General features: G+C 49.5%; 5 protein-coding genes across 8 annotated transcripts; 4 read left to right on the forward strand and 1 right to left on the reverse strand.

The window, feature by feature from the left end:
- The first annotated feature begins 13055 nt into the window (after positions 1-13055).
- PCMTD2 (protein-L-isoaspartate (D-aspartate) O-methyltransferase domain containing 2) lies at positions 13056-25205 on the forward strand. 2 transcript variants are annotated; one of them, XM_035548216.2, is made up of 7 exons: positions 13056-13238; positions 14109-14303; positions 16397-16729; positions 17711-17813; positions 19595-19766; positions 20159-20282; positions 21797-25205. In XM_035548216.2, the coding sequence occupies exons 3-7, from the start codon at positions 16423-16425 to the stop codon at positions 22174-22176; spliced, it is 1086 nt and encodes a 361-aa protein (XP_035404109.1). In that variant the 5' UTR covers positions 13056-13238; positions 14109-14303; positions 16397-16422; the 3' UTR covers positions 22177-25205. The 2 variants fall into 2 exon arrangements, with proteins under 2 accessions (XP_035404109.1, XP_035404110.1); XM_035548217.2 differs by having other exon boundaries at positions 13084-13238; positions 14061-14303.
- A 3624-nt stretch (positions 25206-28829) lies between these two features.
- LOC118248839 (peroxidasin homolog) lies at positions 28830-72416 on the forward strand. Its single transcript, XM_035548215.2, has 23 exons — positions 28830-28993; positions 38462-38533; positions 45848-45919; positions 46154-46225; positions 49047-49118; positions 50625-50696; positions 52445-52614; positions 54737-54854; positions 56370-56539; positions 56907-57179; positions 57354-57470; positions 58759-58917; positions 60283-60395; positions 61612-61768; positions 63230-63338; positions 64080-64237; positions 65543-67046; positions 67518-67652; positions 68272-68480; positions 69009-69123; positions 69496-69589; positions 69910-70027; positions 71311-72416. Exons 1-22 carry the CDS (start codon positions 28830-28832, stop codon positions 70003-70005), a joined length of 4221 nt encoding a protein of 1406 aa, XP_035404108.1. The 3' UTR covers positions 70006-70027; positions 71311-72416.
- A 1900-nt stretch (positions 72417-74316) lies between these two features.
- LOC118248833 (tyrosine-protein kinase Srms-like) lies at positions 74317-81677 on the forward strand. Of its 2 annotated transcripts, none has more exons than XM_050714092.1 (9): positions 74317-74379; positions 74476-75011; positions 77102-77223; positions 78004-78170; positions 79160-79298; positions 79734-79892; positions 80333-80514; positions 80668-80824; positions 81151-81677. In XM_050714092.1, exons 2-9 carry the CDS (start codon positions 74656-74658, stop codon positions 81342-81344), a joined length of 1476 nt encoding a protein of 491 aa, XP_050570049.1. In that variant the 5' UTR covers positions 74317-74379; positions 74476-74655; the 3' UTR covers positions 81345-81677. The 2 variants fall into 2 exon arrangements, with proteins under 2 accessions (XP_050570049.1, XP_035404097.1); XM_035548204.2 differs by lacking the exon at positions 74317-74379 and having other exon boundaries at positions 74620-74747; positions 74846-75011.
- Positions 81678-86445: 4768 nt separating this feature from the next.
- On the reverse strand, positions 86446-89046 carry PPDPF (pancreatic progenitor cell differentiation and proliferation factor). 2 transcript variants are annotated; one of them, XM_035548212.2, is made up of 5 exons: positions 88909-89046; positions 88064-88153; positions 87327-87401; positions 87015-87111; positions 86446-86783 (listed from the first exon to the last, which is right to left on the reverse strand). In XM_035548212.2, the coding sequence occupies exons 2-5, from the start codon at positions 88116-88118 to the stop codon at positions 86672-86674; spliced, it is 339 nt and encodes a 112-aa protein (XP_035404105.1). In that variant the 5' UTR covers positions 88119-88153; positions 88909-89046; the 3' UTR covers positions 86446-86671. The 2 variants fall into 2 exon arrangements, with proteins under 2 accessions (XP_035404105.1, XP_050570050.1); XM_050714093.1 differs by lacking the exon at positions 87015-87111.
- A 9227-nt stretch (positions 89047-98273) lies between these two features.
- On the forward strand, positions 98274-110738 carry EEF1A2 (eukaryotic translation elongation factor 1 alpha 2). The gene is made up of 7 exons (XM_035548310.1): positions 98274-98487; positions 102199-102378; positions 103249-103545; positions 107198-107348; positions 108698-108954; positions 109471-109705; positions 110392-110738. Exons 1-7 carry the CDS (start codon positions 98344-98346, stop codon positions 110517-110519), a joined length of 1392 nt encoding a protein of 463 aa, XP_035404203.1. The 5' UTR covers positions 98274-98343; the 3' UTR covers positions 110520-110738.
- The last annotated feature ends 11495 nt before the right edge of the window (positions 110739-122233 follow it).

The following is a 122233-nucleotide window of genomic DNA, read 5'->3' on the forward strand; positions in this document are numbered from 1 at the left end:
TCTCAGGGAAGCTTTTGGAGTTTGCAACTACAGTATTCCTTTGTCTGTCTTAAATATGAGAATAGCTATTATGAATAGGCCAATACCAGATATTTCATACAGAAGAATTCTTAATGTGTCATGGTCCGGTGTATATGATTTTTTGGAAGTCTGTTTGATGACAGTTCTGGTTCTTTTCATTATTGTGATCATCCTTACAGTGGCGCAGTACTGCCAGTCCAGAGATCATACATCAATGCCAGAGAACGTTTGAGACTGCGATGAACAAAAAACAAACAAGCAAACAAACAAAAAAGCAACAAAAATAGAAATGTTAATTGATGGCCAGCAAAGTGCTTACTTAACGTGAATCAGCAATTTATTTCTTGCAGATATCCACAGGGCAATGGGTTTTTCTTGGTTTGGTGTTCTACACCTTGTGCAAAATCACAGCACAAGTGCCGTTCTGGAGGAAAGAAAAAAAAAAAAAAAAGAAAAAAAAAGCATTCAGGTATTGGGTGTTGTTCCAAAGAAGCATTTTGTAAGCAGCTCGGTACGTGCAGCTCCGTGAATGTCGCCGCCATGCTCCAGCCTCCAGCTGAGCGTGGTGGGGCTCGGGGGCCATTTCGGCACCTTTCCAAGAAAAGGAGAGGTGGGAGCTCCTTTTCGTAGAAAAAGAAAAGGAGCTCCCACCCAGGGCTCGCCGCCGCCCTGGTGTAAACGCCTTGGAAGTGGAAGGGGCGAAACCCCTCCGGGGTCCCAGCACGGGGGGCGTTCGCCGCCCGCACTGCTCCTGGTGGCATTGGGGCAGAGCAAGAGGTGGGGATGATTTTGGTGACCGATGCTAAAGGCGAGGCCGTGGTGGCGTTTCGAGCCCAATCCTGCAGTTATTTGGGGCGGAATCTGTGATTTGGAGAAGCCAGCGGGGAGCTCGGCCCGGGCTGGTTCCCCTGGGGAGCTCAGCGGGTGCACGGCCACGCCGAGGCCTCCGTGGGCTCAGACTCCGTGAGTTCGCTTATTTTAGAACCCATTCCAAGTGCAAAACTACAAAAGAAAGGGGAAAAAATAATAATAATAATAATTTGAGGTGTTAAAAACACAATGTTCTTAACATGTAAATAGAGTCCAAATTGATTGTGACTGCAATTCAGTTAGTATTTAAAAGTAGAGAAATTGCACTTCCTGGAAGAAAGAGAGGAAAAAAAAAAAGTAGTTAGTTTAATTATCCTGTAAATTATTTAATTTTGGCAAGATGTATGTAATTTATATTTACAACACCTTATGTTAACTTTTTCTATTTATTTAACTTTTTTATTTATTAATTTTATACTTACTTTAAACTGGACACCGCACCATAGAAAAGAAGATAAAAGAAGCAAAAAAAAAAGTTTAAAATTAAAACTTTTGACCATAAAAAATGATATTCCAAAAAAAAAAGAAAAATCCCTATCTACAACTCCTACTTGTAATTTTGATGCAACCAAGTTATTTTTTATATATTTTGTTATTTATTCTTTTAACGATGGGAATTTTTTTAAAGATATTTTATAACTGAGACATTTTGATAATTTTTGGTTTGTTTTTTTGTGGGGGCAGGGGCACCGGGGGAAGAGAGACTTTTTCAGTTTTTCTTTTCTTTTTCATTCATATTGTTTCAGGCACTGATAACAGGAAATGAAAATTCTGTATTTATTATTTATTTAATATTTAAGTCGAAAAAAATGAACTGTGCTCTTGTTGTATATTTATTTTGTCGTTTGTGTGTCGGTTATGTGATGACTGAGTACTTGTTTATGTGAAGGAATACTGTTAATATTTAAATAATAAAGAGTCACATTGAAAGTTATAGCAGGCTACATGTTATTCTGTGAAAATGAATACTGTGATCTACTTTCCTCAGGAAATGTATTTTGCAGACAGAACTTCCTTATGTACTGGCAGGGTTATTTCGTAATAAAACCCAGTTCTGTTTGTGACTTTAGTTCCTATGGTCTTTCTTCGAGCTTCTGCCAATGTCCCCGACGTGTCCCCGAGCAGGGGTCGCATCCTGCACCCCCAGCACTCAGCAGTCCCATGTGAGCAAAGCAGGTGCCGGGGGAGGACGGGGCGCAGGATGGATGCTTTCACCCTCTGGATTTACTAAAAAATCACAAAATTGATCCTTTAGCTTAAAATGCTGGGAGGCGGTTGTTCTTCTCGACAGGATTTCCTCGTTTTTATTTGCCTGGCTCCCAGGCTGTCCTCATCAAGGAGCAGAGCTGCTTCGCTGGAGAAAGAGTCTCGCTTTTGAAGCTGTGGCAATGAAGGGAATTCATCACCGTGCTCTTCGTCGGAGGAGGCATTTCTGAAGTGGCCGAAATTCACTTTAGCTCTGCTGGAGTTGCAGCTTCCGAGGTGAAATAAGGGAAATCACATTAAGGCCGCTTGGAGCTGAGCGAGTTGGGGCAAATGGGAATTTCAGGCAGGTCTGTCATCGAGAAATTCATTTCTCTTATTAAGTGAGCTGAGCCTCCTGGCTGTCCCCGCACAGGGGCACGAGCGGCGCTGGGTCGTGCTGGAGGTTGCGGCAGCGCTGCAACAGCACGGGCATGAAAGGCAGAGTGAAATGGAGGCAGATGGTTAAGGACTGGAGCCAGAGAAACTTGGAGAAAGGTTTTGGGATAGAAACAAGATTCCTTAAAGCCTTTCCTCAAAGATGCACAGCCGTAGTGTTCACTGGAAGCTTTTTTCTCCCCGTCGGGTGTCTGCGAGCTGCAGACTGGGCGAGCGGCAGAGTTTGGGACAGGTTCATGGGGATGGATCCTCCTGGGACTGTGCTGGTGGCTCTTGCTTCATGTCTGTGGGTTCAGGGCTCGCAGGGCAGGCACCTGGCTGCCAGTTCTGCTGCCAGCTCTGCTCCCTCCCTTTGCAGGGCGTGGGCTAATTGCAAAGTGCAAGGCAGGGGGCAATTAGAGGCTTGTAGCCCCAAACGTCTGAGCAAAAACACCCTTGGGAGCAAGGACTGCTGGACAGGAAGCTCCAGGAGCTGGACGTGGACGCTTCTGGGGCTCCACGCCAGAGACACAAAGGTGTCCTGGGACTAGAGCTCCGCATACTTGGCCCCATGCAGCCCAGCATCGTCCCCACCATGCGACCAGCGTCACCAGCAGCTCTCCAGAAAAAAAAAAAATATATAAATGAGGCTGCCAAGTTTCGGGGTGTGAAAGCCACTCCAAACACAAAACCAAAAAATTCGCATCTCAAAGACGTGGGGCTCACCTCCCTCAGGACAAGGTCTCTTTGAGGCTTTGCTGGAGACCTCGTGGAGCTCGTGGGGTCCTGCCCTCTCCACAACGAGCTGCACATCTTAAATGGGAAAAGGGGGCAGACTCGTGTGATGGCACGCCTAAACTGGCTGGCATGGCTTTTTTTGTGAAGGGCATGTCATTGTTTTGGGGGGGTGTTGATTGGCTTTGCACCACGAAGCAGTTCATTGTGCCAATATTTGATGATGATGATCGAGCTAATAGGCACGCTCGCGTGTCCTCTCCTAACGAATTGGCCGTGCTGCATAATGGAGCGGTTGGATTTGTGTTAAATTGCAGCTTTGGGAGCCATCACTGTGAGATGTTATCTTCTCCGAACTGACGTCCTTTATCGCAGGGAAGGGAATTGAATTGGTTTAAGATGGTACACTGTGCGTTTATAGGTGTGCTTAGGAGAGCTCTTAAGCCTCCTCCGACAAGCGGAGGGTGAGAGCTGCACAGCAGAGGAGAGCGGGGCTTTGCTTCAAGGATGAAGGGAAAAGCTCCTTGTCAGCATACGATCGTTTCTAAACATGCCGATAAATCATTGACCAACGAGAGCGTCATTTGGCCTCGCTGATGCCACTGTTAATTGTTAAAAGCTGCTAATGACCCTTCCCTCCGTTCTGCTTAAGCTTCCACATTGACCCAGCCTCTCCTGGAGAGCCACAGGCTCCGGCAAGGGCTTTGGGGGGGAGCAGAAAGGGGTTTCTTTCCCAGCCTTGTGCATTATTTCTGATTCTCTTCCCCTAGAGCTCCTCTGGGTGATGTCTCAAGGCTCCCACCCGATGCATGGCCTCTTTTCCATCTGCCTCCTTGCCACCAGGCTGCCCTGTAACACCCAAGCCCCTCGGCAAGCTGTGGTGGTCCTGGCACCACCTGCATCCTGCCCACCCCACCAAAAACCCTCAGCGGACAAGGGGTGATCGTGCACGGTGGCCCCCAGAAAGGCCAGCTATGGTCACGTCAAGGGTCCGAAAAGACTGGTGTGGTCGGGATGGGGTGGCCTGCTCCTCCATCAGGTTCTCCACCAGGGAGAGAAGACAACTATGCTTTTTGGCAGGGAATTCACCTCCTTGGGCCCCGAGAAGATGGTGCTGAGGGTGCTGGGGCCACCACAGCCCCCCTGACCAGCACTGAGCCCAGTGGGGCTGGCTGAAGGGGTCTGGCCTGCACTTGGCAATGCACTCACTTCTCCTACACTTGGATGAGGAGATATATCCTGAAACAACCTTCCGCTTTGTACAGCGGGGCTCGTGGGACTGGGGCTGTAGGAAGGCGCGCGGATGATGCATTCGTCAGACAAATAGCTCTCGTTATTCCAGATGCCTTCACACCCTTCTTTCTGCAGGACGAATACATCACCGACTGCTGTAAAAATGGTACTATCAGATTTAAAGGCATTTTCATCCCTGTCAGCTGGAAAGTATAGCAAGCATTAAAGCCTGCATTCATTTGTAGAACGGCAACACTCTTTTGTTTGAATGTCAGTGACGATCTGGAGCACCACGAGCCATGAAGAGACAAAGCAAGGACATGCAAACTGCTCAAGCTCCAGGACTGGCACCAAGGGTCAGACCACGCCAGGAGGAGCTTGGACACGCTCAGGTTTGGTGTCTGATCCCGCAGCATTGGGGGACATACGGGGACAGACTCAGCCAGACCTGGCCATGGCTAACTCCAGCGCGCCCTTATCGAAGCCACGATGTGCCAAAGCTTTTCCCTGCATCTTCCTACTCCCAGTGAGTCCCAGAGTCCCCCCAAAATGGCATGAGACCAACTAGTCTGGACCCAAAGGGGGCTACCCTGGACTTTGCACCAGTTTAATGATGCTGGCCTCAGGGGATTTGGTTTTGGCCCAAAGCTCATCGAGCCCAAGATTGAGAATCAGCTCCTCAGGTTTTGCCATTGCCAGAGGACTCCTTGGGCTTCAGCATTTAATAATCCAGCCCAAGCATGCTGCGGCTGTTCAGCAATTAAATAACATAAATCCAGAAGCTAGATTAATAAACAGTCTAGTCCGTCTAGAGCAGTCTACAGGGTGGAGAGATAAAACTGTAAAATATTTATTACTGGCTCGGGGATGAAGTCATTAATTTAATAACTACCCGTTGCTTTCTTCTTGCAGTTGTTAGCAGTCTGGAGGTTACAGAAGATTAGGTGGGAAACTCGCTGCCTCCCCACCGAGAGGAGCCTTTCCCATGAAAGCCGGAGCCCAGCTCCCATCTGTCACCCCATTACGTCGGAGGTGGTGAATGTATTACCGAAATACAACAAAACCCAAATTTCTGCTGGCCACATGGCAACCCTCCATGAAATTTAATGAGGATGCTGCCCTTTTTGCACGGGGCCATTTCCAACAGCTGTAGAGATGAAGGCAGAAGACCTTCGCCTGCGCTCGCTGGTTGCTGGTGCCTTTGAGCACCGACGCTCCGCTGCCTCTGGTCCTGCGGCGCTGGGAGTGTTGTCGGCTCCCTCCTCTGTGCTTTCTCAGTGGGTTTTCACGTTTTTGTGGGAGGGAACACAGGCATTATTTCGGTCCCTGCTGTGATCTGATATGGGGGAGCATCCAGGACTTAGATATCAGCATCCTCTTTAGAGTGATTATGGATGGAGCCTTCTGATGAGCAAGCTCCCCCGCTGACAACTCCAATCCGCGGCGATGCTGCGGCAAAAGTCGGGTGAGGGGGGTGAGGGAGGGTGCCTGTTTGTGTGTCCTTGGCAGATTTTGTCATTGTTTCACCCGGGGACAGTGAAGAGCTTTCATCCCAACAAAGTGCCGTGGGGAGGCTGGGTGCGATGCGGGGACACATGCTCCCGCCAGCTCTGGCTGGCGAGGGACCGAGACGCTGCTGATCTCCCTGCACTGACTGCGGAGGTAACCGAATCGCCTAAATAACTTAATTGAATCATTAGCCTCCTTCGGAAAATAAATAAAATACAACCAGGTGTGTTCTGTGAGTGTGGGGTGCAGACCACCCCACAGCGCACACAGCGACGTGGGTGCAGGCACAGCCAGCCCTGTCAGGGCAGCCTCCAGCTGCAGCATCGTGGGGAGGAACGGCTCCAGCAGCACTTGGCACCCGTCCCTGTCCCTGCCACATGGCACGGCAGGGTGCTGCAGGGCTCCTGGCCAGCTCTGTCCTGGAGGAGCTGCAGGGAGCATTGCCCACGCTCCTGGCTCAGCTGCCAGCCTTGGAGAAGCCCCTTTGCCGTGGGCATCCCTGCATCTCCTAAAGCCTTAGAGGGCAGCAGAGCCACACAGAGCCATTCTGAGCAAAGCAGAAACAGGTGGGAACCCTGAGTGCCTCAAGGAAGGATGAGAGGTTGACTGGAGGGATGGCAGCAATGGGGAAAGGCACCCGTGTGCTCCAAAGCAACAAGGAGCATCTGTAGACCAGCAGCGACGGATGCTGATTTTCAACTCGCGGTTTTTTTTTGTGGCTGAGGAATGCAGCAAGCACCAAGTAGCCTTGTTTTCAGGTCACACACCAGGTAATCTGTTTGACTCAAATTATTCTCGATGACTGCCTGGGGCAGAAAGCAAAACAACGTCCCTGAAATAATGTTCTGGCTTCTCCGCAAAGGAGACACTCGCATGAGGTTTGCGGGCAGCTCGGAGCAGGCAGGTCTGAAATTGGGTCTCCAGGCACTGGAGATGAGAAGCTCTGGACAGGTGGATGCCTTGGCGAAGACGTTATGCTATGGCTCAGAGACATCAGACTGTGTTTTAGCATAGACAGAGTGAGATTTCAGTGGTACCTGAAGCAGGAGGGGAGGGGGAAGGAGAGAGCAAAAATGCTTGTGCACCAGCCAGGCTTCTTTAGTGCAGAACGGCACAACAGACCTGCTAGACATTTCTGTCGCCACCAAAAAAAGTAACAGAGACACTTCTGCAGAGTGCTAACCTCAATTTTCCCTTACAACGGGCTAATTTGCAACTGTCAGCATAAGCATCTTTGTCCTGACCATCCTGTACTCCGGTCCATGTCCAACACGGGCAGGGCTAATGCAGAGGCCCTACCCCGGTATCATGTCATCGCATTACCCTTTCATTTCTCTTATCAATGGCACCAGTCAGTTCCGCTCCTTTTTCCCGGCCGTTATCACAACGAGCCAAGGAAGTGCAGAGCTTCAGCCAGAAGGGAAAAAAAAAGAAAAAGAACAGGTGAAACTCTGATGTTGTCAGCTAAAATAGTTTCCAGATGAGCTCTGCCCACAAAGAGGCTGAATCTCAGGGATTTGGTTGCCAAATGTTGCATTTGCTCCCCATCCCTCCTCTCGGCTTCCAGCTCAAAGTGGAGCCCTGACACTGCAAAGTGTTAATAGAATTAGTTCCCTGCTACAAACTGGTCGCTGGGGCTTGTTAGCTCAATTGTTGATGCTAAATTCTTATCAGAGTCACCTAAAAGAGCACTAATCTAGAAAGGCTGAACTCCCCGCCTGGGTCAGAGAAATTTAATTAAGCCCCAAGTAAAACTGGAAAATCGTTTTGAAAAGAGAAGAGATGAATGCAAAATGGTTTTCATCATTTGACTCTGCATCTTCGCAGTTCAAACCCTCGCCTGTGATTGCAAAGAGAGTTTTGCTGGAGCAAAGGCTGAGTGAAAGGCAAGACGAAACTGATGCTCACCCAGTGAAAACAGAAAAATACTGATTAAGGATTGCTGAGCGCTGGGACCCACAAATGTAAAGGAGCACAATGCCCTTTCAAGTGAAACAGCAATCTCCTTGCGTATGATTGTGTTATGTCTTTGGGTTTATGGATTTGTAACTATTTTCCATTTGCTGTGCAAAAGGACTCGTGCAATTTTCATACTATTTGTTAGAAGACACAGCCAGGTATTAGTACCAGCGTAGGCGGTGCAGTAAGACCTTGTGCGGGATATTGTGGGTAGTTCTGGGACCTGTCTTTGGGAAAACAAAGGATGAATTTACCCTTGAACAGGTGCAGGAAGGACCGGCGGGGTGATTAGCAGAATGGAGAACCTATCTTTGGAGAGGAGATTAAAAGAGCTCGGCTTGTTTAGCCTAGAAAAACAAAGGTTAAGAGGGGATATGATTACTCCTCACAAATACACTCAGGGTGGGAGGAAGGGGAATGATTTAAGATAGAGGATAATGCTGGTGGGAGATCAAATGACGTGCACCTTGGCCAGGAATATATTCCCATTGGAAACATGAAGATGCTCTCCTATTGCTGGAGGAAGGGAATTTGGGGAAGGCCTGCTGGCCGGGCAGCTGGTCCCCGTGGTCTTTAAGGGAGATGGAGAAAAGTTGTGGCTGGTGGGGTCTGACATCAATATCAAGAAGAGCTCAAGCACCTTGCTGCTCTATGTCCCCAGCTCTAGGGACTTTCGGTAACTCTTTCTCATCCCCAGAGCAGGTGGTGCAGCCTGGAGACTGCTCCGTCTGCTGGCTGCCTCCGTGCCTTCGACCACGCAGGACTTCATAGCAGCTGCCCTCCTTTCAGCTCCAATGTCTCAGCTAAGTGAGATGAATCCAGGTCTTTATGGGGCCTTTTTTTCCAAGTGGCAGTGGTTATGCACGGGGCAATACAGTGGAAATCAAGACAGATGTGCTTCCTCTTCGTGCAGCAATTACTCACAGAGCCCTTCGATAAGTGAGACAAGAGGAAAGCTTTAGGAGACACAGACGCACATATACCCTCTGCATGGGCAGGAGGATTTCAGGTGATCTGCTGCCAGTCTCTTTGTAGTAATACTTGTGTAAATGCACATGTGCCTGCGTGTATTCCCATGTATGCATGTGTGTGTATGTGTTTATATGTACAAGCTTCTGACCGTGGTATAGTGCCAAGGTGACTAGAAAAGGCAACAGGCATATTTTGCACAATTAAAAAAAAAAAAAAAAAGGAAATGGTGAAAATATAACCCTATAATTTAATGCTCCTCCAGCTCTTAATTTACGTGAGCCATCCTGTCACCCACAAATTGCTGTGTTGACTTAGCCAGCTGCACTGCAAGGCTGCAGGTCAGGCGGAGCTCAGCCTGTTGGCCCCTGGCCGGGTGCGAAAATTAATTGTTACTATTTGCTCTTTCAAATGAATAAAACCATCCCATTTTCACTGACCGTCCCCATGGTGGAATTCAGAAAGTTAATTCACGTTGGCTGGTGTTTTAGAAGTATTTATAAAAGAAATTTGTTTTAAAAAGGAAGGAGGAAACAGTGTAAAGCAGGGAAATCAATACAGGGGAAGCAAGAAAAAGCGATCAGCTCGCCCTCATGAAAACTGCTTGCTCTCAGCTAACGAAGGCTGCAGACCTGATCCTTGCTGGTGAGCCTTGGAGCTGGGGGGGATGCCGAGGGGCAAGCGCTGAGCCCCGCAGCAGTGGCCGTGATGCTGGGGCCACCTGCCGGTGCGGCTGCCGGAGGCGCTGGGTCCCTGGGGTCCCAACCCAACCCTTCTGTTTTCCTAAACGTGGGGATTTTTGCGATAATCCAAATTCCCCACATAAGTGGAGAATTACGTGTTCAAAGAACCCAGGGGGGAAAAAGCTCACAGGGGAGCAGAACAGGCAGGTGCCAAGGGGAAAGCTGGGGGTGAAGCCATGCGGTAGCAAAAGTGTGCCTGTGTGGTCACAGCTCTGCCTTACTCTTCTGTTACTCATCCCTCCTACGTTGTGACTTGGGCCAGGTACTGCAGACACACTTCTGAGTTAGAGCTGCAGAAAATAACCCGTCCCTTGGGGGTGCTCATCTTCCTTTAGCCGGCCCCTCCCCAAGGCTGTGTCCTCGGACACATTTGGGGTGCAGGCAACCAGGCAGGGAGGGACTCGTGGCGTGTGTCTTCCCTGGTGCTTCTCCTGGCTCACTCCTGTAATTCTCTGGAAACAGATGGGCCGCATCTCACAAATCTTGGAAGTGAAAGGCTGTAAGGAATCACAAATACACCTGGGAGGTGCAGCATATTTGGGAATCTCTAAAAAAAACTCCTCGAGCTCTTTCTGGTCTTCTTGGGGTCTTGCTGCCAGAAGAGGTGCTGCCGCTGAATCTCTCTCCCTCAGTAACAGTTTGCTGGGAGGTACAGCAGTGACCCCCATCACCTCTGCCGCTCTCACATCACATCACATCACAGGGAAACTTTTTACCCAGCTTTTATTTTAACTATTTTTTCAAGCAGCTCTGCTGGGAAGGGGAGCAGATGCTGAATGGAAGCCCAGGAATCATACGTGTAAGGAGTTTGTCTGTTCTGTGTTTGCAGATTTCAACCGTGTTGCCATTATGCTTGGGTGCTTTTCTTATTAAACAAGACGAGGCAAGCACAATCAACATGTCCTGTTTTGGTTGAATCAGCAAGGAGTTCAGTGCTCACTCTCCACAAATAATCCCATTCTCCCAGGCAGCTGTCTTCTGCAAAATGAAAGTGCAGACATCTACAGTATTTCCCAGTGCCTGTTTGCACGGAGTCTGCTGTTATCATGTTAATGAAGGGAGCTGAGATAATCACCTTAAAGCATAAATACAACTCGGATGCTGATTCACTTTCTCCTATTTGAGTCCAATTTGCCAGGCTATTTCTTTTTTTTCCCCCCACTGCAGGTTTGTTGTGTCTGGAAGGACAGCTTTTTTTTTTTTTTTTTTTTTTTCTCCGCACAAATCATCTTCAGACAAATTAAGAAGCCTCTTGTCTAGATGTGGTTATTCCTTCTCATTTCACAGCCATACACAGTACCAAGATCCTAATCTAAGGCTAGTCCAGACAATTTTGTCTGATCTGCAGCCATGGAGGTCAGACAGATCCCACAGCCTCAGCTGACATCGTGTGGGTCACTTACGGATGAAGAGACACACTGTTAGAGGATAATTTCTCTTATTCTGAGATGGGTGAGAGAAATTACCTTTCCCCTATGTTTTGTCAGACCCTGCCAGGTTGGTTACAACCAGAGAAGGAGCCTACATGGTTGGGTATAATTCAAATTATGTGTCTAATGCTCAGGCAGATAATGTGAGGGGACAGGATCTCCCTGCTGCACAAATGGTGAGTCGGATATTGGGGCAGTCTTGCGATAACCTTCCATGTTTCCTTCAATCCCCAACCCCTAGAGCCAGGTTAATAAGCATCTCACTTATTTACTTCTCAGCGAATTTCTTTTTCATATTTATGGGTGCCGAAAACAAAGTAATAATAAAAAGTCCTAGCAATCCTAGCAATCCAATCCTTCATAGGCTCAAAATGCAGAATATCAATTAGCCCCCAGAGTAATGCTTTTTCCATGTTCCCATATTTTTTTTTCTTCCAAGCCTGACTAATGATAGCAGAACATCTGGTGTTGGCCATGCTTCACGTGGGAGGCTCAGCTACGGCACGAGGACTGCGTGTGCCAGCCGGAGACTGGCATCTCCCCAGCACCGCCGCTCCCACTGCTCCCGCACCCTAGGGAGCGGATCCGCACCCCAGGGAGCCCCGGTCCCAGCAGGATCTGGGACAAGGCGCTGTCGCAGCGGGGTGCGCTGCGGAGGCACCTGGCAGGGCGCGAGGACTGGGAGAACTGGGAGAGCTGGGTGCTGAGCTCAAAGGGCGGGCCTGAAAAAGAAGCTGAGCCTGAAATTAGGGCAGGGTACAGGGTATGGGATCGGGGGGAAGGCAGCCACAATGGGATGGGGACATGGGCACGGGGCTGTATTTAGACCCGGTCCATATTTAGGCCAGATCTGTGGGTGCAGGCTGTTGGCACAGTCTCTCTTTAGGCCTGGTCTGCCTTTAGGCCTGGCCGGTATCATAGAATCGTGGAATCATCCCCGCTCTGCTGGCCCCACTGGCACTGAGCCCCAGTCTGTAGCTCTGCTCCGTCCTGCAGCCCTGGCTGGGGAGGCTCAGCCTGTGCTCAGGCCTGGTTTGTACTTGGACCTGGTCCATATTTAACTGTGCATGACCTGTAGGGCTGCTCTCCTGGCTTGGTTTGAGGCTAGGTCAGGTCTGTAGGGCCTGTGTGTAGGCCCCACATGCAGGCCCTGTTCGTGCATGTGATCATACACAGACCTCATGTGTCAGCCTCAACAAGTCCCATGTACAGGTCCCATACATGGGTCCCATACACAGGCCGCATATAGGGGTCCCTACACAGGTCCCATACACGGTTCCCTATACAGATCCCATACACAGACCCCATACATTGGTCCTATATACGGGTCTCATATGGAGGCCCCATACACAGGTCCCTACACAGATCCCACACACAGACCCCATACATTGGTCCTATACAGGGGTCCCTTACACAGGTCCCATATGCGGGTCCCTACACAGACCCCATACACAGACCCCGTACATTGATCCTATGCACAGGTCCCATACGCGGGTCCCTACACAGATCCCATACACAGACCCCATACATTGGTCCTATACACAGGTCCCATACACGGGGCCCTACACAGATCCCATGTACAGACCCCATACATTGGTCCTATACAGGGGTCCCATACACAGGTCCCATACGCGGGTCCCTACACAGATCCCATACACAGACCCCATACATTGGTTCTATACCCGGGTCCCATATGCGGGTCCCATATACAGTCCCCCTATACAGGTTGCATACACAGGACCTATATGTGAGTCCCATACACAGGCCCCATACACGGGTCCCTACACAAACCCCATCCCCAGTCCCCATACACGGACCCCGCCCACACCCAGGCCTCATTACAACTCCCCCCCCCCCCGCCCCGCAGTGGTACAGCCCTCCCCCCGCGCCTCTCCCCCATGGCACAGCCCCGGCAGCCCCGCTCCCCCTCCGGCTCGCAGTGGTACGCCCCACGCCCCCCCTCCCCAGGCCGGTGGGGCGGGCCGCGCGTGCGCAGTGCGCGGCTGGCGCTCAGCTGGGCTCTGTTTACAGCGGCGGGGCCGGGGGGGCCCGGCGGGGCCCGGCGGGGTCAGAGCCCGGGGGTGGGGGTCGGGGGCGTCCCGGCCTCAGCTCGGCCCGGTTCGGTTTTCATCAGCCTGCGCCTGTGGAGGTCGGGGGACGATGGGGAGGGGGGTGCTTATATTGGGTGAGGGGGTCGTAATTTGGGGTGGAGGGGTCCTACTTTGGGGTGAGGGGGTCCTAATTTGGAGTGTGGGGGGGGGGGGGTCCTAATTTGGGGGGTGTCGTCACTTGGGGTGTGTGTGGGGGGTCATAATCTGGTGTGAGGGTTCGTAATTTGGGATGGGGGGTCTAATTTGGGGTGGGGGGGTCTTAATTGGGGGGGGGAGTCTTAATTTGGAGGGGTTTGTAATTTGGTTGGGGGGTTAATTTGGTGGGGGGGTCTTAATTTGGGGAGAGGGGTCTTATTTTGTGGTGGGGGTGTCGTCTTTTGGGGTGGGGGGTCATAATTTGGTGTGAGGATTCGTAATTTGGGATGGGAGGGTCGTAGTTTGGGGTGGGGGGTTATAATTTGGAGTGTGGAGGGTCTTATTTTGGGGTGGGGGGTCTTAATTTGGCTAGTTCGTAATTTGGTGTGGGGTTAATTTGGTGGGGGGGTCTTAATTTGGGACGGGGGGTTGTAATTTGGGGTGAGGGGTTCTTAATTGGGTGGGGGGGTTAATTTGGGGTGGGGGTGGGGTCTTGATTTGATGGGGGGTTGTAATTTGGGGTGAGGGGTTCTTGATTGGGTGGCGGATTAATTTGGTGGGGGAGTTTCTTAATCTGGGCCGTGGGGTTCTTTGGGCTGCCCTGGGGCTCTGCCGGGGTGAGGAGTTGTGTTGGTGGGCCTTGTGCATTGTTCTGGGGCTGCTGCCGCGCATCTGCTGCTCCCTGCTTTGTAACAAACCGCTTTAATTTCATTGTTCTGTTTCAGGCGTCTGAACGCAGCCACTCGTGTCAGCCTCGTTTGTTTGTTTTTAAGGAGGAAGATGACAACAGGCAACTGAAGGGATGCTTCAGCGCTGGAAGGCGGCTTGATTTGGTACCTGTACTGTGATCATCGTATCTGCACGTGAGCTTCATGCCTGCTCAGAGCTGTGGAATTCAACGTTTGGCCCGAGGAGTGTGAAAAGTGCAACTGTGCAAAGTGTGGATGGAGAGGATCTCGTTTTAAAAGGTTTGTTACAAGTAAATCGTGCTCCAAGTCTATGTGCTCTCTCCTAATTAGAAGGAGGCAACACAATTAAACAAAAACGTGGAATTACTTGAGGAGGAATTTGAGTGAGTCAGTTCTGTGTTTTGCTTATGAAACATTCATTTTATTGGAAGGCAACTAGCGTTCAGTAAAAGTAGTAATTTCAGAAATAACTGACACCTGTTACAGCTTGGATATTTCTTGATCCCATTAGAAAATGTCTGCTACTTGTAGAACGTGGAAGAACGGTTGTTGATCACAAAGCTGAGCTAAAACCAGGTCGGACCAGTTGTCCCAGTGGGGATTGCATACACTGGGAGGAATTTGATTGGCATCCGAAGTGGAACGTCGTTAAAGACTGGGGATTTATGCTTTAAATCTGAAAACACAGATTTTAATTGCAGGAAGAGCTTAAGTGGAAAAAAGAAGCAAGTGTAGGAACTAAGCGTACAACAGGTCAAGGGAATTAACACCTTCAGGGAAGAGAGTATTTTAATGCAGTGTTAGAGAGAGTGTGTGAAAGACAAAAGCAGTCCTCAGTGTGCAGTTGCAGTGTGATGATTTGTATATAAGAGGGGAAAAAACTTGAATTGGCTGATGAACCCACCTAAGTCTTAAATTTGTGGTGTTTCCACTGTGAAGTAGTACAGCACAGTAGTTTTCTGTAGAGAAACTGAAGGAGTTACAATAGAGAGGCAAAGGGAGGCTTTTTTTTTTTTAAAGTTGTATTAATAGTCTAAAACTGGATTGATATGTTTGAGACAAGAATGTATTAAAAACTGGCTCGAGTTCCCTGTTGAAGCATGTGTTGTTTTGTGTGTCTCAACAGCAGGTAGTCAGGATGGTATGTTATTTGAGTAACAGTGAAACTTTCTTAGATTCCTGCAGGGTTCTTTTGTTTCCTCTGAAAATGAAAGTGTACAATTTGCTCTCTGCTGAATGTAACAAATAAGCCCCAACAATTTAGCTGTAGGCAGATCTTCTGATCCCAGGAATGAATTCTAAAGCTGCTGCTTCTGTGGTTATTATTGTGAGCTACGAAAGGCATTGTAAATAAATGCATTTAAAAAAAAAGAGGTTGTGCTTTCTGAAAAGGGATTTTTTTGTAGGTGGGGTCAGGGGAAGGAAAGCTAGAAGAATTCAGAGTAATAAGTTCTTTTGTGTTCTTCTCCCTGTATATTTTCTTCTTTAAAACCTGCAGATACTGTACTGCATGAAGCATATATCTCTACTTAGTGTTCTGCACAGTCAAGGAGGGTGCTCGCTTTTCTTTCCCTCACATCACGGGGTCTGAACTTGATGCTGGAGATGACAGGAAAATCAGAAGTGTTTGTACTTCTTAAATCTGTGTTACTGAAGTGTTTTCAGATTGGGGGCTAGCTCATCTAGGACTTCGGAGGACCTAAAAAATTCCACTGGCTTCAGTGAAACTTCTCTCTGCAGTTGCTGTCCCTGTCGTTGTCCTTTACTGATGACGATGGTGCCAGCTCTGAAGATGAGCTGTGTGGAAGTACATTTGCTAAAGAGAGGAAGCTTGTGCTTATGTCTAGGCCAGAGGTTTTTAACCTCCATGAACCCCAAATCCTGATGTTTTCTTTGAATGTGCAACTGGAGATTTTCCAGTTCTCCCTGCTTGTCTCGTAATTTCCTCTTAACACTCTTGAAAATAAGTCTGCATGTGGCAAGAGCTCTGGCAGGGAAGGCAGACTTGCGTTGTTGCTCGGATTTGCAATGAAGAATGACCTATAAGCATAACAGCTAGAATAATCTGTTATGTAAAAGGGTTCAGTGGAACAGCTGACACACTCGTAACGTGTTGCTGTTGTGTTAAGACAGGCGTTGCACATCTGAATTGTCTATTATGATTTTCCCTGCTAGTGTCAGGTACTAGATGCCAGATCTGCTGCGTTTTGTTCTTCGTTGTTTGACAGGGCAGGGTGGTGGTGGTAATGTTTTTCTGCTGCTTCTTGTCCTTCATGTACCTAAAGGTCTCTCTCAAAGGACTTCATATGCAGCAGCATAACTTAGCATTCAAATGCATGCTCTATACCTCACCTTTCCTTTTTCTTGTTTAGTTCTAGTGTTTACAGAAGACTTGAAGATGGGAGGTGCAGTGAGTGCAGGAGAAGACAATGATGAGTTAATTGATAACCTGAAGGAGGCACAATATATCCGGACAGAACTGGTAGAGCAGGCATTCCGTGCCATTGATCGAGCAGACTACTACCTGGAAGAGTTCAAAGACAATGCCTACAAGGACTTGGCGTGGAAGCATGGAAATATTCATCTTTCAGCACCCTGCATTTACTCTGAGGTGATGGAAGCTTTGGATCTGCAACCCGGGCTGTCATTTTTGAATCTTGGCAGTGGCACTGGCTATCTGAGTTCTATGGTTGGACTCATCTTGGGTAAATACCTTTTCAATCATGTTAACTACTTTCATTAGTTCTAATTTCAAAAGGTTTTTTTGATTTTTAAGAGGGAAGCGTTCTTCAGTTAATGAAACAAAATGTTAGTAAAGTAAACAGTGCACTAATCCAGCTGGCCGATTTATCAGGATTCTTGCAGCCTTCTTTCTGGAACTGGATGGTGTCCAGATTTTTGTGGCAAGTTGGAGCAGGCAGCAGTGAAGGTACACGGGTGGCTTTAGTAGATTCCCGCAGGACTGGGCACAAACTTGGGTTTGTTGCCAGTTAACTGAGATCCAGTTTTGGTTCTTATCAACATATAGGTGGGAACAGCTTGTGGAAGAGCAGTTAGTGCATCAGCACTGGCTTTGTGACTGCATCTACAGTAGGTACGAAGCATCAAAGAACAATTTTATAATTGCAGCTTGCCCTGAAGTATTTCTGGAGTATTTTTGAAGTGATCAAGTCAGTTCTGAGTAAAAAGCATGAGTGATAAATAACATCTGTTTTTTCCAATTTATTTTTGTTGTTAATTGAGGTATAATTTGTGGTCACTCTTCCTGTTTCCTTGGATGTATTGATTTTTAGTATATCAACAAGGAGGTATAAAATAATATATTTCTGAGGGCTTTATTAAAAACATGCAGGCTATTCTACACGTGCAGGTTTTTTCTAGGTGGTCAGTTTTACGACAATAGTATTTCTTCACTATTGGTGTTCTCGTCCTCCAGAGGAATTTCCTGCGTAGTTAAGACCAAATGATTCAAACTGTTGCAAAACACCTTTATTTGCTGACAGGAGCTGCGAGTGTAGGGTTGCACTTCCCATTGTAGTAGTAAAACATCTGGCCCTACACAAGCACTGACTGACACTCAAGGAGTAATCTGATACAGGAAGTGACCGAAGCTGTGTTCAATTCTGCTGGATTTTGTGTTGTTGCCTGTTAGCATTACCTGTTGCCTGTTTCTTCGAAATTTTCAGGTCCTTTTGGTGTTAACCATGGCGTGGAGCTCCATTCCGATGTGATTGAATATGCAAAGCAGAAATTGGACTTCTTCATCAAAACAAGCGACAGCTTTGACAAGTAAGAACGTTGAATGCCTGTTCAGTTTCATTTTGTGTGCTTGGCTGTAGTCGTGGCAGTTCTTGCTCCCATGTGGCAGCTCTGGATTCAGGGTAATGTGAGGATTCTGGCTCCTTAGGCTTGCTGAGCTTCAGTGTGTGACCTTCTAAGCTGATGTGTGTTTGGGGGGTGGTGGTGGTCAGAAATCGCTGTGGTGTTTTCAACAGCAGTTCTGATGGTGTAGAGCTTAGAACAAGCTGAAAAGGGTTGCTTATTTTAAAGTGCAATTGCAGGTAACAACTTGAAACCCACAAATGACAGTAATAGTTATGTTTGTGATCTGAGAGCATGCATGGTTATTCAGAAAAATATGAACTAATTTTTGTGGTGACCTAATGTGTCTTATCTGAGAAGAAGAAAAATGGTATTTTAAAACAGGAAGGTATTTTTATAGCGATTAAGTTAGTACTAAAGCTGCTTGGGATCTGATTTATGTTCTTTCTTACAACATCCATTCTGCTGCTGTCAAAAGTAATAACTTTCTAGCAAGATAACCACTGCCAAAAGCAACCTCAGCAATGAAAGTTGTAGCTGTCATATTTTTGGATCTGTCTCACAGTTTGTTCAGACATGGAAGTTAAATATCTCTGGCTACCTGGAAGTCATCTTGTTGTGGGAGGAAGAAAATTGGTCTTTAAATGCTGGAATTTAAACTATTCCATTTTGAAATTGCTGTTACTGCAGTACTGGAGAGCTGCCGATGAAAGGGCTGTATTTTCCTGATGTTGGCAACCGACTGAAATTTTTCTGCATGGAAGGTGCTTGCACATTGATGACCTCACCTCCCCAGAGAGTCACATTGCTATTGTTTGAACAGGTGTTTTTAAGGGAGGCTTTTCTCTTCTCTCCAGACAAGTAAAAGCAAAAGTCAGCTGAATTCAGAAATCAACATGACTGGAAAATTGGCATTGCTGAGAGAAGTGGCTGCTGAGTTATTATGCTGCTAAAACACCTCGTGTAGGAACTGTTAGCCAGCTGCTAGGAATGTCTAGCATGCTTGGCAAAAGCAAAAAGCTTCAGGAAGTATTTAGGAATAAGTAGGTGCTACACTGAGGTGCCTCTCAAGATGCTGGTAGAAAAATGGATATGTTTTACAACTTCTATCAAGGTCAGCTCTGAAATGTAGAGCTTAAAGCTTATGTAGATTAGAGCGTGTAAGAAAAACAGAAGCGTCATAAAATTACTCGTTTTGCTTCTAAACTAAATCAGAAATTCAATGGACAAAAATTCTTATGAAGGATGAAATCAAGCTGCTTTTGAAGCTAATGGCAAAGCTCCCATTGGCTTCAGCACATATATTTCTGAAGCATCAAGCTTCCCCAGAACATCTGAAAACCATATAAAAGGTTTTGAAAATGCCAAACAACTGGTACAGTAGTCCTCGAGACTTCTACATTTAGAATTGCAGGCCAAATGTTTATCTTTAGATATTATAACTGAGTCAGCATTAGCTAACTGAAAATAGCTACTTCTGAAGTTATATGCAAATCAGGTGTGAAATCTTGCATCAATACCCTTTGGAAATTTTTATCTATGAGTTCTCACCTTAAGGTTTTTGTGGTTTCAGGATTTCCAGCTGTGGTCTGTTCTGGCAATCTCTAGAATACAAAGGCTTGGGAGGAGAAATGCCATGAAACATTTTTTTGAGTATTCTTCATTCTCATTTTTTCCAGAATCGTGAAAGTAATTCATTTGATATATTGTAATATTCCTGTATGATACACAATCTTCTTAATTTTCAGATTTGAATTTTGTGAGCCGTCATTTGTTACCGGCAATTGTTTAGAGATTTCCCCGGACTGTACTCAGTATGACCGTGTTTACTGTGGTGCTGGAGTACAGAAGGAACACGAAGACTACATGAAGAACCTGTTGAAAGTTGGGGGAATTCTTGTCATGCCTCTAGAAGAGAAGGTTGAGTGCTTTTCTACTCATGTTCTTCTTCCAGTTACTTTTAATTCTGATTTCAGCCTAGTCAATAGCTCTTCCTTCAGTTTGCACTTCTTACCACTTCTTTTGGTTCAGAACTGGGAGAGAAGTGGGAAAGCTGGGTGACCCAAACTGCCAGTGTACATATTCTGTGCATATGCATATTCAATGGAAAAAGATACTTGGGGCCAGTCCCATCAGGAGTTCTGAATTTTCTGGAGGGGGGGAAAAAAGTGATCCCTCTTTTACTATCTAATTTTTTACTATTACAGTTTCTAGTACTTTAACCACTTGTCCAGGTAGAGGAGTTGTTTTTTTCTGTTTAAAAAATCTAATTAGTTCACACACAGAAAAATAACATCCTTGTTTTGGTTTAGTTAACTAAGATAACTCGTACTGGTCCTTCTGCCTGGGAAACCAAGAAGATTCTTGCTGTTTCTTTTGCTCCTTTGATTCAGCCCAACCACGCAGATTCAGGAAAATCAAGGCTTGTTCACTTGCGTGAGTACAAAAGTTCTTGGCTATGGGGGAAATTTTGTCTGCTCTTTGTTCATAAGATGCATCTTGCTTCCTTGTTCTTAACATTGCTATCAATCCTTTCCATAAAAATTACTCCATCTGCTTCCTTCTTTGAACAGTCTTTAAGACTCCTCTGTTGGATCCCAGTCTATCTTGGAGTCTATCTGCTGCTAGAATCGGAATTGCATAATTAAAATTCTAAATATAGATGACCTGTTGTGAAATTGTACCTAAGCTTCATGGGGTATTTGGTCATTGTCTTTGCGTGTTCAGACATCTATTTCAGTCTGGAATCATGTACTGTCACAGTTCTCAGGCACTGTGCCATGGTGATGGAAAATACATGGGCAGTACCTGTGAACAAACATCCCCTACCCAAAGGCTCTCACTGCCCAGCAGTTAAGAGTAATCCTGAACCCGGAACACTTGAGAGAAGTAAATTGTGCAATTCCTGGTTCGTTGTTTGAAATGCAGTCATATGCAATGGCCTCAATCTTCAGATTAAGACTGTGTTGTAGAGAGGCCTCTTAAGAATGCATGAAGACAAAGATACTCATGAAGAGATTAGTCAGGCTTTGTTCTTACTCTGGAAAGGTGTCTTTGTGTGACAAAAAGCACCTCAGTAAGCAGTCCGTACAGTACCTTAAAGTCCACTAAGAATGTGTTTGAGCATATTTTTTATGGCGTCTTTGTAGAGAGACCTGCATTTATTACATGCTGGGTTTTTTTCTGATTCCTTCATCCAGATTCATCCAGATCACAAGAATGCTTGCTTTTCACTTGAAGATGGTTTTGATTTTTTTAGCATATAGATGTATACATTAGTATATTACTTTTTTTTTGTGCTGCATGGATTATGTTATGCATTTATATACTGGCAGCAAATAAGTGCAGAAGACAGTAGTCTTCCAAGCCGTTAATGTGGAAAGTATTTTTTAATACAATAACTTGATGTTTGCTTCTAAAGTTATTTTTACCAATAGATTTCCAACCAGTCTTCACCCCATAAGTCTGAAGCAGTCTTTGAAGAGCATAAATAGTACTCGTTTTGTAAAAGAACAACTTGGCAAAGCTGAAATAACTTCACAATAGGGAAGTCATTGTGTGGAAGAGTTAAATAGACTTCACTTCTAGTTATCTACAATAGGAAAATATATTGGTTATTAACTAGTCACAGTATCAGTCCTTAAATCTACATTCTTATAATCTTTAAGATGTGTATATTAAAATAATTGTGAGGACTTGACATCAAGACACACAACTCTTCTTTCATCCCATTCTCTCTCTCCAGTTAATGAGAGAAATGCGTAATTAAATTTTGTTTGGAAAGTTACAATACAGTTTATCGGAGTTGACAGGAGCTGAATAGAGCTGTTTTCGAAATCGCAGCAGGGAATTCAAGTGGCCTGATTTAATCTGAGCAAATGCAGCTTTTCCTCTGAGTGCTCTTGAGGGGAATTTCTCTGTATCTGTTCATGGTTTTCATTTTGTTTTAGCCCCAGTGGCTGTTCGCAGCCTCCAGGATCTGGCTCGCATAGCCATCCGAGGAACCATTAAAAAAATTATACATCAAGAAACAATGAGCAAAAATGGAAATGGGCTGAAGAACCCCCCAAGATTTAAACGAAGACGTGTGCGTCGCCGTCGCATGGAAACTATTGTTTTCTTGGACAAAGAGGTCTTCGCTAGTCGTATCTCCAACCCATCAGATGATAACAACTGTGAGGAGCTTGAGGATGAGAGACGAGAAGAGGAGGAAACCAAACCCTCTGAACTAAAGCCAGATCCCCCTGTAAACTTTCTGAGGGAAAAGGTCTTGAGTTTGCCTTTGCCTGATCCCTTGAAATATTACCTGCTTTATTACAGGGAAAAGTAACTTGTTCTAGAAAGTGGGGAGTAGGCAGAAAATAAAGTACTGCTTAGGGCTTGACAAATGCATACCACTTGCTTGCCTGCTAATGTGACCACCCAAGGCAGTAGGCTAGCTGGGGAATGTGGCTGCTGTATACTTAAACATTATAGCTTTTTTTAAGTTTCCTCTTTCTTCTTGGTTGTGTGCTATAGTTTGATCCTGCAGCAGGGATTCCTTAGGAAGCAAGTTGGTGAAATGCTTGGCTGCTTACAGAAAGGAGGATTTAATTCCCTGAAACTAACTGCAGAGAGATGTTCTAAAAATCTCACGGCTGCTCTACCGAATTGCAGTTTTTAAATATTCTTATATTCTTAAGCAGTTCCCTGAAGACCTTTGTCTCTGCACTCTACCGCTCAACCTGTCATGTATTTACCGTGGCGTGTGTTTAATGGAGGGTGAAGATTATTAGTAAAAAGCTGACCCAGTAAATCTTTTTCTTCCAGAAACGTGGAAAAGCACAACTTTTATGGATAAGAAAGAAAAGAATATTTGGTGTTACTCTTGAGGCATCCAGGTTTTGAATGCAGAAGGAAAGCATCAGCTCCCCTTTGGTCTCAGTTTTGCTTTTAAACAATATATCAGTTTTCAGTAAAAGGTAGAAATGTTTTACAGAAAGTTGGTTTGATTAATGAGAAACACCTCTTTTAGTGAATTACAGTTTAATGAGATGTGAAGCTTTCTTTTAAAGCCGTGGAGTCAGGTGAGGAGTTGTGAAGCTGATTAGCTTTGACAGGATGCTCGTGTAGTCAGGGTTGTGAGTGTAGTCTCTGGAAATCTTTACAGAGTAATTCTGAATGGGGACGAGGGTAGAGAGGAGATGCGTAGGAGAGTTTGTGACTATTGCCTGTAAAAGCGAAATCTGTAGATTTTGCAGTAAGTGTGAGAACTTGCGTCTGCTGGGCTGAACAGAGCGGAGTGCAGGGCTCCAGCCTGGGCAGAGCGGCTTGTGCCCTGGGAAATCAGCCAAGCGTAGTTTTGTGGAGGGTAAATGGAAACTGCCTAGAAAGCCAAATCGATGCAGTTTGTAGATGTTCCTTTGTGTGCCCCGCCATAGCAAGGTGGCTAGAAGACAGCTCGTGTACATCTAATCCATATACAGTAGGTGGAAGGGGTTTGATTGTCTCAGTAGTTTTTATCCCTGCAGCGATGAAATAGATGCTTTACCAGACTTGCATAGAAGGACTTTACAGTCTGCAGTTTTGTGGGTGTAGACTTTTAATTTTTATTCCCCATTCTTCCTGTAATGCTGATGGAAGGAGATACTGTGTTTGGAAGGGGAAGTTGACTTGGTTCAGCCTGTTTGAAAAATCTACTTAAATCAGCATAGGCTGGAAAGAAACCTTTAAGTTTGTGTTGATGAGTAGTACTCCTAAACCTGGGAGTAAAAAAACAAAGCAAACCCTCAGTAGATAACAAAGCTGTTTAAGAAAAGGGTTGGCCCATCAAAGCACTTAAAGTGGTATCACTTTGATACCTGTTTTGAAGCTGTCTCCTCAGTTTCCGAGGAGGAATGAATGAAGACTGTCTTGCCAAAAATGTGCCGGGTGTTCAGTTAATGGTACTGAGTTGCACAACTTGTTTAACAATAGTGTTTCAAAGTTCTATGCAGCTTTGAAAATGTACAGATAACTCTCGTACATCTAAGCCCAAGCTGGAGAACTCTTCCTTGCTTAATAGGCTTTTTTTGTCTTCTAGAATTTTATCTGATCAGAGTCATGTGGCTGGTGGCCATGTGATATGAAAGTCGTAGGCTGTATTTTGCCTCTAGTTTCCTAAGTCTTCACCTCTGTTCTAAATGGTACCCCAAGCTATCCTGCTCCCTCAGGTTTTTGTTTGTGCATTTGGAATGGGGCAGTCATGTGGCCCCTGAGCTGATGGTTTCCTGCAAACTTGCAAGTACCCATCTTGTAAATCTGGCAACCACAATGAATTTTTTTTCATTTTCAGGATTTTCATCCATAGGGTGATAAATGGAGGTGTAATCGAATCTATATAGAGTTTCTTTGTGCTTCCCCAAAGACTATCATCTCTGCAGGTGTTAGGCATTTCTGCTTAATAGCTGTCCTACCAGGTGGGCACCTTTCTGTATTGTGGCACAATTTACATGTCTCTGCATAGTAAGTACAGGGGGCTTCTTACTTTTGGCTAGCAGGTTACCTTTTGGTTTATCAATTGCAGAGTTTTTCATGGAGGTTGTGAAGAAGTTACTTTAAAAAGAGACTTTTAAAGTTCAGGTCATGCTAGTAAACCTTGCTGAGATAGTGTTAAAGCTGACTGTTTGAGGAAGAATCTTTTGTTTAGCCCTCTTTGATTTTTTTTTTAACCACACCCCATCCCCCAATTTTAAAAGATATTTTGTCAGATTTTTCACCAGATTTGCCTTTTTATTACATTTGCTAGATTTTTGTAGTCTTCTGTAAAATGCATAAAATACTGCTATTTTTCCTGGATACGGTTAAGTAAATATATATACAGGAAATGTGTGTTCTAGGTTGTCAGATTGTCCCCTTGTCCAAAAAAAACCACAGATCCAAACAAACTTGTAGTAGAATTTTTCTGTGTAATAAACTTGTGAAGTAGTATTGCTTATAGTGTATAAATGAAGGGGAACCATAAATGCATTTTTCCCTGTGCACAAGCATTTGCACTGTAGTTTTGTATGCGTTTTTAGCAGAGTAATTGTAGTATAATTGTTTTTGTATAGCCTGTAAGCTCTCTAGGAATTTTATCTGCTTTGACTGTTTCTTTTTGTTTTAAGTAGTTTCTACTTCAATTGTATCTGACTCCTTTTAGGTTTGATAGTGCAGTAAACTTGCAAAAAGAAACGAACTTCAAACTGCTTTAATCATTAGTGTGTAAGCTGAAAAAATCTGTGTATAGAAACAAGTTAAATTGGCCTGAGGCATGCAAAAGTGTTACACCATTTAAAAACTTTCATTAGTAAGTGTTTCTGTATCAATAAATTCAGTAAAGACTTTTTAGCCTTCTTAACATGGCTTTGCATCGTGTTGTGATTAGAATACTTTGTAGATAAATGCTTATTTCCATAATTGAAGGTTAAGATGCTAGAACACTAGAAAAAGCACTTAATAATATGGTGCAGGTGCGTAGTTTTAGATGAACTCAGAATATAATGAAAAGAAACCTGCCCATCTGATGATTTCCAAATCCTTATGTAATGGACTTGTGCAAGATGTGTTTTGGAATCAGTGTACACAGCACTGATCTTGATTTTAATAGAAAAGAGAGCTCACTTACCCATCGATAGGCTTGTAGACAACAGAGACATCAAGAGGTCATCAGGTCTGTTCCTCTGCTTTGAGACAAGATCACCAAAAGCAAACACGGCAGTACCTTGTTTAATGCATTCTGAACTACCGCCATTTCTGCAATTCCCCTTTTGTCTCCTGTGCTGTTTCAGTGCTTAATTAATGCAGATTTTAGGAGCTAGTTTCAAAGCTTTCTTCTGATAATACTGAGAATAATGCTTCAGCTGTAGTAGAAAGCTGTTCATAATAGCAAATCCAGCTGTTGCCAATTAAATGTCTGTTCACCTTTGTTCCATGTGATAGTTCTTTGTAGACTGTTTCTTCCTGTTGTCTGTCTGTATGATAGATGTCTTTCTACAAGCTATAAAACGAGCCTAGTACAGTGTTAATGCATTCCTTCACACGATGCTTGCTAGAAGAAAAAATCCTGTCCTGTTTTGGAAAGCCATGGATGTGTCACATCAAGTAGATTAAATCTGTCAAGACAGGTAACGTTTATATTCACTTCCTACTGAAAAACACATCGCAGTTCCCTGGGAAGTAGTGAACTCTTCAGGGGGTGTACTCTTATGAAATCTTTTTGCTGGGACAGAAGTGATAGTTAAAAACAAGGGCGCTTAAAAGAAAAAGCAACACCCACACAAGCAAAAAAAAAAAAAAAAACAACAACAAAACAAGAACAACAAAACTCTTCCTTGTGTTCTTCCAGTGTGGAAAAAGCCTTTCTAGCACAGGCTGCAAATGCTGAAGCACAGGATGCAAGCGTTAACTTTTGTTCTTGTCTTTTAGGAGTTAACTCTCGTTTTTTCTTCAGACCTGCACACTCCTTTTTTTAAACAATTTGTCATGTTGTTGGAAAATAAAACGAATTGATGCAAATGAAAGGGAACTGTGATCATTAGTGTTTTGTAACATCTCACAAACATCCTGTTTGTCATGAAGGGGAGATTAGGGAGAAGAGGAATGCTTCAACTTCAAGTGAAGATTGCTCCTAAGTAGATTTGGGTTGCAGAACTTGCCTTTATGTACTCAAATTATTCCCTGTTGTATGGCCATTATTAAATCTGATGACTTTGCCAAATATCCGTATCCCACAAAAGAAGTAAATACCCATCAATCCATCTGGAAGCTGTCATCAACTGCACAACCAGGCCCTGGACATTGCAAAGACAAGTGCATGTAGAAACATGACTGATGCATAGCCCAGTTCTCTTAACATTATAAAGAAACCTGGAAGGGAATGAATGTTTTTTGCAGGTGGTTGATTTAGAGCTCATAGTTCATGCAGCCGGACATAATCGGAGGCAGAGGGCAGAAGTGTTGTATTTGTGAAGCATCCAACTGTGCGACAGAAGATGGCGAATTTCATAAATGCTGAAACATGGTTACAAGAGTGGTTTTGCTTATTTTCCTAGAAATACTTACAGAGCACTCCTAGGTAGTTATCCTGTCCTAACAGAGTTCATGTTTTGGAAACAGATGGTCCGGGGACCAGAGCGGAAGACAATATGACTTAATTCTTGCAGATTTCAGTGACATAACCTGCGTCATCTTTTTTAATGCACATGCAGGAAGGAGCTGCACTTGACCTCTCAAATCGGAATTAAAAGCCGTCACTTACCTGGAGCACTCAGGGTGTTATTTAAAGGCTGGAGCAGATGCTGATTCTTTTACGACCTGTTTTGGTAAGAAAGGGCTGGGTGGCCACTAGAGGACACTATGCTCAAAAGCATGAATTGGTCCTCGGGGGAATGGGGGGGAGTTCAACAATTTCCCTGGTTTTCAAAGTGGTGCAAACAACCAGCAGATTGCTTGAGCATCAGAGGCAAGAAACCTGCTGCATAATGTCCTTTGCTGGCTAGAAAAAAATAGCTTTTACCGTGTATTAAATGACTCCTGCTTAAATTTCTAAGTGCTCGAGTATAATGCATCAGCTATTGTATAATGGCAATTTGTCCAACGGCATGTGTGTCAGCAGAAACTAAATACCTGCAAGTTTTCTGGGTGAGGAGGAGACCAATAATCTTATTACTGTATTCTGGAAGGTGCTTTCTAAGCCTTGATTTACAGGGTCACTGAGAGAGGGAGACTGGCAAAAATAACCACCTGACAAGAAACTACAGAAAACAACACTTGGACCACAAATGCTCAAGTGACAAAGTATCCGAGGGGAAAAGAGAACCAGAGAGGTGATGTCGCTGTGGTTAAGTACTGTTTTGCCATGTTAATTGTTTGCAGTTCATACCATAAAGCAGACTTGCAGGTTCATAGAAAACTTTGGGTTGGTCCTCCAGGTAATATGGCATGATGGCACGTCTGGACTTCCTGAGGTGGCTTTATATCCTAACGAGCCTTAATGTTTCACATTTCTGTTAAAACCACGCATTTGGGATCTTGTATAGTAATAACTGAAAACTTAAAGACAAGCCATTGGCACTCTTAAGTTTCTTTATAATGGTAAAAATGATTGATTAAATGGGGAAGGAGTCTTCCCTTTTGCACCTCAATTTCCTTATCCTTCAATGGGATAAACAGAAGCCTGTATTTCCTGCAGGAGTTACTGCAATTCAAACGTGGTTGTTTCCATTGTTTCTTTCCATCTTCACCCCTCAATTGCCCTTGTTTTTTCCAGAGCCCTAACGTTTTTCTAAATTACATCTTTGTAGTATGAAACTACATTAGCTAAAAAGTCTTTGAAATTAATCAGGTTTTACTCTGTGTAACATGACAGAAAGCATACAGTCAGGGTTTTTTTCTCTTTATTTGCAGGTTATTTATCTTTGTTAGTGGTCTCCCTTTTAAAATCCTTTATCTGTGGCACTCCAAGTTCCCACAAACAGTGGGAGATGTATTTTACCAGATGTTATACATACATGCAATAACTATCCTCAAAGTCATACCGCCTGCTACATTTGACAGAAGCTGTTAGATAAGATGCCATCCTTAGTCTGCAGTGAGTGTTAAGGCAAAAATTTTGACATAAAAGCATGATCCCAGGCTATTCGAGTCCTAGCAGTTTTTTGTCATTGTCCACAAAGGTGCATTCTGTATGCTTTTAGATAAATGGCTAAGGAGTTAACCTGCTGTTAAAAAACAAGAAACAAGGCAAGAATAAATCAAAATTAAGACTTAAGATTTCAACACCACAATTAAAGAGGGGTGGGAACAGTCTGATCTTCAATGATGTACATAATGGCAGGGAGGGTGGGCGGTTGGACTGTCAAACTGCCTTAATTTAATTGCAAACATATGCTGATGAGTCCCCTCCTCCCGGACCTCAGGGCTGGGAAACTTTTTTGTCAGCTCCCTGCAGTTCAGAATTGAGGAAAATACACTCGGGCAAACACCATGCTGATCAAATCTTCAGCTCTCCTAGGCTTTTTGTGCTTTCTCCTCTTGCTTAGTTTCTCCTGTTCCTGCCCCAGTCGCTGCCTGTGCTTCAGGACTACGGTGAGATGCATGCATCTGATGTTGGAAACCATCCCCGACATCCCTCCCCAGACAAACATACTGTGAGTAGCTATTTCATTTTACTGCCTTTCTTACCTGCTTGGTCTCTAGGAAGGAGAAAGAAAAAGCCACGGCTAAAGGCATGCTTTTTCTCCTTTTTGGTGCAGAGTTGTCTGCACTGCAAACTGTTTCAGGCTTTCAGAACATAGAAAAGAAACTGCTTCTTTTGGCATCAGTTAATTGATAACACGACAATCGAGGGAGTTGAAAAATGCATAAGAAGAATGCCATGAAATCCCTGGAAGAAGGTTTTGGAGAATCAAAGGTCACAAATATTAAACTGTGCTTATAGAAAGGTACACAGTTTATGTTTGAGAAGGCTTTGTATATGAGTGTAGGAGAGAGAGAGGAAATACAGCAGTTCGGGCTTTTGTCTCTACAGAACAAAACACCTAATTTTTCATAAATACAACCCTATTTCTTTTCTAGACTTTAAATTTTGGCTTTCCTGTTTCAATCTGAACTATACAAACCACATGTAAGCTTTATTAAGAAAACAGCAATCGGGGCATCTCACAGGCTCCTTGAGAAGTAAAAATATACCTGTTGGGTTTGCTGTTCCTTTTGGGGAGGGAGCTGCTGGGTGTGTCCATTCAAACAGAAGAGGTGTAGGAAAAGGGCATGTAACACTTCCAGACTTCTAAACAGCTCTTAGTGACAGGTCCAGAAGAGCACCTTCCTCTCATTCTGTATAGTATATCCTATTCTGTGGTATATCCTATGCTTAAGGGTGTCTTTAGGATGCAGTGGCGAATTTTCTGCAGTGACAGAATTTTCTCTTTGCACTTCTCTTAGCTGATCCCTTAGTTTGCAAGACCTTTTTTGTAAATAACAGGAAAGACTTCTCAAAAATTCATCTCAAAACCGTTAAATCACTGCTGATTGTAAAACTTTTCCAACTCTAGTGGGTTGAGAAGCTGTTCTCTGTGCCCATAACAATCCAAATTTGGTCTCAGCCAGAACATCTATACGAGCGTGTCTCCTGTAAACATTTCTCTAATATTACTAATGTGATTTATCTGCAGGCAGCCTAAGGAGCATAATGCAGGCAGGATGCTGGCGTTTTAATTGCTGCCATCCAGATCTGCTTGAGTGGATGGAAAAAAACCACAGAGGTCCTAGCAGGACTGGCACAAAGGAAATGTCTACTCTAGCTCTGGCTGCCAGAGCTGTGCTGGTGCAGAAACTGATGGCAGCTGGGCTACGTGGGACTCACCCCAACTTGGGGCAGACCCAAATCTGGACTTGCTTTCTATTGAGGCTAATGACGATGTAGTTATTGTGCAGAGTAATGCTGTCTACTCTATGGTTTGTTACACGTTAGGGGGGTTGTAGCTATCTGCTCTACAGTAACTTGCAGAGTTTCCCTCTCCAACTTGTCACCAGCCTTTTTGTCCCCTTACAAGTTTTTCTTGAATGGGAAACTGGGGTTTTAAGCATTAGCTAAATGGTATAGGTGTGAGGTATGAAAGCAGTCATATTTCAAGATGAGATGACTGTCTTTATAGGCTGGTATTTTTGAGGGAGTTTTATCTGGTATATTCTCTTCTAATACTGCCTGCACAATTATAAGTAAAACCCATACTGAGAAGTAGTGATTCCCATAGATACAGAATAATAGGAGCCTGGTTAAGTTCTCTCTTGGCAGATCACATGCCTTTGTATGGTGTGCAGCAAGTAAAGATGCTGACTTTCTGGTAATCTTGAGGATTTAATGTATGGAAATGCATTTGCCATATAGCATCCCATTGTATCTGTTATAAATACCATTTGAGTAATTAAACTTTAAAAAAAAAATCGGAAAGATCAAAGAATGCTTCTTAACCAAGGCCCTGGTTACTCGTGGTTACTCCAGCTTTTAGGTAAGTTAATCTTTCTCTTGGGAGAAGAACTGTTACTGCTCAACGTGAACACTCAGAATTCTAGCAAGAATATCTGATCGTGGAGTTATTCTGAGTAGAAAATGTGGGATTGTGATATTTTCCACATTTGCCCTTTGGTATGAACAGGACCAAGTCTGTGACTGCAGATTCAAACACCGATGCGAGGCTCCAGCTCTGTTCCCTCGCCAACCAGCTGCAGCTTCCAGATGGGCTTTGCTTTGAAGTCGGGAGTTTGGGACTTTCTGACTTCCGTGACTCCGTGCCACCCTCTCTCAAACAATCCTTGAAGAGTAGGGAAGTCTTCTAGCCGGCACACGCTGTGCTTCAACAAGCCCTGCTGGCAGATGGCCCCCTCGGGGCGGTAGCCAGCTGGCGTAACTTGGAGCAGCCCATGGCCGTCTCTGAGTGATGCTGGGACTGGCATGGAACCAGCTCCAGGATTGATGAGCTGTTACTGGCTCCTCTTTGGTCGCCGTTTCCCTCCTCCCTTCCCAGTCCCAGCTGGGTGCAGCCGAGGATCTGGCCCAATGTCTGGTTTTAGCAACAGTCTATTTGTCTTTGGTAATGAAGTCTGTTCGTTTTATCCTGAGCAGAGAGTAGGATGGCAGGAATGGCTACGTGTGTACAGATAAGTAAGCTATAAAAATTCGTGGTGTTTAACTGCAAACGTATTTTGGCTGCTGTCTGTTCAACTGGAACGCGATTATCCAGATGTGATCTGCTGGTTACCGCTGGGATTCGAGCAGTTTCTTTAGCCAGCAGCCCAAAGAAGGGAACAGCTGTGAAACATACACTCCGAAAATTTCAATAGGTCTTTAACCTTCGAAGTCATTTGTTCTACAGAGTGACATTTGAAACAATAAACTTTGAAACGTGTGGGCACGAGGGGAAGAAATCCATGGAAAGAAGTTCCCCTCTGGCTGGCAGCTAATGGATTGCAATCCAATTATCCGTGGGTTGTTCTCCTTTTTGCATTATGCATAGCACGTAATGAATGAGGACTTCGAGAGAAACGTAGCTGAGGGCACCAGCAAAGACGGCGCAGTAGCTGGGATGCAAACGCACTGCTGGCATGAACTGGAGGTGACCCAGTTGTTCACAGACCTGGTCGCTAATTGGGCAGCGTGGGCACGGCCACTTTGACGAGCTTTGTTTCCCATCATTGCTGCGCAGCGTGCTGCATGTTGGCTGCCTGCTCGGTTCCCCTTTTCCTCCAGTCGGATGTTACGCAGCAGGAGGGAAGGCTGCGCTGGGACAGGCTGCAGCACTCTCCGTGTATCTTAAGAAGCATATTTGCAAGAAAACCGTCTACATTTGTAGGGGGAAGGCTTACTGAGCAAATGAGTTCTTGGAAATGCTGCTCCCATTGTGGTCTCTGTCGTGCGCTTTCGGTCTCTCAGATGAAGAATGGATTAGTCATTTCCTCTGCCTGTGATAGTCTTAGATGCAGTCATTGAATGTACACCCACACATTCTGGATGTTCCAGGTGTGATCTCCTTCCGACTTTTGCTGCAGTATTTAATCATCATTAAACCTTTGGAGGTGACCAAAGTCTTCTGTATGTTCTATTTATAAAAGTTACTTCATCAGAAGGAAGATGGGGAGGGAAGGTATTTGAAGGTTTTGTGTTTTTATTTTCCTCCCTAGAAGCATTCCAGCATCTTTTGGTGACATCATCCTAACTCTTGGGTTTGTGGTTACCTCAAGTGTTCAGAAATCCTGTCTTCACTGACCTGTAGTGCCCCTTCATCTGGTTCTCACTTGAATATCTGCACTTTCCCTGACTGCCTTGGTCTCACAACGTCCTTCTCCTCATACTTGTACCAGGACGTTTTCCTGTGCTCTTTAAGGCCGCTTTCTCGGAGTGGTCTACAGCAGTAGATTGGAGAAATCAGTATTTTTTGGTGAAAGAATGCATTTATATTCTGGTTAAAGACTGAAATGGTCATGCTCTTAAAAAAAGAAAAAAGCCAACATCGTTACTGCAGGGGACTTGGTATTTAAAAATGCCATTAACAGTTCATTTAAGCTGACATGGTGCTACTGCTTTTTGGGTTTCCTGAAAAAATAAATATATCTTTACACTCTGAAACTTTCTTTCACCACTTCTGGATCAGGCTCAGGATACAGTTCAGGAGGAGGGAATATTGTCATTATTTGATGTGGGCAATATCTTGAATAGATGGTGCAAAGGAAATATTCATTAGGCTAAGAGACTCCTCCTTGCTGACATGAATATCCAAGAATAGATTTAGCTCATTTGATTAGGATCAGACCCTAATCTCCATACCAGCTGTTAATACATAATAGCTCAAATTATCTAAGATTGATGAGGTCAACAGTTTGCTGTGTAATCTTCCTACTTTAATACGTGTTCAGGGCCAAAAGTGTGTTTTGGAGGTGTTTTGCGCACCTGCCTTTTTTTTTTACTGGTGAAAGCTATGGGATGCTTGGTGGCGCATGGCAAAATGATTCCGGCAAGGAAGAAGCACCAGCAGATGCCTTGTGCAGCTCTTCCAGACACGTTGCACAGCCCGACTTCCTCCAGACCCTGACCAGAATCGCATCTTTGGTAACTGGGCTTCCGGCGGGGCTGTGGGGAGTGCCCGTGGTGGTCCCAAACCACCCAGAACTGCCAATAACCACTTTTTTTTGTATAAATGAGTGCTGTAGTCTTGCACAGTTGAACACGTGCCTGTGAGTGTGTGCTGGCTTGTGTGCACAGAAGAAGGGGGATCAACACAGCAGCAGTCAACGCACCAAGCTGAATTCCTGTCAAGCTCTTGCTCTGGCTGATGAAGAGGGAGCCCTTTTAAAAATCTGCCCTGTTTGTGGGTGCTGAAATTTTAAAAAGCTTTTTTCAGGAATGCTTGTGGTAACTTCTTAATTAAAATCTAGCATGCCCATCCCTCTACTTTCAATCTGTAAGAAGTGTACAAAAGGGAACAGCAGCTTGTTCTGCAGCATGAGGCTCTCCGCATATGCTTGCACTTCTCTGTTTCATCCATCATCTTACTATCTTCTTCATCAGTATTTCCATGCTGAATGTGTTTTCCTTCCTCTTCACTCCTCAAAGAGTCAAATCTTGATGGCTTAAACTGGAACGCCCCAAAATAGCAGAAACTTGGAGCCCCCCCAGCCCGGAGCCCCCCTGTGGTCTCCTCTCCCTAGCAGAGATGACAACGCTCAGCTGTCCTTGTAGGGATTCACAGATGAAGGCTGTCATTTATTAAAGCCATTTGGGGTCTTGTGTGCAAGAGGGACATTCCTGAGCTGGGGAGCTGATGACAATGAGTCTGGAAGACTTCATTCCCATCTCAGCAAGGCTGTTTTCCCTTCCTGCCAGCACTGTAGCTGTTTGGCAGCGTGGGGGAACCTGCAGAGCTGACTCCGATGTTCTGTGGATAAGTTAGATAAACGAGCATCTTCCTGACAAGTGCTCTGGCTCTTATTATAAGTGGGAAACTTGACTTAAAAAATCATGTTTAGAATGTCTTACGCACCCCAGGAAAAACTGGAAGGAACCTCGATGTCTTATCTCCCTTTGTAAAACAACCTTTACTCTCAATGTCTTTGGTGATAATGGTTGGTTGGCTGCCACTTACCCAACCACTTCTGGGTTAAATGGCCCCAAACTGACAGCGCCATTGCTGTGCACAGTGTTTTGAACACAAAAGATACTTCAGTGAAGCAAACCCAGTAATTTCCACAGAACTGCAGTAAAATACCTCGTGTAGCTAATTATCTGGTTAGGTAACATAGTAATATATATCATTCTTTAAAAGCCTAAATAGATTAAACAGAAATGGAAGTTTCTTGTAAAAGCTGTAGATTGCTTTATATGCTAATCGTTGTTAATTATTTAACACAATGATTTCAGGAACGATTGCTCTGATAACAGCTGAGAGGATCGTAAAGATTTGAGTGTAAATACCTGTGTCCCCAGGCCACTTGGAAATTCTCTCTTTCTTGGTAAGCCTCGGGGACAGGGCTGAGAGTTCCCACAGTCAGGAAAGGTGAGTTATTTCACTAGCAGATCCAAGATTATCCATGCATTCCATCCAGTTTCCTGCCAGAGCCGTGGTGCTTTGGCACGAGGATTTGGTGAGGTTTTCTGCAGAGGCAGTCAAGCTGCTGCTGTCTGGAGGGATCCATGCTGAGTGGTGCGGGACAGCCGCTGTCCCAGGGCACTGGGTGTGCGCTGGTTGTGTGAAGGTAGGAAAAGGTCTGGGACACTCTCTTGTAACCCCAGACTGTCAGCTTTGAAAGCATGGGGGAGAGTTAAATCACAAGGGACTTCCCCCCGGTCCCCCTGTTTTGCAGATCCCAAGGTGAAGGAAGCAGGCAGGAGGGAGGGAGCCCAGCTGCTCACATCCACAGCAGCTGGGACAGGCTGGCACCCGAGCAGCTGCGTGGTGGATCCTGGTGAAAAGCACACTGCTTTGTTAGGAGAAACATCAAGTTTCCAAAGCGAGTACCCTGGGAATAGGGAGAAACAAGGGTTTCTGTGTAAGGGACAAACTCTGCAGGGAATGGGAATGCTCTCAATCACTGCACGCAAGCCAGGAATTTCCCAGTGCAGCCTTACATGGTGTTCTTTCACTAGCTGAGCTCAAGGCTAAGGCAAAGTCTGGAGGAAGATGCTGTGGATGAGCCAAAGTTGTTTTGTTTGTTTATTTTTCTTTTTTTAAATGCATTGGTAAGGATGAAGATATGGGTTCCTCTCAGACTGTTGCCATTGTGTGATGGAAGGCAAACCAGAGTGACCCTTCCAAAGGAGTGCAAAACAGATGAGTTCAGAACTTGGGGTCCAGGGACTCATTTTAGATCTTACCTGGAATTGAAAAGGGATGAAAAATCAAGGCATTTCATTAAAATAACATGCTAAGCTTTATTATTTGCTCCTTGAGGGTGGTGGTGGGGAAAAGTTCCTGCGAGTTTGCAGTGCATGAAACCAGACCTGGTGCTCACCCAGCAATGGGAACCATCAGGAGGCATCTCTGCCCCCGTGCTTCTCACTGGCAGGAACACTGCTGATAAAAAAGGTGCAGCCAAGCTGCAGTGCTGAGACCTTTATTAGCGATGCGTGATTGCTCTTGCCAGGCTCTGCAGCCCAGGCTTGCTTTATTGCTCTCACAGGTGAAAAATCCCACTCTCTAGGAGGTCTGACTTGCTTAGGGAGCTGCAGACTTCCCCAGCACCATTTCCATGGAGTTGTTTTCCGCAAGTGACCCAAAGTGAAAGCAATCCTGGGAGTGGAGGAGCTTGTGTTTATTTTGATGGCTTTTCAGAGGTGTTTTCAGTTACCTGTGGTTCTGGGTTTTGCTTGTAGTTTCGGCTGGGGAAGCCGTGCTCTTATGTGTGAATGCTGGGGTGTGAAGGATTGTAGTTCGCTGTGTTCATTAAAATAGTCGGATTTTTTTTTCCCACCAACAGTCTGTGACCCAAGGTGGTGTTTTACACTTCACTATCTGCTTCCCACTGCCTTTCACGAGCATCAGCAGCCTCAGCCTTGACTCCTGTGTGTTTCTCGCATTTGTTTGTTCCCTCCCCTATTACCTGTAGCCAGCTGCTTGGACTAATTACACTCTCCTCGCAGCCCCCCAGGGAGGCAGAGTTGGTGTCTGTGTGTTACAGTGCATAAATCAAGTTTGCATTTCTTCACCTTTTCTCGTGGTCTAGTTTTTCCCTCATTTCCTTTTAATGAGACCGTGGAGAACAGTGCATCGTGCTATCGCCTTTGCCGATAGTTAATTGTATTTGGCTTTACGGTGTCAGCCGTGGCCTCGAAAGCTCTGTACAGATACCATCAAATTCACATCATCAGTGAAGAGGGATCTGTGACACCTTCCGACAAGGAGAGCAAGAAATATGTGTTCGAAACAATGGAAGTAAAACTAAATGCACCAGAAAATGTCAAAGGTAAAATTATTGTTAAAAACTGCCATTCTAAAGGGGGATCTTCCCAGACTGCAGAGTTTGCAGTGGACAAATGTTGCTTGGAAGTTACATATGAAATACTTTTTTCAAAATGCTGAAGCTGTGTGCCTTCCTGCCCTCTAGCTCTTCAGTGTGTGATACTTACCACTAAGAAAGGGGAGAAAGTTCTCTTATTTAGTCTACTCATTTCTTTGTTCAAAGCTGAAAAGCTACAGAAATGGGGAAAAAAGAAGAGAAGAGACAACTTCCACTGTCATTCTATTGCATTCAGTGATAAATGGGGTAACAAGGCAGAGATTTAATATTTCAGCGTAACTTGAGTTCAATAAAAATACTGTATTTTTTCTGCCTAAAAGTAAGAAAGCTTAGTGGGATTCTTTTTAACATAAAATAACCTTCTTTGCAAACTGTTATGTGGAAGAAACATTACATCTTAAACTAAAATCAGCTTTAGTTACTGTGTATCCTCCACTCCAATACTTGCTCAAAAACCTTTCAGCCCCCTTGGATACTCACTCTGTTTGTTCACAGCTATCTGCAGTGAATGCACTTTGTTATAGTCTTACATAGGCCACAATTCTTGTCGAAGCTCATTCTAAAAATAAGTGTTGAACATTTAGCAATATGTATTATTCTTGTTTTAAACTGTGACTCCAAATGCTCCTTAGTTTACCACCAGAATGGCAGGCATTTCAGCACATTCATGTGTTTTTCCCCTTAAAGCAAATGCCCTTAAAAGGCTGTCTTGAACAGAAATAGCTGTGTGTTCGCTAAAGGTGATAGTTCAGGCAGTATTGGAGAAAAAAAATAATTGTTGTGCTTTGAATAGAAACTAACAGCAAAAAAACTGTTGTCAGTCTTTTGCAATTTGTTATAATATGCTGGACCATGCAAGGTGCCAAATCGATGCGCATTCCCTATAGAAGTGATTCTACTTGGTTAACCAGGTTAAACCACTTAGCTCTTATTTTATTATCTCATTAGCCATCTAAACAACATGTTTTAGGGTTCCAAATCAATGTAGATACATGGACAGCCCTTGAAAATTGCCAGAATCCCCCGGACTCCACTAATTCTAATTGAAGTTGGCACAAATTTGAAATGCAGGCAGCGATAAGCTGTTCTGAGTCTTGGAGCACTGCGGAGCAGAATGTGAAATGCTTATTACATGAGGTTATTTGATCAGATTTAACCATTTTAGGACAGAGACAATTTTGCTGGGGACCTAAAACATGGGTCAACATGATTATGTGCATTCGTCTACAAACCAGCATGAGATGCAAGAGCAATTGTACATGAACTTGGGGCGCTGAGCAGCAGACCTTGTCCGTAGTTCACGGAATTGATCGCTTGAGTCCTTTCAGCCTTCAGTTTTCTATGAAATGAAAATAAATTTTGTACGTTTTATAAATGTAGGGTTGGTTTTGCAGGCTTTCAGCCGATTTTGCAGGCAATGGTAGCCCCCCAGCCACGATCCCCACTCCTCCTCCTCTTCTTCCTCCTCCCCATCCCTGATTGTTGTCTCCGTTTCTCCAGTCCTGTAGACCTGACACAACAGACTCTCCCAGCAGTCCTCCTCCCTTTGTTGCTGATTGCTACTGCCTCATTTATATTATGAGTGTACTGATTGTGTTTTCTGCTTTCAGAGATTTACGTTTCAACCACATCAAGGAGATACAACCCGGAGCCTTCAGGAGACTGAAGAACCTCAATACTCTGTAAGTCCCGCTCAGTGATCCTGCAGTGAGGTTATCTATTTATTACATTAGTGCTAAATGCTATCATGGTTTAAGGATGGCCTTGGTCATAGTTATTTCAGCCAATTTGCCCATACCCAGTTAAAGCTTTAAAATTCTCTCTGTTTTACCCTGGATCATGCGTCTTACCCTTTTTAATTAAATGTACAATTTAATAACTTTTTCATTTTGGTAGTTAACCTGTCTTTAAAAAAAGAAGATTCCTTGTACATACTCTTGCTGCCTGAGGATGTTTCAGCAGGTATGGCTTTGGAGCAGCCCATAATGGCCTGGACGGCAGAGGGATGCATTAAAAGTGTCTTTATTTCCATAGTTGCCTCAAATGTTTACTGAAGTGAGTGTGTCCTTACAAATGCCAGTCTGTCACTGTGTTTTGCCACAGAATAAATACCTACACCTACCCTTTTGCAGATAGGGATGGGAGTAGAAGGCAGTTCCTTGAGCCTTGCATCCCAGCCAGGGCAGGCATGCTCACGTCAGTCTGCTACACTACTTTATTAACGAGTTTCTTGCTCTGCTCAGAGGAAATAATGGGAGCCTTTGCTGCTTCTTGCCTTAAGACTGAGGGTTTGAAGATAGATATGAGTACATCTGCACTATGTAGCCAAGAAATCGAAAACAAACCAGCCCCCAAATCAGAAACAGAAGCTGTGTCAGCACAGCACTGTGCTGGATGTAATTGGCCTGTTGAGGCTCAGATCTGATTATTCAAGCTGTTACATGGCGCTAACAGCTATAAGATTTCTAGGTTCAAGCTCTTTGTGAGGCAAACCAGCTAGTCTGAGAGTCTGCACTGCATGACAGATGCATTCATATTTCCTGGGTTCAGACATTTGTGGCCCCAAACAGCAAGAGAAAGTCCAGATTATTTTTTTCTGTCTGACCTTGAAAGATCTGAAGTCCCTGGTCCAGTAAAGATATCAGTGCTGAAAGAAGGCAAGACTGGGCAATAAGAAGTTCAGTCAATTGTAAGAAGTTGTAGAAAGAGTAACAATGCAGGTGTAATTTGTCATAGAGAGCTGTTTAAAAGCTATATTTTAAAAATCAGCGTTTGCTAAAGTTTGTTCCACTGTGTGTAGGAGACTGATCGACCAAACCAAGCAGCATGACTGCAGGCTGCTTTCAGCTGAACCCTGGGGAAACCAAGGAGGCTGGCAGGCTTGCACAGGAGAAATGCTCCACATAACGAACAGAGTTCTGTAAGAGATGCCAGGTGCTGTCCTCACAGTGCTTAAATGTAGTCAGGTCCCTGGCACGTGCAAGACTTCTTCTTACTTTCTAACTCCTGCCACTCTGCTACATGGGGATATGCAGCCTAGCTGAGAAAGACAGACCCATGTCTCAATAATATCTGTATGCTCCGTGACTTTGTCCAATCTTTTTGGTTACTGCTTACGCACGCTCCTGGGTAGGGACCTCCAGGGCAGGAATTCCATGAACAGATCCTGAAGGAAATAGGCATGAATATACACCTACCGTCCCTAATCTCGTAGTTATGGATGCCAGGGCAGTAAGAGGGATGTGTTTTTGCACAGATGGTGGACAGGCTCTCATGCTTTCCCTAAACAGCATCCTACAGCTGTCCTCGGAGCCAGAATACTGGGTTGGCTAAAAAACACTGCCCTAAGAAAATACGTCATTTTTACATTTCAGTTCTGAAAATCAACTGTTTTTACAAATGAAACCTTTCCATTTAGATAGTTCATTTACTTTGTTTTATTTCCTGCTTTGGCCAGCAAGCTGGAAGAATCAGTTATTCTCACGCTCGCAGGAGTTATCGGGTTCCCCATAGGTGGGAGTTAACAGAATGGAAATCAGACCTTGTGCTCCTCATGCAAGGGTCTCTCCAGGAACTTTGGTTTCTCCAATTCCCATATCAGAACCGACAAGAGCTGAAGAATTTGCTGATGTTTCTTAGATGGTAACCTTTTGGCTCAGGACTTGCATAGGTTTTCAAGTGATAAAGAGAATAAATCCTTAAAAATCCCTGAGAGACGTGCTGGGGAAGTTTGGCCAGAATATTTGAAGCACATGGTTTAGAGGACAGAGCAGCTCAGGTTCCATATGCAGGAACTCTGAGATTGCTGCTATCTGCCGTGGGATTTACAGAAATAAAGTTCCTTAACCAAGTAAAAGCTTTTAAAAGAGCCTGTTCCTGAAATCCTTTGGCCTGGCAGAGGAAGGGCAGCAGAGCCTGGTGCAGTTTCTGTTTTGCATCCCCTTTTGGGCAGGATGGCTGTACAATATCTAAGTTTGACAGTTTATAAACCACCCTGATAAGGAAACCTTTGTACCCTGCATTGGAGAGAGAGATGCAGAGAGGTGGGCTGAGAGAAGAGTCTGCCCTGAATGTCCTGTGGAGCTTTTAAACATCCTGAGTAAAGTTCAGACCTTCCCCTGGCTCTCCTCTCTTCTTTCCTCTCCCCGGTGCAGGAGATTTGATAAATTACAGAGCACTACTGAAATTAAAAACAGGAGCCCTGTTTGTCTGTGGAGGAGCAACAGTCATTACATGCTCCTGCCTTTGGGCCCCTGGTGCACCACCAGAGGTAATAAGCATTTATCCTAAATGCTGCCCCACTGAGACCTTGCTTGTTGGCTGTCCGCAACGTCGCGTGCACCAACTTTCTTGGGCAAAAAGTCTTAAATCTGTAAGGTTTTCTCATCCAGTCCTCTCCCTTCCCATGTAGCTGCCGGTCTCAGAATCTCCTTTGTGTATTTTTAAGCCGTTACTATGTCACCGTAGTAAAAAATGTAGAGCAGCAGGGAGCGGGAAGGAAAAAAATTCTCTTGTATGCCATCCGCAGAGTGCCGGCAGCTTTGCAGCAGCTGTTTTGCTCGAGTTGGCCGATGCCGGCCGCGTCGCTTAACCCAGCATTAGCTCACAGCAGGTGCTGGGCCCTGGAAGAGAACAAGCACGTTGCAAGCCCGTGGTGAGAGGCAGTGTCTGACTGCCTCCCAGTCTTCGCTCCTTTAGGTCATCTCCGGGTGGGGATGGATGACGACACGCCTGTGTTACTGCCCTCTTGTGTGCTCCCCCAGGAGGCCGGCACCCTGCTGCGCTGACCCAACTGGGCGATTGCTGTGTTTTCACGCTAATGCCGTCACAGCCCAGTAGTTGCTGCTGTTTGTCCCTCCAGCTCGTAGAAACCTCGAGCCCTGAGACCAAAGCAGTACTTATTAACTTCCCCAGCAGGTTTTTTTTGTCCTCCTGCCTGTATCGTGGGCACCTGAGGGAACAGGGACTCTGAAGAGGCCACGTCATGGTTTGTGCTTCTGCCTGTGCCCTTGTTCTGTCCGTGTCCTCGCTCACATCGTGCTTGTCTTTCCGCCTTAAGTTACCTGTTTTCACACTTGTCTGTCTCTGTAAGTGCTTTGAAAACTATTTAGGAAGCATTATGTGGGAACAAAAAGCACTTCTGGTGAGCTCTGCAGCTCTCCTTTAGGTGCCGCTTTCAGGGTGGCTGACAGGGACAATGTGCAGGCTGCCTCGGATCCTCCGGTGGCTCCTGAGGGAACACGGCCCCGTGAGCAGGAGGGGACGTCGGAGCCTGATGGATCTTGAAATAAAGGTTTCTCTCTCACCTATGGGAAATGGCTATTCCAAATCATCCTGTCAGCAAGGGAGAACGTATAGCTGAACATTAAACTAACTTTTTCTCCACCTTTAAATACGCTACACGATGATTTCTGGTAATGGCGCAAGGGAAAAAAGTAGCTGCTATGTCACGACGACTGCAGCATGTCGTTTGTCAAAGGAAAGGGAACAGGTTTTGAGTATGAATGCTGGACTGTCACATCATCTAATACATTCTTCAAAATAGAAAAACGACTCAGTGAACGCAACTTAAGCCTGCGCTTGGCAACCTGGAGGCAGGGTGGGGAGGGAAGAGGGAGGGACGGTCAGAACACAGAGCCTAAAGGAAACTCAGTGGGAAATGCTCTCTTAGAGGATATGGGCCAGCTTGTGTGGGGCTTGTGTTGTATCCCAAGCCTCCCAGAAGAATTTTCAGGAATAAAACCTGTACGATTGAGTCCGCCTGTTCGTTCTGAGCCAAATTCGCCAGCTGTCCTGGAGGGGAGTGCCACATCAGTTTGCTATCTGTTGGTAAGCTCCAGGAAACGTACTTCTGATATTTTTAATTTAGCTCATTTTGCAATGGGTTGTGCTTGAGACATACATCAATAATGATCTTTCCAGCTTCTGTCTGCCAAAGCGTTTATTCCCAGCAGATCCAGTTAGCGGTAGAACTTAGCTTTCAATTCTCTGCAACTTAAATGGGTAATTGGGCATTTTGCTATTGATTGCAGCTGGGATCCGTATCCAGGTCATGCATATCATGGCCAGGATTTTGCACACTTCTTCGCTTGGATGAACTGCACAGGAGTCAAGGAACAGACAGCTGTCCACAAGCCATCTGAAGTCTTTCTAGGATCCAGATGTGCTGTCTTGACTATGTATTTCCCTGAAAGTAGCTCTTTGGAATATGTACAGTATGAGGGACTTCATAAATTATCTCAGTTTTGAGTGTATTCCAGGACATATCCTTCTGTTACAATAGGGAATCCTGAGACAGGAAACAGAGATTGCTTCTTCCATACGCTTTTTAACCTTTAATCAGGCAATGAACAATTTAAGTATCAGACCATGAGATAAGAGACCTGCACGGTGCGTGCTGTTTGAACTCCCAGAGTTTCTCTTGTTTGGCTTGGATCACCCATTTTGTCCCCTTTTAACTGTCCTAAACAACAGAGACACCAAAATGGACTCGATGAATGTTTTTCAATAGCACCAAAATTCAGCCAGTCGACAAGCTGCGATTTAAAATCTCCCTGCATTTCAGTCCAGGTCCAAGCTCTCTGCGTTAAAGGGTCTGTGTTAAGGGGTTAAAGGGTCTGTGTTAAGCCAAGGATCCCACACTGTTGTGGTGTAGGGGGTGCTCCTCAGCCCATCGGCGTGCCCCTACCCCAAGGGTCTGCTTGCTGGCAGCCCTCTCGTGTCCTCCGTGAGTCGAGCAGTGGATGCCAGCCGCGTGGCAGGGGACAGATGCCTGCATCCAGGGGAATGATGTCCCAGCTGGCACCTGTTTATCAGCCTATCCAGCATCCTCAGAAGTGGGGCCAAGGATCAGATAGCAGAGAACAGGCCGCCTCCTTTCTCCCCTGGCTGAAGATGAAAGTGTGCTGATAGAGGGCAGGGAAGGAAGTGTGCGCCGCTGGTGCCTGTGTTGTCTTTGTCCTGTGGGTAAATAGACAAAAGTCCTCTCCTGCACCGCTCTTGAGCAGTCCTCGGGTGTTCGATCATCAAATAAACCTTGGGGTTGCTTTTCAGGGGCTGAATTTCCACTCAGCATATCTGGCTGTCAAAGCACGACAGCGTGTTCCAAGGGCTTGACATCATTTTTGCATCCTTATGAGTGAAATCGGGTTTTTTAGCCTCAGTCGTGTGTGTTGAGCCATTGCTCGCAGCTGTGCAGAAACTTGCCAGCATCTTTCTGCCTTAACCTCTTCGGACTGCTTGTCCATGCTGCTGGTACGTGCAGCTTGGAAGTGGCATTCAAGTCCATGGTAGCAAGATAGGTAATCAAAAGAGGATAGTAAGATTTTTCTCAAATCCTTATTGCTTTGGCTTCCAAAAATGTGGTTTTTGTTTCTTTTTCTCCCCTTCATTCAAGTACCATCTGTGCTTTTTGCACCTTTAATGTAGTCCCTCACCTGAGGACAAGCTGGTGGAGGGCTGGCGCAGCTCAGGTACCTTGTGAAGCTGCCGTAACACATCTGTGTTTCTGAGATCTTTCATCCTTGCATCCCTGGGGCATTCGATTTTATCTTCATCTTCTTTTCCCATGTGTTTTTGCCATTTTTCCCCACCTCTTTGTGTTTTCTCTCTATCCTTTACCTGCACAAATGTTCCTCCCAGGATGGGACCTTTGCCAGAGGCTCTCTGATGTGCTGTCAACCCGATTTTCTCCATCAAAGGAGGGGGGCAGAAAATTGGGCTTTCTGCTGGGAAACCACTGAACCGTCTTCCCATGTGCTGTGAGGTAGTGGATCATTTCTGAGGAATACAGCTATCACAAAAAGGAGAGAGAATGAACTTGTAAAATGAGCTCCATGGGCAGCCTGGCCTGGTTTTGTGTTGAATTTGACCTGATATCGGAAGGTCCGGCTGCTTACAGAGGGAAGAGCAGTTTTTCCTAGAAAAACAAACCTTTGCGGTGCAGTCACAGCTCTCCTCTTTGTCCCCACGTCCATTTAAGAACTTAAAATAAGCGTAGTCAGTGAGATCCTTAATCCTAGCCATCGGGCTATGAAATCCACTGGTGGCCACCGTGAGGTTTGTCGGATCCAATACCGTGGGGAAAAAGACCCCCACGAGTGCGGTTCGACAGCCACGATGAATAGTTAAACCTCATCCATTAAAGAGCTATTTGTAAGTGATTAATTTAGTTTTCTTAGCGTTGGGCTTGGCAGCGGTCGCAGAGGAGGTTTCTGTAGCATTCGGCCATGTGGTCACCGCTGTTGCACCCAGCGTAGCTGTTACAAGGACGGGCTGCTTTCTGCTTGTTGGCGCAGGCAGTCATTTGCACGCACAGTCATGGTAACTAAACAGACAAGTCAGAGACTGCCTGCCAATGTGATGTTGTCCATAGGTTTTGTATTAAAATCTGGCACGAGGCTCTCCAGACTGAAAGAGGCTGTTTCGGAATAGCTGTGGGACTCAGATCTATATCATTTATTTACTTTTCGTACGTACATATTTGTATACAAAGTGATTAAAACAATGCCTTACCATTTAATAACTGTTATAACCTATGAAGTAGCGTTTCAGACTGCTTTTGTACAGTTAAAACTTGGTTCTGCATGCCCCTGCTCACACGTTAACACAACCATGCATCCCCCAAAACCTTCTGTAATTGTACAAAAATGGCAGCAATGATTTAATTTGTCCCTTCTCTCTGCTTTCTGCTGTCTCCCTTCCCCTCATTCTTTTCCTGGCCAAAATTGTAACTTTTGGGTGAAAGCCACCGTGACAAAAGGTAAGGAAATGTTTTTGAATGTTCCTTACTGGAATGCACCTCTGGGCAAGAAATGTTCTCGTTGACTTAACTGTTGTGAGCATCCTGACTGCAGGCTGATAACCCCTTTAAATCTTAAATCCTATGAAACCCGTGGATTAAGGATTTTTTCAGTGGCCATCCAGTAATACAAATGCCACAAGTCTCTCTCACACTGAATTCACCAGCTATGTTTTTTCTGTCTTGATCTGAACAGGCTGCTGAACAATAACCTGATAAAACACATTGTGAGAAGATCCTTTGAAGATCTGGAGAACCTGAAATACCTGTGAGTTGCTGTCTCGGTAGTTTCTTAACCCCTTGGAAATTTAACAGCCCACTCCAACATTTTCCAGTGCAGGATGCACTTTCTGTGCTCAGAATTTCTGGATGCTGATGTTGCAGGTGTAAAACATTGCCCCTGAATCCAGTCAGAAAGCTCTGCTTTGGATTCCTGTGTTATTTAAAATACAACTGCTGAGCAGTTATCCTAATGCTTTTTTTCTTTCTCTCCTTTTGAAAGCTACCTTTATAAAAACGAAATTCAGAGTATCCAGCAGCATGCCTTCGATGGACTCCGCTCTCTGGAGCAGCTGTAAGTACAGACGAGTGCTGTTTGTCGCTTGAGTGTGTCGTGCAGAAGAGCTGAGCTGTTGGCTTGTCTAATCCCAATGCTGTGTTTCTGTGTACCAGCCACTTAGGAAGGAGTAGGATGAGGTTCTACTGTTTTGAGGTCCATCTTTGTAACACTGCACTGGCTTCACTTGAAAACAGCTGGTCCCAGTATTGATTTGAGGTAGTTAATACCAAGGACTCTTCCTACTGACATCCCGTATGTTTTGTCCTGAAACTAAGCCTCTGGAGCATAAGAAGAGCCCAGCTGTGCTTTTAATTCCCTGTATGTCCGAGGATCTTACAATGGGAGGAAAATGGGGATGTGTAGGATGGCTTGAAACAGAAGGCAGCTGGCCTGCTGTGTTTATGTCTGCCGTGACTTCTGGAGCAGAGCGTAGGGTCTGGCTGTTCTCTTGAACTGATGGTGCTGGTTCAGTTTCTCTCTTATCCAAACCTTTGCTGAAAGCGAATGGATGGAGTGTGAACTGAGAGCTGGGATGGGGTATTTATGGAAGCCACCAGGGTGGTGGTGCTCGCATGCGTTAAATCATCTGGAAATTCCAATGGGGAGAAGAAAAGATGGATGCAAACCAAGTAGTGACCTTCCCTCCAAGCTGCGAGGCTCTCTAGGATGAAAGGAGCCTTATGAGTCTTACTGGCAGCTGGAGCCTCTCACAGTGACATTCCTGCATCCTTAATTGCTCCCCTTCTGTGTATTGCAAATCCACGCTGTTTATTCTGTCGAAGAAGTTTTGTTTTTTGACCGTTCGGGCTCCATGCTAAAGGTGAGATGCGAAGACTGAGGTCTGACTCTTCTAACGGGGCTTGCTGAACTGGGGTTGGATTTTTCATGTCAGGTGTCATGATATATTATGTGTACGTGGATAAATTTGTGTGTGCTGGAAAGAATGCAAGCATAGGTATTTGAAGTACAGCAATTATTTACATCATCGGAGAACAGGGAGCAAAGGTGAAACCACTAATTCATGGATTGGCCCAAACGACAGAGTTTATGGGGCTGGAATGTAGCTAACAATTTTGCTGTAAAAAGAATAGGATCCAGCTTGTTCTCTAGGCTGACAGCAGAAGTGGATGGGGTGTGGCTGCAAGCTATAGGTACTATAGGTATCATAGCTATAGGGCATTACAGGCAAGCTTAACAATAGGTGTGCTGCCATCCTTGTGTATGGTATGTTTTTTCCATCAGACAGCTCAGCAGTGATTCCTGGGAGAAAACAGGAAGCAGAGACTGGCTCAGCTGTGCTCAGGGAGATGATGCTGGCCTCGGTCATATTTTAACAATGAGCGTTCCAGACTTGATGTCACAAATAAAAGAAAAAAAAAAAACACAACAAAGCCACAAAAACAACAAACAACCCTTGGAAAGGCTCATCTGTTTTCAATCTCAAAGGCAGGCATGGTTCCAAAAGAATTAGCTTTGCTCAAATCCTACCCCGTTTTCCTGTACCCCACAAGCCAGCTTTTCAAGGAAAGTGTAGCCCGATTGATGGACAATATCAGATGCTTTCCTCAAAGGCCAAAGCAATGACAGCAGACATCTGAGACTTATTACAGTACATGCGTTTCCCTCTCCCCACTCTTGCCCTCCACTGCAGGATCTGAGTCACCGTGCCTGTTTTGTGCTCTGATAGCGATCCATTTATTGTGAATCCTTCCATTACAAATCAAACAGCCATGCGGAGGCTTAGGCAATTATTTCTCATCCCAGTCAGCTACAATAGCAGCGAGTATTTGTAGACCCACGATTAATCAGTGTCTGTTGGGAAATGTATGCTTGTGTGAAAATCGGGGAAGAATTTGGGCAACTTGGAAACTGCCCTGAGATGCATTTAAAGGTAAGGAACACGTCGGTTATGTCAGTGCACGTCACAGCTAAGGGGAGCAGGGGATGTCAGGTACCTTGGTGTGGTGCTGCAGAGCCCAGCTTTCCTTGGCTGATGGCAAGGGGTAACTTGGGGCAGTGCGGGAGGTCTCTGCGGGTGGAAGAGCAGGTTGGTTGCATGAGCAATAAATAGCAGGGCTGTTCACATTAACGAACCATTTAGATGATAGTGTTCCAGCCGACCGCATTATCTCTGTCTTTGGAGGCTGTTTTCCTTCCACAGAAGCAGAATAGCCTGATGACAGCAGTACCCAAATGTTTCTGCTCTTGCTTGGTAGATGTATTTCTGGGAGCCCCTGTTAGCATCACAAACAAACGCAGGCTGGAAGAAGACTCTGGATGTCTCTAGCCCAGCCTCCAGCTCCAAGCAGGACCGATTTCAAAGTTTTATCAGAATGCTCAGGGCCTTTTTCTAAAAATTAATTCTTGGCAAACTCGTGATCCCTCTCAGACATGTTTAAATTTCTAGGTTGGAGACAAGTGCCTTACAGTATGGCTATTTCATCTCAACGATCTGAGGCTATGTAGGGGGATGTCAAGGCACTAGGAGCAAGGCAGGCAAAGTTCTTGGATGGTGGTTGGATGGGGAACAGCTGCTGCAGGCTCTTCATGAGTTTCATTCTTTCACAGTTTAAAGGAAGAGCAAAGCTGATCTCCCCAGTGTGTGTTACAGTTTATAAAGAGAGAGTAAACAATTGAGAGCACAGGGAGAAGCCAGTGTTGGCTACTATTTTCGCATGTGAAAATTGGAGATACTAAAGAGAATACTGGCTTCTAAACATCTGTCCTGAGACGCGTGGTGAGTGATTAAGGGCAGTTGGTAGATCAGTCTGGGAAGATCTTATATCTTTTAAATTGTGATCCATAACCCTGTCCTTTGTGCTTTTCTGTGTGACAGCTACCTGCACTTCAACAACCTGGAAACCCTGGAGCCAGAGACTTTTAGTGACCTGCCTAAACTTGAAAGGCTGTAAGTAAAGATGTGACTTTCATTGTAAGTGGGGGAGAAGACAGGTAAAAAAAAAAAACCTTCATTTTGTTTAACAGTGATGTTTCTGTAGTGTGAAGCAAAGTGTGTTGATCTCCAAAATGGAGAGAAATATGGAGAGAAGCATCCTTAAAGAAGCAGATTTTATGTACGTGGGAAGTAGAATGGTTACTGAAATTATGTGGGAATTTCTCGTCTTGTCTAATGTTCACATTTCCATCTAAGTAGGTATAAATCTATAGAAAGTCATTTTTATTCTACTTGTCAGGTCAACTTAACTCACAGTTGGGCAGTGGATACAAAAAAGGAGATGGAAAAGGAACAAAGTCATAAGAATGTCTGACAAGAAAAACGTGCATCCTTCTTGAAAGCAGTTAGGAAACTGAGTCCAGTGTCTCCTGCTCCCCAGTATTGCTTGTAGTAAAAATGTAGCTACCAGAGGAAAGGCTCACATGGTGGTTCCCACCCCATGGTGAAACCAACAGACCCTTCTGTGCTGCATGCAAACGTGCATTACACCCGTACTTACTAGGGAAACAAAACCGAGGGATCCAAACAACACTCTAGAAAAATTCAGACCTGGATCAGTACGCTGTGGCTGATCTCAGTCTCTGTATTTGGTCCAACAAAAATTCTGCATTTAAGTTTCAGAGGAAGGTTTGTCAGCATCCAGGCTGTGCAACCAGGCTGAACCACCCTGTACATGTACATATGCAGATGATTGCACTCAAGTCACACTGCTTTTGTATTTCTTTCCTGTTCCACCATCTACTAAAATTACTTATCTGTAGTCAATGGTCTTTTGAGAGTATTATATGTAACTGACATAACTAAATTTCCTCCGTTAAGGGAATGGAGAGTTAATTATTCCATGCTGGCTCCCCTGCTGTATTTCAGTGCAGTTTTTTTCTAAGAACTGTTGAGTCTTATCTGCATGCTAGGACTCTGGAAGTGAGAAGTTGCCTCAGCTTCATTCAGAGTAAACCCAGGTTCGGCTGCTGTTGTCTGAATTGGATTTACTCATGGATTTGGGTTTATAACGACACTGAGTTGTCTACTGGAGCCTTACTTCAATAGCTGCCCCTGTAAACTCCCATATCTTCTGCAGGGGGAAAAGGTCTCTTGTAAACTGGAGCTGACTATGGCACAGAAAACATAGGGCGGGTCCAGCCTGCAGGGATTTTGTGCCCTTTCTCCTCCTTTTGCACTGCATGAAGCAGATTAACTTTAAGGTTCCAGTTTAAATCTGTTACATCACATCTTGAGTCACCGTTTCCAGTACACACCCGCTCTCAGCTTTGGTGTATTGCATTGCACTCGCACATGAATAAAATCCCTATAGCTCATGGAAATAAACAGTAAATTTAAAAATCTGAGCTCCATTTTGGTGAGCAACCTTTGTACTTCAGCTGAGTTTTGACCTGGGTTGTTATCATCTGTGTAGTGCAAATACTGAATAATGTTTTGGCATGGGTTCTTCCATTGCAGATTCTTGCACAACAACAAAATTTCCAGGATTCATCCAGGGACATTCTCTCAACTGGAATCCCTCAAACGACTGTAAGTAAAAAACATTGCCTGCAAAGAGCAATTGTTTATCTTCGATCAGACGGCCAGGATCTGAGGAAAAATGTGCCTGGTTGGCAAAGTCTTTAGTTGTTGCACTTCTAAGGCCACTGTAAAGTTTATAAAACAGTTTTGGTTGGACACAAGAGCTGATTTAACCAGTTAGGAGTTACTTCACGCTGGTGTCTAATTAAAGTCTAACTAGAAGCTTACGGATCAATAACGCCGCAGAAATGAACGTTCCTGGAAAGTCATCCCAACCCTCTGCTGTCCTATGTGCTTTAAACTATAAAAAATTCTGCAAAAATGTGGGAAGTCCAGGCCATGGATAGGACCTCAATCATGTCTTAGATCAGTATCTAACAGAGAAGGAAAAACCATAGCTGTAAAAGAAAAGAAAAAGGCCGTTTTACTCAGAAGGGTGCCACAGTGCATGATTCTCACCCCATGAAGGAATGTCCTGCTGTGTTATTCCCATGTAACCTGTCTCTTATTCTTACTTTTTGCTTGCTTAAATCTCCTAGTACTTGGCTTTGTTTGTGTTTTATGATCTTTGGAAATGGTGCATTTCCAACAGGGGGGAGGAGGGAAGCAAAAACTGAAGAATTTGGGGGTTCTGCCATGATTTTATACCCCAAGAAAATCATGTGCTTCTCACCACAGCCCTCTGTGATCTCTGCAAGCAGGTAAAATGCTTCGTATTTCATTAACAGGGAGCAACTTTTGCCTGCATGTGTCAGCGAAAAAGGCGTGGTGTCTATAAAGGGCTGTATCATGGCCTTGTGAGAAATCTCACCTTCTCAAATGTTTGTCCATTAAGACATTAGGCCTTTCTCCTGTGTCTTTTTAGATGGCTAAGACCCATATACTGTAAAACTGTCAGAGGGGAAGGAGGCATAAGCTAATCTCCCCATAACCTCCTTTATCCGTGCGCGTGGCACTGTATGGCGTAATGAGGTCAGTGGGAGGAATGGCACGGGTGCACCAGGAGGTCACCATTGCTCCCATTTGACACGGTTCAGGCATGTGTTGCAGTAATTAAAGTCCTTACAGTTGTGCACAAGTGCTGCAACCTCTAACAACTGGTCACAGAAAAAGGTTGGTCCCAAGCACGCTAAAATCAAGGGGTTCTTTCAGCTATTTCAGCACTCTGGCTAATGCCGAGGGAATTCCTGTGTGCTCATTTGAAAGCATCACACCTTGCACTCCATATCATGTGTTTTGCTTTGTGCTCTTGCAAATAAACTGTGGAATTAGATTTTAGCTACCCTAGGGCAGCTGTCCTGGCTAACTAGGACAGTTAGGTGCACTGCGTTACGGTTGCAGGCCAGAAGGAATATCTGCATGTCGTGCAGTGATATTTGAACCAAGAGCACAGAAAGCTCTAGCAGAGGCAGTGCTACCTGCCATTCCTACACATTTAATAAAGGTTGAAATTTCCATGCTCTGAGAAATTTCAATATTTCATTGTAGCTCGTTTAATAGAATAATTGTCACTTAAAACTGGAATGACTGATAGACAGCAGTGTTTCAACAAAATCATTCTGACTTGGTTAAGAATTTAAAAGCTATGGGAATTAAGTATCTCTGATTTTCATTTGGGATATAATCAAATGCAAGGAAGAACAGCCGAGTGGTCCTTCAGTCCAGGGCTATTCCGCTCTCATGCATCAGAGGGATGCAGCAGGCAGGGACACGGGCGGGAGGCTGGGGACTGAAATGTCTTCCCCTTGCTCTTGCAGGCGGCTGGATTCCAACTCCTTGCTCTGTGACTGCGACTTGCTGTGGCTGGCCGAGCTGCTGAAGAAATACGCCGAGCAGGGCAGCATTCAGACAGCTGCCACCTGCGAGGCTCCTCGGGAGCTGCACGGCCGCTCCATCGTCACCTTGACAGCTCAGGAGTTCAACTGTGGTGAGCCCTGCAGCCACGGGGCGGGGCTCTGGGCTAGGAAATGCTTCTTCCGTCTCTTTCCCTTCCTCTCTTCCACCCTGGGATCCTGCTTTCTCTCTCCTGTCACTGCCAAACCAGAAATGTCTCGCTGGGGTCAGGCTAGTTATCAGTATAATGCGGGGAAAGTCAACAGTCGCGTGTCTGTTGAAAGCTGCTCTGTTTTGTCTGGCAGTTGTTGTCTTGAGTTTTAGAGAGCGTAGGGACGGCACAGGATCTGCTGGAGTCAGAGGCTAAACCAGAAATTGGGAAAACTTGTCCTGCGTTAGGCTGAATGGAGTGGGAATGCTGCAAGAGTCTCAATGGCTCCAAACAGCTGAAAACCCAAGTAAACACATGGTGGATGAATAGCCGGATGCTTTGCCTGTGGCAGTGTGTTGCATTTGTTAATCTGTTATTCTTTAAATTTAGATAATTTCTCCATGAACTAATCCATTTTGAAATGAAAGGCTTTGTTCTGAAAAATTGCAAAATTAAACATTTCATATAGAGAGGACGACAGAACGCTGACTTTGGTCTGCAAGCATCAGCAGAGCTTTAGCTGTGGTTCCCTGATACTTCCCTGCAGAAGGTTTGGTTTGAGGTGTTCCCCCTCGCCAGACACCAGCAGCCCCCCAGTAGGTGCCAGTCCAGCTGTTTTCGTGGTCCTGCTGGGAGCCAGATGTGACATCAGCTGGGGCTTGAAGAAATTGAATTCTCCTCAATTCCACTTTTCTCCTACAATTTTATATAATTTTTTTCACTTTGACCACGTTGCAGCTTCGTTTAGGGCGCAGCTGTGCAAAGGGTTGAATTGGCACAAACGGGGCCCGTAACCTCGAAGGGGTGGAAGGAACAAAAAGGGCCCAAAGGCAGCAGCTGGAACACGGGCTGGGACCCGTTGCAATGCTGTGCTGCACCATGAGCTGTCCCTGCCGTGCACCCGGTGCCATGGTACAGCCACGGATGGAAATTTGTCCCGGTTCAGGCATGGGCGCACAGTGGGATGTCTGTCAAATTAGCCAGGGCACCTGGTGGGAAGATTTTGCTGGCATTAGGCTTTTGTGCTGGTGTTGTGCCAGCTGGGGAAGACAAACGATGCATAATTCAGCATAAAGCCCTCATGATGCAGGCAGCTGATATCTGAGTCAGTGTGGAGCCTGCTGGCATGGAGTTAACCCACTGCTTCTGAGCAGATGTGAGCCAGCAGCGCGGATTTGCACCAGGTCAGCATTTTGTATCGTGGCTTGTGGTGGTTTTGGTCTCACCCTGGAATCCTGGAGGTTGGCTACCAGCTCGTGGGCTTGCAGGCTAAGGAATAAGAGCACCGGCCTTACACTGGAAAAGTTAGCAGGTTCTCACCTAATTTTTTTTGAATAATCCATCTGGTTTTACTGGTGAGTGTAGAGATTGTTAGATGAGAAAGTATTCTGCTGAAACACGATGAAGCGTGTCAGACCACGGGCACAAATTCCTTCCTATTTTAGCACATCCTTTCAGCTCGTTTGGCTCGCTGAGTGCTTGAGTGCATCTCAAAATGAAGCACGTAGTGAAAGGCTCAGCTGAATAGGGCTGGGCTGATGAATTAGGGACATAATGAATGAAACCCTGTCAAAAGAGAAGCGGTGTGATTTGCAGAGAGCTGGTGCTCTTCGGATGGAGCAGGCGGTTGCTAAGAGCAGCAGGGTGCCAAGGGCAGAAAAACGACCCACGTGAGGGTGCTGCTGACTTACAGGTTTATTTGGGGAGAGCCAGGGATCAACTTTTGGGGCAGCTGTAGTGATCCAGCATGCAGGCAGGTCTCTTTTACTCCCAGTGCTGCCTTGGGCTGTGCAGGGTGCTAATCTTTCCTAGCAGCTGTTGATAATAAGAATGGCCACTGCGGTCCTCCAGGGCTTGAATAAATGATGCTCTTCTTTTCCCTGGCATCTTTAGTTTTGCTGCTCTTGATGAAAAGTCTTGGACTGGTTCTGTGTTAGATGCCCGTGTGCCTGGGGCTCTGCTGATGCCTTGTGCCCAGGGGCTGCAGGGTGGGTGTTTTCCCCCATCTGTTTGGACTGGTTTTGTGCTACTCTCAACTGTGGTGTGTTAAAATGGTCTCTTGCAGAGAGCCCTCGCATAACCTCAGAGCCCCACGATGTCGACGTCCTCCTGGGAAACACGGTTTATTTCACATGCAGGGCAGAAGGCAACCCAAAGCCTGCGATCATTTGGCTCCACAACAAGTAAGTCGCACACAATGAGCCCCGGGATAGCAAAGGTTTCTACCAAGCGCTGAGTTCTTCAGCCTGCAATTACAAAAGCTGTTTCATGCAATGTTAAAAACTAGAAATGAATATTCCATGGGTTGTATTTACCTTCCTTTTAACAGCATTCTCTGATGACCGTGTAATCCAAGTTATCATCTGTATTTAAAACGTTTCATGTGGATTGTAGTGGATTCCAAGAGTTTATAACTTTCCCATAAACACACTCTGCAGACTGAAATTAAAAAAAATAAAAAGGAGAAAGGTATTTTGTGTTGCTCTAAGCCATGATGCTTGCTTTTTCTCATTGAAGGCCTAGTGTGCTGGGAGAACGCTTTTCTATCAGAGTGAAAATTACTGTGCTCCTCCAAAAGACAGACTTTGCAAAGCAGTGTGCAGATTAATGCTATATGCAGCAACGCTGAAAAAATATATGGCTTTGCTAGATGCCAAAGCATTTCTGGGAAATGCTACACAATAAAATATTCTGTGCTCAAGCAGTTACCCACTGAGGAAGTGAAGTTACTTAGCTGCTTTACGAGCTTCTTGTCTGTGGGAGTCTGAATAGGGCCTGGTTATTAATAAAAATGATCAATGTATGCTTCTTCAGCTAACTCCCCACCAGGCAAAGTTTCAGCACGGAGCAAAAGTTTATGGCTGAGTGAAGTCCCCTGGAAGGAAGGTCTTGTTAGGGAAATGCTGGCAGGCTCCCAAAGATAGCATTGTAAGAGGGGTAATGATAATAAATGTTCCTCAAACAAGATATGACTGCAGTGAGGAGGCATCGGGGAATTAAATAAATGTCCAGCAAGCATATTAGTTTGCATAGTGGATTCAGCTTTTGTCCTGGGGGGGAGAGAGGTCCCCTCTTCCTTTTCAATCATCCGCAGCCATCCAAGATTCCTTCACTCTGGGACAAATGGGATGCCGTGGTGGGACCTTCTGCCACAGGCTGGGCTCCAGGAGTCACAGGTCACTGCAGAAAGAGGGAAGATGCTTCATAGCTTTTAGGTGTCGGATGGGAGTCCGAGCCATGGTTGGGTCCCGTTGAGACTTACTTGGAGGTTTTTACCCCCTCCTGAGGCCCTTGAGCCCACTCGAATAGAAATGGCTGCACACAATAACAATATGCATTCATTAGTATATTTGCATTTAGCAAATAATGAGAACAAGCTTTGCAGGCCTCGATGGCTGACAATAGCAGCGATGCTATTGCTCAGGAACAGTATGCTCTCCTGATGGGCCGTAAACGTCGCATGTAATCCATGGTGAGGGAGAAAGTAGCTCGCCCGGGGAGTGAATCAGAGCTGGAGCTGAAGTTCAGTGCTCTAAATCATAACTCTTGCTATAAACTTCATGAGGCCTCAGAGCAGTGCCAAGGAACACCAATTTACTGCAGTGCGTGCAAAGCCCCCCTGCCCCGCTGGCAGCTCGTGGGAGGACCCCTTGGGCTTCTCCCCCTTCCAACTTTTCCTGTTCATGGCTGTTTTTCAGTAACGAGATCGACATGAAAGATGACAACCGCCTGAACCTGCTGCAGGACGGTACCTTGATGATCCAGAACACCAAGGAGTCGGACAAAGGCGTCTACCAGTGCATGGCCAAGAACATCGCCGGAGAGGTCAAGACACAAGAAGTTGTTCTGCGCTATTTTGGCACCCCGTGTAATTGAGCCTTGTTTATTCCCTGCTGGCCCATCTCAGAAGCATGGGGAGGGCTGGAAGGGGAGCTGAGCAGAGTCAGAGGGGAGGAGAGTAATGGCACGGCACGGGCTGAGCTGTGGGGTGGCTCCTTCATGGGAGTCAGAAACTGGGGGGGTAGAGACTGGGGGTGATTTGGGGTTAGGGAGGGAGTTGGGGGGCTGGGAAGAATTCTGCAGCACGGGGGTATCAAGTGGGGAGGGGACACAGGAGTGGGGAAGTGGCAGAGAACAGGGCACTAGCTGGGCTGCATGAAGGGTTCAAGCAATTTCCATCTGCAACTGAGCAGGCAGCAGGGCTCCTGGTTTCTGAAGCACTCGTTTCCTTCCAGCCAAGCCCACTTTTGTGATCCAGCCGCAGAACACTGAAGTGCTGGTTGGGGAAAGCGTCACCTTGGAGTGCGGGGTCTCTGGGCACCCCCACCCTCGCGTCAGCTGGACACTTGGCACAGGCTCTCCTTTACCGCAGGATCCCCGTTTCGCCATCACCAGCTCTGGAGGACTCTTCATTCAGAACGTCACCTTCTCCGACCAGGGGCAGTACAATTGCAACGCCAGCAACACCGAGGGGTCCATCCAGGCGACAGCAAGAATCATAGTGCAAGGTGAGGAGCCCCAGGCTGATGCTGTTTTGGGAATAAAGTGCTCGGTCCAGGTGTGTGCATTTAATCCCTGTGCGTTGTGACTCGTTAATTTTTTTCACTCCCATGAGCTGAGAATTAATCTGAGCTTGCTGCCTGAGTTCTTGCCTGCTACTCAGCCGTTGCTTTCCCCTCCAGATTCTCCCAGGTTTCTCCTCGTCCCCACCGATCAGACGGTAACCGAGGGACAAAGCGTGGATTTCCTCTGCTCAGCTGAGGGTCACCCTCCACCCGTGATTGCCTGGACAAGGGCAGGTACTGCCTCGCTTGGCTTGGGTTTTCTCTCTCTTCCATGCCACCATCCATAGGATGTGGGTGAGAAGAGCTAAGCTATAAGGTCACCCATGGAAACCTGTGGAAAGCCTTGAGCTTCCTCCTCCTGGGACTTCCTACCGCCTTTGAAAAGGTGAGGTCTGGAAACTTCAGGCTGGTGGATATCACCGTGTGCCAGCTCTGTCAGTCTCTGATCTGCTCCTCCTGAGGAGCAGGAAGGCACTGGTTCACTGCTGACACACCGCTGAGGTTTCTTTTAGCTCAGGAAAAAACTCTTTGGGCCAACAGGTGGTGGGGAACTTTTAAAATCTCAAATGATTGTTAGCGCTGGCTGCGCTGAACTGATCCCATCTAACATGCTCTGGGACAGAAGCCAATAACGCTTGGCCCAGAGGCCCTCCAACTTTTCCTTATGCTTCACAAGCTATAATTAATGGTTTAGTGCTGCGGAGAATTCATGCCTATTGTATTCCAGCTTCCACAGCAATAGCCCTGACGCGGAGTTAAGGACCAGCTGAAATTCCCCTCCACAGTGTTCTCCATCTCCTTTAACCTGATTTCCTTCACTGCCGTGATCTCTCGTAGAGATGTAAAAGATCACGGTGACAAGAAGTAAAGTTAAGGTGATTTTTGTAACTATATTTGCTAGGTCACTCAGCAAGGCAAAAATTAACCAAGCTTTGGAGTGCTTTTACAGAAGATATGCTAAGACCAGGACAGTAGGAGGAGAAGTACTGGAGCACAGCTCCCACAGAGCTCTTATTTGGAAGAAAGCAGAATATTAAAGAAAAAGTAACTAGATAGAGAAGTTTGAGGGAGGGTTAATAAAACATTTTCATTTTAAACTTTCCACCTTAAATAGAGAAAATATTAATGATGTAGTTTCCAAACTGAAGAAAATCAAAATACTGAATTAAAGACAACGTTAAATATTCCCATGTATTGGATTAAACAGACAGTTTGGAGATTTGAACGCGGATTTGCTATCCATCAGGTGTCAGTAAATCTGCAGTTTTCACTAAGAAAAAGCTTGAGGAAAGAAAGCACCATCTCCTTTCTGTTGCCTGGACAAGACAACTCAGTCATCTTCCTGGGTGTGGGAAGAGCAGCGTCTGCCCACTCCTCACTCAGCACGCTGAGGCTGGTATTTCAGGGTGCCTGATGTCATGTCGGGGAGGAAATGAAGTTTTTACCTCTCACGCAGATACCTGCTGTGAGATTTCTCTCCCCATCACTGCCAATTAACAAATTTCTCTGCTTGTTCCGTCAGGTGGGCCGTTGCCAAATGACCGGAGGCACAGCATCCTCTCCACGGGAACCCTGCGGGTGATGAGGGTCGCGCTGCACGACGAAGGCCAGTACGAGTGCCATGCCATCAGTGCCATCGGGGTGAGGACCCTCCCCGTGCAGCTCTCCGTGACCCCCAGAGGTAAGCTGCCGGGAGCTGGAGGTTGTGAGAAATAAGGGCTGGCAAACCTTAACTCGTTAAGTTAATGTTTTGGTAAATAACAGTTTCTGACAAGGCAGGGATTTGCCCTGATGCTTGCGGGATGGGAGTTTGCTTTTGCCAGGAGGCGGACGTCTAGCCATGAGAGCTCAATCTGTTGGTGGGAAACTTTAAAGAGGTTTCCCTAGTGCCAAGATTTGCAAATTGGAAGAAGCTGCTTCGCTTTTCCTTACTTGAAAGTTTGTCTAGTTGTCTAGAAAGAGTATAATCGTGGGAATGAAATCATCTGGGGTGGCCAGTGAATGGGAGAAGGGATTGTATCGGTTGCATAAAAACTAAGGCAGGGTTCTGTGAGCAGAGGTGACCTTTAACGCCCATCAGATGAGCTCTGTTATCGGACCAGTTTGGGTGAAAAAGGGAGACCTTTAATGTGTTTGGGAGTTTTTACTAAGAAAACGTTTTTTGGTAAAGAAAAGGAAACAAGACTTTTGTTGGAGAATTTACAAAAATTGTATTAATTAAATTCTTAGTAATTCTTTTTTTTTTTAATTTTGCTTTCCTACAGAATAAATTGTGACATTCCTTTTTCTTTTTTTTTTAATTAAGTATTCTGCAAAACAAAACAACAACAAAAAACTGATTACTCCTCAGCAAGATTTAACTCTGGCTCCAGATACATTTATCTTAAACATTAGCTACAAGGCCATAGGTTCAACCCTAAATTTAGGTATTCTAAAATCAAGCCTTTGTAAAAACAGAAGTCACACAGGAATGCCCTCGTGTTTTCATTTTGTTTTTTATTCCCATATAAATAATCTTTTGAAACAAGCAAATGCCCTTGCTCTTTCACAAGCATGACAGAATTTTGGTAATGGTAGACTGGATGGAAGGAAACTAGAAGCATGAAATTAGTAATGCTTCAAAGAAAGAATTCACAGAATATTTTAAGACCAGCAAGATCAATGTAATTCCTTAATCTGGCCTAACACTTCCCAGACAACCTCATCCAATAATCCCTGAATCAATCCACAATCAGCATTTCAGCTAGAGCATCTTTCCTAGAAAGTCCTTTAATAATAAAAGGTTTTAAATGACAGAGAGCCTAATACGTTCCAATATAATTGCACCAAACAAAGACACACGGGAGTAGAAAGTAATGGATGTAAATGATGGAGGACTTGGTGTAGGGACAAAGAATGTGCATCTTCTGACGCTCTTCGAAGAGCCCTTGCAACAGCAAAAGGAGCCCAGCAACTCTGTGCTCTCAACAGTGACACGTTTTGCACACAGACTTGTTTTTCTTTGTGTTTATTGTGCTTGTAACTTTTTTTTTCCTGTGTCCCACAGTGATCCCCGTGTTCCTTCATCCCCCCCAAGACGTGGTGGCAGAGACCGGCCAGGACGTCGCGATCACCTGCGCTGCCCAAGGGGACCCGCGGCCCACCATAACCTGGGTCAAAGTAAGAGGCGACACCACTCAACGTGGCTGAGGAAGGCTCAGCAGCTCTCTCGTTAAACTCTCCCACCTGAACTAGTTAAATCAGTTTCTGCAATGCACAGGGAAGAAACCGCATTCGCTGTAAGGACCAACACTTCCACTGATTTGTGCTGTTAAATGGTCTGAAATGGTTTCTCAGGCTTGAAGCCTCGCAGTGCACATGCCTGCTTTCTCTTGCTCTTCCTTCCAAACAAGTAACTTGAAGCCAGTGACCTTCCAGGATGTTAGAAATGCTTGATTGACTATTCCTGGAAATAACTGAAAACTGATTTTTTCCTAAGTAGTTTGTCCTTATTTCCAGGATTCCCACTGGTGGAACTGGATGATGCTGGCTGGCTCCAGCTTTGGTGGGGCAAAGCCATGATCCCTCACAATCATGCTGCAGTCTGGCTGCTCTTTTGAAGAATTCATTAGATGGAGCTCTTCAGACTTTTTCCTGCTGTGGCATATCACACCTGTGACCTTCACTGGGACCTGCCCTGGCTGTGAGCACAGTCAGGCATGGAACAAATCACAGGGGAAAATGCTTGAGCCTCATTTACCCTGCAGAGGTCTGGTGGGAGGTGACCTGCAGCTTGCCTTGGGCTCCAGCCAACAGTGGAGCAGAAGGAAAGAGTCTGGGAGGGCAGCACAGTAAGTTTTAGGTTGGGCCAGGGTAGCAGAAAGGTATTAAGAAATCAGAGAATAAAGAAGTAAAGCTGGAGCCACTTGTGCCACCGGGCAGGTTGAGAGGTGGGGCTGAGCGTGCTGCCTTCTGCAGCGCTTTGATCAGTGATGCTGCACAGAGCCAGCAAAAATTGGCATCTGCAGTTGAAAGCCAGCAAAAATCCATCAGTTTCAGGTTGCCCCCAAACTGCAGACATTTAGACTTAGTTACGTGCCACAGAACTTCTGTGCCAGGCTGTCTGTATGAAGTGCAGGGAAACGGTGCTGTGTGTGCGCCCTGCAGCGAGCGCCTGGGGGCAGACTGGGGTGAGGGAGCTGAGCAAGGAGGTCTTTGCTGTGGCTCCAGGCAGGAGCAGCTGCCCTTGGATGGCTTTCTGGTTCCTCTGGAAGAGCAATGCTAACATCTGGTGGCCGCGTTAGCTCATCGCAGCCATCTGTGGGGTTGCTGAAGGTTGGGCTGATGGAAGCTTTCCACCCACTGATACCTTTTCTGTCTTTTGACGGTGCAACAGGAAGGGATTCAGATCACCGAGAGCGGCAAGTTCCACATCAGCCACGACGGGACCCTTTCCATTCAAGACCTCGGTGTGGCTGACCAGGGCAGATACGAGTGCATAGCGAGAAACCCCTTCGGCTTCACCTCCAGCGCCATGCAGCTCACCATCACCGGTAGTGTATCTCCTGGTGGTCCTTTGGAGCCTCCTCTTGCTCTCGTGCAAGCAGGGGCTATGGCATCGTCATGGCTGCAATTTGAAGGGAAAACACTCTTATTTCCTTAGCTTCTTTGCACGCAGGTCACCCACAGGCGTGCTCAAAGCCATGCACCTCCTCGCTGCTGCCTCAGCTGAGCTGCAGTTGCTCAACACAGAGCACAAGGTGTTGTCCTAAACCACCGGCTTTGTCTCATGCTGCAGTGAGCTGTCAGCGTGCCTGGAGTTCCTGCCTCTGCTGAGGGGGAGAAACTTATTAAAATGTGCCAGCACGCTCACCAGTCAGCGTCTGACCGTAACCTCACACACCAGGGGATGGGGAGTGAGAACAACACTGTCACTGCAAATACGGGGGTTGAAACATTCCCTGCGTCCCTTAGGGATGGGAAATAAGTCTCGGGTTTTCAAGCAACTGCTCTGCGCATTAGGGAAACTGTAATGAATAAAGAAGAGCAGCACTCCTCCGCTAGTCAAAGCAGAGGTCAAGTGCGGCCATTGTGCTTCTTAGAGGGTGAGGAAGAACTGATAAGGAAGAAAAAATAAAAGGCCGGCAATAAGGTTAAAAATTTAAGTGGAGACCTTTTCTCAAGCACACAGGAGTGACCATCATGAATACTGAGGAGCTTATTAGGTGAATTTAATAGCATTTTCTATACTGGGTCGGTATGCAAGGAACCGAGATAATCTGAAATTTCTTTGTTGCTTGAAATTATTCGAAAGATAATTTCTGTGATTTATTCTTGATTCCTACCTCATTTTCCAGCTGCCCATTGCATATACCAGTAGTCAAATGAGAACTGGTTTGCTTTGCTGTGAAAATGGCCCTGGCTCAAAAAAATACATTCTGTAGTCATCTTTCAAGAATTTTTGTTTACTTCTGAAGGTATTCAAACAACAGCTTTCATTTTTGTTTTAAAATGATGTGGTTGACGTGCTAATACTAAATTTGAACTTAAATTAAATTAGAAGTGTTCCACAAATGGAAAATGAATGTAGAAGCAATGCTTTCAAATGAATTTCATGAATTTTAGAAGTTTCTTTTGTGGGATGTAAATGCATTTTGGGGGGGTTAACCCGCTGTGATTTGTACATTTTCTTTTTCCACTTTAACCACCAACCAAAACTGGTATTTATTTGCACAGCTGTACAGGAACAGATTCTGAATGCGTGTTCCACAGCCGCCACCTGGAAAAATCACTTTTTTTGAGTCAGTTAATTTCTTCTTCAGAATATCTGTTTAAAAAAAAAATTAAAAAAATCATGGTTGCATGGTATTTAAATTGCAAATGCAAATGGAATTTGACCTGCAGTGGAGTTACTATGGTACCTGTTCTCATATGCAGATTTTTTTGAGTTTGGACAACAAATTAATATCAAAATAAATGTAGAATTTTTTATTTTCTCTATGTGCTTTGGAAAGCCACAGATGTCGGTCGCAGCGGTGACACGTTTGTAGCCACCTCCATACGGGAAGCTATCAGCAGCGTGGACTATGCCATCAATTCAACACGTACTGAGCTGTTCAGCAAGTAAGTGCATGAAGGGCCAAGAAGTGAGGCGTGAAGCAGAAATGAGATAAGGAGCACTGAATTAAGCTTTCTGAAATCTCATTTTATTGTTGACAATCCGCAAATGAAAGCTACGGCACTGTTTCAGAAATTGGAGGTTGAAGCTATACCACGTAGATGTAAGGATGTGCTAGAAGGCATTTGGGGTCCTGGAAAAATCTGATATACTAATACCACTTCTTATGTCACATATATCTGCTACGTGCATTTTGTCAGCTGGAGTTGGCTCCAGAGACAATGCATAGAAAAAAAAAAGAGCAGTCATATTATAAATGCAATTGACTTTGTGTAGGGAGAAGAAAAACACTAATATAATCCTTCTTACCATTTCCGTAATGAAAAAAGACTTCTGAGAGAATGACAATTCCTTCCTCTTCCATCCCAACATATGTTTTGATGAAAAAATAAACACTTTGTATTAAGCCCAAAACCTCAGAGTTTCAGCTATTAAAAAATAAATTACTATATAGCAGGAAAAAAAAAAAAAGAGAGATACTGAGGAAATTAAATACGTGTATTTTCCTGGGGGGAAATATCTCTTCTGTAATCATCTGTAACATTCAGGCAAACCACATTCATATGCACTAGTTTTGGGGGTCAATCACCAGACCAGGCTTAGAGCCTGATTCCTGCAGTCTCACTGCTCTGAACACAGTGTATTTATTTTAATGTTCCTGCATCTCTTCTAATTCCTTGAAACAGACGCCCCAAGACACCCAATGACTTGCTGGCTCTCTTCCGTTACCCCCGGGACCCCTACACCATTGAAACAGCCAGGGCAGGTGAGATCTTTGAAAGGACCTTGCAGCTGATTCAGGAACACGTGCAACAAGGCTTAATTGTGGACGTGAATGTCACAGGTAGGAGAGATTTCATTTCCCTTCTTAACCATGTGAGTAGGATTAAATTGAAAGAACAATGTGTAGGTATCTAGAAAGTTTAGAAAGTGTAATGTTCTACCAAGAGTCTAGATTAATTGTGATTATGTCAAGAAATGTGCTGTCTGGGTCACAATTCTTTCTAACATCTAATGGTTTTCATAACAGCCAGGGGCTGTTCTTGTGGTTGCTGTACCAACCTGGTATTCATGAAAGTGATTCGGTTCCCCATTTTGCTAAAGATCTCCCAATTGGCTATGAAGACCCTAATATTTACAAATATTTACCCGTCTACCTTTCTCAGCCCTAAAAAAAAGGGGGTCAGGCATCTGAGTGACTTTGTGGATCTGAGTTTCAGTTCCTCAGCAGCCTGGGCAGAGGTGATTCCTGCCCTCCAAGTGGCAACAAGAAAAATACCGAAAACCCTGGAGTATTTGGGTGCTGTAACAGAGGATGGGGATTTCACTTCTGCCTTTCCTCTCTGTGATCTCACTTTTAGTACTTTGACCTTTGAGCTGCAAACTTGGGCCAGTTCCAGCCTCCCCGGTTCCTTTTATCAAAGCAGGATAGCAAGCAACAAAGCAATGCACCACATTGCTGCCCAAAGGTCCCCAGCGAGGTCCAAGCATCCAGCAGCGGGGCTCCGAAGTTCGCTAGCTGGGTCTTCCTTTGTACCCATCAGACGTTCCCATCCGCTGCATGTTTCTACCTATACGTGTTAGTCAGCAGGCACGTATGTTTGGGCCTGTAAATACTTTTACCTGCTTGGATCCGCTCCAGGCTGCGAGGAACTGCAGGGCTGGTCCGGGCTCGTCGGACCGCCAGCCTTCCTCCTCGCTCCCCGCCAGCATCCGCACAGCGCAGCATTATTCAGCGCTTTTCGCTCTGTGCAGCGCCCTGGCAGTCACCCACAGCTTCCCTGCTGCTCGTCACGTAGAATTGGGCTCATCAGGGATGCTCGAGGTTGCGGCAATAACCCATAGAGATGGGAAATAAACCCAGAGCTAACTGCAGAAGATCACCCCAGCTGTTTGGCATGCCAGCCACAGCGCTTCTGGTTTCCATCTCTGCGTGGTTTGTACTAAACTATTTTCCCTCCTTCTCTGTGGGTCTGATATAATCCTGTGCTTCCAGACTTTCTGTAAATTACGTAGCGACACCACACTGAGATACGGCCTCCCCGTGCCCATCCTGAGGATCCCAGCAGCAGGTTTCAGGCAGCACCCTTACGTGGGACAGCAGGAACCGGCTGTGGTCTGATGTGGTGCTCTTTGTTTTCCTTCCCAGGTTATCGTTACAATGACTTGGTGTCTCCTCACTACCTGAACATGATCGCAAACCTGTCGGGCTGCTCTGCTCACCGCCGTACCCCAAACTGCTCGGATATCTGCTTCCACAAGAAGTACCGGACCCACGACGGCTCTTGCAACAACCTCCAGCACCCGATGTGGGGTGCGTCCCTCACGGCCTTCCAGCGGCTCCTCAAACCTGCCTACCAGAATGGATTTAACCTCCCCCGGGGGTTTTCCTTATCAGAAGACGCCAGGGACCTGCCCCTTCCTTTACCCCGCCTCGTCTCCACCGCCATGGTCGGGACCGAGACCGTCACCCCTGACGAGCAGTTCACGCACATGCTGATGCAGTGGGGCCAGTTCCTGGACCACGACATGGACCAGACGGTGGCAGCCATCAGCATGTCCCGCTTCTCGGACGGGGCGCCCTGCAGCCAGGTGTGCAGCAACGACCCGCCGTGCTTCTCCGTCCTCATCCCCGCCAACGATCCCCGCGTGAGGAACGGGCGCTGCATGTTCTTCGTCCGCTCCAGCCCCGTGTGCGGCAGCGGGATGACCTCGTTGCTGATGAACTCCGTCTACGCCAGGGAGCAGATCAACCACTTGACCTCCTACATCGATGCCTCCAACGTGTACGGCAGCACAGAGCAGGAATCGAGGGAACTGCGGGATCTCAGCAGCCAGAAAGGGTTGCTGAAGCAAGGGCAGGTCGTGCCCGGCTCGGGGAAGCCTCTCCTTCCCTTTGCCGTGGGGCCACCCACCGAGTGCATGCGGGATGAGAACGAGAGCCCCGTGCCGTGCTTCCTGGCGGGAGACCACCGTGCCAACGAGCAGCTGGGCCTCACGGCCATGCACACCCTGTGGTTCAGGGAGCACAACCGCATCGCCATGGAGCTCTCGACCCTCAATCCCCACTGGGACGGAGACCTCCTGTATCACGAGGCGCGGAAGATTGTGGGTGCCCAGATGCAGCATATCACCTATGCCCACTGGCTGCCTAAGATCCTCGGGGAAGCTGGGATGAAGATGCTGGGTGAGTACAAAGGCTACGACCCCAACGTCAACGCAGGGATTCTCAACGCCTTTGCCACCGCTGCCTTCCGCTTCGGGCACACTTTGATCAACCCCATCCTGTACCGGCTGAATGAAACCTTCCAGCCCATCCGCCATGGCCACGTCCCCCTGCACAAGGCCTTCTTCTCCCCTTTCAGGATCACGCAGGAGGGTGGGATCGACCCCCTCCTCCGCGGGCTCTTTGGGGTTCCTGGGAAGATGCGGGTCCCCTCCGAACTCCTCAACATGGAGCTGACAGAGAAACTCTTCTCCATGGCACACTCCGTCTCACTGGACTTGGCCGCTATCAACATCCAGCGAGGACGAGACCACGGCATCCCACCGTACAATGACTTCAGGGTCTTCTGCAACCTCTCGTCTGCACAGGAATTTGAGGACCTCAGAAATGAGATAAAGAACTTGGAGATCAGGGAAAAGCTCAGGAGGTACTGCAGCTTGGACTTGGAAGCATCAGAATTGCTGCAGATCAGTCAGTGAAAAGTGTCTGCTCTTGCCAGAACACCCCTTAAATAACCTCCCAGATATCACTGCCCACAGATATTAGGATAAGTTAATAACTGTGGTTTAAGAACAGGGTAAGATAAATCAGGTCTTTCTGAGTGATCAGGCTGGTTCTGAGTGAGTTGTCATCAGGCACTGGTGTGGTGTAGTTTGGGAGCAGATTGAGCCTTAGAGCTGTTTTCCAGTGAGACTAAACTGCCTTCTATCTGCACTGGCTACCATTAGCTTACTCTTTCCAGGACAGACCTTTATCCCATTTCCTTTTAGATAAGACCATTAGAAATATTGCCCAGATGAGTTCCTGGCATACAAATTCCTACAATGGGATCAGATTTGTCTCCACTCTTTGATAGTCTCTAAATGATTTTTTTTAAAATATATATTTTATTCCTCAGCTTATATGGAACTACCAAAAACATTGACCTGTTTCCAGCACTGATGGTGGAGGATCTTGTCCCTGGTACCAGAGTTGGACCAACGCTGATGTGCTTGTTAACAACACAGTTCAGCAGGCTGAGGCATGGAGACAGGTATAGTCATCAGAGTCAACCTAAAGTCTTTGGTATTCTATTTGAGGACATTTGCCCCCTTTGAGGTAACAACAGAACCTGTCATTTTTGACTGTTGCTTCTTTTATGATACTAGGCAGGGTTTCCTCTGCCCGGTATTTGAGGGAGGACTTGCCACAGTTACTGTCAGTGTGTCCTTTCATGATTTAACAATTCCCTTTCCACAGGACACTGGACACCACTGAGGATGTGTCCGTTGTCTCCTCAAAATGCTGAAAATATCCATAGGAGCAAATTTCCCGTTCGCTCCTTGTGCAAGTGAGAGCCTTCTTGGCCTGATGATGCACTTAGGGCAGGAACACTGCAGACCCACCCACACATCTCCCAGCCTGCTGCAGCAGAGCTCTTTGGAGCTTGGGATTCTCCTGCAAGGGGCTGTATGTGTGGGGTGGTGGCACTCAGATCTGGCCAGCAGCTCATGGGGGTTCGTGGCTTTACAGTCGTCTGACAACCGAATAAAAGCCCCTTTCAGTGGTCTCAGTGCAGCCACGCAGATGTAGAGGAACTCTTCTCCCTCTCCCAGCCTCACTGCCTGTCCTCTTCTACTCCTGAGTCACGCTGTGATTACCACCCACTGCAGGTTTTGGTATGAGAATCCTGGAGTCTTCACGCCGGCGCAGCTGACTCAGATCAGGCAGGCGTCCCTCGCTCGTGTCATCTGTGACAACAGCGACCACATCCAGCAGCTGCAGAGAGACGTCTTCCGGGTGGCGTCGTACCCCCAGGGCATGGTTGGCTGCGAGGAGATTCCCGCGGTGGACCTGCGCTTCTGGCAGGACTGCTGCGAAGGTGGGAAGGAGGCTGATGGCCCTGGGGGGCATCACCCAGTGCCATCTCTTTGTGTGAAATGTCAGGAGCTGGTTTCATGGTGCACCATGAGAATGAAGTGTTAGGCGAGGAGAATAGCTGCGATGGATTTGGCCAAGGGTCCACCGAGTTCAGTGCTTCTGTGTCTGGCGGCAGCTGATAGCTCGTGCTTAGGGGGGTGAGACTGAAATAGGGTGTAGGCATGGTGATATCCACCACATATAGCCGAACAAACACATTTGGGAGCCTGTAAAGCTCCTCCATTAAAGCGCACATCCTGCCGTGGTCTCTTTGTGCTATATTCTGGCTACAGATGTTCTCCCAAGACACGGGAATCCCCGCGTGGTGCACGCCCTGTTATGCACCTTTGCTGTCTCCTTCACTCTGCTGTAAGAGAGGCACCAAGGGTGGGTGGGGAAGGAGAGCAGCACTGACTTGTTCACACATCACTTCAGGATGAATGGTTCATTAAAGACGAGTGCTCATGCACCCTTTCCTTTCCTTCCCAAGACTGCCAGACACGTGGGCAATTCAGGGCGCTTTCTCAGCGCTTCCGAAGCAAGAGGTCTCCTGGATTCAGCTACCCAGAAGAAAACCCTGCCAAGCATAAGCCTGCCTTCCCCAGGTGCAGTATTGCCCCTTTTTTTGTTTCTGTTCTGAAGTATAAGAGAATTTTTAATAACTTACTCCATTCGGGCCTTTAACATTGGCATTCTGCACTGAGGCCTGGAGAGTTTCAGTAAGTCAGTGCTGAGCTTGATCAAAGTCCTCTGACACTTTAGCACAGAGCATGACTCTGCTGTTCAAATATCTGGGCACATCAGTGACACCATAAGTGGCTGTTTAACTGACCTCCCTTGGCAGGCAAAGCTGGTAGTTGGGCTCTTCTGCGCCCCGTTTATTATTTGGAGGCTGATGTTGGAGAAGGCAGAACGATTCTGTAATCCAGGAAGTCAATGTTTCTGTAATCCCTTTCACTTTTTATCCCTCTCCCCAGAAATGAGGTCCCTTCTCCAAGCTCTTCTTCCAGAAAGAATCTCGAGTCCCTTGTGGGTGAACTGGAGAAGACAGTTGCTTCCCTACGGAAACAGGTAAAACTGTGTGCTTTGATATTTGTCTTCTGTGGAGTCTGGAGCAGGATTTAGCTCTCTGCAGCTTCTGTGCCCTCCAGAGCCACAAGCAACCATCTGACCAAAGGGAGCTGACAGGTACAGAGGAGGTAGAGCTGGGAGAGGAGATGGAGTCGAGCTCTGTGAGCTCAGACCTCCACAACTGCAGGGTGAAATGCAAGTTCGAGGCTCAGTGAGATTGACTTGAGCTGACACTTTTTTGTTTTACTGGAACAAGTTACAGATTGTCTGTGCAATAGTGCAGACTCCTCCTAGAGCTGCTGGTTTTATATCCCCACCAGGTGAATGTCCTAGAGAGCCAGCTGAGGTGGCACCACAGGAACACCAGCACGTATGGACAGGGGAAGAAGACTGGAGACAAATGGAGGAAAAGATGACCGTGTTGCCTCTTTGTACAAGGTAAGTGTGTTTGTTCTGGGCTGGGGTCCTCCAGGAGGATGTGGTGGGACACCCGAGCAGTCTTCACCTACAGAAGAGACTGCAGAAAGGGATGGAGCAATCCAGTGGTGAATGGGACAAGAGGTAATGTGCTTAAATGCAGCAGGTTAGACACCATTTCTAACAGTAATGATTAGTGACTCACTGGAATGGGTTGTCTGGGGACCTTGTGGCATATCCATTCCTGGAGGTCTTTTAAGAACTGGTTTGGCAAAGATGGGGAAAGACATAAGTATAGGATGGACGAGGTGGACTGGGTGAGGTGTCTGAGGTCTGTTCTCTGGGACTCCGGGTAGATTTCTTCTAGCAACGCTTAATACCACAGCCCCAAATCCAACAGCCTCCTTTTGTGGGGAAGAGATATCAGAAAGCGTAGCGATGGAGTAGGTGGACTGGTTCCTCCTCAGGGTAACGAGGACACCTGGGTAGGTGGAGCAATCCATTATTTGCTTACATATTGACAGAGATTTCCCCCCCGAGTCACTCTCTCCCGAAAGCACCAGTCCTCTGTTTGCTCAGCTCCAGCCAAGGGAGCAGGACTGCTGTAAGCACCGCTCAGCGCGGGGACTCCTGCCGCTGCTCAGCTGTGGTCTGCAAGACCTCTGGTTCCCTGTGCTCAGGGTCACGGTGAGCACAGGCTGAGATCCTTTACCACTTCCTATAGATATCCCTGCAGCTGTGGAGGAGAGGATAAACAATTTGCTGGCACCTGCCAGTCTGGAGGAGGCATTTAATAGTTTTTACATGTTGCAAATGATTACTCTAGGGACAAGAGCAGAGGAGTTATGCAGAAGCATTGCTTTGCCAGGCAGTCTGTGCTAGGAGGAGCATCCTCTGGAAGTCACATTACAGGAGAGGGCAAGCAAAGCCTGGTCTGTGCTGATAATCACAGTGGAAAACAGAAGGGGAAGCCTGTAGGCTGGCCATGCCATTTCCAGCCTGGTTTGGTATGTGGATTCTTATAGATTTACTGGCCAAACATTGGTCCCCGTTAGAAATTTGACAACCATTGGTTGCAGTGTGACCCGTGTAAATTGGCTTTTCCTTGACATCGTTTGCAGATCCTTGAAGAGTACTGTAGGGTCCACAGGGTCCCTGAAAAGTGTCTGTGTGGTTTTAAAGGATTACTGCTGGTTTTATACTGCAGTCATGCATACCCCAGGCATGCCAGGCACTGTACCAGTGGTGAGCTCGGCCTCCAGCTGCCTCCCATGGAGTTTTTCTGTTTTCCTACACCATTGCAGGTGCCCAGTGACCTGCACTCCTGCTCTCCACCAGCCAGCCCAACCCACTCCCAGAGGGCTCCGAAAGAGCAACCCACGAGCCCCCGCGATGCTCTGCCTCCTCTCCTGTCTCCTGCACCGCCTCCGTCCCAGGACGACCGTACTTTTGCCTGCATTGAGCCCCTGCACTTACTGCTCCGAGCCCTCCATCTCCCAGACCTCCTCTGCTCGTCAGCCTCTGAGACGGGCTCTGGCACTTGCCCTGTGTGATGGTGGCAGAGCAGCAGTCTGCCGAGATGCCACCTTCTGCCACACGTCCCCAGGAAATGGAGGATAGCCGAGGCTGCTTCAGTGTCACTGTCGTGCCCTTCTCTTCCCACGCACCCCATCGTCATCCACCGCCCTCCTCTGCAATGTCCCTGGGCACCCGATTGAGGTTCACGATGAAGCACAACCTCTCTCAAACGCGCTGTCTCCGAGCCCTTGTGCCAGGAAGCATCTGGAGAAATCCGGGTGGGGTTTAAAAAAAAAAAAAAAACAACAAAACAAAAAACAAAACAACAACAACAACAAAAAAAACTTGCTGAGATCAGCCACCGTTCTGTGCCATCTGTTTGGTAACAAGTGGCACGTCCTGAGTTATATTACCCTGCGAGTGACCTCCTGTTATGTGCCCAGCGCTCAAACATGAACCACATTCTCCAAGTTTCTGCCTGTCCGAGGGTTTTAATTAGATTGATGTTTCTCTCCCTTTTTTTTTTTTTCCTCCCAAAAGGCTCTTCGCTGGAAGATGTGTTTTGAGTGTAAACGTAACAGGACCTGGAACAGAACCTCGGATAATTAGATGTAATGGGCACCCTCGTTAGTGGAGGGGGGGAGCTGCTGGTTTCCGTCAATTAGTGCGGAAGAACATGATGTGCAGCGTTTGACACATTGATGAATGCAAAGTGCTGTTTGTGTTTATTGCTCCTAGGTGCTCTGCAACCAAACCAGGAGTCTGTAACCAGCTCCACAGAACAGGTCTTCTGGTTTCCTTGCTCTTTGGAGGTGCTTTTTAGTGGTGCTAGAGCTAAGGTCCCTGTGTGCTCGCCATAGCCACAAATCCGTGGGCAGGTTGGTTTTAATACATCTGTGAAAACCAACCACAGGGACCGAGAGAAAATACTTGACCCATTAGGGATCTGTGCCGTCCTTACCTTTTTCACTTTTCCTCTGTCCTCCCACCTTTCTTCCCCCAGTGCAAGGATCAAAAACTTTTTACGGATATGCTTTTTTTTCTCCTCTGTTTTTAGGTGTGTTATAGTACGAAAGGGATTCAAAGCAGCAGGGATGCTCCTGGAACTTAATAGAAAAATAAAAAAGATACTGAAAAAGGTGGTGATTTATCAGCTGGTTCCTGGCGTGGGACTCGGAGCCGTGCGTGCGTGTGCTGTGTAGACGGAGGTTTGCAGTGATGAGTGTGTGCTATGCATGTCTGCTGAGCTCGGCTCGGAGGCAGTATTTAGTCCTCAGGGATGTTTGTCATTTTGAAGTACTCTTTCATTTAGGTGCAAATCAAGGTCCAAAGCCTTGTGTGTTATAAATCAGCTGCACTCGTCTATCGGTCGTACCACTAGAGAGTCTAATCCGGCAGAGGTCAATAAAGGTAAATCAGACTCCAGTCTCCTTCTGCAAACCACAAGTTTACCAAGTCCCCATTCAAAACAGCAAGGCATAAACGTTTGGTGCTCGATCTGATCAGATAATCTCTAAATGCATAAGGAGGCAGCCCATTTCCTTCCCCATGGAGCATGACGTGAGGAGCAGGCTTGTCAAAAGTGCTGCTGAAGGACAACAGAGGGGAGGACGGCCGCTGATTTTTCCCCCACTGGAGTTGCAGACCCTTTTTGTCCACCATCCTCTGTTTTTCTCAAGTGGGAAAAATACACAGAGAAATTAAATGTCTGTGTGTGCCACCAAGAGTGTGAAAAATCCCCAAAGCCATTCAGGTGGAGACTTCGAAGTCGTATGGCACAGCCCCACCTGGGAAGAGGCTGCTTCAGGGCCTGACTGAAGTAGCAGTCCTCAGCTTGGACCCACTACAATAAATGTTCCTTTTTTTTTCCAAGTTGCTTTGAAAACCCAGTTGCACACCCAAAGCGAGCTATCTGCAGCAATTACAGCAGGGGAGGATCAAAATAACAGGCTCAGGGGCAGGAGCTGAGTTCCTGGGGGAGTAGCTCGCACCGAGCACAAACCTCCCCTAATTAGATGAAACATTTAAGTGACAAAACCCACGCAGGGGCGACTTGGGGGGGCCGCAGTTGGGATTTCTCAGCAGAGAAGAGTGTTGCAGGCAGCTTAAAGTGTGCTACCCTTATGTGAGGTGTAAATCCATCCTTCTGCAGCTGCTGGGGGTTGGCAGGGGCTTTGCTGTGTGTTTGTGTCCGGCTGTGAGCGGGGCTGTTGGTGCCATGGGTGTGCAAATCGGCCACACGAGGCTGTGGGTGAGGGCTTGGCTGCAGGGGGTACGCGAGTGCCTGGGGCTGATGCTGGTGCTGTGGCCGATGATGGCCAGCGGGTGCTGGGGGGGGGGGTCCCATCCTTGCCACAGGCTGGGCAAGATCCTGAGGGATCTGGGAAGCGGATTCCTTGGAAATCCCTTGTAATGAGAAAGGGAAATCAATGGGAAGAGGGGAATGCTTCAGCGGGGTGATGCTTGGAGGCCAATGCGGACCCAAGGGAGAAGGGTTCTGGTGTGCAAAACCCCACAACGTTCCCCCATCAAACACCCAAACCACTTCAGGTCTCTTCTAGGTTATTTCCCTAATTCTTTTTAACCCTTGCACATTTGTGGATGCAATTATTTTCCTCTAGAAAACAAAAACACCCTCCCACAGCCCGAGACTATTAACCGGAGCCTGCCACTTCATCACAAGAGCTGCTTACAGAAGCAGAGAGCTGCGCTCCGGCAACGAGCGTGAGAGCAGGCGTTAAAATAATAATTAAAAAGGAAAAAAAAAAAAAAAAAAAAAGAGAGAGGGAGAAGCCTTTCTCCTTCCCGGCTGCGCCGCAGCTCCAGCTGTGCCGGTCTGCCAGATGTGCCCGCAGGTGCGCGCCGGGGCTGCCGCCTGCAGCCGCGTCCCGCCCGCGCACCCACCCCAGCAGCCACCCCACCAGCCCGACCAGTTTCACTTTCACAAATAGGAACTTGGCGGCGCCGGGCACCCAGACGCACACGCCGGTCGGGACGAAGGCGGCGAGCTGCCGGCACGCGCGGGGCCCGGGGCCGGCGGGATGAACCCCAGCGCGCCCCTTCCTCCGGCTTCCCGAAGGACATAGGAAAAGGAGAGCGGCGGCGGCCGGGCACCACGTCCCCCTCCGGGGATGGAGCAGTTTGTCCGCAAGCGTTTGACCTTCTTGACATCCTTCTGGAACAAGCTGTGGCCCCGCTCCGGCCCGGATAGCTGCTCGCTGGGGTACTTTGGTTCCGATTCTGTTTCGCTGCACTCGGAGCCCAGCTCGGTTTCCTTCATCCCAAAGTCCTCTCTCTTTATCGCTTTATACGCTTTCACAGCCCGCAGTGCAGACGAACTGAGCATAAGCGCAGGGGACAAACTGCGTGTCCTCAGAGAAGAAGGAGAGTATGTCTTAGCCCGGAGGCTGCTGGGGGAACCGGCCATGGGTTACGTCCCCGCCGCCTACGTGGCCAACCTCAGCCAGGGCTCCTCCGCTCACCGGCCGTAAGTACCCGGGGATCGGGCCCCGACGCGTGTCCGTGGCGGGTGGCAGGGTGGCCCCGTGGGGAAAGGTAGCAGGAGCACAAACTCCTCGTCCCCAGCTTTTACAGGGCTGCCGTGGGACCCATCGAGGAGGTTTTCCTGCTCCTGAGAGCGATATTAGTGGGGTGGAGGTGTTCGGTGCGTGGGGACGCAGCAGGGGTAGCGATGCCGGTTCCCCTTCCCTGGTGTCAAACCCTGGCAAGGGACCGGGTGGACCAGGAGGAGATGTGCACGGGGGTAGCTGCGGTGCCGAAAGAGCGGGTCACCGCTTGCTCCAGCTCCTCTGCCTCTCTCCCTGCATTCCTGGGGAGGCAGCAGGAAGGGATGGAGCTGGGGAAGCTGCCAGGAGCTGCGTCTGAGCCCCGCCGGCTCTAAAGAGCCCGGGAACATGGGGAGAAATGGTTCGGGTTGAGACCCGCCGGGGAAGCCTGAAGCTTTTTAAGACCAAGCTGTGCCTGGGCTGTTCTCATGCACCCAGGACCTGGGGTTCCTTCCCTGTCGCCGCCTCTCCCACCCGCACAGAGCTGGGTTAGCCTCCCAGCCCTCTCCCAGCTGGGGAAAACCTGGGCTTGTCCTTGCACGAGACAGCCCGGTCCCGACACGCCAGGCAAAGCGCCCTGAGAGGCTGCTGCTCCCCTGCACGGGGTCCTGAGTGGTGCTCAGCGGTGGGGATGCAGGCGGAGGTCATCACCATGCAGGCTCCCGCTGCCCCCCAGCTGGGGGTAAAGGAAAGCAGGGGCAGGGGCACAGCCTGCAGCCAGCGGGATGGGAAAGACCCTCCCTCCCCGCTCTGCCTGCGCTTTGGGGCAAATCGGCGAGATTTAGGACCACGCTGTCGAGAACCTGGGGTTCAGCTCCGCGCTGCGCTCCCGTTGCAGAGAACCGTTCAGCAGGCTGAGACTGAGCACGGGTCTGTGCCCGTGGGTCTGTCCATGTTTGTGGGAGCCCATCCCGGGGATGGGGGCGAGGACGATGCCACGGGGCCAGTGAGCAGCCGACGTGCGTGGCTTTGCAGCCGGAGCGAGCCCTGGGCACACAGACTCTCCGGAGCCGCAGGTTGCAGCTGGGTGGTAATTTGTTCAGCTGCAGTAAAGCCATCACGTATAATTTCCTGCACGGCTTCCCAGACGCCGGGGATCCCGGCTAATGACGAAACCTCGGGCTTTGCACGTCCCGGCCGCGTTGGGCTGAACGAAGCAGCCTCTTCCCCGGGCTCGCATGCGTCACGCGGGCGTTGGGCCCGAGCTGCCAACCTGCCTTTTCTTGCCGGGGGATTTCGTGGCATGAAAAGGAGGGGGGGGGGTTGGCTGGGTCCTCCCCGTCTTGGCTCAGCATTGCTGTCATACCGTGCCGCTGCAGCCGGGAGAGGTCTGCGTGGGTGAGACATGGGTTGGAGGGCTCCGAGAGCTCCTTGTGAGCTGCAGGTCGAGCACTGCAGGGAGCTCCTGCTCCCCTGGCAGGGCAGGTGGGTGCAGCCCCACAAAAAGAGACAGAAATTCCTAATTTTGCTGTTTTCTGAGCTTGGAAGGAAGATAACGCAGCCCATATCCCTGCCTTGGTGCGTGCAGAGGATAAGCTGGAAATTCGTTTTACTTGGAGAGGGGTGAAAGATGCCTTCTGCCAAGCACTGAAGATAAAAACAAACAAACAAACAAACAAAAACAACAAGGAAATGGTTTGAAGTTAGGAAATTTAGGAAATTGTGCTAAAATGCAACAAGTACCCATGAAAGCAAGGAAATGAAGCAGCCCCGGGTGCAGGCTGGCCACAGTGCACGAGGGCAGAGGTGTTTACAGGCTCTGTGCCACTCGGGAGGTGGCTGCTCGGAGGATGAGCAAGCTGGGGGGGGCTGCTCCCTTCCCCTGGCTCAGCTGGGGCTGGGTAAGGGTGCTGGAGCTCTGGGGACTGCTGCAGCCCTGGCTGTGTGAACCCTGTGCGTGCATAACCCCGCTGCATCCTGCCCTGGCCCTTGGCCCTGGGGGTCAGGGACCAGGTCCTTGGCCCTGGGGGGGCCCTGGCCTGGCTCTGACCGGCCTCTGCTCTCCCCCCAGCTGGTATTTCAGCAAGATCAGCCGCAGCGAGGCTGAGCAGCTCCTCCTCTCGCCTCCCAACCAGCACGGCTCCTTCCTCGTCCGGGACAGCGAGAGCAACAAGGGCGAGTACTCTCTCTCAGGTAATTTTGGGGCAATTACCCAGAGGAAATGAGCACAGGGAAAGGAGCCAGGCCATTCCCGGGAGCAGCTCCCGGCTCAGCCAGCACAGGGGCAGAAAAATGTGGAAATACGTTTAAAGTTTCTTGTTGAAAGGAGCTAACTGCTTCCTAAAGGCAGGGGGAGAGCTAATGGGTGCAGGCGTGGAGTGCTGGAGGACCGTGGCAAAAGGAAAGTGCCTTGCTCCTGCCAAGGGTACGAAAGCCACGAACAGTTTACCGCGGTTTAATGACAGTTTTGCAGCCCTAACTCCCGGAATTTCATTCCAGTGGCTTTTGTCATCCGAGGATTGTCTAAAAGCACGCTGCCACTCCGGGTTGCCAGGGCCTGGGCAGCTCCCTGGGAGGTTCAGCCCAGGCAGCATTGCTCCCCTCTGCTCCTCTCCAAACCAAACATCTCCCAGAAATTCCTGGCAAGCCCCACGTCCCCAGAGTCCCCACGCCGCGGCGTGCCTTCCGCAGGTACAGCCGCTTCTGATTCATCGACCTCGGTGAACTCAGGTGCTCTCTGAGCAGCTCGTTTGCATGGGGAATGAGTTCCTCTGCCAAAGCATCGCCTCCCCGGTCCAAAGCCACCCACTGCCAGGAGCCTGCTGAGCCGGGAGCTGGGGGAAGGAGGGGGCGCAAAGCTCCGGGGCGAGCTGGGTTGCTTTAGGGGGAATTCAAGAGCCTGGGAGTGGGAGCGGAGGGGTTCAGCGGGACGCGGGCAGGAGCTGAGATTTCCCCCTCCTGGGCTCCCTACAGTGCGTAACCACGCCAAAGTCAGCCATTTCCGCATCTGCAAGAGCCCCGGGGGCAGCCTGTACATCCAGAAGGGGCACCCCTTCCCCGACATGGAGGAGCTCCTCGCCTTCTACACCGAGAACTGGAAGGTCATCCAGAGCCCCTTGCTGCAGCCGTGCAGCCCCACAGTGCGTACCGGCTCCTGCCGCTGCCATCCGCCCCCTTCCCCGGATTTTTTAATCTCCTTTTGGCCGAGCTGGGTACATCTGCTGGGGTTTTTTTTTGCTGGCAGGTGCCTGGCAGATTTAACTTATTTAGTTACTTTTTGCCTAGAAGACTTCCAGAGTGGGAAGAGAGGAAAGGAAAGGAAAAAAAAAAAAGGAAAAATAGAAATAATGCCTATCCCTTTGGGATCTGAGCTCTGTTAAACTAAAAATTTAGATACACCATTAATTCAGCTGTCAGCTTTGCTTTATTGGCCATGTTAAGGGTGAAGGTGTTATTTATGTGTATGTATAGCTGCCCTACCCTGGCTTTTTGTCCAGCCAAAATGCACAAGCTTTTCTGAAATGTTTGCTCCATGACAAAGACTAGAAACCACGTTGCTACAAGTCCCTTCGATACTGAGTCAGGAAATAGCTGTGCTTCCAAGTTTTTTGAGAATATAATAAAACCATATTGCTTTTACATGGTTTTCATGCTAATTACCGTGGCACTCATAAATCCAACTGCGATACCAATCCCAAATTACCAGCTTACTTCCTGATTAGAAGATTAGAAATACATTCACCAATTGTGGCTAAGAAATAACAATTAAACGTGAATAATTTGAGAGTGAGATAGAAAGGCATCAGATAAAAGAAATGCTTAATGACCTGAAGTCTCGATCAGCCACCGCATGCAACGATATTCATTTAGTCACTTTTATTTAGCGGTGGACAGAGAGAAAAGCCACTTTGCGGGGTGATGAGGGGGATTTGAACACCTCAAATTCCTGATATTTATGCAGTCCCCGTGCACGCCGTGCCCCCAGCAGAGGCTGCCCCGCGCTTTGTGCCCCCACGGAGCACTTGGCCACTATTACACTGTGCCCGGGGCGCTGCCACCGGCACCGAGAGCTGGTGCTGGCCGTGCCGCAGGTCCCGGCGGGTCCGAGCATGCCGTGCCCCTTCCGCAGACCCCCCCCGAGAGGGACGGCTGGGAGCGCCCGCGCTGGGAGTTCACCCTGCGGAGGAAGCTGGGCGAGGGCTACTTCGGAGAGGTGTGGGAAGGGCTGTGGAGGAACTCCGTGCCGGTGGCCATCAAGATCATCAAAGGTGCGTGGGGGAGAGGACGTCGGTGGTGGTCTATGGGGTCTCTCGGGCACTGACACAACATTCACCCCCCTTTTGTTTCCGAGCTGGCAAGTAGCCGCTGGTCTGTGGATCCAGCCAAGTGTGGGCTGCGCCTCTACAAAATGGCTCAGTCCAGTGGGCTTGTGATAATTGATAAGTCAAATTAAGCTAAGTTAATTCAGACGGGTTTGTGATAAGTCCCAGTGGAACAATGACGCTGAAAATGGGATCCAAAGCCCCGTGGGAAACATCTCACGGGTGTTTGGATCGGAGGTGCTGGGTGGGCAGGTATCAGCCCTGAAAACAGGGGTGGGCTGCAGGCGGGGGAAGGTCCTCATCCCAAATTAGTGGTGCTGAGCACCCAGTGTCTGGGTGAGAAAGTGGCTCATGATGGCCGCGCCGGCTTTCCACCCCCAGCTGACATGAAGGCAGAAGACTTCACCAAGGAGATCCAGAACCTGAAGCGCTTGAGGCACGAGAAGCTGATCCAGCTGCATGCTGTCTGTTCGCTGGATGAGCCCGTGTACATCATAACTGAGCTCATGCGGAAAGGCAACCTCCACAGCTACCTCAACAGTGAGTGCCACTGGTGGCAGCATGGGGAGTGGGCCTCTGGGCCAGAAGGGCTCCAGGTGGCCCTACAAACTCAAGTGAGGAGAGAACAAGAGAGAACAAGCTCTGTCCTTGTCCTGTTGTCAGCCATAATGCAGAGCAATCCTTAGGTGCTTGGTGGAGGAGGTCCTGGGTGACCCCAAGACTGGAAGACACAGTCTGGTGTCATCCCTTTGGTGTCCCACCAGAAACCCCTCGGTTGTGTTTGGGCAATGCCACCTGCGCTGGGAGTGGTTGGGTTGGATGGTTACCTCTGGTTAGATGGGACCTCAGATTTAAGGTTCTTCACCTCCCCCTGGAATAACGGGTCCCATACTGCCAGCGCAGGGTCTTCTCCCAAACCAGGACACCTAAAATAGATGTGGCTAGATTGCCCCAAATGCCTGGGTCATTTCGGTTAACAGGTCCTGAAGGGAAGTCCCTGGGCACCTCCCACCTGCTCAACATCGCCTGCCAAGTGGCGGATGGGATGAGGTACCTGGAGGAGAAGCACATTGTCCACCGGGACTTGGCGGCCAGAAACATCCTGGTGGGAGAGGAACTCACCTGCAAAATCGCCGATTTTGGGCTGGCCCGGCTCCTCAAGGTCAGTCAGCAGGATCTGCAGGCCACCGAGCTGCCCCAGGTTGCAGCCAGCCTCTGCTGCCCCTTCTCTAAACCACAACCCCAGCAAGACCCCAAAAGCAGCGGCTGCATTCCGCATTCAGTCCCTCAAAACCGTTCTCCCATTCCTTTCCAGGATGACATCTACTCCACCAGCAGCAGCACCAAAATCCCGGTGAAGTGGACGGCCCCAGAGGCAGCCAACTACCGCACCTACTCCCTCAAGTCCGACGTCTGGTCCTACGGGATCCTGCTCTATGAAGTCTTCACCTACGGGCAGATCCCCTACGAAGGTAGGGCTGGTGGGCCCCTCCAGCACCGCTCCATCTGCACTCCAAGCAGCTTTTCCTTCCACAGTGGAGCTGGAAACACCTCCTGTGTCATGAGATTGTTCACTTTGGGGATTGCTTAGAGGGATTTTTGGTGCTGGCAGAGGGGGTGCACGACCCAGGGGGCTGGAAGGTGCTGTGGGCTGGATGATCCATCCCATGCTGAGCCTGTGGCTGATGCCATTTTGTAGCAGCACTGCTTGACATCTTGGCCCATTGCAGGTCAGGGGACACCATCGGGGTGTCCTCTGGCGCCGTTAGAGTGAGGGGAATCTTCTCCTTCCTTGCAGGAATGACGAACCAAGAAACCGTACGGCAAATCACCAGGGGCTACCGCCTCCCCCGGCCCAGCTCCTGCCCCCCTGAGATCTACAGCATCATGCTGGAGTGCTGGAGCGGCAACACGGAGGAGCGGCCCACCTTCCTGGCGCTGCGGGAGAAGCTGGGCTTCATCTACAGGCGCCTGCTCAACTCCCTCTCCTGAGGCCCCTTCCCACCACCCTTCCTGCAAAGCCCCCTCCACGCCAGCTCTTGCCGAGTGGCTCCTTCCTCCTCTCTCACCCTCCACCAGGGCTCCAAGGAAGGCATGTCCCCCCCAAAAAACTGCCCGTGGCCCCTCTCGGTGAGGACGCAGGGAGGTGGCCAAGGGAAAAGGCAACGAGGTGGGGAGGATTCGTTGCCAGAGCTTGGCCATGTCTTGAGAAGCCCCGTGGCAGTGAAGGCATCACCCCAGGTTCACATCTCCGTTCAGCCAGTAGGGAGGGAGGTCCCTGCCGCTCCCCACACCCACATGAAGGTTTGCAGTTTGTGTCCAGTCATGGCTCCGCTTGATTTTCTTGTAGCGTGTGTCCGGTGTATTTATCAATAAATGCGTGCGCATCCATCTGTCCGTCCATCCATCCACCCACCCATCTATCCATCCATCCACCCACCCATCCGTCCGTCCGTCCACCCATCCGTACATCCACCCATCCGTCCGTCCATCCACCCATCCATCCATCTGTCTGTCCGTCCATCCATCCATCCATCCGCCTGAGCTGGGGCAGTGCCGGCTGCTCTGCCCTCTCCGCGCTGCCCCACCAGAGGACAGAGGTGTGCAACCAGCCCTGCTCCTGCGAACACAGCTGGAACATCTCCGGGTGGGCTTTAAGCCCTCGGGAGGATCAACCCCACTCCCGCAGGCAGCTCTGCTCCAGCTCCTCGTCTCGGCCACCATCGTGTGGCTGCTCCAAGGAAAATGACTTATTTAAAACCGTGCCTGCTCAGCCAAGGTGCAGACAATGGAGGCAGGTGCAGACACTGTTTATAAGATGCTGCTTCACCCGGTTTTGCTGCAGCACAGAGGCATTTAACCTTTCGGCATGGTTTCCTAGGGCTCCCCTGCAACACCAGGGCATGGTGCCCACCGCTCTCTGGCAACCTGGGGCGAGCGGAGCTGGATGGGGAAACGCTGGGGAGCAAGAGAATGCTTCTGGCCTTTTGTCCAAAAATCAGTGCCCGACTACAAGTGGAGACGCTGGAAAAGAGCTGGGTCTAGACTGGGATTTAGAGTCGCAGCTGATGCTGTGCTCTGGGGGTGCACAGACGCCCCCCTAGAAAGGCTGGCCATGGGGACGCTTGTCTTTCCATCACACCCACGGTGCAAATCTCCCATCACCTCCATCACCGAGCCCCTGCTCACTGCCAGGGTGCAGCATCCCAGGAGCATCCGAACCCTCCTCCCCACCAGAGCTGGGGGCAGGGTTTCTCCTTTTGCCCACCCTGTGCACGCTCCCTGGGGCCGGGCTGTCCCTGGCAGCAGTGAAAGGACTCCTTGAAAGGCAGCCCCGGGAGCGCTGCCAGGGTGCCTGCTGCACACAGCATCCCCCGCGGCTGGGGGGCAGGCAGTGGATGAAAGGCAGCCCTGCACAGCTGGGGCTGTGTGGGTTGAGATTTCCCCCTGCTGAGCCCGTTTTGCCTGATTGCAGGAGGGCTGGTGGTCGGTGGGACTGAACTTCTGGTGGGGTTGGAGTATATAAAGATAATAAAGTTCAGGCAGCGCTCTCCTTGTCTGAGGAGCAGCTGTGCTGTGCGAAATAGCAGAAAAGAAGCTGGTGTGAGTTGAGTGAAGCCCTGTGGATGAGGGGCCTGGGAAGGGGAGGTGGGAATGTGGTCTAGGTGTGCTGTGCTGGGGTCTGGACACGTTTCCTTTGAAGCCCCAGAAAGTTCCCAAGTCCCTGGGAGCTGCTCTGCTCCCGAGCCCAGTCTGTGTCCTGGGAAAGCTGCAGCTCTGGGCTTGACTGATCCCACCTGGATCAATCCGGTTGGATTTGCCGCGGTGTTTGGGAACGGTTTCAAGAGGCAACATTCATCTTGCAAAGCGTTTTGCAGCCTTATCGAACACCTCTGCGCTGTCCCAGTCTGATGAGAAGCTGAAGAGCGAAGCTGTGGCTGGCAGGTAGGGGTTTGCTGCATGCCGGGAAGGGGCTGGGATTTGCACGGTAGGGCCCTTGCAGCAGGAGAAGCAAACAGGCAGGTCTCGCTGCCACGAGGTGGTGCTAAAAATGAAATAAATGGGAGGCAGCGGGTGTGCGTGGGGCTGCGGGATCTCTCCTGCATGCACCCAGCCCGCAGCAATGCAACAGCGGCCGGTGTGGAGAGGGGACACGGCCAAGCTTGGTGGTGCCCACAGCAGCTTCTCCTTCCTCCTCTGCAGCCGCATTAACAGGCGAGCTGCTGCTTGCATTTGTCCTCTAGCATTGCTGCTGGGTGCTGGCATCTCTCTGAGCCCGTGCTTGTTTTGGAAAGGAACATGTGGTTGGAGGGGGAGCCCTGATTTTTCTCACCTTCTCCCAGGGTCTCAGCCTGGGCAGGGTGCTCAGCTCCCACCAGGACTGGAGATGTGGTGGGGCACCAGGCTGTTCCCAAAATCTGGCCGGAGCTGCCGGTGCCCAGGCCTTTCCGAAGCTCCCTGGGGTGGGCAATGCAAGCGGTGCTGTCACAGGCATCCGCCTGCTCTGGTTTCAGCAAGGCACGTGCCCTGTTGGTGGATTGGAGCTGGCCGAGTGGTATTTGAAAACAGTGCCAGGCTAATGCAATGCATTTCAGCTGTGTCACTTGTTCCTATTTTTAACGTCCCACATTGGCTTTTGTGGAGGGTGAGGGGAATGCAAGCTTCTGGAGAGGGGAAAAAAAAAAAAAAACACATCCCAAAGCAGCAAAAGCAGGAAATGAAAGCAAGTATTTCTCATGCTGGGCTGCTGCAAGAGCTCTAACAACAGAGGGGTGGCACGAGGGTGGCTGCAAGGACCAAGGGCGAGCAGAAAGCATGAGCTATTTTTGCCCAAATATGCGAGTTAATCAACAGCCAAAACGCTGCGTCCTGTAAAGCAGCACGAGGCAGAGCAGAAGAGGGGATGTCTGTCCCTGGTGGGGTGCTTGTGGCACCCAGTGACTCTCCTGCTGTCCTGTGTTGGTGCACAAAGCATCAGAGGAAGTGGGGGGGGGGGGGGGCCGAACTGGCATTTCCCGTTCATGATCTTGCTGGTGCTGGTACCTGTGCCCTCTGGCACGACCTTGCCTGGTCCTGGCAAAAACACTCGGCCTCTCCTTGGGCCACTCTCAGCATCTCTAGGTGCAAAACCAAAAAGCCGTGTGCAGACACGGGGCTGCTCTAAGCTCTTCTAAGAGGTTTGGCTTTATTATTATTATTACGAGTGGTGAGAAAATAGAGTAGAGCAGAACAGTTCAGTTGGAAGGGACTTTCAAAAATCACCTAGTCCAACTGCCTGACCATTTCAGGGCTGACCAAAAATTAATGCATATTATTGAGGGCACTATTAATAATAATAATTACTATTAAACACTAACAGGCATGGGATTGACTTTGGTTGTCTTTAAATACCCCTCCAAACTATGGGGAGCATAGCACAGGGGGGCTCTGCATGCACATACATGCAGGATGCCTATGCCTGCTCCCAGTGGCCCCCATCCCTTCCTCCTGGCACCCTGCAAGCGATGCTGCCTCATTCAACCCAAGCTGAAATTTCTTTTCTAAAGAGGAAATTGCAAAAGCTTTGGGCTCCCTGATACCTGGCCCCACGTGCAGCGTGAGGCTGGTGCTGCAGTCGCTGCTCCCAACCCGAGCGGCCTCGCAGCGGGAGGGAGCTCAGCCTCGAGAGGGGCCCCTGGGTGATTTGGGGAGGGCTCAGGCGTGCTGGCTGGGCTCCAGTTTGCTCAGGCGAAGTTTCCCTGTAGGGTTACGCCAGGACGGGGCTCATGGCCTCGCTGTGCTGGGGCCGCTGCCAAGTGAAGCGAGAAGCCCTGCCCTAAAGCACTTGGTAGTAAAATGCAGCAAATGTGGGCCAAACCGGAGATTTGGTCCCCTCTGTGGGAAAACTCAACATGGAGATGAGGCGGCCACACAGTGAGGGTCAAGGGAATGCCTTGCAGCACCCTAAATCAGGATTGGGAGAGCCTTGACCCAGCCGGTGGCATTGCCTAGAGCTGGGTGAAGCCAGGCAGAGGGGCCAGCCAGAGCCCAGCGATGTCAGGATTGGTGCCTTTGCTTTGCCATGGCCTCCCTTGGGGGGGGGGCCCACTCGGTCTGGACCTCGGCGTCACGAGACAAACAAGCAAACACAGCAATATTGACTTGATCAGTCTGTGTCCACGCTTCAATTTGCAGGCCATTTAAAAAAAAAAAAAAAAAAAAGGAAAGAAAAAAAAAAACTTATTTTTCCAAACCGTGGGGCTTCTCCAGGGAATTAATAGCAGATACAACCTGCTGCTCCCCATCCCGGGGTGAGCAGCAGCAGACGCTGGGCTTGCCCCCCAGGGTGGTGCTTGCCCCCCTTGCCACCCCAGCAGCCAGGCAGCACCCCTCGACTTGCTTTGCTCAAAAAGGACACCCCCCCCCCTCCCCTTACACTCCACCCCCTCTATTTTCCTGTGCTTTGTGATGTTTAGAGGCTGTTGTGCATCCCATGGTGGGCAGCCACATGTCCCTGTGTGTCCCACACGTTTGCTGCGGGCTGGCAGTGCTTCCGGGAGCCCCTGCAGCACCGACACAGAGCAGGGCAGCCGCCTCTCCCCATGCTGGAAAACCGCTCTGACAGCGGCGGATGGAGCACACAGCTTTGCCCTTTGCCCCCCCCGGGATGCTGGGGCACAAAGTCACCGTGGCCTCGCACAGGCCTCGTGCTGGGAGCAGGGCAGGGAGCTCCACATCTGGAAACCTGCCCTGAGGTTTGCTTGGACTCCAGCAGGACCTGGCACCTCGTCCCTCTCACACCCAGGGACCTCTGCTTGCTCCCAGCCCACGCACAGCAGGCACCAGCGCAGGGCAGCAGAGAGGAAAGAAAGGCTGGGGGGAGGCTGCACGGAGCCGGATCCTGCTCACGCGCAGGGCACACACGCAGTGAGTCACGCTGGCACGGCCACAGCTGGCTCAGAGCTGCTCACCCCCTGCAAAAATCCCTCCCCGCGTTACCCTACTGGAAATGCTGCGGTTGGAGGCTGCGCTGTCTCCTCCAGCCCCATCGCCATCCCCGGCTCAGCCCCAGCCTGGCAGGACGCCCATCCCCGGCGAAAAACAACCCTCAGGGTTTTTTAAAAGGCTGCTCGAGTTTATTAGTTACCATTGAACAAGTACAAAGTACAGAATTGTGTCACCAAGTCTGCGCAGAAAGGTGTAGTCGCGTTAAGAAATATAGTAAAAAAAAAAAAGCTGGTGTAGAAGCTGCTGGGGGTCTGCTGCTTTATTTTGTTCCCCCGTAGTGCTTTCATCTCTGAGCAGCCCGACTCCTCGAGGGGCTGTGCCTGCCGGCACGCTCAGGACGAGGGTCCGAGGCTGGGCTCGCTGGTGTGCCGCCTCCGTCCTGCTCCCACTGCTGGCACCAGCGCACATGCCAGCTGCCCTGCCGGCACCTGCAGCGCTCCCAAGCTGTGGGACAAAGCAAAAAAAAAATATATTTAAAAAGGGGCAGGCTGATGCCAGGGCTTTTTATTGTCACCCTGTGTTTATTTCCACAGCCCAGGAGCGGCTGTGCTGGGCAGGGAGACCCAAGGGATGTCACCCAAAGGGTCAGGATGTGACAGGGATGTCCCCAGCTGCCCTGTGTGGCTCTGTCCCCGGTCATCTCATCCCAGTGCCACGCTGGAGGAATGCGCTCACCTCTCCGGGGACTCTGACACGGTTGTCATGGCCGGGGGATTCGTCTTCCCGAAGAAGAAGCTGGCCCACCACTGGCCAGGGTCAGATTTGGGCAGCCCTGGGGGGATGGCACAGGTCAGAGCACCCCGGGCAGCACTGCCACCGCCCCGCTCTCATCCCGGAGTCTGGGTTTTGCCTCCCAGGAGATTTGCACAGCTCCACGCTTCCCCCAAACATCCCAAACAGATTTCCAAGCGTGGGATGTTTTTGCTGAGACCTTTAGGGGATGCAGCTCACCACGGCCCACGGAACCAGCCGCGACCATGCACGTACCCGGGTGGTGCGGGATGACCTCCCCGTAGTCTGAGCTGCTGCAGGAGCTGTTGCTGGACGTGGAGCTCAGGCGCCCTGCAGAAAAAAACCCAGAGCCAGCAGTCAGCTCTGGCCCTTGGCACCACGAGATGCACAGCCCTGGTGCCACAGCTCGGGCTCGCCGCTGGCTCTGTCTCACTTCAGGGCTCGCCCAGTTTTAGTGCCAAGCCAGTAAAAACCAGTAGGAAGGAAATACTGCAGAGATTACACGCTGGCCAACATCAGGTAGCAGAAAAGCATTTAAAACCCGTGTAGGAAACCACTTCCACCCCCAAGGACGTTTCTGAATGGCTTTGCATTGTATGCAACACTTGGAAGCCTTTATGGATGTCTCAGGGCCAAGAGGGTGCAGATTTCTGCCCATAATCCATGCAGTTTTAGCCCGATTGCTATAAACCTGTTACTAGTTTCAGCTCCGGGGAAATATTTTAATCCCCTCTGGTTTAGGCAGTCCCTCAAACCAGAAAGTCGCCCCCCCCCCCAGGAGAGGCACCAGGAGCTGCCATTGTCCAGGCTGGTTTCGCAGCTCATTTTCACAGCAATGGTGCACGAGGCCTTCGAAGCCAGCCCCTTCCCCACAAGGTTAGAAGCAAGGAAAAGGGTCTCCAGCTAGAACGAGCTACTGAGCATCTCCTTTCTTGCCAAGGAGCTCTCGGGGGGCTCCTACCAAGACCCCAGCACCCCCCCCATGCTCTTACTTCTGCGGTAGTTGTGCGTGGCCATGAGCGAGCCGCTGGATGGGATCGATGCCATGGTGCTTGGTCTTGGGTGCTGCACGGACCTGAAACCTGCAGGAAAAGGGGCGGCCGTCACCGCGGGGGGGCCTGCTGCAGCCCCCACCCTGCCTGGGACAGACCTGGGACAGCACCCAAAAAGCTGCAGGGGGTTAAATTGGGCAATTTGGTGACTGCTCTGGGGATCTGACAGCACGGTGACCCTACACGGGTTATGGGGGCTACTGCGCACAGCCCCACTTGTGCCCGAACCTGCAGGCGTGTGCGAAGCCAAAATCCCCACAAACATCTGCGTGCGCAGCCCCTGTGCGGCCCCCCCGGCCCCTGCTGGATGTTCTGCCTCTCTGCACAAAGTTTCTTTCCTGGTGCCCACGTTTGGGAGTTACAAACCTCAGAGCTGAAAGCCCAGGCGTGCTTTGCGGGGGGGCACGGGCTGGGCCCCCCTGGCACGCAGGGGTGGTCCCTGGGGGGAAACTGAGGCACGGGGCTGGCAGGGCTGACCCACGCGTGTCACCCCGAGGGGACCCGCAGCTGCCGCGCTCGGGGTGCTCAGCCCCGGCCCCAAACCAGCCCCTCCCGAGCACCCCCCCCGCCAAATTCCCCAAATCCCCACGGGCTGCCCCATTTCCCCACCGACCCCCCCCCGTGCTCCAACGAGCCACCCTTGAGGCCAGGTGCCTCCCACGCACCTGCAGACCCCCGAATCCCCCCGAATCCCCCCCCCTCGCCCCCCTATTAGCACCACCCAATGCCCACCGCCCCCTCCCGGATCGCCTGCAACGCCGAGCACCCCCGCGGCCGCGGCGCACCTGGGCGGGCAGGCGCTAGGACCCTGCGGGGCCCGGCGGGCAGGCGCTAGGACCCTGCGGGGCCGCTCGGCGGCGGCGGCGCCGCCCGAGGAGCGCAGCGACCGCGTCCGCTCCGCACGGCCTCAGCCGCTGCGCTGCCGGCCCCGCCCCCCGGGCCCGCCCTTATATCCCCTCGGGCCACGCCCCCCGCACCTCGCCGCCAATGAGGCTGCGGGGAAAGAGAGAGGGCACGCCCACTGGCCTCGAAGGGGCGGGGCTGGAGGGTGGAACGCCACGCCCCCTTGGTCTGGCCCCGCCCCCTGGCCGGGCCGGGCTGGGGGCTCCGGGGAGCGGCCGCGTTGGGGCCCGGTGGTTTCCTGCCGGTGTTCCACCGGTGGCCGGGTTTTGGGGGGAGGAGGTTTAAAAACATAAAGGTTTAAAAAAATCGCAGGCCGTGAGACCTTTGGGTAGTCAAAAAATGCAGGAAAAAAAAAATCAAAAAATGAAGAAAAATTTCAAAAAATGCAGGAAAAAAAATCAAAAAAATGCAGAAAAAAATCCCAAAACGCACTGAAAATGACTAAATGCATAAAATACCCGGGGAAAGCAGAATGTTACAGCAGATCTGCGGGATGGGAACGTGGTCGGGAACACGGCAAAGCCAAAGCAGCACCGAAAGGTTGCAAAAATCCTGCACGACGTCCACAGGGGCAGCTCAGGGTCATCTTTCAGTCATTTTTTTTCATATAATAAAAATCTTATTTTTTTTAAATTTAAAAATTTAATTTAAAAAATTTATTTTTTAAATAAAATCATATTTTTTTTCATCATTTTTTCGGGGTTTGAAGACAGAAGAAGCCCGTTGCCCAGCCCCGAGTGGTTCCTGCACAAACTCTGCCCGCGGTAGGGTTTCACCCCAACCAGCCCATCATTTTGGTGGTAAATCCGGATTTATTTGTTAAGCATGGGGACAAGCAGCCAGCACCAGGCAGGTTGCTCCATTGTGCTGACTTGGTGCTTTCTGGGCAATGAGTTTGCCAAAGGCCGCGATGGACTTTGAATACACAAATGCGAGCATTTCGCATTGGTTTCGCATGGTTTCGTGCCCAGCATTAGGATTTGGTTTTCTGCCTCATGCTCTGGCAGAGGTTTGGTTTCAGGGTCCCTGGGACCCCCGGGCTGGCCCTGCTGGGTGTTTTGCTCCGGCCCCACTGGCTGCAAAGCACAGAGAGCCCTGGGGAACGGGCTTGGGAGATTTATCCGGCCTAGGAAATGAAAGATTTGGGTGCTTCAGAGCCAAGAAGTCACTTTTATTTTAGTGAAGCCTGGCATTTCTCAGGTTCCTCCTCAAATCCTTCCTGAGAGATGCATCTCTGTATCCTATGCCCCTCTAACAATGTACAGAGCAATAAAAATCTGTCTAAAATAGACATAATATAAAAATATAAAAATATACAGAATATATTCTGTAATGGACTATATTCTCCATGGTGAGGACAGGATGGCTAATTGCTTTAATTAATGATAGAGCAGAGATGCACAAACACTTCCTATTCCCTTTGTGTACCGACACCGCTTCCATCCACGGTCGGGGCTGCTTTTTAGAGGATTTGCTCATAAAAGAGCAGCAGGGTCACGACAGGCACCTGGAGCAGTCGGGGCTGGGAGTGATGGAGCAGGGGACGAGGATCCAGTCGGGTTTCCCAGAACCAAGCCCGTGCTGGGTGCGCTGAGAGGAGGGTAAATTTCATTTGTATTGATCAAGAATCAATCATTTTAAAAGCAAGTAGCTGACAAAGTTTGGACAGATTTTTTTTCTTTGATTTTCCACTAAAATCGAAGCCAAAACCGAAGTCTCTGACTGCGACTCTCCTTGCAGTTTGCTTTGGAGCATGTTTTGTTTGCTCCCACCCATTTTTTTTTTTCTTTTTTAATCTGGTTCTTGGGGCTCCAGCTCCATGTTATAACTGGCAACTGTTTTTTGTTGTCTGCAGGTTGCGTGTGCCATTGGGGAGCAGCCTTTCATGTCACCCTGTGCGCTCGGCAGAAACATCTGGAAGGCAGCGAAGGCTTTCGGAGGCATCCAAAAGCTTTCGGAGCCGAAGGAGCTGCTGGGATCCAGCCACGCTCGCAGATGGGGACCTTGGGGCACCCCAACGAGCGGGCAGCGAGGCTTGATGCCCCTGCCAGACTGTCCCTGGGGGCTGGGACACCCCGGTGGATTTGGGAATTCACCCGGTGGTGACAGGCCCAGCAGCCCCGTCCCCATCATCCCACCCAGCAGCAGGCAGCGACCAGAGCCATCTGTAGGGCTCCAGGGCCTGATCCTGCCCACCGAGGATTTTTGCCCCATTTCCACTCCGGCTACAGGCAAGGGCACGGCTGTGCCCACCTCTCTCATCCTGCCCTGCATTTTTCCTGCCTGCCTTGCTCCAAGTGCAGGATTTGGGCAGCTGCTGCCACCTAGGGATAAAAACCACCCTGGATGTCCCCAGGACCCTGTCCCTCACCTCCCTGTGCCCACCCGTGTTGGAAGCGGACGAGGGGGAGATGTGAGAAAGAAATTGCTCCAGTCTGGTGTTTGGTCAGCAAAACCTGGGCAAATGGGAAAATCCTCTTGCAGAAACCAGCAGTGGTGCTGAGCGGGACCCACGCCTCTACAGAAAACTCTCAGAGCAGCGACTCCCTTGCGGGACTGAGGGAAAAATCCACTGCCATTCAGTGAAAACAAAACATACGGGGAAAAAAAAAATCATTGCTAAATATACTTCATTGGGCTTCGAGGGGGGTGGCTCAGCAATGAATTTGCTCATTAAGTTTTCTGATCCTTAATTCTCCCTCTGGATGCACCCAAAGCCTACGCAGTTAGCCAGCCACCCCCGTTAGCAGCCCTTCACCTCAGGTGCTCAGCAGATACGGGCGGCCAGGGCTGTTTTCGCTCGGCGGCTGTGGTTTAATAAGAAAAGCTGTCTCGAGGATTAATGCAGGCTTTTCCTAACTCGGAGATGTGCCCGGCTGCCAAAACAAATACATCAATCTGCTGCGGCTCGGTGTGGCCCCGGACTCTTGCTGTAAAAACCCATGAGGGCCAGGAGCTCCCTGACACCCTGCAAGCAACGTAAAAAACTGCAGGGCAGAGGCTCCTCATCGCTCCAGGGCTTGACCTAAATCTGCACGAAGTGGGGTGCTGCACCAGGGTCCAGCCTCTCCTCAGCACCTGGGGAGATTTACGGGATCAGATGCTGCACCTGGGCATCAGAAGTGTCAGGGCATCCCCGAAGAGATGCCTTTGAGGTGCTGCTCTTCTCCTTCCCCTGAGTTTAAAAAGATTTGAGAGAATGGATGTGTCCAGCCCGTCTGCTTCCCGGGCTGCCGGCGGAGCAGATCGGGCTGTTTTATTCTCTTTTCTGTCAGCAGCGCCCCAGAGAGCAGGAAGAAGCAGAGTAGCGATGCTAAAATGACAATGGGGAAGGTGAAGAGCACTGAAGGAGTGGAAATCTTCGGGAGATATCCGAGTTCAGATGACGAGCTGCTGCATTTACCCGGGGGGACGTGGACCTGTAACCCGTGGGTGCTGCTGAGCTAGGTGAGGTGGGACATGGGGGCTGGCAGGGCTGGCAGGGGACAGACCCTTCTGGGCTGATTTTCGGATGGTTTTCCCTCCAGGACCACCACCCGTCTCTCAACCTGGCTGAATTTTCACACCCTGGGCACATTGCTCTGCTTCCTTCCCGGATTGACCCTCAGCCTTAGCAACGTCCTCTGTTCCTCTGGATGGGAAGTTATTCCCATGACGGTTATTTCCGTAAGTTATTCTTCATAAAGGATGGGAAGTTATTCAGGCCGATGGGCTGCCCCCAGAGGGAGGGGTTCACCCCACAACCCCGTGCTTCCTGGCCATGATTTAAATAGCTCCAAACCTTGGCACCCAGGGCCCTCCGAGGCTCTCCGTGGCAGAGCTGAATTTTGGGCACGAATGCACACAAAGACTGGCTGGGGGGGAAGGAGGTGGGTGCTACAGGGGGGATTTCCCTGTCTTGATCCCATAACTCAGCTGCTTGGTGCAGAAGGGGTTTGTGCACAGCACGCTGCTGTCCCTGCAGGGGTGTCACCAGACACCGTCCCCAGCTGGCCGGGTGGTGAGAGGGCTTGGGCATCTTGTTATCACGTCCAAAGCTTATTTTTAAACTGCTGGCTCCAATTTAAAGCTATCAGCAGCATATGCTGACTGCAGGACCTCAAAATACTCTTCCCCCCTCCTCCTTCCCTTGTCTTTCTGCCCCGTATTTTTGTCTTTTTTTGCCCCTCTCTGGGTCTGCAGCATGAGCTGAGAAACCTGCTTGCATGAAAGGTTTCATGAATTTTTCTCCTGTTTGGTGCCTGGAGTGCTCCTACACAAAGATATGGAGCCGGCCACAGCGTGTGCCATGGGGTGTGATATGTGCTGTCACGGGGGTTCAGAAAGGGTGACCCCAAAGCCAGCCCCGTGTAAACATGCTCCAGAAACCACTGAGAGGTGCTGTGCAGAACCCCATCCCATTGCAGCAGGGGGTTTGATAAATGGGAATTTTATTATTTATGTGTGCTGTTGTGGGGGTACTCAGGACTGCCAGGGGATGCGTGCGGTGTAGGTGAGAGGATGGCCAGTGCCTCGGTGCTCTGAGCCCGGCCACCTCCAGCACACAGTAACCTGTAAATGCTGAAACACCTGGGTGCAAAGCCCCAAAAACTGATGTGGAAGGAGCTGAAACCCCCACCACAGGAGGAAGGAAACCTGAGGGCATTCACCCTGTCCATAAAGCTGCCCTTTGGAGGACAACCGCTGCCCCTGCACGCTCTGAGCACCTTTTCCAATGGCCATCACACGAGCACAGCACGAGGCCCCGCAGTTCTCTCCAGATATCCCTAGTGCTCTGCAGGGGAAGCAGGAGGAAAGCAGGGCCCCCTCTGCTGCTCCTGTGACCAGCAGGGCTCCAGGGGGGGCTTTGCCTGGGTGGGCAGCCCTGGTGGCTGCTGGTGGCACTGCCCCAGCCCCTGCCTCCCAAATCGCAGGAGCTCCGCTAGAAAGGAACACCCCCAGCGCCAAGGCAAACCCAGGCAGGCAGCCCAGATCCATACCAATTAATGGCACTGCGGATTATTCGTTCTCACACCATGCGGGGCCTCTTTGAAAAAAAAAATCTCAAATTTTATGTCTGGGCAAATGGGATTTTTTTTTGCAGAGCTCAGTGCATCAGAGCCTAACCCGGGGCTTGTGGGGCTGGAGACAATTATAAAAGGGGTACGGCACCTGCCAGACCCCATAGCAGTACCCAGAGAGAACGGCCTTTTGGGGGTCTCAATTATCTCAAATGATTCCAAATCATTTGGAGATGGATTTTCTGGAGGGTAGATCCAATCCTAAGTAGGATTTAGGGAATTGTTTCAGCTGGGACAGAATCTGAAGCTGGATGGATGGAGGCAAGGCGTTAAACTTCCAGCCACCGCAGGTTTTGCCTGCTCAGGTCTCTTTTATTTCAAATAGCTGAACATCAAAGGACAGATGAGCACTATTTTTGTTTTTTTTTTGTTTTTTTGGTCCAACCTTGCGGGGATGCACTTCCACTCTGGTGTGACAATGGTGGTGCCCGCAGGGATGGCGGGCGTTGGGTGTAGCCCTGCTCTCCGGCAGGATCCGGCCCGAGCTGCGGCTTTAAGTCCCTCGGAGGCTGGCTGTAAGGTGGCTGAACCTCGCCCCGATTATCCAGGTCTGGCAGCTCTCTCCTCTCCCCGTCCCCTACTATTTATAGTCCGGCAGGCCGTCAGGCTCCGCTGCGCTGCCGCTACGGGCAGCCCCATTTCTGTGCAGGCAGCTTGGTCGCCAGCAAGGCTGCCCTTGCGTAAAAAGAGGAGATTATTTCTTGGCAAAGCACTAAAAAGTGGGAGGGAAGAACAAGGGACTTGTACGCTCATCCCTGCAGTGCATTACCACCCGTGTCCATCCTCGGCACATCCAGACCTGAGGCAACACCACTGCTCCTGTCCCAAAAAGGTCTGGATTAATTTCTTTAAATACTGTTTAAAGCCTTCCTTTTCAAAGCTTCTTTTTACTTTTTCTGGCACTCACTGGAACGCTGCATAAAAGACATCCTCCCTGTCACGTTTCTAAGAAAATACCAGTGAACTCTAACATTCAGAAACAGGAAAGTCTCCCTTTAAACATTAATGAGAGGTTAGTACCATTTTAATCTACATGATGTTTAAGTGTTTAACCCTGAGACTATGAACTAACAGTACCTGACTTAGCTGTTAAATTCACTGAAAGATGGCGAAGGCCATGCAATCGGTCTAGACTATTACATAGCTTAATTCAAAATTAGCATTCTTTTGACCTGTATTTGGCTTTGGGACACAGAAAATTTTGCATTACCTTGTAATTGCACAGCCGACACAGGTATAAATATTCTGACCACGACGTGATATTTTTTAACACAAAGAAAATGTCCTGATAACGCTGAAAGAGATTATTTATGGTTTCCTCGTCCTAGGACTGGAGCCCCGTCCCCTGTTAAATGAAACGACGTTCATAAGCCACAGATTCTTGAGCAAGAGCAATACATATTGCAAGCGCAGGGGCATATTTTGCTCTGTTTGTTCCTTGCTTCTCTGTTTGCTCCTGGGCTAATGCGTTTGCACCGAGGCAGAAATGTGGGTCAGTGCCTGCAGGGCTGTGCCCAGGGACGTGTCCGCCCCATGTATGCCCGTGCAGGGACCCCTGCCCACCCCACGCTCGGGGTCAGCCCTCCGGCACAGCTGGCCCCGAGGGGACACAGTGAGGGCTCCTCTCCCCCACCAGTCCTGTAAAATCACCCCCAGGCTGCCACAGGGGGTCCGAGCCCCACTCGGTCTCTATCTGCCCCACTCCCCTGGATCAGGAGCTCCCTCATTTCCCCTCTCTTCCCAAAAGCCCTTCCTTCCACCTCCCTCTATCCCTCCATCTTCCCCCCTTCCCTCCATCTCACTCACCCCTCCACCTGCTCCAGCCCTCCACCTCCCATCTTCATCTTCCATCCCTCCAGCTCTCCCTTCTGATCCCTCCATCTTCCTCCCATCCCACCCCTCTACCTGCCATCCCACCGTCTCCCTCCTACCCATCTTCCACCTTTCCATCTTCCCATCCCTCCATCTCCTGCTCCTCCATTTCCCCATCCCTCTCTTCCTCCCATCCCTCCATCTTCCCATCCCTCCGTCTCCCTCTCCTCCATCTCTCCTCCATCTCTCCTGCATTTCCCCATCCCTCTCTTCCTCCCATCCCTCCATCTCCCTCTCCTCCCCCTCTCCATTTCCCCATCCCTCTCTTCCCCCCATCCCTCCGCTAGCTCCCATCCTTCCATCTCCTTCCCTCCCAGACCCCGCTCCTCTCCCCCCCTCTCCGCCTCGCCCCGCTCCCTCCTCCTCCTCCTCCTTCTCTTCCTCCTCCTCCTCCTCCTCCCCCCGGCGCGCCTCCTCCTCCTCCTCCTCCTCCTCCTCCTCCTCCCCCGCCCGGTACCGCATTGCCGTAGTGCGGGGGGGTCGCTGCATTGCGCTGCCGCCGTCAATAGGTGGGCCCCTCCCGGGGAGATAAAGCCGCCGGAGCCCAAGCTGGCAGCCTCTGCCGCCCCGACCGCCGCTCCGGTAAGAGCTCCGGGCCCCCCCCGGTACCGGCAGCGGGCTGCTAAGAACGGGGGGGACCGGGCTGCGAGGGTGGGTGGGGGGGTCTGTGCCGCCGGGGTGCGGGGGTGCAGCGCTGCGTGCGCCCCGGGTGCTGCGGGTACCCCCGGGGGGGACCCCCCCCGAGGGAGGGAGAGGATGGGGCCGGGCCGCTGCTGCGACCCGCAGGTGCCTGATCCCGCAGGTGGGAGGTACCCCCCCGCCTTCGGCTCCTGGGGGGGGGGGGGGAAAAGAATCTAGAAAGAACAAAAAATCTGTATTAAAAAAAATAATTGTAAAAAATAAAAAATCTGCATGGAAATATAAAAAATAAGAAAATCTATGTTAAAAATCTAGGAAAAAAAAATCGATACCAAAAATCTAGAAAAAATAAAAATCTAGGAAAAAAAAAATCTGTATTAAAAATCTAGAAAAAATAAAAAAATCTATATTAAAAATCTAGAAAATAAAAAAAATCTATACTAAAAATCTAGAAAAAAAATCTATACTAAAAATCTAGAAAAAAATAAAAATCTATACTAAAAATCTTGAAAAAAATAAAAAAAATCTTTAAAAAATAAAAATTCCATAAAGAATCTATAAAGATAATAATTCTATAAAGAATTAAAAAAATCTATAAAGATAATTCTAAAAAAAATAAAAAATCTGTTAAATATCTATTAAAAATATATATATATTAGAAAATAAAAATAAAGTCCCGTTCCCCCAGGGGATCTGAGCCCTGGGTGCCTCAGGGTGCTCAGCGGGCGCTGGGCATCCGCGGGGAGCTGCGCAATGGCCGCATCCAGTGCTGGGGCTGCTCAAGGGCAGGGGGAGGGAGAGCTGGGGGGCACCGGGGCCGTGGCCGCCCGCACGGGTGAATTTCTGGGTGAGCAGCAGACTCCCGCTGACCCGCTTTGCTTCCACGGGCAGATTCCTAAAATTGGATTTTATTAGACGTCAAAGGAAAGCTCCTAATTGTGCAGGGCTTGTGCAGCGCTGCGGCGCCATGGTAACCCCAGGAGATGCCAGAACAGCTCCCCGGCTGTATCGATTTTCATTTCGAGCCTCCTCCCTCCGTTTTACCCAGATTCAGGGCAGCAGAATTTAACCAAATCCCCCACCGGGGTCCAATCCTTGTTGCCCCTGCCCCGCTATGCCGCGGACGGGGGCTATTTTTGTCAGCCCCGCTTCGCGGGCACCATGTCGTCACCCGAACCGCGCGTGGCTTTTGGGGGGGGGGGGGGGGAGGCGAAGGCACCCGGCAGGGACGAGCGCCCACGGCTCCTCCCAGGATGCCCACGAAACGGAGGAGATGCCCTGGGGCTTGGAAAGACCTAGAAGGCAGCGGCGGAAGGGGGAGAGCCACGCGGGAAGGATTTTCCCCGTGGGAAGGGCACCTTCGAGGCACCGGTGACGCAGCCCTGGGAACCGGGGGTCTCCGGGAGGGCGGTGGAGGGCAGACGCCGAAACCGTGGCGTCTTGCTGAGGGTCGGAGGCTGGACGTGGTGGCCAGAAATAGCCCGGCCAGCCTCCTCCGGGGGCGGCTTGGATCTGTCCCAGCCAGGGCAGAGCTGCCAGACGAAGCCAGGCACCCCCCGGCCAGGTTGGGGCGCGTGGTCCAGCGGGGCGAGGGGAGGAGAGCCTGCCCCCGGCGGGCTGGGGATGCTGCGGAGGGCAAGGGGGGCTCTGCTGACGCCTGCCTTTTTCCCCTGCAGCCTCCCCAAAAACGCAGCTGCGCCCCCACAGCCCCCCCCGCCGCCCACCCGCCACGCGTAGCCCGCCAGCATGGGGAAGGAGAAGACGCACATCAACATCGTCGTCATTGGGCATGTGGACTCTGGGAAATCCACCACCACCGGGCACCTCATCTACAAATGCGGGGGCATTGACAAAAGGACCATTGAGAAATTTGAGAAGGAGGCTGCCGAGGTGAGGAGCCCGTCCCCCCGTGCGCCCCCTCCCCACCCCCAGGGGTGCCGAGACCCCCAGCTCTGCGCCGATGCCCCGCAAATATCCCAGGGGCGATGCTCCCCTTCTCCTGGGGCTGCCCTTCTCGTACCTTCTTTCTCCCTTTGTTCCCAACATATTTTTCCCCTCTGTATCCCCAACTCCCCTGGCTCCTCCGGCCTCAGTAAAATGGGCCATTTGGGTGCTCGCCCCCCTCCTCCCTGGAGTTGAGCCCACCACCTGGTGGTCTCCCTGCTGCAAGGTGCTCCTGAAGGGGCTTGGCGAGATTTGGAGGGTGGATTAGGGATTGCAATTCCTAATTCCAGCAGCAATTGCGAGGGTTTTGGGAGAGCCACAAACCCTAGTGCTTCAGGGCATGAAATCCCCTCTAAATTTTGTGCACAAGGAGGCAAACCAAAGGAAAATCTCCTTCCAGTGCCTGCTGGAGCACGCAGCACCAGCTGGACCCCCTGTTTGATCCAGTTTGTTTAAAAAAAAAAACAACCATTCCCATTCTTCTCTAGCATGGTGTCTGATGTGTGTCTTGATTGGTAGCCTTTAATATAGAAAAGCTTACGGGAATTAGAAGCATTTTAGTTGAATTCTTTTGTTTAACTTCTCTAAAGGAGGCATTTGTAGCAATATAATGCATGCATTTATCAGGCTGTTACACTGTAAAGCATCACCCAACACATATGGCATGGCAAATGCAGAGATTAAGGAGGAAAAAATAATCTTGGAGACAGAGGAAAACGTTGTGGATTGGAAACTCCGGGAAATTAATGATGGTAAATTCTAGAGAGGTGGGTGAGGCAGGGAAAGCCGGGCTGTGCTAGTGATAGGGCAGATCTGGTCTCTCACAAGATGTCTTGTCATCATCATTCCAGGAACCTTTAATGCAGACATCCCTTCATTTTTTCTGGCCAAGATCCTATATTGGAAAAAAAAAAAAGAGGAAAAAAAAAAAAAGCTTTTCAGACCTGCCATTCCTGATAAAATGTTTTGCTGTCTGTCTGTCTCAACCCTTGGAATTTGCCAGTAGCAGCTGAGCTAAACCACCCATTTTCCTGCCTCATTGTCAGCCCCTTTTTGCAGCCCTCCGGAGAAGAGCTTCTTCGTTAGCATAAAATGATTTCTCTTTCCCCCATTTTCAAAGGACTGCTGATGTGCCTCAGTATATTTCCACCCCTTTACCTCCGGCTCAGGTGTGATGTGATGAGGTTGTTGTAGACATGATTGCGGCTATTTTAATTGAACAGACACTTCCCCTGACTTGCCAGAATATGCGGGGACTGGAAGCTGCTATTAATAGCCTATTGACTGAGCTTACAGACTCCATTTTCTGATGCAGGGCTGGGGAAGGGTTTTCTTCCATTAGGTGGCATTCGCAGGAAATGGAGGCCTGCGTGTACCCAAAAAGCTATCAAAAAAACAGGGTCTGATTTTATTTTTTTTTTCCCTAAAATAAAAGATTTTTTTTTTTCCTTTTGACTTTAAGGGCAGGGGTAATAGTATCTCTAAAAGTAGAGCTGTTCTTTAAAAAAAAATTCATTATTTGTGGTCTCCAAATAGAAAGCTGTCCCTCTGCTGGGGTTTGATCAAGGAAAATCAGGCAGTTTCTGGCACTGAACAGTGAAGGTATTGTGCAAAGCTAGATAATACTGTGTTTTTTCAACAACAGCCCTGGGTAACTGAATATACCCCATGAAAGGAGGGAAGCTGTTTGCTAAATAAAGGATCTCATTTGTCTTCACGTTACGTCTCTTGGTGCATTTGCAGAATATAGACAGCTTTTTGTGGGTGCTGATGCCTGCGATTCCTGCACGGGAATCCTGTTTTGTAGGAGCCAGGGTGTGGGGCAGCTGGGTGCCCCCACAACTTGCTGCACCCTGGAGCATGCTCCGTGCCTCAGTTTCCCCACCCATCAGTGAAAAGGCTGCTGATTGCTGAAAGGCCGTGGGGTCTGCTCATTTAGCTCCTGCCTGAGCACTCCCCATTATTAATGCATTGCACAAAATGAATTCATTTTCCTTAGCCCCCCTCCTCAGCTTGGGCAAGAAGCGATCACGCTCGAATGATGCCTTTCATCTCCCCCAGCAAGGGAGGGAGTGGATGTGCATGCTGCAAAGGGTTAACCTCCTGCTCTGCCCCCCTTGCTATAGGAGATGCTCAGGAGCAGAGATGTGATTCTGGATTGTTCCACCCCCTCCCCGACCGCCCCTCCTGCAGGCGTGAGAGCTCCGGGCTGGGGCTGCGGCATCTCCCTCTCACCCGCCATTCCCCCCGAGGAGGGGGAGGCTTCCCCAGGCTTTAGGGTTTTGCCTTTAATCCTCCCTAGCGAGCTGCAAAGTCATCGCAGCACTCGGCTCTTACTCGTAAAGGGACCGGCGCCGTTAATTCCCCGTGCATGAGCAGGAACCAGGGCAGAGCGCTGCCCAGCACCCCGCTGTGGGTGGGATGCGTCCAGGTGTGATGCTGCGTTAGCCTTCCTGGCGAGGAGCAGCACCGGAGCGTTAGCTGCCTGCCAGCAGGAAGCGTTTCCCTCCAGAGCGGTGATTTATAATGGCCCATTAGGAATTTTATGCATTGATGCTCCAGAAGAAATCCCTGCTACAGAGAACGCGGCTCTGGGTGAAGGGGGAGCGTGCTGTAACATCTCTGTCCTTGCGCAGCGGTTACAGCACATTACATCAGCAGCAGATGACCTATTTCTCTAGCTGAATTCTATTTGCCATCTTAGAAAACTCCCATCTCAGCCCCAGACCTGAAGATCGATGCCCATTAACCGTCCCTCTGGACTGCCCCGGAGCATGGCATGGCCAGGAGGGAGCTCGTCCTCCCCTCTGTGAGCAGGATCCCAGCTCAGAGCTGGGGATGTCCGGCCCTGCCCCATGGCACGATGTCGAGGGACACTGAACCACAGGAGAAGCTGGTTCAGAAGCAACATTGTGGTTTTACCAAGGCGTGTGCTTTATCACAGGACTGAGATTGATTTTTTTTTTTATATATATATTTTTTTTTGTGGCTAATCTCGCCCAGCATGATTTTCTGCGCTACAATGTTGGCTGTGATTTTGGCCATTTGGCAATGACAGTTGGTCTGACTGCAGCTCACAGTAGCTTTCCGTGCGAATTCACACACTCTGTGGCAAAAATCAATCACATTTCTCTTCAGCTCCTAGCAACAGTCTTTGCATTTCATTTTCTTTTAACCCGTTCCCCTGCTGCACCCCTGTCACTTAGGGGCTCCCTCGCTTTTTCGTGCCCTTTCCCTCTGAGCAGATGTCTCACAGGTTGGGATAATAGATTAAAATACATCAATAAGAAGCCTTCCAGCACTGCTGGGTAATTCTGTACCAGGATGATTTCACAGCAGCCATGCAGGGCCCTGACATTTCATGGAGGAGACCTTGAGGAGGCTCCAGCTCCTCCTCAGCTGGTCCCACCACAAACCCACGTCACAGCTCTTCCAACTTCTTCTCTATCCCATTAAAGAACGCGTTGAGAACAATATCTGCTTTCACCTGTATTTATTAGTAAACAGATCAGAGCAGCCATTGAATTTAGAGGGTTTTACCCTCAATGTTTGCAGCGTGACCCTTGGCCTTTGTGGCTATGGGAGCTGGGATGGGTCCTGGTGCCTGCCTTGCCCTGGGCTTGCATTTCTCACCAACCTTGCCTTTGTGTTGGCCAGATGGGGAAGGGGTCCTTCAAATACGCCTGGGTGCTGGACAAGCTGAAGGCCGAGCGTGAGCGTGGCATCACCATCGACATCTCGCTGTGGAAGTTTGAGACCACCAAGTACTACATCACCATCATCGACGCGCCCGGCCACAGGGACTTCATCAAGAACATGATCACCGGGACCTCCCAGGTGAGAAATGGTGGCCACGAGCTACTGGAAGAGGGGGAGGCTGGGGCTCTCCAATGAGCCTGGGGTCACGTAGGTGCTGCTGGAGCCCTTTTGGAGGAGGGTATTTGGGCGAGCAGTCAGCCAGTGGTGTTGAGCAGGGTCTATGCAAAAGGCCAGGTGACACTTGGGGACCTTGCTGTGATCCTGCACCTCCTGGATGTCCAGGGAAAGGGCCTCCTCAGCACAAAGGATGGTTAATCCACACCATTTACCCTACTTGGATGAGCTGGGGATGAATGTGACCTCTCTGAGCTACAGGCTGTTATGAGAGGGTGTCTCCCTTATTATTTTAGCCTCACACAACTCAGATATACAAGAAAGGTTATGTAGTCCCTTAGCTTCTATTGGCCCAACGAGACTCTGCAGGTCTTTTCTCTTTCCTTTTCGTCAAGACAGCTGTCTTTTTTTCCATAAACCACATGGCCATACTCTATGGTTGATCCTCCCAGGGCAGGGCAGCGTCCCCTCACTGCACTGCAAGGCATTCCTGCCTCCCAGTGCCGCTCCTGGCCCTCACTCAGGGACACTACTGGAAAGACCAGTGGGATTTTAGGCTCTACATCCCTGGGTGGACGAGATGAGGTTCTGGTTGGACTCACATAGCCTAAAGGAGCCACCCTGATTTCCAACACAGGTTGCAAAACCACGCGTGGTTGGCAAGCGTAAAATAACGCAGGTCAGGTTCGAGGTAGACCAGTGGGGTTTTGGGTAGCAGCTGGCAGGGAGCCTGCCCAAGCTGTGCTTTTATCCCACATCCATCTGGGGTGTACTCAGAGCTCTCCGGAGCAGCTCTCTGGGGACAGGAGCAGATCACGAGCTCTCTCCTCCCAGGCTGACTGCGCCGTGCTGATCGTTGCTGCTGGCGTCGGCGAGTTTGAAGCCGGCATCTCCAAGAACGGGCAGACCCGCGAGCACGCCCTGCTGGCTTACACCCTGGGGGTGAAGCAGCTCATCGTCGGCATCAACAAGATGGATTCCACGGAGCCCCCCTACAGCGAGAAGCGCTATGACGAGATCGTCAAGGAGGTCAGCGCCTACATCAAGAAGATCGGCTACAACCCAGCCACGGTTCCCTTCGTGCCCATCTCGGGCTGGCACGGTGACAACATGCTGGAGCCCTCCCCCAATGTAAGTGCGCGCATCGTGGTGGATTTTTTTCCCCCCACCCTCACCCAGGCTGAAGCTGACTTTGGTGCTGTGAAAACCACAGGCACATTCTGTGCCTCCGTGGTGCGTAATGGCCCATGGTACCAGCGTAGACGTGTTTGTCACGTAGCTGTGGTGGTGCTGAGCTGGGATGAATGGGCGCGCTGTGCGTGACCACGCTTGTTGCTGTGCCGTGGTCAGATGTCCTAGTGGCTGCCCACGAGCATCTCCAGGAGGTGATCTGCACAGCCGTGCTTCTGGGATGTCATCTGAGGGTTGCACATCGTCAGCCCCGTGGTGACGTTAGAGCCGTCCGCAGCGATTGTCACGCTCAGCAGGAACACCGTGTGTGTTTTTAGGGCATTGTTTTCCCAGGCAAACAGCACGATCTGGTCGCCAGCTTGGAACAGCTCCCGCTGCACAGCCGGGCTCCTCCGCGCCGAATATCGGCTGCCTTTTCCCATCAGTGTCGTATGCCACCGTGGCAGCAGTGCCCCATGTTCCAGTGCTGCGACCCCGCTCCTTAAGATGAATTTTGCTTGGGAAAGTACCAAATTTCCCACGTGAAAAGCATGGTTTCCTTGAGCATCCATTTAGGGTTGCTCTTTGGCCAGCGGATTCTTAAATGGCCTCTGCCTGCATGCATCAGCGATGGGGATGGTGGGGACATGACAGCAGGGTGCTTTAGGCGGTCCCCTGCCATTACTTTTTATGACAGCAGGGGAGAAAGAAGAGCTTGAAGAGGGATGGGGGCTCCTTGGCCCACAAGCTGCCAACAGCAGTTGTTACTTGGGCATTTTTTTTGGAGAAAAAGCTACCCCAGCTTTATTTTTCTAAAGGAATTAGGGGCTAGACAGTTCTGGCCCGAGGAAGGTCCCTGCTCTCCCACTGGTTTCTGATGACCTTGAGCAAGTTGCTCAGAGCAGAAATCCCCAGCAATCCCCTGGTGAACCAAAGGAAATTTGATGCTTTAGGGGGCATTAGGACTTGTGGACTAGGGGTCAGAGCTCCATGGCAAGGGAAGCAGCATGTCTGGGTGTGAGGGAGGTCGGGCATTGTGGTCCTGAGCTAGAGGAAAGCTGCAATGCAAGCTCACGGCAACCCAAAATGTAGCTCACGGCCTTGCTCAGGAAAGGCAGCTCCCGGGAATCTTGGGGCTGGCTTGGAACGAGCATATTTGGGGGTGTTGGGGAGATTCCTGTCCCCTGAGGAACAGGGTTTGGACAAGGTCAGCCGCGGCCATGCCAAACGTGGCCGCATAGTTGCTGGGTGCCTCCAAATCGGGCTCCAAATGTCAGCAGCTGCTGGGCCGGGAAGATGATCCTGAGCAATTCTCCTATTAATAGGCTGCAGAGGGCGGGCATGGAGCAGGATGGGCCCTGCCGGCCCCGTTCCTCCAGACGGGTCTCGGGGCATGATCTCAACGTGACGTGCTGCCCGGCAGGGCAGGGGCTGGGATAAGCAGCAGAGGAGGAGGTGGGGGCATCGGGAGGGAAGGAGGGCTGGGCAGGCTGCAGGGGCTGGGTGCTCAGCAGGAGCTTTGCTGGAAGGATGCGGGGACATCCCACGCCGTGGTCCCCAGGGGTCCCCCTCCCACTTCTGCGGGGACAGAGCTGGGGACCTAGACCCACTCCCCACTGCTTCTAGGGAAGTGCAGGTGTGGATCTCTCCCTTCCCATTTCTCGCCCGAAAAATCTCTGATTTTTCTCACTCGCACGCTTCTGGCTGGGTTTCACCGAAGCACAAGGCAGTGGAGCGACGTGTCTGCCCACCAGGGGACTCAGCAGGGAGCCAGGATTAGTGGGGTGGCTGCAGCAGCCCCAGCCCACCAGGGTGCAGGGATTTGGGGCCGGAGCCAGCCCCATATGGGGGGCTACAGCCCGTGGCCCCGATGCGCAGCGCCCCAAGGCCAAACGACAGCTGGGCTGCGCTTGCATCCAAGTTTGACATTTACAAGCTTTTTTGGCAAGCGGGGTTTTTGCACCCAGCCAGCTTTCCGCTGCTGCAGCTGACAGAACTGGGCCACTCGGGGTGGGTTTGGGAGGCTCTCTCTCCGGGGGATGCTGCAGCTGAGGGCACCCCGCCTGCGGTGCCAGGAGTGTGGTGGCCCCGTGGCTGCAGCGGCGAGGTCAGGGTGCGCAGGGGTGCTCAGGGGGTGGCAGGGGGGTTAAAATCAGAGAAACGTGACTGCTTTGTGAAATGAATTTGGGGAGCAGCAGGAATAAGAGCTCAGCATTGATTAGGGCAGCTCGAGCTTGCAGCACCCGGGGCTGTCAGCACAGGGCTAACACTTACCCTTTCTGGCTGGGTTAGGTCGGACTCCCCTGCCATGGAGTGGTGGAGTAGGAACAGCTCTTGGGAAGTAGGTATGGGGGTACATGAGTGATGTTTAACTTGGGCAGCCCTAGGAGGCAGCACGATCCTATTTTGGTAGATGCTCCTCATCCTCAGGCCACACCGAGGTTTTGCAGATGGGTTTTCCCCTGGGGTGTGTCCAAGTGCTGCCTTAGCCGGCTGTCAGGACATCAGATATTCCTGGGATGTCAGATGTTCTTGGGATGTCAGATATTCTCAGGATAATGCGTGGAAAGGAGAAGGGACGGCTCCCACAGCCAGGTGCCATGGGGCAGAGGCTGCCGGTCCTCCCTGTCACCAAGGCGGGCAGGGGATGGGGCGCAGGGGGCACAGGGGTGGCCGTGCCCCCCCGGCAGGGCTGCAGGCAGGTGGCTGCAGGGACAGCTGCTCCCATGGGCGCCTGCTGGCATTTTGGGCCACGTGGCAGCCGGTGGCAGGGAAGCTCTGAGTCAGCGCAGGATGGATACAAAACAGGGGGGGTGCTTCGGGGGACCCACTGCACCCCTAGTCCTGTGCCACTTCCCACTGGTGATGGTGCCTAAGGGAAAAGCCCCGTCCATAACGCAGGCAGCGTTTTAAATCCATTTGGAAAAATACTGTGTAAGCCCCTCTCGGTGGAGGAAGGCGAAGTGGCCTTGCAGGACTCTGATCTCTGGTGTCTCAGGGTGGTTTCAGATCCAGCACCAGATTCTTGCTTGCTGCAAGCCCAGGCATGGCTGCACCTTTCAGATGTGCAGCGTCACTCCAGGAAAGCACCGCGGTTCCCTGCATCAAACCGTGCCCTCTGCTGAGCACATTCCATTACATCTCTGTTCTTTTTTTCTTTTTTTTTTTTTTTTTTTCAGCCAGTTTTAGCTTCAAGGATCCAATGTAGGGCAGAACTATTTATGAAAAGCAATCCTGCCCCTCAGCAGCCTTGAAGAAATTCAGTTCCCAGCCTGAAGGCTGGGCGCTTTGGCCGGGGACAGGATGGTGTGGGGAGGCAGCACTTGCGGGTTAGGAGTAGGGGCTGCAGGTTTGCTGGATTTAACCGTTTCCACCCTTTTTCTTCTGCTCATGGACGTCTTGCTCGTTTCTTGGAGAAAGGGGAGAAGGTGGGTGGAGGTGGAGCAAGGTGTGCAGATGAACCTGCAGAGATGGGGGATCGGTACGAGCACCCCAGCCCCAAGTAAAGCCAGGACACATCTGGACCGTGTCCTGGTGGGACACCTCAGTGGGATCATCCTGGGATGCTGGGGATGGGCACATTCACTGGATGCTTTTTCTGCTCTGTTTCCAGATGCCTTGGTTCAAAGGCTGGAAGGTGGAGCGCAAGGAAGGCAACGCGAGCGGGGTGTCCCTCTTGGAGGCCCTGGACACCATCCTGCCCCCGACCCGCCCCACAGACAAGCCCCTGCGCCTGCCCCTGCAGGACGTCTACAAGATCGGAGGTGAGCAGCAGCCCCACCAGCATCCCTCTTTAACCCCAGCCTTCCTTCTACAGGAATTTGAGAACGATGTTTCCAGGTGTTGGGAAACTGGAGGGGTTGGAATCCTTGAACTTCAAATAAGATGGGGGAGAAGGGTGGTGGCTGCAGGGCAAAGACCCCATTTGAGATTTGGGTTGGAGGTGGACGTGCCCAAAGGTGCCCAGGCAGCACAGAGGGGCAGCGGCTTTGTGGTCTCACCCCAGGGAACACGCGATGCCAAAACGGCTGCAAATTTGGGTGTCCCAGAGGTCACGGCTGGCGAGGCGAGGTGGAGACCTGCCAGGAATGAGGCCCAGCAGCAAAAAAAGCCCTGGGGCCTGGCTGAGGGACGAGGCCAGCGGGGAGGGCCACCGGTGAGGCCGCTGCGCGTGCCTCCCAAATGCCGGTGTCCGTCACCGGCACCTCCGCCTGCCCAGCTGCGCTGCGGCACCAGCCATGTAGGGAGACACTTCTCCGAGCTATAAATGTCCCCTGGGCTCACTGACCTGCTGGCACCGCTGGGCAGTCCTGCTGATGGCTGCTGGGCCAGGCAAACATGGCCATTTCCAGCTCTTTTCCACATTTTTCCAAGGGCAGGTGTGCTGCAGGAACCAGGCGGGTTGAAAGTTGCCCCCGTGGTCTCGGGCATTTTAAAGGTGAGGGGCGGTGGGCAGCTCTGTGTCCTCCCCTAGCCCAGCTGGGGAAAGGCAGGTAGGGTTCTGCCATTGGGTTAGACAGATCCTTAGAGAGCAGAGACACTTTGGGACTGGGGGAGGTGGAGGCAATAGGGCTGGTGTGGGGGACTGGATGGGTCCCACCAGCCTCCCCAGCTGCTTTTCAAGGTTGCTTCTCCCAGTCCTTCTTCACTTGACTCCAAAGGTGAGTTTTTCCAAATTCTCCCGATGATGCAAAGTTCCAAAGGTCCCGTTCATTTAATTAGCCACCCTCGTTCCTTACAGCTGGGACGGTGTGGCCAGCAGGGCTGTGCTGTGGCACACATGCTGTGATGTGCCTGGTCCTCTGCACAGGATGGCCACAGCTGCTGCAAAGGAAGAGTTTTCAGCACGCATGGGTTGCTCAGAGCCTTCTAGCTATGTGCTGGCCCTTTTTTACAAAACATTGGGTAGGAAGGGCTGGTTCATGGTAGTTTTGAAGAACCTGATGCTGATCTTGCGACTAATAACTGTTTTTCGGTTTGGCAAGAGACAAACATAGTCTTTGGTGAAAACCACTGGAGATACCTTGCTTTTATGGCAGCCAGGCTCTGGCCATGCTGCCCAGGGATGTGCCAAGCAGGTTACATTTTATTCTGCTCTATCCTTGCCCCACAGGGATCGGCACGGTCCCTGTGGGCCGAGTGGAGACCGGCATCCTGCGGCCCGGCATGGTGGTCACCTTCGCTCCCGTGAACATCACCACCGAGGTGAAGTCGGTGGAGATGCACCACGAGGCGCTGAGCGAGGCCCTGCCCGGGGACAACGTTGGTTTCAACGTGAAGAACGTCTCCGTCAAGGACATCCGCCGCGGGAACGTCTGCGGGGACAGCAAGTCGGACCCGCCGCAGGAGGCGGCACAGTTCACGTCTCAGGTCAGCTGCGTAGAGTTGAATTCTACCCTACCCTACCCTACCCTACCCTACCCTACTCTACTCCATTCCCACGGGAGGACCCTGGCCACCTCGCACGGCTGAGCTGGAGGAGATAACGTGCTGAGGAGCAGCGTATCTGCCAGGCAAAGCTGAATGTTTTAGATGTGCGTGGCAGCTTGCCCAGGGTTTAGGACTCGGGTTTGCAATCTGCACACCACTGCATGTGAAAAGGGCTCCTTCCTTTCCAAAATTCACCGGGCTCTGGGGTAGAGCAGGACTTGGTAACCTTCAGCGACTGGGTACCTGCACCCATGTACTTCTGCCCACTGAATAAATAAATGATAGCTTAAATGGCATTTTAAACAAAGAGAGGGTTCTGCCATTAAACCAGTTAGCTTTTCTCTGTGTGTGGCATGAGAGAGCATTGATTTCCCCACCCTGCTGGTCCTGAGCTGTGCAAGACCCTGTAGACAAAGTCGCTTTGGGCAGTGACCCTGACGTTTCTGTGTCCCCCAGGTGATCATCCTGAACCACCCCGGGCAGATCAGTGCTGGCTACTCGCCCGTCATCGACTGCCACACCGCACACATCGCCTGCAAGTTCGCCGAGCTGAAGGAGAAGATCGACCGGCGCTCCGGCAAGAAGCTGGAGGACAACCCCAAGTCCCTGAAATCGGGCGATGCGGCCATCGTGGAGATGATTCCTGGCAAGCCGATGTGTGTGGAGAGCTTCTCCCAGTACCCACCCCTCGGTAAGGGAACGGCTCCTTCGTGGTTTCCCGTGGAGGAGCGTGGAGGCTGCATGGGTGCTGACCTCGCTCTGGCCATGCTGAGCCTCTCCCAGTATCCCTGCTGGTCAGACTGGGGAGGGAGGGGGAGCTGAGTGCATTTCATTGCTCCTCCACGTGCAAAATCTGATGCACAAACAGGGTTAGGGCAGCTGGGCTGGTACAGGCTCTCTGATGAGCTGTTATCAAATGCAGGGCTGGGTTTTCCCACTGGGAATAGTGGAGTTTTTCCTCCAAAATTATTGAACCCCAAAAGCGGCTGTGCAGGAACATTTCTCAGCTTCCTTGTCTCTGCCCTAAGAAAACTGGTCGGCAGAAGAAACAGGGAGAGGACACCTTTTAGTGCAGGGATAGTGCTTGCCTTGGTGATGGTGCACATCTGGTTTAGCAACGCAGAGAGCAGCTGTGATTTAAATTTAATAAATAGTCATTTATTTATTTACTTAAAAAATAGTCATTTAAACAGAGAAGGGCACCAGGGCGGTGCTCCTTGGTGGTCAGCACAGGCGCTGGTGGCTCAGGGCTGGTTCCCTCTCCGAGGACAGTGGTAATGAGGGATCCACGAGGTGGGCTCAGCTCCGAGGGGTGCACATCCCACCTAGGGGGGTGGCGCGGCCGCGTGTCGCTCACGTCCCCCCCTCTCCCCCCAGGCCGCTTCGCTGTCCGTGACATGCGGCAGACCGTGGCCGTGGGCGTCATCAAGAACGTGGAGAAGAAGAGCGGTGGGGCCGGCAAAGTCACCAAGTCCGCCCAGAAGGCCCAGAAGGCTGGCAAATGAATTGTGGGCTCCCAGTGCATAGCGCAGAAACCATCCCTGACACCAGGACGCTGTCACCGTCTCCCCCGGGCGCATGTGTGCACATCAGCTTGTAAGAGTTTATATGTCAACGACTGGATGCTCACCATTAAGGTCCAGTGGAAATTCTTTAAAAGGAAAAGCATGTTCCAGCGTTTGTGAGGCTTCATGTTAATTTTACCAATAAAACTGGTACAACATCCACAGTGGAAAACAAACAAGCAAACAAACAAAAAAACAACCAACCAAAAAAAAAAAAACACCAAACAAACCAACTGACCCCAAAGGTGTGGAGCTCTGTGTGTGTGTGTGTGTCATTGAGAGGGGCTGGTTTGCTGGCCTCATGGAGTCCCGCATAGGGCAGGTGCTGGTGATGGGCACAGGCAGGGCTGGGATGGGTGGCTGGAGGACGGAGGACCCATGGGCACCCCAGTCAGGGTGGCACCCAGTGCCCAGCCATTCCCCAGCTCTCACCCCTTGACCAGAGCAGGTGCACGGGCTGATAACCCCTGCATAAAGCAGGGGCTGGTCTTACAGCAGGGGTTTTGCACTCTCCTTAACCCACTCAATTCTCTAATATCGATTATCGGGGACTTCATTATCATTTTTCTACGCAGATTAGGTTTGAGTAAATTCCCTAAAGTTAAATTATTTAAAGAGAGAAATAGCATACCCCTATATCCTTGAAGGGCTAGCAATTCCATGTTAAACTATATAATAACCCCCAGTTTTGGGAAAAGTGGAAAAAGCTGCCTACCCTTTACACATTTCCTTCCCTCAAGCATGGCAGATCCCCCACTGCAACAGAAACCTTCCTGCCCAGGTGATGCCATGATCCAGAACCCAGAGGTGCCCGAGGGCTGCCGAGAGCCCCAGACCTCAGGGAGCCCACCCAGGACCACGTCTTGACCCCTTTGCAAGCCCAAATGAGGGTGAGGATGCCCTGATCCGTACCCACCCAGCACAGGCTGCTCGAATGCAAAGGCTGCGGGTGCAGATGCTGAGGGGTGACCGAAGTGGCTCGGAGGGGAAAGGGTGGGATGCTGAGTGCGAGGCTGCAGGAGGCACGACGGTGCTGCTCACAGTGTGTCACCGTGCCCTGGGGACATTCCCAAGGGAGGTTTCCTCCTCGAAGGTGGGGTTAGCAGCACACCGGGGCACCCTGGGCTCATGGAGCACTTTTCAGAAGCAACAGCGCTGGGAGCTGCAGGGCAGAGGACGCCACGTGCGGCCTCTGTGAAAGACGGCACCATGCCAGGTCCTTCCCAGGAGAGCTCCAGAGGCATAAGTACCATTCCTGCTTGTGTTACAGGAGCTCTTATTGGTCCTAATTAACAACTGATGCTCTGCAGCGCTGAGTGCCCCAGGCAGAGCCCCATGCCACAGCTCACCGAGATGCCTCCCCCAAAACTGCGTGCACAGACCACCGGGGTTCCCCCTCACACCCCCAACACCCACCAGCTTCATCCACAGGGATTTCCAAGCTGGGCAGGAGAACATCTCCATGTGCATGTTTTCTTCTCCATCCCTCAAGCAGCAGGGACAGGAGCTCCCCTGGGGACGCCTCTGTGCAGGTACCTGCAGCTCGCTGGTCCCCAGCAGGAGCAGGTCCCTGGTGCAGCAGGAATGGGGACAACTTTGGGATCAGATGACAGAGAAGAGCAGGCACAAGGCTGCACCTGGTCCTCTATCGCTATTTTAAAAGCAAAAACAAGCTTGACGAAACCACAGCTACGTTTCCATAGAAATACGCCAGGGGAACTGTGAAGGATGCTTTGGGAGTGATGCACAAGCGGTGTGGTAATTAACGGGGTAGCTGCAGAAAAGGAAAAATTCAAAACCCTGAGGATTTAACTCAACAGCAGGTTCACGTTTTCAGCCCGATTTCTGGGGTTGGTACCCTAGGCAATCTGCAGGGTTTGGAAGAAGAGATGTGGCCTGAAGTGAGACGTCTGCAGTGGCAGCATCCCCTGGTCTGGGACATTTGGGTTGGGCTCTGTAGAAAGCCAGAGTAAACAGAAATGTTCCGATTTAGGCCCATTTCAAAGCATGAGGTTCCAAAATATCAGGTATCCTCGATTTCTAGGAATCTCAAAATGAAATAAAGCCATGACCTGCCTCCACCTGGACCTGGGGTTTGAAGACTTATCATGGGCCAGGCCTGTTTGTTGTGACCCGATCAGTCACCGATGTGCCGATCTCTGCCCAACCCTGCAGACAAGGGGGATGATGCCCCTTTTGGGGCTGGGGGCTGACCCACTTGGGGCTTCTACCCACACTGTGAGCAACCCGACATCGCTCTGAACTGGGCCACAGATGGCTTTCAGCAAACCTTGCAGCAAAGTGAAGCTGATTCGAGAGCCATCAACAAAAGTAGGCGGGTGTTGCGTTGCCTGTGGCAGGTGACATGTAGGGCTGTGCTGCTGAGAGGCATCTTCAAACACTTCTCCTCCTGTTCCTGCCATGCTCAGGTGGGTTGGGACCTCGCCGAAAACTCAGGGATACTTTTTTTCTAGTAACTTTATTTTATTTTATTATTTTACTTTATTTTATTATTTTATTTTATGTTACGTTATGTTATGTTATGTTATTTTTTATTTTTTTATTTATTATTTTACTTTATTTTACCTTATTTTAATTTAATTTAATTTTATTTTATTTTATGTTACATTGTGTTATGTTATGTTATTTATTATTTTACCTTATTTTACCTTTTTATTTTATTATTTTATTTTATTTTATTTTATTTTATTTTATTTTATTTTATTTTATTTTATTTTATTTTTAATCTTATTTTTATTTTATTTATTTTATTTTATCTTATTATTTTATTTTATCTTTTTATTTTATTTTAGTTTAGTTTAGTTTATTTCCTTTTAGTTTATTTCCTTTTATTTTATTTTAGTTCCTTTTAGTTTATTTCCTTTTATTTTATTTCCTTTTATTTTATTATTTATTTATTTCGAGGCGTTTTTCGTCGCTGTCCCCCCTGCTTCCCCCCGGCAGCAGCCTCAGCGCTGCCATCTGGTGGAAGCAGCCCCGAAGTCCTCCCGCAGCAGCTGCAGGGGCTGGAGGCGCACCCGAGGGTGCCACCCCGGGCAGGCACAGCACCCACAGCCTGAGCAGGACACGGCCTCGGGAGCTGCAAAGTACTTGATATTATTTCTCTGGGGGCTGGAATTTGTAAACGCGATTATATTACCTGAAATGTAAAGCTCGAGGGGGAAAATGCCAGCAATAGGAGGCAGCACGGCCCGTGCACAGCAGAGCTTTGGTGCCCCGGTGGGGTTTGCAGATGGGGAAGGGGTGACCCCGTGAGCCATGGCTGCTTGGCCCCATCCTCGTGGCACCCGCTGGAGAAGGGGAATGAGTGACGGGCCTGGTGGCTGCCTGTGAGCTGTTAATAATTTAAGGCGAGTTTTGTTAATCCGCCGCTCATTGGGCGGCTCAGCAGGCACTTCGGGCCGCGCTAAAAAATTTATGAGGCTGGTGCAAGGCTGCAAGCGGAACCCACGCTGCAGGTGCTGAGCGGGGTGAATTGGAGCCGCCTGCTGCCCTTCCATGTTCGGCAGCGGGTTCGAGCAGCGGCTGCAGCCTCCCCAAAGGAGCCCAGCACGGGCAGCACCGCTCAGGGAGGCTGCTGGCCTCCAGCACGCCCGAGTGGAGGGTTACGTGGCAGCTTGGTCCTGTTCCTGCTCCCTCGGAGGCCAAGGTACGTATGTATGCTTGCAGCATCCCCAGGGGACACCACCCAAAATGGCCCTGCCGTTGCTTGCCAGTGGCAGAGGTGCTGAGCCACCTCTGGCAGCTGCTCTGCTCCCAGGCCCACCTCTCCAGGACGTAGAAAATTCCCCCATTCCTGCTTGTGTCTCCTCTCCCTGTCCTTTTTCCACCATGCGCCACTCACAAAGTGCATCAGCCCCCCCCTTGGCCAAGCCCTCTCCCGGGGAGGTACAACTCCAGGAGGAAGGAGGCAAGGGCCAGCCCTCCCAGCGTATTTTAACAAGCCTAGGAGGGCACCAGCAGGGAGTTTCTGCTCGTTTCCTTTAACCAACTCCCTCTGTATTCCCCCACTGTATTTAAGAGCTGCATTTTCAGCATGAGCCCGGGATGCATTTGCAGCTGGGGTAACACAGAGCAGCAGCCCTCTGCTAGGGCGCTGCACCGTGCCCAGTCCTCTTGGCCTGTGCTTTCAGCCCCACACAAAGATAATGCTGATCCGAAGGAGAAACCTAAGCTGTAACAGAGCCCAGGGCCAAGCTCCTTCCAGACACCTGCCCCCCACCTCTGGTGACCCCCCCCCCAGTGAGTGCCCTGAGACCGTTCAGCCAAAACTCGGGTGTTTCACGGAGAGATGCTGCAGCATCTTTCAGATAAATTATTTCAGCTTCGTTCACAAACATTCCTTCCATGTGCCAGCCCGCCTGCAAATTTCGGATGGCCTGGTTTTGCCTAGCCCAAATGATTCCTAATCTCCCCTCGTCTGGCACTGTCTTCATGCCTTCTATCTGCTAAATGCTTTTTGCAGTCCTGGCCAGCCGCAGCGAGCGCCTGCCTGCTGAGCACTTAGGAGTGATGAGGCTGGAAGCAGCCAGCCTTCGGGACAGGGCTTGCCAGGGGGCTCCAGCAACAAGGGCAAAGAGGGGGGTAATATGACCCCCAAATATCACTGCTGCAGGTTTCTGAGCCCTTGTTTTGGAGCTGGGGGGTTTGCTGCCACCCCCAGCCCCTGCTCACACATCAGAGTGACGAGCATGGTGGGGACATCCCCTCCGCCGTGTGCCAGCTCCCAGGACGCGCAGTTTTGGGGAGAGGCGAAGCCCCCTTCAAGGTGGCCAGGGCAGCTGAGCCCTTGCCAGCTGCCAGCTCGGTCAGGCTACAAACACAGCTCGTTTTTTACAACCTCCCTGCCCTGCTCTGCCCACTGTCTGCACACGCAGGCGAGCGCACGGAGATGCTGAACGAGACATTTTGCAGGCACAGCCAGAGCACGCAGCTGCCCAGAGGACAGGAACATCCTTCGGACCAGAGCGCGCAGGATGGAGTTGCAGGAACAAAATGGGGGCTGCATGAAAATAAGGCTGGGAGGGAGGAAAAGTCATCCTGCAAACACAGCACCAGGCTCACCCGGAGGAACCTGCCCCTTGGCACGTCCTGCCTGCCCTGCTGAGCACCCATTTGGCTCGGTGACTCTCCAGTGCTCCCCATGTGGGATCCAAAATGAGCCCACAGATAAAAAGTTCGTGAACAGCAGGACCAGGGGAGTCTGATTTCCTATGGATTTGTTATGGAAAGACGTGGCTGGGTTCTCTGATGTCTAATAATGCTGCATGCTTGCATCGCTATCTCCTTCACGGGAGGGATTTCAGGATTTCTGTCCCCTCTGATCACATTTTTTCACTTGCAGCAACCTGAAATGTCTCCCCCACCTTTAATGAACTAAGATGAAAATTGCCCACAGGCTCCACAGTTATTAAAGGAGGGAAGAAATAGGCAGATCCAGAGCTGAGCCATGTACACCAGCTTTCCTTAGGACTTCAGGTTAAAAATAAATAAACCATAAGCCCTCGTCCCTTCATGTTCTCTTGATTTCCCAAGTGTCCCGGCTGAAAGACTGAAGCAGGCCTGCAGCAAGGCTCAGAGAACACAGAAACCACAAATTCAGTTCCTTCAGGAGTTTGTCTTTGCATCTGCCAGCTCGTGTGCTGTGACAGGCAGGGCAGGAGCGACGAGACAGCCGGCACTTCCTGGGGGCTTCCCAAGAGGATGTGTGGTTAAATTTCACTGCTACAGGACAGGTCTCTCACCTGGCACTTGGATCAGAAATGACCCTCTTAATTAAAGCCACCAGCTAAACTTTGATTTTCAGTATTTTTTGAAAAGGGAAAGATTAAATGGGAAACGGGAAAGCGAGTTTTTACATCTGAAGTTCTCTTATCTCTCAATAATGAAAAGATAAAGGATTTAGCTTTAAGTCTTTTCACTGTTGTAGTGATGGGGTCTGGTTGTCTTACTTGTCGAACCTGGAGGTTTTGACATTTCAGCAAGGAAAAGAAAACACTTTGCAGCAGAAACAAAAATAACCTTCCTATGCACAGGCCTGGAGCAGCCCCTGCTCCTCCCCAGGGGCTGAGCTGGGCTCACCTCCTCCGAGCCCCCTCTGAGATCCAGTACCTGGAGCCTCTTCCCTAAGACCCTTACATGTCCCAGCAAAGCAGGAATTTCTCCTGCCCCCTGTACCAGCCTCTCTTCTCCTACCCCAAGCTCCTTTTTTTTTTTTTTCCCTACAGCAGCTCACTAAGGTTTGGCAGAGCCCAGCTCAGCAAGGTCACTCCCCTCTTAACCCAGGACACCTGGGATCACTTGGAGCCTATTTATTTTTGTTGGCTGGGATGTTCTCCTTCTTTCTTCACTGCAGAATGAGCAACAGAGGAATCTGGTGTGCTCCTGCACTGCTCGTCTCAGATAAGGTAGATGTGTCAGCATTGTTAGCTATTTCAGTAGATTTTTCAATTTTTTTTAATTTATTTTTTTTATGGTGACAACCTCCAGTCCCTAAATATACATGCGGGTTTCAATTCAGCTTTGAAGTCAGTGGGAGGCAGGTGTTCAAGTAGGATCAAAGTGCTTTGTGGGCTCTGTGAGGCTGGGCCCTTGTGGAGGTGCTGGTACAGCCCCAGGAGGTGCTTGGCTGGGAGCGGGGTCAGTCTGGAGCTGGACCCCGAGCTTGTGGGATCTGGTAGGGCTGGAAGAGCTCCTGTGCAAGACCAGGCTCGTTTTATTGCTATGAGGCTGTAAGTTGCAAAAAGTAAGGCCCTGGTTTGGAGGAACCTGAAGGGGGACTGCCCATGGGAAGCTTTCCAAGTCACATCTTTATGGGGTTGTCCTGTCAGGAGCTCGTGGTGGTCCCACCATGGGGAGATGAGGTCCTGGCGCTGCCTTGTCTCAAGGGGTGAGCTCTCGGAGCCCAGAGGTGGTGGCAGTTTGTGCTGCATAGCCTTGGTCCTCGTGGGTGCAGGAGGAAGCAGAAAGCCAAGGAGGCTGAGAGGAGCAATGAGAGCGACGTGAGACGTGAGGAGCGACTGAGAGCTAAATTTACAGAGTCTGGGAAAAGGAAGGCTCAGGGGCAACGTGGTCACAGGCTAAAAATACCTTCAAGGTAACGATGTAAATGAAGAAAGGGAATTGTGCGTGGCCTCAAAGGAGGCTAGGGCAAAAGCCAGAGCTGGAGGCTAATGAAGGAGACCTACAGAGGAGAAAAGGGGAAGACCTGGTCGGTGGAGAATTTGTCAGGGGAAGTGGCTGTAGGGGTTGAGCAGGGTGACCATGAGGTGCTGGGGGGAATGGGGAGGACTTGGTCACTCCGTGCAGCCAAGGGGCTTATTTCCAGCTTTGTGCATACCCTGAACCAAACCCAGTTTGATTCAACAGAATTCCTCCCACCTTTGCTTTCCCCCCGTTGTCTCCTCCTGTGCACCTAGTCAAGCTCTCATTCCTCCCAGTAAGGGGTTTCCTTTCCAGTCAAGCCTCCACAACATGAATGAATGCTGAAACCTCAGCAATTTTAATCACCCGTAGAAAAGAAAAACATAAAAATTCTGGTTAAGAAGAGAGAGCACGTGTGTTCAGTGCAACTTGGAGATTTCTGCCCATGCAGTCAGATGCTCCCTGCTGCAGCTCGAGCCCATCCCACAGAGCATGATTTGTCCTGGCCTTGGCTGCAGCAGCCTCCAACAAGGTAGGCTCTGTCTAAGAACAGGGCAAAGATGGATGATGGCAGAGAATTTTTGCATCCAGTAAATACGGAATGTAAAATAAGTAGCTCTGTCAGCACCAGATGGAAGGAAACCTAGCTTTTTATCAATGCATTGACAGCAAATTCGGACTGGAGCATTTTAGTGCCTGGGAGGGGTGGTGTCCCCACGGACACCTTCTCTGGCGTCTAGCAAAGATGAGATCACACTTCAGGATCCCCTTTGAATGGCAAGGGAGGCAGCACTAGGGAGCCTCTCCCTCTCTCTAGGCTTCTAATTGTCATGAAAATTGACGCAAACTTAATTAACCTCAAGGCTCATGACTGTCAAATTTGATTGAAACTGGACAGCCATGTGGTGTCTCGTCATTTTAGGCCGTAAAAAAAAAAAAAGAAAAGAAAACCAGTGGTGATGCTGTGGTTGAATACAAGTGCCAGGAAAGGCTTTTGCTCTGTGCCCAGTTTGGAGCCCCCTTGCTCTTGAGGTGGTCCCTCTGCACAGGTGTCCCCGTGGCGGGGGGATTGCTCTTGGTTGCTGCAGCCCCAGGGGCTGACATAACCACAACAGAAGGCTCAGGCCAAGCCATGGGGAGCTCCAGGAAAGATTTTCAGGTCGGTGAGACAAAGCCACCACCCCTGTGGTTAACCCTGTGACCTTAGTAGCTCCAGATTTATAATGTGCTTTTCATCCCTTCCTTGATCCCATAAGCAGGGCATAGATCTTCAACCTAATATGAGCCTATTCAGCCAAATTCTCTTACTAAAGGCCCATTTCTTTGTGGCTCAATTAACAGAAGTGATAAGCAGGCTCCCTCCAATTTACTTTAATTTGTCTCATCTAACCACTTTTCCATCATGCTACAAATTTTCTGCAGCTGTGCCCAGCTCTCCCCATCCCAAGGGATGAAACCTTTGCTGAGAGCTGGCTCTTGCTCTATCCAGAAATACGCATCGCTCTTGACGTGCTCATTTTTCTCCTTTGGAAATCTGCAGATTTCTCCACTTAGGCACAAGAATTTATTTTTTTTGAAGCATTTCCAAACCATAATGCCAGAGAAGCAGCACCTCCTAGGTTAGCGCACCTGCACCCAAGGAACCAACCTATCCCTTAGGTTCCTGTTTGCAAAATCCAAAATAGTTTGGCACATGTTGGGAAGACTCCTTCTTATCCAAGAAGCAAAGACATCTAATCAATAACCATGGGCTCCAGAGGGCTGGCTGCTGCTAGGAGGAGAGGATGGGGTGGTGGGAGGTGACAGCGAAGGTGCTGCAGCAGAGGAGGGAGATGGGTAGATGCAGGCTGCAGAAAGGCTGCCCTGCTTGCAGCTTAGGGTTATTTTTGCTTGGGCAGTGTACCTGTCTATAGCCCTGTACAGGGAGAGATGGAGCCATCTGCTTTGGGGTTTGAAAGCAGGCAGCGGGCTGAGGGTGACAAAGCCCAGGCTGCGGCAGCGCAGTTTGCACAAACCACTGGCAGTGGGGCGGGCGTGGAGAAAGGGCTCTGGCTCCGTGTTTCAAACAGAAACGCATCCCTGGAGTCATTCCATATATTTCACACCAGTCATTTTTTACTACATCTCAAAAATTGCCAAAGGACAGAACACTGAACTTTCTGTATCTTCACATAGCTTGATAGATTTCATCTTACCTTCAGGGTCTAAGCTATCTGCCATGGTATTCACATTTTCGAGCCATCAGTCGTGTTGAAAGCAAAGAACTGACTCAGTAATTCTGTTTCTGTGTGGAGACATAATGTCCTTGGATCAGATAAAAGCAGTACTGGGAAGGTGCTTTTATGTACTTCATTAATTCCCATAGTGTTAGTGGCTTGTTAGTGGCTGGCTCTGTCCTTCTGCCCCCCCCCTTCATCTTTCGAAATTACCTGCTTCAGGCTCTGTGGCAGGACATGGCAGCTGATTAGTAGTTATATTTCAGCTGTTCCCAAAAGATGCTGCTCCCATCAGGCTCGGAGCATGTCTGTGTGAGTGCGGCTTGTGGGAATGCCCTGGGAGCAGGGGAGGGCAGCGATTTGCTAGGTGGAGGGGCTACAGCCCTGCTCGCCTCCTGCCCCAGGAAATTCCCTTTCCACTTGTGCTGCAACTTGAGGTGTCAAGCCATGAGATTTTTGTAAAAAAAAAAATATAAAAAAAAAACCTGTAAAAAAAAAAGTTAGTGATATTTTAAGGGCCAAAGTTGAAGAGAGGGAAGGAGCAAGGCTAAAGTGGGTTTTCATCCACAATTTCAGGTCTTTTCTACCTCCCCAAAACTGCTCTGTCTGTACAAGAGGAGCATCCTCAGTGCCCCTTGCTCGCAAGGTTCTGCTTGCCTTCATCTGAGGCTTCACCTCCCTCTCAAGTGGAGCAGCGAGCCCTGCCAGCTGCCACAAGCACTTTGCGCCTTCCCTGGCATCTCACTCAGCCCCCCAGGGCTTGGGAAGGATGAAATCCCCCCCCCTCCCTGTGCCCACCCCTGCTTTTTGGTAGTCTCGGGGGGAGACGCGTGGCACCCAAAACTGTGCCGCAGTGTGACACTGCGGATGACCACCTACTTAAGCAGAGAGGAGTGTGATGAATTTAGATTCTTCTTTAGGGCTTGCAGTCTATTAGTAATCTGGAATTTGTTAATTGCAAATTGCTTCCTCTGTTTGTTGTTGGCCTTTTTGCGGAGGGGGATATTTCCTGCTTTTGGACTGCGTCGCTGGATCTATAATAATGCACTTTGTACATTAGTGCCAGGCACATTTGTAATTGGCTACCCTATTAAAGAACACTAATGATCTTAGAAGTGTTCACAAATAATGAATAGGATGGCCCCTCACTGAATTGAGTAATTTATTCACTGACATACTTGCAGATCTGTTTTTCCTTTATTTAACCCAGCTTTAGTTTTCTGCCTGCCTTGCAGAGATGTCTTCTCTTTTAGCCAGGTGTTGGAGAGAATGTGGGTCAGAGGAAACCTACCTAAGGGTAGGGCTGCTCCGTGCTGGCTTGTCTCAATGTATGTGGTGGGATGTGGAGAGCAAACAGCAGCAATTTTAGTCTCGGGGTGCCTCTCGTGCATCACTTGTTGGGATTCCGCTGAGGCACAAAAAGCCAGGACTTGGGGAATGGGCTCTGGAAGACTGCTAATTTTTCTCATTTAAATATGAAAGTCATAAAAAGTCATAAAGACTCCCAACAACAGAGTGGCAGCTGCTGACCCTCACAAGAGAGGGAACTGGAACACAGCCCTGTGCAGTTCCTGCATGCCATAAAACTTTGGGCAACCATTTTGCTGCTTCCAAGAGAAGCACGTTGTGGCAAGGTGCTCTGTGCTGGAAGAAGCAGGTCACTGGCGCTTGCAGTTCTATCCACGTACAAAAATCCCTGTGCCAAAGCACTATAAACTTGTGAAAACCATGCATAACCATTTTCCAGGAAGGATAATGGTGCAAGGCAGGTATATCTACCTTCTCTCAGGGTTCTCCACGCTGTGTCTTCTCCTGAGTCTTGTGGAGGTGCGTCAGGAGGAAGTATTCCTTAGGGCAGGAGCAAGCCATGCTGTATGGGGGAAAATATTAATGTTGGACCATAACTACTGGGGTGTCTCAGAGCTGATTTGGGTCAGCGCACTTGGAGATGGACGTGCTACAGTGGGAGCTTGGTCCTCTGTCTGGCCTGGTGGCCACATCAAGGTGGAGTTGGCTCCCCCCCTGTGAGCCTGGGACCAGGTCAGAGCTCTCCCAGCTCTCCTTGTGGCAAGGGAACAAAACCTCACAGGCTGTTGCCCAGCCCTTTTCGTGGGGCCTTCCAGAAGGAACACACCTGCGGTAATTTTTTTTCTGGGGGGGAGAGGCAGAGTTCGGCTTGGGGGAGTGATGCGGGGGCAGGGGAAGATGCCAGACCGTGTTTTTAAAGGAAGTCAGATCCTGATTTCTTGAGACGATGCCAGAGCTTGCTTTTGT

Source organism: Cygnus atratus, chromosome 16, assembly GCF_013377495.2.
Source record: "Cygnus atratus isolate AKBS03 ecotype Queensland, Australia chromosome 16, CAtr_DNAZoo_HiC_assembly, whole genome shotgun sequence".
Lineage (NCBI taxonomy): Eukaryota > Metazoa > Chordata > Aves > Anseriformes > Anatidae > Cygnus > Cygnus atratus.

Coding starts and splice junctions, on each gene's coding strand:
- PCMTD2 (XM_035548216.2), top strand. CDS start 16,423: ATGGGAGGTGCAGTGAGTGCAGGAGAAGACAATGATGAGTTAATTGAT. Junction 17,814..19,594: donor ACAAGCGACAGCTTTGACAA/GTAAGAACGTTG, acceptor CTTAATTTTCAG/ATTTGAATTTTGTGAGCCGT. Junction 19,767..20,158: donor TCATGCCTCTAGAAGAGAAG/GTTGAGTGCTTT, acceptor GTTTTGGTTTAG/TTAACTAAGATAACTCGTAC.
- PPDPF (XM_035548212.2), bottom strand. CDS start 88,118: ATGGCATCGATCCCATCCAGCGGCTCGCTCATGGCCACGCACAACTAC. Junction 87,402..88,063: donor CACGCACAACTACCGCAGAA/GTAAGAGCATGG, acceptor TTTTTTCTGCAG/GGCGCCTGAGCTCCACGTCC. Junction 87,112..87,326: donor GGTCATCCCGCACCACCCGG/GTACGTGCATGG, acceptor CCATCCCCCCAG/GGCTGCCCAAATCTGACCCT.
- LOC118248833 (XM_050714092.1), top strand. CDS start 74,656: ATGGAGCAGTTTGTCCGCAAGCGTTTGACCTTCTTGACATCCTTCTGG. Junction 77,224..78,003: donor GGGCGAGTACTCTCTCTCAG/GTAATTTTGGGG, acceptor GGCTCCCTACAG/TGCGTAACCACGCCAAAGTC. Junction 78,171..79,159: donor TGCAGCCGTGCAGCCCCACA/GTGCGTACCGGC, acceptor CCCCTTCCGCAG/ACCCCCCCCGAGAGGGACGG.
- LOC118248839 (XM_035548215.2), top strand. CDS start 28,830: ATGCTGATCAAATCTTCAGCTCTCCTAGGCTTTTTGTGCTTTCTCCTC. Junction 52,615..54,736: donor AGCTCAGGAGTTCAACTGTG/GTGAGCCCTGCA, acceptor GGTCTCTTGCAG/AGAGCCCTCGCATAACCTCA. Junction 69,124..69,495: donor CATAAGCCTGCCTTCCCCAG/GTGCAGTATTGC, acceptor CCCTCTCCCCAG/AAATGAGGTCCCTTCTCCAA.
- EEF1A2 (XM_035548310.1), top strand. CDS start 98,344: ATGGGGAAGGAGAAGACGCACATCAACATCGTCGTCATTGGGCATGTG. Junction 103,546..107,197: donor TGCTGGAGCCCTCCCCCAAT/GTAAGTGCGCGC, acceptor CTCTGTTTCCAG/ATGCCTTGGTTCAAAGGCTG. Junction 108,955..109,470: donor CGGCACAGTTCACGTCTCAG/GTCAGCTGCGTA, acceptor TGTGTCCCCCAG/GTGATCATCCTGAACCACCC.